Genomic DNA, 144,179 nt, shown 5'->3' with positions numbered 1-144,179 from the left:
ATTGTTGATGATTTTATTTATCCATTCCTTGAGCAAATATTTATTAAACTATAAACTACTATGTGCCAAATTTCATTCTAGATGCTAGGAAAGAAGCAGTGATTAAGATCTACAGAACTTGTCATGGAATTTGTGTTCTATTGGGAGACACAAATAATAAGCAAGTGAATAGATACACACATAATCTAATATTCTGAAGTGAAAAGTACCATAAAAAATGAGTGTGTGTGAGAGAGAGAGATTGTAGGAAGGCAGTTGGTAAATTGTTGTTGTTTGGTCACTGAGTCATGTCCAACTTTTTATGACCCCACGACTGTAGCCCATCAGGTCCCTCTGACCATGCGATTTCCCAGGAAAAAATACTGGAGTGGGTTGCCATTTCCTTCTCCAGGGGATCTTCCCAACCCAGAGATTGAACCCAGGTCTCCTGCATTAGCAGGCATGTTCTTTATCACTGAGCCACCAGAGGAGCTCTACTTGGTAAATTACAGAACACCAAATAATTGCCTGGCATGTAGTAAGTGCTCAATAAATGCTAAATTCCTTCTTGTCTTCATTTCTTATTTCTACCTTCTGTAGTCATTTCCACACCCACTGTTATTCTCAGGATGCCCATTATCCCACTTTGAGCATCCTCACCATTTCTATCCACCATCCACCCAGCCATGTTATGTTTCTTTTCACACTCCACCTCTTGTAAGCCCCTGGACCAGGCACTGGGCACTCAGTGACAGCAGGGCATCAGTAACATAGGAGTCCCGTGCACAGCAGCAGAAAGGCAAGGAACCAGAGGCACAGGATGTAGCCTGGAGCATTGCCCTCTGTGCTGCACAGCTGCTTATGCCCTGGGGACTTGCCCTTTTAGGACTGGGAGATCTTTATGAACAAGTTTTCAGTTTAGTAATGAAGAGATTCTCTGAAAATACCACAGTGATCATCAAGGATCAAGACTGTCTCTTCTAAATTTATTTGTGATAATGAAGTTTAATGTCATTAATTAATTGATCTTATTCACCAAAGAGTGTAAAAAGCAGTTCCAAAATATAGAGCAAAAACAAGGGAAAAAGCTTAAAATACTTTTTTAAGTGAAAAAAGGCAAGGAAAGGAAATTCAAGAAGTCCATCATGTTTTTTTTTTTTTTTTCATTTGTAAATACATACTCTGTCCCCTTTCACTCTCTGCCTTTGTTATGATTAGCTCCAGGTGTGAGGTGCTTGTCAGAGTTCAAGTTCAGGAAGGTTCTTGATTAGTTCTGTTCAGGGTTTCAGAAGGACAGTTCACATTTTTTGGGAAAGAAGAGTTGAAAATAATCTTCTTTCCGTGGCAAAGCCTCCCTTTTGCCCTTCTCTTCCTCCTAGAGCCCCCATCTGAAGCCCCTTCTCTGAAGTAGTCACCTACATTTCATCTCTGAGCAAGGCTAGGTGCCAGCACCTGAGGCCACACAGAGATCCTATCTCAGGGATCCAGCTCAGGCTTTCACCACTAATATGACTAGTATGACCAGGCCTCAGTTTCCCCACATATAAAATGAGGGAGCAGGCATATATCAGCCTCTCTCAACTGTTATCCACTAACTGCAGGCCCATGAGATGCTCTGGGGACAGCAGCACGTTGGACCATAAGCTCTTGAGCCACTCCTGCCTGCAGGAGCCCCCGGGGAGGCCTGCAGCTGAAGGTCAGCTCTCACTGCAACCAGCCCAGCCGCCCACCCACTTGGCTGGGACCAGAGCCCTTTCCTGCCAGGTGCCTGAAGGCTGCTTTCTGGGAAGAGCCGGCGGTGGGTTTCTAGAGGCCTTTCCCAGTCAGAGCACAGGGCTGTGAGGCTCTGGGTCCCCTCCCTGACCTGTGGCCTGTGGTCATGTCCTGCCTCCCGGAGCTGCTTCGGCTGCAGTGGGCCTGATTCTCCGCAGGCTGGTTGTTAAGGGCAGGACCCACTGGTTGCATAGCCGCAGCCGTGAGCAAGCGGGGTTTCATTGCCGCAGCCCCAGACAGGCTGCCTCATCCTGCCCCTCCTCACACCCTCCCTCAGCTTTTCCCAGATTCCCTGGGGCAAGTGAGACTCATGGTGATGCTCAGGATAAACCATGGAAGGGCAGGTCAGCTTTGCCGGGTGGGGCTCACATCAGGGTCACCAGCAGGCTTCAAGAAGTGGAAGAGAGGCACGGTCGGCAGAGCAACCAAGTTAGTTTGGTTCCCTTCCCATTCTTCTTGGTTCCAGAAAGAGGTGACAAATGAACCATCCTTGGTGAAGGAGAGGAAAAGCAGTGCACAAAAACCCTAGGACTGAGGCCGTGGTGGCCAAGGTCAGGAAGGGGGAGCTGGTGACCTCAGCCTGTGCGGGGTCAACTAGGAATCCAGCTGGCACGGCCACAGGAGCCAGTGTGAGGTCTGGCTGGAGTGTAAGACTGAGTCATCCTGGGACGGCGGAATCCAGGGGAGTCACCCCTGTGAGTGATGATCACCTTGAGGAAGGATGTCACGGATGTATGTGTCTGGTAGGTGAGTCAGGGACCCACAGAACAGAGGTCTCAGCAGTCCTGGGAATGGCTTCCTCTGTTGCCCTGTTCTGATGTGTTTTCTGTCCTGAGTGACTTCAAAGGAATGAAAGCTTCACAAGTGATGTTTCTACAGCAAAATGAGCGGGTGTGCATCAGCGCTCGGAAATTGTGCAATTAGAGGTTGATAACGCTCCTCTCCCTCCCTCCCTCCCTCCCTCCTTGCTCCCATCATGTCTGTATGTGTCTTTCAGACATTTACTAAGCATCTGCCACATGCAGGCACGTGACTGGGAACAGAGTGGCGATCGAGACACGAATGGTCCCTGCTCTCACATCGCCTGTGGCCTAGTGCACGAGAAGGACACGAGACAATCCCAGATGCCCACCAACAACCTGGACCTAGTCTGGGGGCTCTGAGTGCCCCTAACAGGGGCCTAGGCAGACCTGGAGGGCCAGGAAGGACAGCACACTGAGGAGGAGACAGAAAGGGAGGAACATTCCCGGGAAGTGTGCTCCAAGCAGAGGGGCAGAGGAAGTGGAGGCTTTGAGAAACAGTGTGGTCAGTGGACCTGAGAGAGGGGAGTGACGGCAAGGGCAGGAGTCAGGCCAGGCAGGGTCTGGGGCTGTGCTGAGGATGCTGAGATTTATCCTAAGAGCAATTCTCAGGTAGGGGAGGGTGGAGGATGGGTCCCCAGTAGCTCTGCAGGGTGGCTTTGAGATCCTGCTGGTGGACTCTTCTGACACCACCATCAGTCACACCTGTGGAAAGGTGTGAGCTCACAATCAGGGAGAGGCTCAGGACTGGGTGTTCTGCTCCAGGAGACTGGCTTCCAGGTGTCATCCTGCCCAGACCCATGGTGGGTGACTGTGGGCAGATGCTTCAGTCTCCCTTACTGTAAAGTGGTTTGAGTATGACTTGGATCAGTGTGTTGAATTTCTAAGGATAAATGATTGCAGGAGGCAGGGGGAAGCCTCATGCTCTTTCAGTGGAGAGTCTAGGCCCAGACAGAGGATACTGACAGCCCTGCTCCAGCCAGCAAACTCTGGGGTCATAGAACATAGCTGTCTCTTCCTCGTGAGGTGGTACCTTACTCCAGGTATTGGAGAAATCCCAAGGAAGAACCAAGTAGTTCCCAGATACTTTGACATAGAAGGAGTCCAAGCTCTGGAGTCAGAAAGGACTTGGACTTGCTTTGTGGATCTGCTTCTAGCTGTGTGGCCTTGAGCAGATCACTTCATGTCTCTAAGCCACATGTCCTCATCTGTGACATGGGGACAGTTGCAACAAGTTGCAATGCTTACCAGTTGTTTCAAGATGGTGTTTGTAAGTAGTGGAGGTGGGGAATGTTCTGAGAAAGGGGGCTTCCCACCTGCATTCCTAGAAAGGAGATGCTTCCTCTGTCATCAGAGCCCTGCAACAGTCCTTATTACATCAGCCATCACTGCCAGGAAGTCCTGCCCTGTCTCTCTCTGCATGGCGGCTGGAGCCCATCTCCCTTGATGTGTCCTAAGTCAAGCCTGGCAGCATATGGGCTCCAGGACCCCTCTCCTCCTTGCCCCCTTGGAGTTCATGGAGACATGAACATGTTGGTCCCACTGAATCCAGTGCAGGAAAGCTCCCTGGATTGAACCCTGTCAATGCAGGCACAGAAACTACCCCCTCATCCCTATCTTTGGGCCACATGCCAACACCTACGCCTGCAGCTCTAAGCCTTCCCAGGACCAGCACAGGAAAGACCCACCCTGAGATAAGCAGGGGGCCAGGATGAGGATATGGGGTTTCTGGGGCTACAAACACACACAGACATATGCACCAACATGGACACACATAATTGCATAACACATATAAATATGTGTCAGGGGACCCAGAACCTAGAAACTCCCCCAGATAATTCAGTCCATGAACTGAACACATAATTGTGTAACACACACAAAGATGTGTCGGGGGACCCAGAACCTAGAGACCTCCCAAATAATTCAGTCCATGAAAATGTTACCTAACTTTTCCAGATCTCAGATCTCCTATCTGTGAACAGGGATGGTAGTAAGAGGGTAATGTGGTTAAGGTCACACATAAGGTACATGGAACCTGGCAGGGCTCAGAGTGGATGCTCAAGTGTTCCTTAGCTGTGATTCATTACAGCAAGAAACCCTCCTAAGACACAAACAGACATGGGAACACCAGGACACCAGGCCCGTGGGATCGGATCACAGTTCAGTTCAGTTCAGTCGCTCAGTCATGTCCGACTCTTTGCTACCCCATGAATCCCAGCACGCCAGGCCTCCCTATCCATCACCAACTCCCAGAGTTCACCCTAACTCATGTCCGTCGAGTTGGTGATGCCATCCAACCATCTTATCCTCTGTCGTCCCCTTCTCCTCCTGCCCTCAATCTTTCCCAGCATCAGAGTCTTTTCCAATGACTCAACTCTTCTCATGAGGTGGCCAAAGTATTGGAGTTTCAGCTTCAGCATCAGTCCTTCCAATGAACACCCAGGACTGATTTCCTTTAGAATGGACTGGTTGGATCTCCTTGCAGTCCAAGGGACTCTCAAGAGTCTTCTCCAACACCACAGTTCAAAAGCATCAATTCTTCGGTGCTCATCTTTCTTCACAGTCCAACTCTCACATCCATACATGACCACTGGAAAAACCATACCCTTGACTAGATGGACCTTTGTTGGCAAAGTAATGTCTCTGCTTTTGGATATGCTGTCTAGGTTGGTCATAACTTTCCTTCCAAGGAGTAAGTGCCCTTTAATTTCATGGCTGCAATCACCATCTTCAGTGATTTTGGAGCCCCCAAAAATAAAGTCAGCCACAGTTTCCCCAACTATTTGCCATGAAGTGATGGGACCAGATGCCATGATCTTAGTTTTCTGAATGTTGAGCTTTAAGCCAACTTTTCCACTCTCCTCTTTCACTTTCATCAAGAGGCTTTTTAGTTCCTCTTCACTTTCTGCCATAAGGGTGGTGTCATCTGCATATCTGAGGTTATCGATATTTTTCCTGGCAATCTTGATTCCAGCTTGTGCTTCTTCCAGCCGATCACAGGTATACACATTTCCCAGGTCTGGCCACAGACACAGGTGCAGGGGCCCATCCGAGAGAAGCCCACTGGTGGCCAGTGTGGTGGGGCTCATCTGGTTTGGCCTTGGCCCAGTGAGGCCCGCTCTGTCTCAGTCAGACTGCAGGAAGAAAAACAAATGAGAAAAGAATTTGCCTGGCAACTTCTAACGAGCAGAATTTTGAGACAGAGTGTGGAGGGAGACCAGGGAGAGAATGGTGTGAGGAGGGTCCGAGGGCTGGGCCTGAGACATCAAAGCTTCTTTCAAGAGGTCAGTTAGTCAGTTAGTCTGCTTTTAGCTCACAGTTGGGCCTGCTGTGTAGCCCCCACCTTAGCCTCTGCCCCTTCAGTGGAAGCTGTATTGCCAGCAGCATCTGGCGTGACAGGTGTTTCGAGATGATCCAAGACAGTGGGCTGCGTCCCCATCTGAGTTCCTGCAGGATAGGCCACTCTTCAAGACTGAGATGAGGAAATTAGAACCTGCTGACCAGTACAAAGGGAAGGGGCCTGAGGCCTCTGGGAGATGGGGATTGGAGTCGTTTCTATGGCTGGAGGGCTATTCAGGTGACCAACTTCTGGATCATAAACACAGCAGAACTCTAAGCACATAGGCCCAACTCTCGCAAAAACAATATCCCCAGCTGCTAAGGGTGGAGGGAGGGTGTGGGGATTGTGAGGGTTTAGTAAGAGGAAGCTCTGTGAAAGGTGAGTGTGGGACAGACGGGGATACTGCATTGAGGTCAGTCGACCTGAAAGAGGGTTAGACATGAAGGGCTCCTCTAGGAACCTTCTCTCAGTTCACCAAATGATTTACCATGATCCCACACTACTTACATTTAAAAGGAGTCTGTGAGTGAATAATTAGTCCCTATCATTTTTTTCTTTCAAGGATGAAGTCCTCCCCCCTCCCCCGCCCCCGTAATCTGTGATTAACACGCACTGACTCTGGATGTCAGGGAGGATTAAAGGAGGGGTTAGGCACTTTTGAACAACAGGTGGCCATCTGGCTGCTGCAGGTGCAAGGGCTGGGCTGGAAGGTGGCAGATGGTTTGGTTTTCTGAAGACAAATTAGGGAATATGGAAGATGACAGATGGGCAGGTGTTGTGAAAGAGTTTTGCCCAGGTGAAACAAAGATTTTTTTTTCATTTAAATTGGGGCTAAGCACAAGGATTTCATCACTCTTTATTAACTGCCTTTCAAACTTTGCCCACAAATGCAGGCGGAATCTCTCTATGGCATATTAATTTGGGAAAGAAACAATAAAAAGAAGAGAAAGGAGAAACTAGGCAGGCCTAGCATCCCTTATCTGCAATTTCAAAATGTAAAACAGTTCTGAAAACTGTTTTTTAAAAACTCATTTGGCAGCACGACCTGACCTGAACTGACCTGCAGCTCTTCATTCTCTTTATCCCATGTAGTGCAAACATTTGGTGCTGAAATGCTAATGCATTTGACTACTGAGTCCTGCCAAGGTTCCACTGGGGTTTTACACAATATAAGTAAAATATATTACATTAACTTTCTAAAGTTCCCAAAGTTCTGGATTCTGAAACACATTTGGACCCAGGGGTTTGTGGATGGGTCCCAGCCACTTCAAGACTGAGATGAGGAAATTAGAACCTGCTGACCAGTACAAAGGGAAGGGGCCTGAGGCCTCTGGGAGATGGGGATTGGAGTCGTTTCTATGGCTGGAGGGCTATTCAGGTGACCAACTTCTGAATCATAAACACAACAGAAATGTAAGCACATAGGTCCAGGCTGGGTGGTCTGCCTAGTGGTGGATCTCAGCCTGGGACGCCTGGGTGAAAGACAGTGGAGGAGAGGCTTCAAGAAAAGGCTGCAACTCTTTGTTGAGGGGGTGGGGGACACTTGGGGAGGGGATGCGGCCATTTGAGGAGGATTAGAGAAGGAAATGGCAACCCACTCCAGTGTTCTTGCCTGGAGAATCCCAGGGATGAGGGAGCCTGGTGAGCTGCCGTCTATGGGGTTGCAGAAAGTCGGACATGACTGAAGCGACTTAGCAGCAGCAGTGGGGGACACTTATGAAGGGGTGGGGGACAGGGAGGGGTGGGGGACACTTGGGGAGGGGTGGGGGACATTTGGGAGGGGGTGGAGGGATACTTGGGAAGGGGGACCAGGGGTATACTTGGGGTGGGAAATGGGCATACATTTGGGTTGGGGGAGCTGGGGGTTGGTCCATGCCCAGGCTGGTTCTGCTGACTCAAGGATGTGACATTAAGAAAGGAGAGAAGCCCTTAGGAAAGCTGTCTTCCTGTATGAAGTGATAGTACACTTTGAAATAGTACTAGCAAAGTATTTTGATGGCAGTTTTCTTTTTAACAGACTCTTTAACAAATGTCCACCTGCCAAGCCATCCCCACTCCTTTTACTACACCTTTCAGCAGTCTAGGGTGTGTTTTTTCTATTCCCTGACTTGCCTTTTTGTCTCCATCAGGTGGGTCCCAGTCCTGTGTCCCTGCAGTGTCCCTTCCAGGGCAGTGAGGAGGAAGGTGGAGGTGGGAGGGAGCAAGCAGAGCCAAGGGATCATAAATAGATTCCACCTTTCTCATTCTTCTCACTGAGGCGTCCTGAGCTGCCCCAACAATAGCAGAAGCTGCAGCCACGGCCACAGAAGTGTTGTGTTACCCAGGACCCAGTATCAGGTAAGAGCGGGTGGCTGCAAAGGAGGGTGGAGTCAGAGGGGTCCTGCTGGCTGGAAGCTCCAGAGCAACTGATGAGAAAGGCTAAACAAGTAAACAAGTGAACATCCAGAGAGCTCTCATAATAAAGGAGAAAGCTTACCCGTTTCTTGGACAACTTTTAAAACACAGAGTGTAACTCAAAAAGGAATATTCTGTGTGGTGTTTGTGCAGAGAACGCTGAGTGACTTGCATCTTTAAGAGCGGTTTTGCCATTGATACAAAGGTAAATTCTTAATGATTTCTTGTTGACATGATCAGCAATGGAAGACCTGAATGAGGCTCCAGACCAGTGATTCTTCGGGGGTCACTGTAAACGTGCAGCATAAACACTCCTGTTACAAAGGCAGCAGGGCAGCGTCTGGGAGGTCCCTGCACAGGGCGCAGGAAGAGATGCTCTGGGGCAGGGCTTATCGCCAGGAGAAGCTAAGGCTCTGGGTGGGAACCTGGAGTCCTCTTCACAGACTGAAGAACTTCCAAAAGGAGGAGGAATCAGGGAACCAGGACCAATGGAAGGAGTCTTCATAGTCACCTTCTGTCTGCCTCTGTTGAGTCACCTTCTGTCTGCCTCTGTTGAAGGAAGAGTCCTTTGATGGGGTGGGCTCTGGGGAGAAGAGATGGGCTCCTCATCATCAGAGGTGGTGAAACAGAGATTGGCAACTCCTTAACAGATGGGCTGCAGAGGGGATTCACGTGTCAGGTCGGGGATTAAAATATACAAGTTATTGAAAGACAGAGGATTTCGGAATCCATGGGTGTAGGGGGTTAGGGTTTAAAGTTATCTTTGGAGCCACTGATCAGTCCTTTCTCAAATCTCAGATTGTGAGTTTCTGAAGCCAGTGGGTAGGCACTGTGTCCCTCAGCTGCTGGGGAGGAGAGGTTGAGGACCTCTGGGCTGCTGATCTCCCCTGAGGAACTTGGAGCAACAAGTACCAGGATAACTAAAGACAAATACTGAGTAAGAGCTTCCTAGGAGTATTTCAGTCCAGGAAGGGAAGCTCATCTCACATTTGACAACAAACTGACTTTCTAGGGGGTGGCTTCTTCCCTATGTAAGCAGGGACCCCCCAAACCCCACTGCATCCATTGGCCTGGCAAGGGGCTGCCTCTGGTTTGCGGGTGATTGAATACAAAAGATGGATATCTGCTAATACTTAAAAGCAGGGGAAATGTGGCGCTATCTAATTTATGTCTAGTACCCACTGTCTGTCCCCACTCTAAGCACCATCCAATGGAACTCTTCGCAATAATGGAAATGTTTTCTGATCCAGTATGACAGCCACCACCACAGGTGGCCACTGAGCGCTTGGAATGTGGCTAGTGTGAATGAGGGACTGAAATTTTAGTTTCCTTAATCTTCATAGATGTAATTTAAATGCTGCCTAAGTCATTCGGTTGGTAAAGAATATGCCTGCAATGCGGCAGATCCAGGTTCAATCCCTCGGTCAGGAGAATTCCCTGGAGAAGGAAATGGCTACCTATGCCAATATTCTTGCCTGGTGAATTCCATGGACAGAGGAGACTGGTGGGCAACAGTCCCTGGGGTGGCAAAGAGTTGGACATGACTGAGCAACTAATACTTTCACTTTCATTGTCTATTATACCAGACAGCACGCTGCTAGAGTATCTTATTTGTGGGTTCTTTGTTCATAGATTCAACCAACCTCAGATCAAAAATATTCAGAAAAAAAAATTCCAGAAAGTTCCCCAAAGCAGAACTTGAAATTGCAACTATTCATATAACATTTACATTGTGTTAGGCATTAAAATAATTTAAAGTATACAGGAGGATGTGCATAGGTTACATGTAATTAGCATGCCATTTTATATAAAAGACTTGAGTATCCTCGGATTTTAGTATCCCAGGAGGTCCTGGAACCAATCCCATATGGATATCGAGGGACAATTATATTTATTCTCTGAGAGCAGAATTTGTGTTTTAAAACAATCTTCCTATCTCCAACTCCTTGGATAATACCAGTAAGTAAGTATTCTATAAACAGATAGTAAATGAAAGTGAGGACCTTCTGGGAGTTTTCTGGAGAGGGCATGGTTAGAATCTGAAAGCCCAAGCACTGCATTTAGTAGATTAATATAGAAAGCGAATCAATGGAGATTATTGACTGGTTTGTCTGCAGTTTTGTTCTCATCACTGGCTTTGGAAATTGCTACCATTTAAACCCTAGTTCACTATGCTTTGACAAATGTACACAAGCGTGTCAGTTCAGTTCAGTTGCTCAGTCGTGTCCGACTCTTTGCGACTCCATGGACTGCAGCACGCCAGGCCTCCCTGTCCATCATCAACTCCCGGAGTTTACTCAAACTCATGACAATTGAGTTGGTGATGCCATCCAGCCATCTCATCCTTTGTTGTCTCCTTCTCCTGCCTTCATTCTTTCCAAGCATCAGGGTCTTTTCAAATGAGTCAGTTCTTTGTATCAGGTGGCCAAAGTATTGGAATTTCAGCTTCAGCATCAGTCCTTCCAATGAATATTCAGGATTGATTTCCTTTAGAATGAACTAGTTGGATCTCCTTGCAGTCCAAGGGACTCTCAAGAGTCTTTTCTGACACCACAGTTCAAAAGCATTAATTCTTCGGTGCTCAGCTTTCTTTATAGTCCACCTCTAACATCCATACACGACTACTGAAAAAACCATAGCTTTGACTAGACGAACCTTTGTTGGCAAAGTAATGTCTCTGCTTTTTAATATGCTGTCTAGGTTGGTCACAACTTTTCTTTCAAGGAGCAAACGTCTTTTAATTTCATGGCTGCAGTCACCATCCACAGTGATTTTGGAGCCCCCCAAAATAGTCTGTCTCTGTTTCCATTGTTTCCCCATCTATTTGCCATGAAGTGATGGGACCAGATGCCATGATCTTAGTTTTCTAAATGCTGAGTTTTAAGCCAACTTTTTCACTCTCCTCTTTCACTTTCATCAAGAGGCTCTTTAGTTCTTCTTTGCTTTCTGCTATAAGGGTCGTGTCATCTGCATTTCTGAGGCTATTCATATTTCTCCCAGCAATCTTGATTCCATCTTGTGCTTCATCCAGCCCAGCATTTCTCATGGTGTACTCCGCATAAAAGTTAAATAAGCAGGGTGACAATATACAGCCTTGACGTACTCCTTTCCTGATTTGGAACCAGTCTGTTGTTCCATGTCCAGTTCTAACTGTTGCTTCTTGACCTGCATACAGATTTCTCAAGAAGCAGATCAGGTGGTCTGGTATTCCCATCTCTTGAAGAATTTTCCACTTTGTTGTGATCCACACAGTCAAAGGCTTTGGCATAGTCAATAAAGCAGAAGTAGATGTTTTTCTGAAACACTCTTGCTTTTTTGATGATCCAGAGGATGTTAGCAATTTGATCTCTGGTTCCTCTGCCTTTTCTAAATCCAGCCTGAACATCTGGAAGTTCACAATTCATGTACTGTTGAAGCTTGTCTTGGAGGATTTTGAGAGTTAGTTTGCTAGTGTGTGATGAGTGCAATTGTGTGGTAGTTTGAGCATTCTTTGGCATTGCCTTTCTTTGGGATGAGAATGAAACTGACCTTTTCCAGGCCTGTGGCCACTGCTGAGTTTTCCAAATTTGCTTCCATATTGAGTGCAGCACTATCACAGCATCATCTTTTAGGATTTGAAATAGCTCAACTGGAATTCCATCACCTCCACCAGCTTTGTTCATAGTGATGCTTCCTAAGGCCCACTGGGCTTGGCATTCCAGGATGTCAGGCCCTAGGTGAGTGATCACACCATCGGTATTATCTGGCCATGAAGATCTTTTTTGTTTAATTCTTCTGTGTATTCTTGCCACTTCTTCCTAATATCTTCTGCTTCTGTTAGGTTCATAACATTTCTGTCCTTTATCGAGCCCGTCTTTGCATGCAATGTTCCCTTGGTATCTCTAATTTTCTTGAAGAGATCTCTTGTCTTTCCCATTCTATTGTTTTCCTCTATCTCTTTGCATTAATCACTGAGGAAGGCTTTCTTATCTCTCCTTGGTATTCTTTGGAACTCTGCATTCAAAGGGGTATATCTTTCCTTTTCACCTTTGCCTTTCATTTCTCTTTGTTTCACAGCTATTTGTAAGGCCTCTTCCAGACAACCATGTTGTACACAAATGTATAATCAACACCAAAATCAAGATATAGAGCATTTCATCCCCACAAAAGCCCTCTTGTACTCAGGGTTAGTTTCCTGGGTGTGTAACTTGTGCGTTTATATGGGGGCTCACTGGTGGCTCAGATGGTAAAGTGTCTGTCTGCAATGTGGGAGACCTGGGTTCGATCCCTGGGTTGGGAAGTTCCCTGAAGAAGGAAATGGCAACCCACTCCAGTACTCCTGCCTAGAAAATCCCATGGATGGAGGAGCCTGGTGTCCATGGGTTCGAAAAGAGTTGGACACGACTGAGTGACTTCACTCTTCACATTCAGAAGGGCCACACACTTGGTTTAATGCTCTGCTGCCCCTGCCTTGACATTCTTAATAATTTTTTAATAGGGGGCCCCATGTTTTCATTTTAGACTGGGCCCCCACAGATTATGTAGCGCCTCACTGACTCGATGGACATGAGTCTGAGTGAACTCTGGGAGTTGGTGTCGGACAGGGAGGCCTGGCATGCTGTGATTCATGGGGTCACAAAGAGTCGGACATGACTGAGCGACTGAACTGAACTGAACTGTTAGTCCCCCTTCAAAACTGATCCCCTTCAACCACCCCAACCTCAGGTAATCACTGGTCAGTTTTTGTTGCTCTGGGTCAAATTTGTCTTTTTTAGAGTTTTGCTACTGAACCAAATCTTGGGTTTGTTCATCTGGTGTGTAGCAAAGCCAATGTACTGATACCAGGTTGTGGTAAAGGAAAGTACAGTGTTTATTATGGGACCAAGCAGGGAGAATGGGCAGTTCATGCTCAAAAGACCAGAACTCCCCAGTGACTTTTAGGAAAGGATTTTTAAAGACAGTGTGAGGGAGAGGGTCATAGGGTATATGATCAGCTCATGCACAATTTTCTGATTGGTGGATGGTGAGGTAATTGGGAAGGTCACAGAGGTCAATGTTATCAGTTTTCAGGCTCCAACCAGCTCATGGGGGTTCAGTTCAGTTCAGTTTAGTTCAGATCGGTTGCTCAGTCATGTCTGACTCTTTGGGATCCCATGAACTGCAGCACACCAGGCTTCTCTATCCATCACCAACTCTGGAGCCTGCTCAAACTCATGTCCATAGAGTTGGTGATGCCATCCAACCATCTCATCCTGTCATCCCATTCTCCTCCTGTCTTCAATCTTTCACAGCATCAGGGTCTTTTCCAGTGAATTAGTTCTTTACATCAGGTGGCCAAATAGGGGGTTCATCTGGGGGTTATTATGCAATTAGCTTCATCCACTTGGTGGGGGTTTTAGTATCTGCAGAACCACTCAAGGATATGGCTCAGGATATTATCTACCGCTTGAGGAGGAAATAAATGTCCTTGATTTTGTTTTATGGCTAAATTATTGTCTTGCTGAAGTGTTTTCCTTTGTTTCTGTATTTTCTCTCTTCTCTGGTTAAATTTGCTCTTTGGAACTTGGAGAAGTCCTAGGAAGCTACATTAGCTTTTCTATAAACTAGAGCTGTGGGTCACGGAGTGTGTATCTGGGAAGGCCCCACAGAATCCCACTCAGTTTCAGTTTCGTGCAAATGGACTTATAAACTATGCACTTTGTGTCAGGCTTCTTTTACTCAAAGCTCTTAAGGTTTATCCTTTTTTTGTGATTAGCAGTAGTTTGTTCCTTTTTTATTGTTGACTCTTGTGTCCTATTTTATGGATATGCCATAATAAACCTATCCTTTCACGTGTAGGTTGTTTACAGTTTGCGTATTAGGAATAAAGCCTTTGTGTGGAAGTAGATTTTAATTTCTCTTGAGCAAATACCTGGGCATGGGATGCCGTTGTAGGATAAGTGCACCCCTTCATGGATCGCAGCCTTGTCATGACGAAGGGGCTTAAGTAACTCAGTAAAGCTATAAGCCATTCTGTGCAGGGCCACCCAAGACAGATGGGTCATAGTGGAGAGTTCTGACAAAATGTGGTCCTCTGGAGGAGGGAACGGCAAACCTGATTCTGGGAACGATTGAAGGCAAAAGGAGAAGAGGGCAGCAGAGGATAAGATGGTTTGATAGCATCACCAACTCAATGGATGTGAACTTGAGCAAACTCCAGGAGATAGAGGAGGTCAGGGAAGCCCAGCATGCTGCAGTCCACAGGGTTGCAAAGAGTCAGACACAACTTAGGAACTCAACAACAACAACAACAAGGATAAGTATGTGACCAACTTTTCAGAAAGTGCCAAATTATTCTCCAAAGTGTTCGTACCATTTGGTAAGCTCACGAGAGATATGTGAGAGTTCTGGTTGCTCCACATTTTTGCTAGTACTTTGCCCATCTTGTTAATTTTAGCCATTCTAATGGGTAGGTTATACCTCTTATTGTGGTTTTACTTTGCATCTACTTGGCAATTAATGATGTTAAGCATCATTTCATGTGTTTTTGATAATTTGTACATCTCCTTTTGTGGTTTCTGTCCAAATCTTTTGTCCTTATTTGTTTTCTTATTATTGAGTTCTTTATATATTTGAGATCTACATTTTTTTTGTCAAATGTGTGTATTTATCAGATATATTTTCTGCCATGTTGTGTATTACCTTGTTATATTCTTAATAATGTCTTTTAAAAGTAGAAGTATTTTTAACTTTGATGGACTCCAATTTAATAATCTTGTCTTTTATGGTTTGTGCTTTTTGGTATCCTAAGAAATTTTGCCTACCCCAAGATTACACAAATTTGCTCTAAGTTTTCTCTTAGAAATTTTATAGTTTATTCTTTATCTTTATGTCAATTATGCTGTTTTTTGAGTAAATTTTTGTGTATGGTATGAAATAAGAGTAAAGGCTCTTCTTCTTCTTCTTTTTTAAATATTCTATATTCAGTTGTTCCAGCACCGTTTTCCCAAAAACTTCTCTCTCATCATTAAATTACCTTTGCACTTGTGTCAGAAAAGCAATGGCCACACATGGGTCCATTTCTGGATTCCCTGTTTTGTGCCACTGATTGATATGTATCCTTAATATGATATGTTAATACCATATTGTCTTGATAATTATAGTATTTAGCAAGTGTTGGAATCAGGTAGGTAAATACTCCAAATTTGTTGTTCATAAAAGTATTTTTAACTAATCTGGATCCTTTGTACTTCCTTATAAATTTTAGATTCCACTCATGAACATCACATGATCAGTTTGGGTAGATTTGGTTTCTTAATCATATTGAGTCTTCCAATTCAGGTACTCTCTCTCCATTTATTTAGTTCTTCTTTAACTTGCTTTAGTGATGTTTTATAGTTTTGAATACATGTCTGCACATTTTTTGTTAACTTTATTCTTAAACATATCATGCTTTTTCATGGTATTTTATAAATGGAATATAACATTTCTTTTCCAATTTGTATTGATACTATATAGAAATACTTTTGATTGATTTTTGCATATTGGCTTTGTATTCTGAGATCTAGAGCTTATGAATTCTAGTAACATTTTGTAGACTCTTTAGATTTTTCTGCGTATGCATGCATGCTTAATCACTCAGTTGTGTCTGTCTCTTTTCAACCCTATAGACTGTAGCCAGGCTTCTCTGTCCATGGGATTTTCCATCAGTGATGCTATCTAGGACTACAGTTTTCCTTAGAAAGATATTTATTTACAAATTAACTTTTTTTTAGTAAGCATATGACTATTTAGACTCTTTATTTCTTTTTCTGTTTGGTAAATTGTAATTTTCAAATAATTTGCCTCTTTAAGTTGTCAGAGTTATTGGCATAGGGTTGTTCTTAATATTTCCTTTCATCCTTTAATGTCTATAGCATCTGTAATGATGTGTCCTCTTTCATTCCTGATATTAGCAATTTGCATCTTCTCTCTTCTTGGTCAATCTAGCTTGTCAATTTTATTGATTTTTTTTTAAAAGAAACTAGAGGTTAAAAATTGATGTTCTTATTGTTTGTCCATTTTCATTGATTTTCACTCTTTTGACTTTGGGTTTAATTTGATCTTCATTTTTTAGCTTCTCAAAGTGGAAGCTTAGATAATTGACTTTAGACTTTTTCAAATATAAGCATATAAAGCTATTAATTTTTCTTCAACTACTGCTCCAGCTATTTGTGCTAATTTTGGTATGTTGTATATTCATTTTCATTCACTCTAAAATATATTCATGGTTTCTTCTTTGACCCATAGTGTATCAAAAAGTTTACTTTTAAATTTCCAAATATTTGGGGAATTTTTCTCCTAGATATATTTGTTACTGATTTCTAATTTAATTCTGAGAGGGCAGAGAACATATACTTCAATATATTTATATTTATTGAGACTTGTTTTGTGGCCCAGAATGTGGTCTATCCTAGTGAACATTTCATGTGCACTTGAAAAGAATGTGTGTTCTGTTGTTTTTGGTGTGAGTGTTCTACAAATGTTATTATATCAAATTGGTTAATTACTGTTCAAATCTTCTAAGTACTAGCTGGTTTTCTGTCTACTTGTTCTATAAATTAATAGAGAATGTTGAATATCCAACTGTAATTAAAGATAAATTCTAGTTCTCTTTTCAGTTTTGTTAGTTTTGCTTCAAGCTGCTTGAAGTTTTATTTTTGAGTACATAAACATTTAGGGTTGTTATGTCTTCTTAGGAAATTGACCCTTTTATCATTGTGAAATGTCCATTTTTATCTTTGATTATATTCTTTGAACTAAAGCCTACTTCATTTAATATTAATATAGTATTGTTAGCTTTCTTATAGTTAGTATTTGCATTTTATATCTTTTTCTCTAAACTCTTTTTTTACTTTTGACTTCTATGTGTCTTTATGATTAAGGTAGGATTCTTACAGACAACATATACTTGGGACTTAAAAAAAAATCCAGTTGGTGTTTCACTTTATCTCCACTTTTAATTTTTAGCTATATGTCTTTGCTTTATTTTTAATAATTACAACAGGATTTATAATATATTGCTATGTCTTTAACTTATCACAGTTTACATTTAAATAATATTAATCACTTTGAGTATAAAATAGAACTTTACAACAATATATATTTTAGACCTTAATCCTTTGTACTATTGTTATCATATATTTTACTTCTGTTACAATATATTATTCCTTCTTTGAACAGCTATCTTTTAAATAAATTTTTTAATGTGGTAAAAGTATTTTATATTTACCCACTTATTTGCTATTTTGGGAACTTTCATTCATTTGTGTAGGTACAAGTTTCCATCAGAGTCATTTCCCTTCTGTCTAAAAAGGTTCTATTTATATTTATAAAAAAATTCTATTTCTATTTATAAAAATATTATTTTGCAAAGCAGGTCTGTGGACAATGAATTCCCTCAATTTTTGTTTGCCTGAAAATATCTTTATTTCACTTAAAATTTTTTAAAAATTTATTTTGGCTACACTCTGTCTTCGTCGCTGCACACAGGCTTCCTTTCGTTGCAGAGAGCCGAGCCACCCCTCAGTCACAGTGCCCAGGCCTCCACTGCAGCAGCATCTTTTGTTGCAAAGCACAGGTTCTGGAGTACAGGCTCAGTAGCGGAAGCGCACAGGCTTAGTTGCTCTGTAGCATATGGGATCTTTCCCAACCAGGGATCAAATCCATGTCCCCTGTATTGGCAGGCGGATTCTCAACCACTGAATCACCAGGGAAGTCCTCCACTTTTAGTTTTGAAGTATATTTTCACATCTTGTAGAATTCTGGATTGATTTGTTTTTTAATTTCAGCAGTTAAAAAATGCCATTTCATTGTCTTCTGGTTCGCATTTTTCCTGAAGATAAATTTATGGGAATTCTCTCTCTTTTTTTTTAAATGTTGTATGTGATTTATTCCCCCTGTCTGCCTTTAAGATTTACTCCTTATCCTTGGTTTTAGCAATATGCCTTTGCATTGTTTTATTTGTTTATGCCCTTCTTTGAGGTTAGTTGAGCTAATTAGATCTATGATTTAAAAAAAATGTGTCAAATTTGGAAATGTTTCAGTTATTATTTATATATAGGAAGAAATAAGTTCAACCACGTGACATGTTTCATGGTTCACAGGCTCTGCTGATTTTTTTTCAGTTTTTTTTTTCGTCTTAATGTGTTAGTTTTAGAATTTCTATTCCATCTTAGAATTCACTTGCATTTTCTTCTGCAGTATTTTATCTGATGATAATTCCATCCACTAAACTTTTCATTTCAGATATTGTATTTTTTATCCCTAGAATTTTTCTATTTGTTCTTTTTAAAATCATGTATCTTTTTCATGAGCCTATTTATTTTAACATTTATAATGTCCATTTTAATATAACTGTTTGCTTATTCCAAAATTTCTTTTCTAGAGATGCTTCTATTATTGAATTTTTTCTAGTTATGGGTCACATTTTCCTGCATCTTGTATGTCTAGTACATTTTTAGGGGATGCTAGGTATTGTTATGGGCTTCCCTGGTGGCTGAGCTGGTAAAGAAACCATCTGTAATGTGGGAGACTTGGGTTCGATCCCTGGGTTGGGAAGATTCCCCTGGAGAAAGGAGTGGCTGCCCACTCCAGTACTGTTATAGGGCTTCCCAGGTGGCGCTAGTGGTAAAGAACCTGCCTGTCAATGCAAGAGTTACATGGGAGATGCAGGTTTGAGTCCTGGGTCGGGAAGATTCCCTAGAGGAGGGCATGGCAACCCACTCCAGTATTCTTGCCTGGAGAATCCCATGGACAGGGCAGCCTGGTGGGCTAAAATCCATAGCGTCGCATGGACATTACTGAAGCAACTTAGCACAACGCAGCATGTAGCCATTGTCATAGTTGCCTTTCTGAGTAGACATTTTTGTTTGTTTTTCTCTTTAAAGAATATTGCATTTTGTTTCAGTATGCACGTGGGGAATTTAGGATCAACTCAATTTTTTGAAGGTATGCTTTTAAATTTGTTGAGGCAGGTCTAGAGTAGTCTTTACTTTAGGTCTATTTTAGCTCTGCTACTAAGATATAACCCTTCTAGGGCCTCTAGAGTGCCCTGGGTGTCCAGTGAAATCAATTTCCCAGCTGGATCTATACTGTCTTGTATCTCTGTGTAAGCTCTGGGACTGTTCACCACAGATTCCCAATACTTCTTTGCATAGCCTCTTGGTGTTTTACCCGAAGTATTCATAGCTTGGTTTTCAGCAATAGACTCAAGGAGCCACCCTGTAAATCCAGGAGCTCCTTCTTCACATAGTTCTTTCCTCTCTCAGCCCCATAAATTCCAGTCATTTCTGCCTCTCTGAACTCTGATCTCTGTTTGCTTGACTTGGCAAAACTGTAAAGCTATTCTGTACCACCATCTGGAAAAGCGGCTCCTGGCAGAAAGCCAGGGCAATCATAAGGCTCACTGTGTTTCCTAGCCCTCCTTGACCATTGTCCTGCACTGCCCATTGTCTGGTATTTGGAAACAGCAGTTTCATATATTTTGTCCAATTTTACAGTTTTTTTTAATAGTGGGAGGTCAAGCCTGGTACCAGTTGCTCTGTCATGCCTAGAAAAGAAAGATGGAGTTTTTTTAAAAGATCACATCCACAGCAGTGGTGATTCTAAACATTTTTTTATAGAGTCACATACCAAAGGACTTTGGGAACTGGAAAGGACTTCGGAGAATCTGAGATATGGAGATTTGACAATCAGAGCAGAGGCCAGGATGCCAGGAGAAGGATCTCAGCAGAAAACCTGACAGTTTACGCTAGAACAATTATAATTCCTGGTGTGCAGGCTAAGGACATGATAGAAAAAAGATTTGAGTATTTTTTATCTGAATATTATTTGCTTCTTCTTGAAGCAGGGAACCCAATATGAGATGGACTGAAGCCTTTTCTTCTAAGAACTGGATCTCAACATTGGGTACATATTAGAATCATCAGGGGAGCATTTACAAATCCTGCTGCTCAGAAGCACTGAAAAAAAAACAATTCAGTCTCTAGGTGGGTCTAGTTATCTGCATTTTTAAAAGTGTGTTAGTTAATTCCAGTGTGTTGCCAAGGTTGAGGCAACTGCCCTGAGATGCTCCACAGCCTGCATTGGGGCTGTAGATCTTTCTCCTCAAGGAGCTGTGTCAAATGCTCTCTCTGTATCATTGTATCAGATGTGCATTTCGCCTACTTAACACCCCCTTCCTTTACTTTCCTGAACATCTTGTCCCTTCCCCTTCTGCTCTCTCCCTTCCTTCCTCTGCTCCAGGCCCAAACGAGTTCAGAGCTGGGCAGCTCCATTGGCGATTGTCCAAGGTCTTCTGCCCATACTCCCTGGCCACAATTCCCCTTTTGGAGTGATGAAAGAGCCCTGGAAGTCCCTTCCTATTTACCGAAGAAGTGTGGGCTTGTTTCCTGGGAACAGTGTCCACATACTTCTGTGATGAAAACAGCCCTGGGTCAGAGCTCCTGCTATTGTTGACTCCACAGTGACCTGGCTCATTTCTCCTCCATGCCCGTTTCTCCACCTGTAAAATTAGGGGCTCATGCTGCCTGTCTTCCATCTCTGACAGTGTGGACATGTGCAGGCAGCCTCTGTTCCATTGGGAAGGCTCCAGAATGTCTCCTGAGATGTGTGGTGTCTGGTGGGTGTGGTTCTGACCTCCCCTCCTGAACGTGCCCAGCTCTGAGAAACAGTTTGAAATGGAAATCTTTGGCAGCTGAGAAGCTGTCAGGTGGATTATTGGATGTGTGACAAATTAAGCAGTAGAACTGGATCAGAGCATGGTCTTTTCTGTTTTTGTTTTTTTTTTTTTTAACTGAGAAAAATGATTACTTTGAAAGGGTCATATTGGAGACAGACTAAATATTTATTTTTAAAGGAACCACGCAATACTGCCACATGGTTCAGGGAGAGAGAGACCTGCTCTCTCATGGCTGAGCGGGTGCAATGGAGATGCCTGGGGATTAGGTTGGCAAGGGTGGAGGGCCATATGGAGCATGCCATAAGAGGTCCTCAGAGGATGTCTGGGAGCTGGGAGAAGCCAGCCAGCCATACAGGGACTGGCACTCTCTGAGGAGATGCATGGAGCATCAGGGGAGGAGGGATTTCTGTTCCTGGGAGAGTTGGGTCTCCAGGCTGGCCTCGCAGTAAGGCTCTGGTGGGGCTCAGACCAGCCAGCAGCAGAGACACACCTTCACACGGATGTTAGGCAGAAGAAGCAGCAGTGCTGGGGCTGAGGACGAGTGGGAAGACTGGAAGCAAGTCTCCAGAGCGCCCCCAGGATCAGATTTCAGACAGCCTGGATTCCCTGACCTGGAGGCGAGGGCTGACGTAGAACAAGAAGTTGTCTTTCCTTTACAAGCCAGGGTGTGAGGGATGCTCCTCACAGCACTTATGCTAAATACCCAGAGATCCACTCAGAACAGGGCAAACAGCTGATTAGGAGAGCTGAGAGTGTAGGACCCAAGGCCTTTAGGCGAGTTTATAGACCTGCAGCTGTGGTTGTCATCACAAATGATCTCTCATGGGAATGTTTTCATGAACTGTGGCCCAATTCATGTGGACCTTTTTGTTGACTTCTGCTCGATTACCAGGGTACCACTGTCCAGGTCTGTTTCTCACATTTGCGGAGCCCAGGCCAAGAGTGTGAATGGAGGTTTACGTACTGAAACATTACAGATCCCACTGATGGCCAAATTTAATAGCAATGGGAATGATGTAATAAAATTGCAAAACGTTCCTTAGCTGCCACATATACGCAACTGCTGTGAATATGGCCCTAATTAATGGAGAACATCTAGAAGCAAACACTGGAATAGGAAGAGAGCAGGAAATTAAGTCCTCGGTACAACTGAGAAATTATATTCTGTTATACAAGGATCTATTGTGTTCATACTCTCAGGGAAGGATCAGTTCAGTTCACTTCAGTTACTCAGTCATGTCTGACTCTTTTTGACCCCATGGACTTCATCACACCAGGCTTCCCTGTCCATCACCAACTCCTGGAGCTTGCTCAAACTCATGTCCATTGAGTCAGTGATGCCATCCATCCATCTCATCCTCTGTTGTCCCCTTCTTCTCCTGCCTTCATTCTTTCCCAGCATCAGGGTCTTTTCCAATGAGGCAGTTCTTCACATCAGGTGGCCAAACTATTGGCACTTCAGCTTCCCCATCAGTTCTTCCAATGAACATTCAGGACTGATTTCCTTTAGGATTGACTGGTTGGATTTCCCTGTAGTCCGAGGGACTCTCAAGAGTCTTCTCCAACACCACAGTTCAAAAGCATCAATTCTTCTATGCTCAGCTTTCCTTATGGTCCAGCTCTCACATCCATACATGACCACTGGAAAAACCATAGCTTTGACTAGACAGACCTTTGTCGGCAAAATAATGTCTCTGCATTTTAATATGTGGTCTAGATTGGTCACAACTTTTCTTCCAGGGAGCAGTCATCTTTTAATTCCATGGCTGCAGTCACCATCTGCAATGATTTTGAAGCCCCCCCCCAAAATAAAGTGTGTCACTGTTTCCATTGTTTCCTCATCTATTTGTCATGAAGAGATGGACTGGATGTCATGATCTTACTTTTTTGAACGTTGAGTTTTAAGCTAGTTTTTTCCCTCTCCTCTTTCACTTTCATCAAGAGGCTCTTTAGTTCCTCTTTGCTTTCTGCCATAAGGGTGGTGTCATCTGCATATCTGAGGTTATTGATATTTTGATATATCTTGATTCCATCTTGTGCTTCATCTAGCCCGGTATTTCACATGATGTACTCTGCAGGGTGACATAATAATAATAAGCAGGGTGACAATATACAGCCTTGACGTACTCCTTTCCCAATTTGGAACCAGTCTGTTGTTCCATGTCCAGTTCTAACTGTTGCTTCCTGACCTGCATACAGATTTCTCAGAAGGCAGGTAGTGTGGTCAGGTATTCTCATCTCTTTAAGAACTTCCCACGGTTTGTTGTGATCCACACAGTCAAAGGTTTTAGCATAGTCAATGAAGCAGAAGTAGATGTTTTTTCAGGAATTCTCTTGCTTTTTCTATGATCCAATGGATGTTGGCAGTTTGGTCTCTCGTTCCTCTGCCTTTTCTAAATCCAATTTGAACATCTGGAAGTTCTCGGTTCATGTACTGTCGAAGCCTGGCTAGGAGAATTTTCAGCATTACTTTGCTAGCATGTGAGATGAGTGCAATTGTGCAGTAGTTTGAACATTCTTTGGCATTGCCTTTCTTTGGGATTGGAATGAAAAATGATCTTTTCCAGGAAAGGATCAGGCAGGTTAATTTGTCTTTCTTGATCGGAGCACTCCATCTCCACTGAAGTACACTGTATCTCTCTGCGGCTGCACCTTCACAACAATCAGTCACTTTGTTTTGAGGATTGAGGACAAAAGGTCTGGGGATAGGGTTTCTCGGGATCTCGGTGGTGCTCATCCTGAGAGTGGATGTTTAGGTTTTGTGTTTGTAATATGTGAGGTGCTCAAACACATGGGGCCCCTCTTGCTGGATCAACATTGTTTTATTTCATCTTATTTTCTCTTTGGAGCTTAGCCACAGAGATTTTAGCCTGGAGTACTCCCTATTTCACAATACAATGTAATCCTTGGTATGTCCAAGAGACTCTTAATGTTGGATGTAATATTCAGGATGAGTTTTTTTCAGAGAATTACTAAATTAGACTACATGTACTGCTAAGATATTCTTTTCTATTTTGAGAAATATGATTTAGAATGTGTTTAGTATAAATTTGGCTTAATTCTTGGATTTTTTTTAAATCAAAACAATTTTCAGGGGTTTTCTATGATGTAGTAACTCATGTTACTAAGTTCCTGGAGCTTCCCAAGTGGTGCAGTGGTAAAGAATCTTCCTGCCAATGCAGGAGATGCAGGAGGCATGGGTTCTAACCCTGAGAAGGGAAGACCCCCTGGAAAAGGGAATGGCAACCCACTCCAGTATTCTTGCCTGGAAAACTGCATGGGCAAGGAAGCCTGGTGGGCTACAGTCCATGTGGTCCCAAAGAGTTGAACAGGACTCGATGACTGAGCACGCACACACTAAGCTCCTGAGAATTGGAGGGTGAACCCCACTGGGTGTAGATGGATGTTTATAGAGGTAGATGTTTAGATTTGCCCTGAGGAGCACATAGGGAACCCAGGAAGAGGTGCTAAACTTGGGGGCTGGGCTGCCTGGCTGTGAGGATCGTGTCCTGCATTCCCATTGCTGGTTAATCCGTGTGGTCACTCCTGGCGATCAGCCACTTCCTGTTGCCCTGGCTATCACTGGCTGGCTTTCCCATTCTTGTGACCACCCACAACTATCATTCAGCCATTTCAGCCGGCACTGTTGGAGCCTTGGCAATACTTCTGGTGTCTCCTTAAATCCCAGGAACTGTGTCCTCTGTGCCCACCACCCCCATCTTACTGCTATTGTCTGCCCTGGAGGACAAAGGCTCTGCTATGGAAAGACTTCCTTGGTATCCATGACGGCAGGGGAGACTGGAACTGTGGTGAGGCAGCTACAGGAGTGAGCCATGCTGCTCTCCCTTCAAGAGAGAACCTGTCCAGAAGAGCTCACAGGCTCCACTGCCATGCCTCCAGGATCCGTTGCTGTGTTAGAGCCGAGGCCACACTCTCCTGGGCAGCGACCGGAAATGACCGCATACAGCAGGGGTGTCCGGTCCTGACAGGACCCCTCTCACAGGCAATCCTTGTTCCAGGGCTCCCAGTTGGGCTGAGCAAGATTTCCTGGGGGCTGTACTGCTGTGTACTGTACTGATAGGGAAACCTGGTGTGTTGCAGTCCATGGGGTCACAAAGAGTTGGACACGACTGAGCAACTGAACTGAACTGAAATGCTCTGAGGTTCTTCCTACTTAATTCTATCTCCTTCCCTCTCTCCTTTCATGGGCTTAGAATGGTATTGTGATCTGAAGGCTCTCCCTGCCTCCCATTGCTTCTTCCTCTCCGCCTTCTTCTCAGTCATCTCCTCCAGGAAATCCCCGCTCTCCTAACTCCATCTTGGTTTCTGCCACCTGGAGGACCTGAACTGATGCAACTTGTGAGGAAGTCTGTGTGAGAAATAGCACACGTGACTTTTCAGCTGTCGGCAGAGAGGGGAATATGGTTGAGGGCAGGGCAAGTCAACAATGCCTGGCCCAGAGCCTGAGCAGCAAGTGAAGTGGGGGAAAGATGCAGGCTCTTGGTTTCTGTGCCTCCCGAGATCTCCCCTTTCCTAGGGTCCAGGGCTGCTGCTCACCATCTGCTGCTGACTGTTATTTGGTCCCATTCCTCCCCCAACTCCTTGCAGTGTTTTGTTTTGTTTTGTTTTGTTTTTTAAACAGTTGGAGTGTCACAGGGAAGAAACTGGCTGCAAGACTATCTTTTCATCTGGCAAACTTACTTCCATATGAAGTCCTATCTGTATTAATTACTGGTGCAAATATCTCTTAAATGTCCATCTTCCCCTCTACCACGTCAGCACTGTTAGCAAAGGGGCCCTGTCTGTCCTGTTCAGAGCTGATTTCTTAGAACCAAAAGTGGTCTCTGAAATGTAACAGTGACTCGATAATGACTGATGGATATAAGTGGGTGAATGCAGGATGGACAGTATTGTACTTCCAGCAGCTACAAAAGCAAATCAAGAAATAAAAGGCTTCCCAATGGTTTAGTATTCTAGCCAAAATAATGTACCCCATAGCCACCTTTCTAATGGGATGGTCCCTGTGGTATGTCTAGTTACCCTCTCACACCATCATGGAGCAATCCTTCCCTCCGGAATATCTGCACCTGCCCTAGAGATGCCATTCCTGTATTTCAGATATTGGTGTTTGTTTTTTTTTTTTTAATTCCTTGTGGGAAGCCTGTTCCCCCACCTCCTGTGCCCAGACTTTCCTGAGAGGCTAAAGTCAGCTCTGTGTTGGCAAACGCGTTTAGAGTGCCCAGAAATTACTCCTAACTCAGGAAAGCCTGTGAGACTACATTCCAAAGAGTACTCCTCCCATCTTCTTTCATTTTAATAATTACAAGTCTCTTCCTCCCAAGGTCCTGAAAGAAGTTCCCTGTGGGGTGAAATACTAGGAAGGTGACCCAAGTGGCTTTGTTGATGTGCACCCATACTTCACAAGCCATCCTCTGTCAACCGTCTCAGGCACTGGGCAACATTATCTGTCTCTACTGAGAGGAAAAACAATGGCCACACTTGAGTGTTGAACTCAAGACTCTGGGCTTTTACAGCAGAGGAGAGAGGGCTCTGTTCATGTCTCTCTTCACAGAGAACCAGAGGAGACCTGATGGATGGAAAAGGCAGTACACATCCCTTGGGCTGAACGTTGCTGAGCCAGAGCTCCTTTAACAAATAAGGCCAGCTTGCTCCTGCAGAGTACGTTAGATGTGCTCTTGTGGAGTATCTTAGATATGCTTACATCCGTATGAGAGTGTATGTGTAACCGAATGTGCTCTGGATAAAGTCTTCTGTTACTTTCCTCCTTGCTCACCTCAGGATGTGAAGCTAATTAAAGGGCAAGTTGCTGTACCAGGGATGAGTCCTTTCAACAAATGAGTCTCTTTTGTCTGAGTCTCAGTCACTTATCTGTCTTCCAGGAAACATTATATCATATAGAAGGAAATTTCTCCAAGATCAGGGTGGGAAAGAGCAGGTTCATTTAATCATTTACTCATTCAACAAATGTTCCTGACATGGGTACCATGTGCCGGGAATTGTTGCGGTGACCAAGCAGGGTTCCTGCTCCCACAGACCTTTCATGGAGAGGTAAGTCCGAAACAGGCAGAAAATAAATGGGCAGGACAATTTCCAATAGTGAGAGACAATGAAACGGATGAAGTGAAGAAGAGAATGGTGCTCTTTGGGCACATGTTGAGGACAGAATTGCTAACTCAAGTTGGTAGTCAGGAAAGAACTCACTAAGGAGGTACTATTTGAGCTGGCATATAAACATTCCCCAAAAGACAGCCATTCAAAGACCTAGAGCAGGGCTGGGCACATGGAAGAGCATGGATGTAGAAGGCTCCAAGATGGGACTGAGCCGGATGTACCTGAGGAATCAAAATAAAGACCAAGTGACTCAGTGCAATGGCCTTGGGGAAAAGGAAGAGGTCAGGGATGTGGATGATGAGGTGAAAATAGCCAACCTGCCATGCTAAGGAAAACATTAACTGTTCCATGTCATCTCAATCTCCAGGTGCCAATGGTATAGGCAGCTGACTTTGGTTACTACCACAGTCACGTATATATGCAGGTGTATGTAGAATCCTTCACTCTTACCAAGCTTCTGGCTGGTCTTTTCCATATTTCACTCTCATTTTGATCAAGTCAACAGAAGTGGCTTTGCAAACAAGAAATATAAACCAACTACAGCATTCCCATTTAAACAATTTGTGTTCTTTGAGAAGGAAGTGGTTAGTACTCTATGCTTTCTGGTGATGCCTCTGACTTCCACCTAAACTCTCTTACCACGAAGCATCAGGCTACAGACCAAAGCTAATTCAAAGAACTTACACCAAAGCTTCTCACTGATCATGCCTAGGCATTGCAGAGTTTTGAGCACCTTCCCTAGAGATTATATCTTCTACTTTATGTTGACTGCTAGGGCCAGAAGAGTCATTTAAAATTCACCTTTCCCACCCAGTGAAGGGATCTCAGTGCCAACATCTTTGTCAGGAGGCCATCTACCCTTGACTGGATTGTTCCTCTGATAAGGAGGTCACCTTCATCTGAAGGAGCTGGTTGTACAACTTTAATTACTAGCAAACTCATCTACCTGTTGAGTGGACCCAGTAACATCCTTTGATATGGTATCTGAAGAGTTATTGTGTAGTCTTGGAATCTTCTCTTCTCTGGATTATATCACCAGTCCTTCAGCTCCTCTCCTTGGTGAAATTTCCAGATCCTTCTAAGTACTCAGATACACTTATATCAGTTAGGACACAAGTTTGTTACCCTTTTGGTAACAAATGACTGAAACTCCAAATCAAAAAGATTTAAACTCCAAAGATAAATTATTGGCCCAAGTAACTGAAAAGTCCAGGAAATGCTCCAGGACTGTCAATGTCCAGGGCCTGGTTTCTCCCTGTCTAACTGACAGACAGCCTTCCTTTGTGTTTGGTTCATTCTAGCACCTGATGTGATGGCCCTCAGAGCTCCAGACTCCAGAGTTTACCAGTGATACTCTGACTGCCTGGTCCTGATCACCTTCTAGTGGGTAGAGAAGGGGTAGGAATCCATGGCACTAGGGATGAGACATTGACCATGAAGGAGAGGTGGTTCCCACAGAAAAGAAGTAAGGTACAGATACCTGAAGAAAAGAGTGAATAGATGATTTAGACCACCGATTTAAAAGTAACCAATATGTTCCACTTTATCTGCTTGGGATACAATTGAGGTCGTCTCTCTTTGCAATATTCCAATTAAAGATCTCAAGGTCCCAATCTGAACTCACCTTTCCTTTCTTCCTGGGGTCTACCCTGCCAGATAAACCAAGAAGCATGCAAGTTGTTAACTTGTATTTACTTGTTTTATCCTGCCTCATGGTGGAGAAGAACTCATACTTATCCCAGAAGCTGAGAATCAAGCATGACAGTGGATGTCTCTAGCGTCCCTAAAGACCTCTGCTTGCCACTGGGGTACTCCTCACGGAAGGATGTCACACCACTGGTCACAGGTGAAAATCAGTGGTCAGCTGGGACTGAGTCTTCTCTTCAGGGACAGCTTCAGCAGAGGGTCTGTAGGTTAGGATGGAGGCTGACTTCCCCCTTCTCCCCTTCCCACGTCCTCATGCTGAGACGCATACTTTAGGATCCTTACCAAAGAATGGCCCAAGCTTTAAGCATGCAATTAAACAATTCTTGAGAGTTTTTGAGGATGAAGAAGGATTACTACTCCTGTACTTTGTTTAACGGTTCACTCACTGATGTTTCAAGTTCAATCAAATGATAAGCATTCCATTAATTTTAAATGTTCCATATTTCTCTACATATTCATTAATACTTACACAGTTGTAAATCAAAACTCATTGTCTTGCAAATTAAATTTTCCCAGTCATTTTTCCACTGATGGGAAAATAATTTTCTAAGCATTTATCATACTGTAAATCATATTCTAAAATTATAAATCCATTATATTAGACTTTCTTAATGCTTCAAATACCTTAAGAAATAAACAAACTTCAAATATCACAGTCATTGTAAAACTGATTATTAGATTTCTATTAAAATCATTTACAAAAATGCTAGCACCTGAATTTATTTATTATGCTAGTGTTTATCCTAACTCTTTATTCTAATATCTCACTGAAACTTTCTTCCTAGGATTTGCAATGATTGTAAAGGTTTTGTTTTTTTTTAAATAAAAACCATCTGTGCTTTCTCAATGTAGACTGCTTGTAACAAAAGATGCTTCTAGCAAATTCAGCTTCAAACTTGGTGAAGTCTCATTTACTTCACAGTGTTAATATAGGTTATGTCTGGGGAGTGTCAGTGAGAAGAAAAAGGGGAGAAACTTTAAATTTTACTCTATATAGTTATATATTGTTGGAGTTTTTAATCAAGAATTTACTACCTTTGTAGAATATAATTTTACCCATTGGAGTGTATTTGACAGAAAATTGGCTAAAAGGAATGGACTATTGAGCTTTTATTCAATTAATAAATACAATTTTAAGTGCTCTGAATAGTAAAAACTAAAGCACCCATGGTAAACAATGCTAATATTTTGTGTGTGGTTCCTCCTAGTCTTTTATTTCTCTGAAGTATCTATTCCATTTTGCACCATTAGAACCATAATCTATATTTAATTTTCTCATCCTACTTTTAATTTTAGCTTACCATCATGTCACAAGCACTTTCTCACTTTAAATATTCTTGGGAAACAAAGGGCTTGTAACAGCTGCACGATTCCCTATCATGAAGACACACCATTATTCACTGAGTCATCTTCCTTTTGTTGGCAAGAATTGATTCAAATCTGGGAAGTACAGGAAAGATTACCCCATTGAGTTTCTTGTTTTCCAGATGAGAAAACTGCATTCCCTGAAGCTAGTAACTTGTCCAAGGATGGCCAGCTGGTCCAAGGCTCCCAGGCCCAGGCCTCTGCTCTCGCTGTCACCACACACTGCCTTCCTGGGCCTCTGCAAGGCGCTCCCCGCAACCTAACTGCCGGGCACTGCCTACATTCTTTCTAAATGACATTTTGTCATTTGGGGCCCATTATTCCTGCCTGTCAAGCTCATATTTTATCTTCTGTCATATAAACCATTAGCTAATGAGGGACACTGTAGCCAACATCAGAAATTGTGGTTTTTCCCTCTATCGAGATGTGCTTCCCAAATCATCTCTGTGCCAACAAAGAGGAAATATTGTCATAACTTTTATCAGATAATTCCGACAGTCACCAGCAATTAGAGGGTAGGGTGCTAGTTACCATGTTTCTTGGGGGTCCCATGGGTTATGACCTTCTGTGATCGACATGCAAGTGCTGGGCTCTGCCCAAGGGCCAGTGCTCGCAAGATGGAAGAAGAGTAATAACTGGGTGAAGAGAGGAGGAAAAAGACAGGAGGAGGGAACTAACATCCGTGACCAACTCTGTGTTCATGCCCAGCTCCAGGCACCAGTGTGTGAACGACAGAGCATTACAGGAGGGTATCCTGGAGGATAGGATTGGTGGTTTGTGGGGAGACCAGACATGGCTCCTTTTACTCACAGTCTCATCTTGAGGCTATATTTGTTCAGTTCTATGGAGGAACTCAGCATGACAGAGGAGATTGTTCTGGGGGGGGGGGTGGGTTGGGGCTTATTCTGCTTGTTCCTTCACATTTTATGAAATACACTTTATCCAAACTTTACAAATGAGTCTTTGACATCAGTGTCTATCATCACTGTAGTCACTTTTTGAGTCATGTAATATAGCTTTATTCTGAATTCCATGTTCTCTCCCACCTAAGTTAGAGATACAGTCCCTTTAAAAATCCGTCTTTGGAAATGTGGTGGCTTGGATTTATCCTGCATTAACATTTTTTGTGTGTATTGCTTTTCAGAAAATGCTTAATTCATACAAATGTAATTGGCAGGCACCACAGAATGTGATGGTTTCTATTTATGACTGATGTTAATCCATTGACCATATGGTAGTTTAAATTTCTGGTACAAATTCCTTTTCCATGATGTTGTAGCTCATTCCTGGACTGCTATAATTATGTAATTTATCAATGTGAAAAATGGACTTTGAAATATAATAGTCCAGAGCTAACAGGGAGAGCAGCAAAGGAATTTAGTATGCTTTGAGAAGAGCTGTTTCCATGGAAACTAATTCCTTTGAGCAAGGTCCCTGGTTCCCCTGTGATTTGTGCATCCAGGTGATACGATCTGAATTCCAGGCTCAGCTCTGACATGAATCACCAAGTGATGGGCAAGTCCCTTAACCTCTTTGGGACTTAATGTGCTTATCTCTGACTTGAAGAAGTCAGACAAGTGCAGTGTTTACTAGACTTTGGAGTATTAGCGACTGGTAATATATATTTCTAAAGCTTTTATTTTGGAAGAATTCTAGATATTTCTAGATAGAGAAGTTGTAAAGCTGATAAAGAGAGATTCCACATACCTTTTACTCAGCTTCCCCTAATGTTAACACACACTGCGGCACATTTGTGAAAACTAAGAAATTAACATAGATGCAATATAATGGACTAAGCTACAGACTTTACTTGGATTTTCCTAGTTTCTTTCACTACTATCCTTTCCCTGGTCCAGGATCCAATCCAGGATCCCACTTTGTATTTAGTTTTCACGCGTCCTTAGTCTCCTGCAATCTGAGACCATTTCTCGGTCTTTGTTTATTATGCCTCGTCGGTTTTATTGAGTACTGGCCAGCTATATGTAAGACACCCCAATGTTTTCAGGAAGCAAACCAAAATTGGAGGACCAGTCTAGGGCTGGAAAAGTTACATAAAGGAGGTCTCTGTGTTGCAAGTGACAGAAAACCAACCCTGAACCATCCTGTCACATAAGGAATTTATTGGCTCAAGAAGCTAAAAGGCCAAGGGCATATGCGGCTTCAGAATGGCATTTGTATCCATTTCTGCCTCTTGGCTTGATTCTTCTCTGAACAGTCAGGTCATTCTCAGATATGCACTTACCACATAGTTATAAGACAGCAGGGCATATGGCTGTATCCATCCAGTGTGTGTGTGTGATACTCACCTCTGTTCCACCTTCCCAGCTATGCTCTTATTGGCTCTGATTCTGCCATGTGCCTATCCTTGAACCAGGTGGGAAATATAAATGGTTTTCTGCTTCTGAAGTGAGCATATGTTGCCCAGAGTTGTGACCACCATCTTGTGACTATGACAGGTGAGGAAGACACAAGAACCTTAAAAATGGACAGGAACTTCAGTTCTGGACGATGTCATTTGGCTGCAGAATTAACCAACCCTGGATGTGGCCCGGTTATATGAAATAATAAATCCCCTTGCTTTAGCTTCTGTTAGTTGAGTCTCGTATTACTTGCAACCAAAAGCATCCTAATTGACACAAACATACTGCTTGTTTCCTTGTTGGATATAAGATATTACCTTGTTTGATACAGGCTTGTTTTGGGGCTTACATTTGACAGCATGATACAAACTGGAGTTCAAAATATTCTGATTCATGGTTTTTTTTAATCAAAGTTATTTTTGAAAAATAAGAGCACATCCACTACTTAGGCTCATCCAGTGGGTACAGTCTGGAGTTGGTCAGAAAGGGCCAACTTGCCTGGAGAACACGTTCTCATGACAAATAACTGAGCACCCTGGGCTGAGATGATCTCGTCTAAGGCCCCTTCAAATCTAGTGCTGCATGCTATAATGGGGTGGAGGCCACCATGCCAACAGCTGTGGGGTCCTTTCAGTGTAAATGTAACTGAGATAATGAAAAGTTGGGCGATAAAGATTTTTTAAATAAGATTTTTATGAAAGGATCAAAGGCTTTTTATAAAAGAATAAAAAAAGTGATTGTTTAAATCCTATTTAAACTCCCTTCTTAGAGTCACTGAGATTAAAAAACAACAACAGTGCAATTATCACTGAGAAAATAAACACTAGTCCATGGTTTCCCATTAAGGAGTCATCTTTTCAAGGGCTAAAGGAATGATAATTTGGAAACGCATTGGCTTCTCCCATCTTTATGTCTTATACATTCACTTCCTTAATGATGTATATAAATAGTTTTTACTTGCCCCTCTAGGTTTTAAAAATTAAAACAGTTTCTACCCCTTCCCTCCCTCCCACACACACTTTCTCACGAGCAGACACATACTTACATGAATACACTCAGACCTCTTGTGGATCCACATATTTTGGGCATGTACATGAAGCCATTTATGGGGGTTTAATCCATGAATCATAAACAGAAGTTTCTCATTAAGAATGGGCAGTGGCCTCTTTAAGCTTGCATAGTGCTTACAGTATTATGTACTCTCAACACTTTGTGGGAGGCTCAGAGATTCACAACAGACACTGCATTTTAATATTAAAAACTCAGATATGGTGTGAAACCCAAGAGGCAATAATCTGATACCATAGCCCCACTTTATTCAGAGCCTAGCATAGAGTATGTTGTTAAAAATATTTGCTGAGGGACTTCCCTGGTGGTCCATTGGTTGGGACTTTGCCTTCCCCTTAAAGGGGTGTGGGTTTCATCCTTGGTGGGGGAACTAGGATCCCACATGACCTACGGCCAAAAACCCAGACCATAAACAACAGAAGCAATGTTGTAGTAAATTCAATGAAGACTTTGAAAATCGTTCGCATCAAAAAAAAAAAATCTTCAAAAAAAGATTTGCTGAGAAAATGAATGACACTTCCCCCCATTTTTAACAACAAAATAAAGGAAATGGGGGTTTCAGGATTAAAAAGTATAGGGCAGAGCTTTCGGGGAAAATCAGTGACTTCAGGATAAATAGCAGCTATTCCTGAATTATGAACTAAAACAATTTTTAAGTTTCTGTATAAATTTCAACATGGCTGCGGACACTCTCAGGCAGATTTGTTATTTTTCTGTGAATGAAATTTCACTTTTAGTGTAAAACTGGCTCTGTTCTGGAGCCCTTTTATCAGGGAAAGCTGATGCTCTCCACAGCCCACATAGACCTTCTATGGCCTGGGCACTCACACTCCTAAGCAGCCAACACTTTCCCTCTTGGGCTCAAATTAGTTTCACTGAAACCCTATCTTTATGTGGGTCAGGGCTTCCTTTTTCCTTAAAAACTTTTTTTCCCCACTTTGAAAACAAACAAAAGAAAACATCCTCTTATTTCCAAAAATTCCTTGCAATTCTTTATTTCCTGTTGGCTTCTTCAGGAGCATTTTTTTACTAATGAAGTTTCAAGATGATTTCTTGAAACTGTTATAAAGTTATGTAACTCTGGTGATTTAAAACTATCTTCTTTTCGAAAGAATTTAGCAAAGAATGGAGTCTCTTTTTTTCAGAACAGACACACCTTCTTAACTATCGATGGTCATAACAGTGAAATTAGGAAGGACTGTACACCATATTGATCTCAGTTGCGAAGAATGCAAAGCTAAGCACTTCCCCCCCCTTCTCTGTAACCATCCTCTGCTCTGTGATGGTTCTACGACCTCCTATTTTAACCCTGCTGATTCATCTGTTTCATCAAAACCCATTTTGGACTCCAAGGTCAACTATGGGCTTGTTTCCAGAGGTTCTGGGGACATGCTGTCCAGAAGAGAACCTTGTACCTGGACCTAGGATGTGGGGCCCAGCCCGACTCTACACTGGTTCAAACCCGCAGTGACTGCCTTAAAGTAATGGTACCAATGGCGCCCCACTCCAGTACTCTTGCCTGGAAAATCCCATGGATGGAGGAGCCTGGAAAATCCCATGGACAGAGGGCTGCAGTCCATGGGGTTGCTAAGAGTCGGCACGACTGAGCCACTTCACTTTCACTTTTCACTTTCATGCATTGGAGAAGGAAATGGCAACCCACTCCAGTGTTCTTGCCTGGAGAATCCCAGGGACAGGGGAGCCTGGTGGGCTGCCGTCTCTGGGGTCGCACAGAGTCGGACACGACTGAAGTGACTTAGCTGCAGCAGGCCTGCTTCTGTCCAGGTACTCTACCAGGCATTCTATTTCTAAAGGTTTCAAGAGAAGAAAATTCTAGGGTCCATAGGTTGTTTTTTCTTTGTTTTTTTTTGGAAGTACAGTTGATTTACAATGTTTCAGGTGTACAGCAAAATCATTCAGGTAAATATATATATGTATATGTTTATATATACATCTTTTCCAGATTCTTTTCCATTGTAGGTTATTACAGGGACTATAGTCTCTGTGCTATACAGTAGGACCTTGTTGCTTATCTATTTCATGAGTTCTTTTTCTGCCTATTAACTCTAAAAATTTCTTCCTTCTTTCACATGGATCTTTTCCCATTCAATCAAGACCCACATCTTTAGCCACAAGGATAGCTGGCATATGTATGCTGATCCAAGCAGTATAGCCTCTCTCCTTCTTGAATGTTGACTACCATAATTATTCATTCATTTCAGAATAAAGATTAAGGGTGGGATATTCTGGTGCGAGGAGGATGGGCCTGGGTTGGGCAGACCACCCTCGAATCTTGGCTTTCTGAATTTCCTTCGCCCATGTGTAAAGTGGGGACCTGGCCCCCCTGGTCATTGTGGGTTATTGTGAGGCTGAATTGAGACGACGTAGAAGGGGCGTCCTCGGGATCTGTGATTTTCCTGCTGCTGGGGAAGGAAAGGGATCCGACTGTGCACCGACACCCCTCAGGAGCGGCTTTAGACCTGGTGGAATGCTTGGTGGAATGCGGCGGGCTATAAATAAAGAGAATAAGGTGAAAATGGAGACTTCGGGAGTCTGGCTCCATGTGATTCCGCGGCGGTGCCGGCAGGGAGCGTTTATTCGGAGCACTGTGGCTCCCTCCAGCGCTTCCCGCCAGGCCCCCTCCCCATCCTAGGCTTAAAAACAAACAGGAAAACTTTCCCGAATTTTCCCATTCCTCCGTGGCCTGGCTGCGAATGCTGAAATTCCAGCCCGTGTTTGTTGTCACCCGCGGGCCCGTTTCCACGGTTACCCAGATTCCAGATTCCTGCGCTGGCCCCGGGCCCGCCACAATGCATCCCTCAAAGTCTCCTTGGCAGAGGAGAGACATTCCGCCTCTCTGCCGCACGCCAGGGCAAAGAGAGGCGCTCTCCTCCTCCCTTCAGCTCTGTCTCACCCCCATCGTGTGTGATGTGCGTGTTCTAGGTGATTCTCTTCAGAGTCAGTTTTGGGGGGTAAGCACGATGTAATAGTTTCCTCCACTTCTCTTTTCCTCATTTAAACTAAGAATTACTTTCTTAGACCAAACATTACACCCTTGGCAAGCACTCCAGATGGTTCTCATTAAAATTCCTTTTTTTATTTTTGCAATTCCTTTACCCCCATTCTCCTCACCCTTCTATCCCCAAAATAAACACCAGATGGAGAACAGATGAAGGGTCCTGTGGCAATGAAGGAGTCCCCAGGTCCTCTTCCTACCAGTGGCCACCTCTGCCCTTCCTGGGGTTGGCTGGCATAAATAGGCACTGGGGTGGGATATATTTCAAGTTAAATACAGCCTCTCTAGGGCTTCTCTGGTAGCTCAGCTGGTAAAGAATCTGCCTGCAATGCAAGAGACCCCAGTTTGATTCCTGGGTGGTGAAGAAAGGGATAGGCTACCCACTCCAGTATTCTTGGGCTTCGCTGGTGGCTCAGACAGTAAAGAATCTGCCTACAATGCAGGAGACCTGGGTTTCATGCCTGGGTTGAGAAGATCCCCTGGAGGAAGACATGGCAACCCACTCCAGTATTCTTGTCTGGTGAATCCCCATGGATAGAGGATCCTGGCAGGCTACAGTCCATGGGGTCACAGAGAGTCCAACATGACTGAAGCAGCTAAACATAAAACCGCAAGTGGACTCTGCCTCTCTAGGAAGAGGGGCAGAGACTCAGCTAGGTCTCTGCTCCCCAGTAGGGACTGACCTGGATTCTGTCTGTAGGGAGACTGGGGAAGGGGCTTCTGACCTAATGCACACTGAGGTCTCTGCAGGCTACTCAGGACACAGGAGTGAGATGCACTGGCTCTAAGAAGCCAGAGGGAAGGATGGCCAATGCTTTTTGGCCCTAATTGCATCTGGGCAAGCCACAGGCTTTGCTCCCACATCTGGAAAAATTTGCTTGCGCAGGAAAAGTGTGTGTGTGTTTGGATATGTTTTTATTTCCGACTTTATGAGACAAATTTTAAAATACAGAAAAGTTGGAAAAATAATACAGTGAAAACCCATATCCCTCTACCTAGGTTCAACAAATTTTGGCATATTTGCTTTCTTTCTCCTTGTCCTTCTAGATAGATGGAGGGATAATAGATAGATCCATCTCTGTATCTAATGTCTAGGCATTTGGAAGTTGGGATCTTGCCCTTGTAGTATTTTATAAACTTTCAATTCATATATTATAATAATTTAATATATATGAGTGCATTCTTATTGTAAAATATTCATATGTTCAAATAATACAGATTAGAGAGTGAAAGCAAAACCCTGCACTGGTCCCTCCTCAGCCTTCAGGGTACTTTGATTTGGGTTCTTCTTGACCTTTGTCTAAAAGAAATCAATCCTGAATATTCACTGGAAGGACTGATGCTGAAGCTGAAGCTCCAGTACTTTGGCTACCTGATGTGAAGAACTGACCCACTGGAAAAGACCCTGATGCTGGGAAAGACTGAAGGCAGGAGGAGGAGGGGATGACAAAGGATGAGATGGTTGGATGCCATTACCCACTCAATGCACATGGGTTTGAGCAAGAGCCAGGAGTTGGTGATGGACAGGGAAGCCTGGGATGCTGTAGTCCATGCGGTTGCAAAGAGTCAGACATGACTGAGTGACTGAACTGAACTGACCTTTGTCTGAATTTTTGCAGACATGAGTATATTCAAATAGAAACTTACACTTCTGTTATATGTATTTTTAAACATAAATGAAATTATACTACACATGCTCTTGCAATTTGTTCTTCATCTGAAAATATGTTTAAGACTTTCTATATCAGTACTCGGAGCTCTGTCTTATTCTTTAACTACTGTGGAGAAGTTCCAAAGGATAGTTATACATTAATTTTCTTAACTATTTCCTCTTGATGGATGTTTCAGCTATTGTTATTTTTCCATTTCTCACGATGATGCTATTAATATCCTTGGAAGATGTTTCCTTCAGGATATGTGGTAGTATTTCTCTTCAATAGATGTTTACAGGTGGAATGCTGGGTTGAATGTGATGCATATTTTACATTTGGATAAATACTGCCAAACTGCTTTTCAAAAGGCGGCTCCAACAGCCACCAAGAGAGCGCCCATTTCTTCTCATTCTCACCAACGATGAATTTTACCAATGTTTCTAAGTGTTCATGGGCTTCCCTTGTGGCTCAGCTGGTAAAAAATCTGCCTGCAATGTGGGAGACCAGGGTTCAATCCCTGGGTTGGGAAGATCCCCTGGAGATGGGAAAGGTTACCCACTCCAGTATTCTAGCCTGGCGAATTCCATGGATTCTATATAGTCCATGGGGGCAAAAAGAGTTGGACACGACTGAGTGACTTTCACTTTAAGTGTTCACATTCTGATGAATGAGAAATTATTTCATTTTTGGTGTAAGTTGCATTTCTTTGATTATTTGTAAGGTTGATCATTGTATCAACGTTCAACTACAGATAACAGAAACCACTCTACCAGTTTATGTAGAAGGATAGTGGTGTAGGGTAACTATTTGAATTAAAATAGGGAATTGGGTGCTTATAGTTTTGTCGGATTAGCTGGAAAAGCAGGTTCTAGTTTGGTCTTATAGGACTGACTCCTGGAACTCCAGCTCAAAACAGATCTAGCAAAGGAGTCTCTCCTGCCATGACCAGGAAACTTGGGGGTTGGGAAAGCTGTGTACAAACTGCTGACTCAGCAATCTGTAAACCAGGAAACCTCAGCCAGGCCTGGTCTCCAGGACCACACTGCCTCAGCTGCCTAAGAAATGCCCTGCACCCCGTCCACAACACTCATGAAGCTGGAGATTGCATCTAGACACAGATCTCTACTATACTGATGAACCAAAAAAAAAAAAAAAAAAAACTAGTCACGAAAAATAAGAAACTGTGTATCCTTAACTCTGTTAAGGGAAGGGAAAAAAAAGAAATCCTTAACTCTGTGTACCAGCAGAGTCAGTAGATTTCCTGGAGGGTGCATCTGCCCAGGAAAAGCCAGGGCACATGCAGAAGCTCAGCCCTAAACAAACTGGAAAATTGTTGGCATTAACTTTTCAAGCTCCAGCATGTGGCGAGGCAAGCTACAGAGTGGTAGGCAGAGCTGAGTGACTCAATCTGAAGAGTTTGCCATAATCATATTTTCATGTTTTGTACCTTCGTTTTCTTTCTGTGAATAGCCTGACTAGACCTATTGCCTATTTTTCTATTTGGGGTTTTTTTTTTTTTTCCTTATTAATTTATAGAAGCCTTATGGGTTATCTGGGAAATGATCTTTGTTATATAAGTTAAAACCAACTTCCATTCTTTCAATGTTATACCTTTTGCATGTAGAAATCTTAAGCTCACCTATTTTTGTACTTTCTGATTCCTGGGGTTTGTAGATTTCAGAAGGCCTTTTCTATCTTAAGTTTCCTAAAGTATTCAACTACATTTTCTCCCAACATCTTTAAAATATTTTATGCTGAATTCTTTAAACCATCTTGAATATGTGGTGTGAGGTATGGATCTAACCTAGGTTTTGTTTTCCTTGTTGAATGAATTTACTTATGATACTTCAAATTTGCAGGAGTTTAAAAAATATAGGAAGACTGCCTAGCATTGGCTGATGCAGAACCAGGGTAAAGCTGAAAAAATTTAACTTATCACTTCATATTCTGGTTCTCTTTAAGATAAAGATTTGGCATTTCTTAAAGTGGAGGTTTCATGGGAAATAAATGAGGAGACAGTGGAAACAGTGTCAGACTTTATTTTTGGGGGCTCCAAAATCACTGTAGATGGTGATTGCAGCCATGAAATTGAAAGATGCTTACTCCTTGAAAGAAAAGTTATGACCAACCTAGACAGCATATTCAAAAGTAGAGACATTAGTTTGCCAACAAAGGTCCGTCCAGTTAAGGCTATGGTTTTTCCAGTGGTCATGTATGGATGTGAGGGATGGACTGTGAAGAAAGCTGAGCACCGAAGAATTGATGCTTTTGAACTGTGGTGTTGGAGAAGACTCTTGAGAATCCCTTGGACTGCAGGGAGATCCAACCAGTCCATTCTGAATGAGATCAGCCCTGGGATTTCTTTGGAAGGAATGATGCTAAAGCTGAAACTCCAGTACTTTGGCCACCTCATGCGAAGAGTTGACTCATTGGAAAAGACCCTGATGCTGGGAAGGATTGGGGGCAGGAGGAGAAGGGGACGACAAAGGATGAGATGGCTGGATGGCATCACTGACTCAATAGACATGAGTCTGAGTGAACTCTGGGAGATGGTGATGGACAGGGAGGCCTGGCGTGCTGTAATTCATGGGGTTGCAAAGAGTCAGACACGACTGACCGACTGAACTGAACTGAACTGAACTGAACTGAAAGTGGAGGTATGACAAGATCATTCCCTTAATCAAAGACCTTGATTGTGCCCCCTTTTCTTCAAGACCTAGGTTTAATCACTGTGAACTAGCCATCTGCCTGCTCAACACCCACCATGGTACTTTCCAATCTTATTTCCTTCTCCTTTGCCTGGAAGAAACGTCACAACATTCAATTTGGCTGACAAAAGCAGAAAATGTGCATGTATCTGTCAGCACTTTCTTTATGACACTGTAAAAATCTATTTATGATGCTTCTCTCACTAACTGGTATTTCTCAGCGTGGTCACCATGAATATTTTAGAACAATTCTTTACTGCAGTATATTTAACAACTCTGGCCAACATACCACTAAACGCAGTCGTAACTTTTGACATCTCCCTTCCCCGCCATCCCAGTTACTAACAACCAAAATAGCTTGTTTCCAAACACACTAGCTCTGTCTCTTAACTGGAAGGAAGTGAGAGAGGGAAGGAAAAGCTGGGATTGAATCAGAAATGACAGGATATCATCACTAAGGGACCTTCCCATCTTCCTAACTCCCCTTCTAATCTCTAGATGTCGAAATCTAGCCCGTGTTTCAGAGGCTATCTTTCCTACAAAGCTTTTCTAAATTCTCTTAACTCTAGATCTATTTCTCTTCTGATTTCCTGCTTTCATGGCGTCATCTTCATCTGTTCATCTGTCCACTCATCCATCCATTTATCCACCCATCCATCCACCTCTGTGTCCATCTATCCAGAAAGTATTTACAGTACCCCAGGCACACTGACCACTGTATTTTTAGATTATGACCCTTTGCCTCAGTGTCTTATCTGATCTGACATGTTGTAATCTCAGGTAAAATCCCACATCTGATCTACTTTTGCATCCCCCAGAGTGCTTCACACCAAGCTGGTGTTCTGCTGAATGTCAGTAGAGTGAGTTATCAAAATCTGATGCAAGTTTTAATGTGCTTTCCAAATCTTCATTCAAAGGCAGCAAGAACACTTTTTAAAAAGCAATGCCATTCTGACTTTCACAATATCTACAGTCTTATTTTCAGAGGTTACCCATAACCTCAGCACTACTCTTTTCTAGAAGGAGCTAGAGTTAAGAGGTGCCAATTTCTTTCTTGGCTGGTCTAACTTTGTTCCTAGAGGTAACAATTACCAAGAATTTGTTGTCTTTCCTTCCAGATTTGTAAAAGCATGTTTACCTACATACATAATTTGTATATAGATTTACCTACATGTACATTTTCTGTGTTTAAATTAGCACATATGTTAAGAGCTATATGAAATATGAATTTTAGAATCAATTTCAATTTATGAAGCAAATATTAACACAAGTGTATACAGTTCTTTATAACTACAAAACAGTTTTGAATTTATTGTACACATTTTATTCACTAAGTCTGTGATGTAGGCTCAGAGAGGTTGACAGGCAGGTTCCTGGTCACGCAGCTGGTAAATGGTGGTCTAGGATTTGAACCCAGATGTTTTGCCTTTTAATTCATTGCTGTTTCTACTATATAAAATAATCCCCAAGGATTATTTAGAAATGATTATTTATATAAGAAAATTAATTATCCTTTGTTTGACTTCAGATGGTCAGTGTAGAAAATTTTTGGAAATGCTTATTTTATTATAGTGAAAACAAATAACAGCTAATATTTATCAAGTGCTTCCCACGTGCCAGAAACATTTCTAAGTACTTCACTTGCATTGTCTCATTCATTCTTCCAGTTAGCCATCATGTAAGCAGTATTGTCAACTCAATTATCAATGTGGAAACTCAGGTTCAGAAAGGTAACTTGTTTGGGGGTGGGCACCTGATGTGCTTTTTTTTTTTTCTGCTCGGGGTTTTGAACCTAGGTCTTTCTGCCTCCAAAGTCTGTACTTTTAGCCACTATATTTTGCAGCAGCCTATATATGTTTTGCGTGTGTGCATGCTAAATCACTTCAGTTCAGTTCAGTTCAGTTCAGTCACTCAGTCATGTCCGACTCTTTGCGACCCCATGAACTGCAGCACGCCAGGCCTCCCTGTCCATCACCAACTCCCGGAGTTCACTCAGACTCATGTCCACCGAGTCCGTGATGCCATCCAGCCATCTCATCCTCTGTCGTCCCCTTCTCCTCCTGCCTCCAATCCCTCCCAGCATCAGAGTCTTTTCCAATGAGTCAACTCTTCGCATGAGGTGGCCAAAGTACTGGAGTTTCAGCTTTAGCATCATTCCTTCCAAAGAAATCCCAGGGCTGATCTCATTCAGAATGGACTGGTTGGATCTCCTTGCAGTCCAAGGGACTCTCAAGAGTCTTCTCCAAAACCACAATTCAAAAGCATCAATTCTTCAGCGCTCAGCTTTCCTCACAGTCCAACTCTCACATCCATACATGACCACTGGAAAAACCATAGCCTTGACTAGATGGACCTTTGTTGGCAAATAATGTCTCTGCTTTTGAATATGCTCTTTAGGTTGGTCATAACTTTCCTTCCAAGGAGTAAGCATCTTTTAATTTCATGGCTGCAATCACCATCTGCAGTGATTTTGGAGCCCCCCCAAATAAAGTCTCACACTGTTTCCACTGTTTCCCCATCTATTTCCCACTTCAGTCGTGTCCAATTTTGCGACCCTATGGAATGTAGCCTGCCAGGCTCCTTTGTCCACGGGATTCCCCAGGCAAAAATAGTGCAGTGGGTTGTATATATTTTACTTATATGTAATTTCACATAAGTAACTTTTATGTAAAATAAAACAAGATGTAAAGGTGATGTGGGTTCTATTAAAGGAATTTACAACATGAAAGAAGAAAGATAAGTCTAATGTATAGAGAAAGATATTTAGGTAAATAAGTCCAGTCTACCTGGAATCCTCCAGCTTGGCCTGGGGCTCATTTCTCTTATACTCCTGGAACCACTACTGCCTGTCCTCCAGGGCTAAGAACTTGGACTTGTGAGGACTGAATCTCCTAGAGGGCAGCCCCGGGTGAGCAGGAGCTGTGAATGGAGCAGAAAGAGTATCTTTCAACACCCACAGAGCCGTGAGAGTTGAGAGCGTGGGCGGGAGAAGAGCAGCTGGAAAAGCAAAGCCAGGAAGATGGGCCAGTATACAAAACGTATCTTTCTCTTTCTGACTTATATGGAATCTAGAAAGATGGTACTGATGAAATTATCTGCAGGGCAGTAACGGAGACACAGACATAGAGAACAGAATTATGGACATGGGTAGCGGGGAGGAAGGAGAGGGTGAAATGCATGGAAAGGGAGTAACAGGGAAACTTACATTACCATATGTAAAATAGATAGCCAATGGGAATTTGCTCTGTGACTCAGGGAACTCAAACATGGCCTTTGTGACAATCTGAAAGTCTGACAATCTGACGGGGTGAGATGGGGCGGGAGATGGGAGGGAGTTTTAAAAGGGAGGGGATATATGTATACCTATGGTTGTTGATCTTGTTGCTGTTTGGCAGAAGCCAACAAAATTCTGTAAAGCAATTATCTTAAATTAATAAAATAAAAAGATGGGCCAGGAGAGAAGGGCCTCACCAGGCACATCTGTCTGGGCTGCGCTGAGGGAGGATGAGGTGGGGGGGGTGTCTTATTGGATGACAGATACAAGGATGTTCCCGCTAGTGACCTCCCTCTTCCTCAAGAAGTTCGGACAGTTAGACTGCCTGCCAGTTAAAGTGGATACCAATCTGCCAGCATGGCAAGGGGGTCGGGGGGAGGGCTTGAGACTCAGCTGACAGAGGAGGAGGCGGCACCAGGAGCGGTGCCTGGAGAGGGGCAGCAAGACCACGGCGTGGGCGGAGGAAAACCCCCTTGTCCTTGGGTGGTGGCCACGATAAAGGGGAGCTGAGTCACAGGCTAGGCATGGAATCACGGGGATGGGTTTACACATCAACCTCTCTCACTTCCTTTCCAGTCATTTGGCTGTTTTCAAATTCTCCACCCTTTGCCAGATCCTTGCCTCCCTCATCAAGTCTGGTTTGTGTGCCTTGTGTATGCTGTGTCTTTGGGTGTATTCATGCACAGTTGGCTCTAGGAAAGAATATTAGCTAAAAACAGAGGAAACAGTGACTATTTTGACCTATAAAAATAGCTTTTTCATATGGCCCAACACAGAAGGTAAACTAAAGAAAAACCTGGGTAGAACCGTCCTGAAGGAATGCACGGACTGAAGTTCCCAGCTCTGCAGCTGTGCCCCTCCTCTTAGTCAGAGGCCCTTTTCTGAGCCAGCTGCACTGCTGAACTCAGGGCCACAGGGTACACATCCATGTAGCAGTTGGCTGAGCTCCAGATGAAATTTGGGCAAAAGCATACCTAGGATTGGGTGAACACCTCTCTTGAGGTTTGCTTAGCCGTCCACAAAACCACCTTGTTGCACCTTCAGCATTTCTCTACATACCCCTCACCCCAGGGGCCACTTTCAGGCAACAAGAATGACATAGGAGCTCAGGAAACACTTTCAGTAATGCATTGTAGACATAGGAGCTCAGGAAACACTTTCAGTAACGCATTGTACGATTTTGTGAGGAACCGGAATAACTTTCAGGACTCCATAGGAAGCCTGAAGGTTGGCCTCAGGTTTTCTCTTGCCTTTCCTGCCTGCTCTTCTATCACCCCTAAGGCCAGTGCTCACGGTGTCTTAAATTGTCACTCCCAAGGTGAGGGCACCGTCCATCATGGAACCCCATAGATGGGTGCCAAGAACCAGCTACATAATTTCGGGAACCTAGAACAAAATGAAAACGTGAGCCGCTTGTTCAAAAATGATTAAAGTTTTCAGGACAGCCACGGTGGGGGCTTCTGCATGTGGGGCCGGTGCGTCTGCACAGGCTGTGTGCCCATGAAGCCAGTCCTGGTTGGTGCAGGTGCAGAGGTCAAGGCCAGGACGGGCACAGATGGGTGTCTTCTCAGGTGACCATGCAGTTGCCCTCGCCTGCCAGCCCCTAACTGCCCACCCCCCGCCACTTTCCACAGGAGCCCACAGATGGGGGGAAGTGTGGCAAGGGACTGGGGGATGAATTTAACTGTGGGTCAAGCGGGGTTAAGTCAAGAAAGGAAACTTTGGGAAATAGTCTTTCTAGAGCCTAATGGTTCATTTTATGATGGTGAATAACATCTCCAAATAACACAAAGAGCTGGAGAACAGCATAGTAAGGAGTCTCCAGGCCTGACTGTGAGTATGAGCTTGAGTCTCAGGTGGGCAAAACCCTGATTCTGGCTCTTTTTCACTGTAGCCCAAGTTCTGAACTGCCCACAATTTCCACGTGCCTTCTTGGATCCTTACAAAACGGGAGTGTGGAGCCCACTAGGTGAGCTGCCCAGGCCACATATGGCTGGCCGAAATTCCAGGGATTCACAGAAACCCATACCCAGCACACTGGAACCCAGATATGCAGAATTACTCCCAAGCAAAACACCACATTTATTCATGACCTTGAGTTTAGAGTTTAAAGGTCCACCAGCAATTCAGACTTTCTTAAAGAAACTGAGTGCCCCCTGCTGGGGACCAGGTAGCACTGACATGAAGCTGTCAAAGCACCAAAATCTGAAAACACATCTGAAGGGCTGAACCAGTGAACCAGTGAAGTTGCTCAGTCCTGTCCGACTCTTTGCGATCCCATGGACTGTAGACCATCAGGTTTCTCCATCCATGGAATTTTCCAGGCAAGAGTACTGGAGTGGGTTGCCATTTCCTTCTCCAAGGGATTTGACCTTGTATACAAAACTGTATAACAATATAACAATGATAACAATATAACTCATAATGGTAAAATTAAGAGTTACATGAATTATATATGGGTTTGGTAATAGGTTGTATTTGTAAATGTTTCATGACTCCTGTGCTTAGTAGCTCACTTGTGTTCAACTCTTTGCAACCCCATAAACTGTAGCCTGCCAGGCTCCTCTGTCCATGGGGATTCTCCAGACAAGAATATTGGAGTAGGTCGTCATGCTCTCCTCCAGGGGATCCACCCAACCCAGGGATTGGACCCAGGTCTCCCACACTGTCGGTGGGTTCTTAACCAGCTGAGCCACCAGGGAAGCCCACGAATACTGGAGTGGGTAGCCTATCCCTTCTCCGATCTTCCCAACCCAGGGGTCAACCCGTGGTCTCCTGCTTCATGACTCCTGGGATCTTAATAAAAATTATTTTTTCAGTTCTTTCTCTCAATTATAAAGGAAGGTAAACGTTTGGAAGTTCTAAATGATCGGATAGGATTTTCTTCCCAGTTCAGAACAGAGTGGTCAAAAGTTTTTCAGGGGGCATAACACGGTCCAGGGAGACGATGTGGGTTTTAGGATCAGTAAACTTAGGTTGGAACCCATTTACTATTTAAGTGACTTTATCTTGGAAGAAGCTGTTCAATGTTAAGCCTCCATCTCTTGGTCATGTGTTTAGAACATGAATAAGTGCTCAGTTAACAGTATTATTTTTACTATAGTATTAAGAATTGGGTTTAAGTTGGACTTCAAAGGATGGGTAACTCCTGGACTAGATCCTCCATTTCTAGAGGACAGAGGCTACATCCAGAGCCCTGGGTCTGGCTCAGAGAATTGCCTCCTGGTCACAGGTTAGTGCTCACACTGGACACCCAAGTCTCTTTTGAACCACACAGCCACCAGCTAGGGTGCTTGCTGCCTGATACACACCTCTCACTCAGCATGTGAGGACAGGTCCCTCTACTGCCACCCTCCATCTTGCTGCTTCAAGCCATCACCATTCCTCGCCTGAGCCAAGGCAAAACCTCTTCTTTCTGTTTCTGTTCTTACCAACTCAAACCCAGAGTGATCTATGTTTAAAAACTAAAATAAAATCTGATCAGGCCTTCCCCTACCTTCTCCTGCCTCCCCGCCCACCTTGCTTGTGATGCCAGTTTCACCTCTGGGCTTTATGCAATTTGCTCTCGGCCATCAACCCTCACCCTCCAATTCTTCCCCTGGCTACTCCTACCCATCTGTCAGGTGTTGGCTCACAAACTCAAGGAGGGTACAAGAAATACCACGTTTTCTAATTTTTTTCAGAGCAAATTAAGTATTTTTGGCTCCATTCTGTTGTGCTGCAGCAGAAATTAGATCCCTGGTCACTGAGGCATCCTTTCCTCTTTGAGGGTCTCACAAGCATTTAGTATGCTCAAAAATGGGCAAGGACCTCCGGTCCATCTGCATGCCTGCTCCTATCCTCACTGACAACTCTGAGGGCCCTTGAAGGAGGTGGTTCCAGTCCTCAGGGGTCTTTGCTCTGGCAGGGAGACTCAGGTTGACTTCAGATTTCCTCTGGGGCACCCCCAAACCTCAAGCCTCTGAAGATCACCATCTTGCTGGGTACCACCAGCCACTGGGGCACAGACTTCCACTGCTCCTAAGAGGCTCCTCCTCTCCATCCCTTCCCTGCTCCTCAAACAAGGATGAGGTATGGTTTTGAGCATGTGCTCTCTGCTGTGAACAGGAAGCACTAAGGACCTGGCCACTTCACTAGAGAATGGGAAAAATTCAGAAACAAAATATGTGCTATAAAATCTACTTACCAAAAGGGTTTCACTGTGATCATCTAATGTAAATCAGGTCCCCAGTCATACTCTCTATTTTCTATACCCTGCAATTGTCTCTGTTGGGGCCCAGATCCCCTCTGCTTGGTCTGTCTGGGCACCTACTCCCTCACTGTTGACTGTCAAGAGCTACACTATTCCTTGGAGAGTCCTGTCCCCTAGCAATGCCTGGTTATGCCCTCCTTGGTTAGTCCCTCAGTCATGTTGGACTCTTTGTGACCCCATGTCAGGATGGCAGCCTGACAGGCTCCTCTGTCCGTGAAATTCTCCAGGCAAGAATACTGGAGAATTCTTTCCCTTTTTCAGGGGATCTTCCCTACCCAGGGATCAAACTTGGGTCTCCTGCATCGCAGGCAGATTCCTTACCATCTGAGCCGCCAGGGAGGCCCAAGAGGGCAGAGGTGATGACTGACCACCAGATACTGGGCTCAAAGGCCTAGGACCCTGTCTCAAGGTGGGGAGACTCTCGTGACATCATGCTCTGTAGCTCCCAGGAATGAGGCACAAGGCCAGACTCCAGCTGAAGCCCTTCTTTGCTCAGGTTTTTCCTCGACCCCACCCTGCTTCCCTCACAGGCTTCTCCAGGGAGCTTAATCTCAATAAACTCCTTGCAGAAGAAACCGCTTCTGATTTTGCTTCTAGGAACCTAAGGGACATCCTTTTTCTCCCTAGTATGTGTCACAATTTAAAACCATAGATGCGTATGCCTATTGGTTTAATACTGTTCCCCACTAAATGAAGGCAGAAGCCGTCCATTTTGTTCACTGCCATTACCAGTACCTAGTGGGGTGCCTCCCACAGAGAGCAGCACACATGAGCTGAACTGGAAAGCACAGCAGCCAAGGCATAGGAACCACAGGAGGGCCACGTGGACACGGCCGTTGAGCCCCCCTGCAGACACCTTCCTCCGCGGGTATTTCAGCTCCTATGGTTAGGGAGGCACCCTACAAAGGCAGCCTAGCATCTCTTGTGCCCATCATCCAGCCAGGCCTAGGTGGGCAGATTCTAAAGCTGCAGTTGACAATTTGGCCTAGAATTGGTCACCTAATTCCTTGCAGTGAGCTACTGTTCTGCCACCCTATCATGGGTCACAAATGTGTTATGGGAGCAGTTCTCAGATGAGGGTCACAACCAAGCAGATAAACCAACAACGGTCTAGTTTACAAGTCTCATACTGTGAGACTGGTCTACCAATACTCCTGGGAAAGGTTGGGCCCACAAGCAAGGCTGGATTTCCAGATGTCAGTGTCTTGGGTATTGCACACAAGTAAAGCTGTAGTAAAGCTCTCAGTTACCTAGAATGTGGAAGAACTGTGGAATTTTAGGTAATTTTTTGAAAAACTTTGTTTTCTCTTGGTATGTAATTTTCTTTTTTACTGAGCTGGTGAATTGAGCCCTTTATTCTGAGATGAATGACTTCTGGGCAAGTCACTGATACCCAGGGACCCCATCAGCCTGGGTGTGTCTGGATGACAGGTGAGTTGTTACAACCACGTTTCAGATTGAAAGCCTAAAATCAGCTCATTTGTTTTGTGGTATACTTCTTATTCCTAAAAGGTATGTAAATAAAATGACCCAGTTAAAAATGATAAGGGAGATTTCAATTATTCAGTGTTTCCAGTTTTATGATGAGGGGTACAGGTGTAAAACCAGGGCCTCTCCCTGCAGAGTTTACAATCTGGGGAGAGAACAAGAGTGATACCATGTAACAGAGGCAAATAATTCTGGGAAATAAATGTCCATCAATGTGTTATTCAAAATACAAGTTCTTACTCAAATGTGTAACCAAATATTGACTCTACAGTGCTTCAGTTACACCTTAAAGGGCTTTGAGAAAATAAAGAATCCTGTTACTGGGTAAAACTAGTGGTCCATCTCACCTTTCCTGAGGCACCAGAGAAAGCTGTAGGGAGAAGAGAAGTTAATTGTCAAGATAGCTTTTAATTTGTAAATTTATTCCAAAGTTTTGAAAATTTCATGGGGAATTTTAGGAATCCCAGTAGTCAGTGACCAGGCGATATATCCACAACATCTACAGACTCCACATGTACCCACTCAGATGAGTCTCAGAATGGGTGTTCATTCTCACGTCTGACTTCATCTTTCTTCACCTTTCCCTCTCATATCCCCAGTCACCTGTGTCACAGGACACATATAAGTAGTTGGGAAGTGATGAACTCTGACAGTAAAGCAAAATCAGAATTAAAGGCAAATGTTTAATGAATCATGTTCAAACACAAGCTAGTCAACGAAGAACTTCAGGTTCAAAGGGCCAGATGTTCTCCGTCCCTAAGAAACTGCAATCAGCTTCTCAACCTGATGGAGTATTTTCACATTGTATTTCGCTGCCACAAAATTAGTTGCACATTTTTGAGTTGATCTATCACTAAAAGATTTAAGTTGGAGACAGAAAGAAAATGTTTTGTATCTGTATTAAAAAAAAAAAAAAATCTGTTGATGAACAAGGAGCCAGGAGTCAGTTTCCTATGGGGGGAACGTTTTCATGGAGGTATTGTAAGGCCAAGTCGGTCCACTTCATCTCTTGTTCTTTAACAGATTCTGTGGTGCCTCCATTGTCCTGTTCAGGTTCAGGAAGCTCATTCTGAAAAGGTACAAAGGACATTCAGAACGATGGCTTACTTTGCATTAACAAACCCCTTAAAACTCAAGAACACTTAGAATGAAAACTTGTGAGTTCCTGAAACAGGTAGTATAGAAATATATCCTATAGAAAGAGAGAGAATCAAAAAAAGTGAGGAAAAAACATCACAACTTTGATCAAACGTGCCCCATCCGCCTCCAGTCAGAACAACCGCATTATGACTCTGGGGCCTGTATGGGAGGCACTGTGGCAGAAGGCCAAAGACACAGGATTCCTGGACCACTGGGATCCTAGCCCATGACGCCACCATTTCCTGGGGTACTAAGGCGAGGTATTCAGACCTTTGGAGGCTCTGATTCCTTTTCAGCAATGAGTAAAAAGTAGTCCTCGCCTCATAGGACTGCTGTGAGGGCTAAGTGAGATAATGCAGGTCAGGTGCCCAGCATTGCACGGGCAGGGCATGAACTACTAGCCATCCTCACTAGTGGCTGCTGCTGCTGCTGCTGCTAAGTCGCTTCAGTCGTGTCCAACTCTGTGCAACCCCACAGACAGCTGCCCACCAGGCTCCGCCGTCCCTGGGATTCTCCAGGCAAGAACACTGGAGTGGGTTGCCATTTCCTTCTCCAAAGCATGAAAGTGAAAAGTGGAAGTGAAGTCACTGAGTCGTGTCCAACTCTCAGCGACTCCATGGGCTGCAGCCACCAGGCTCTTCCATCCATAGGAGTTTCCAGGCGAGAGTACTGGAGTGGGGTGCCATTGCCTTCTCCGCACTAGTGGCTAGGAACAATGAAATCAGCCAGCACTAAATCCTTTGGAGCGGGTGGAGTGGGGAAGCTGCTTTATAGAATGCCACATCTGCTGGCATATTCCTTACGCACGAGAAAGGTATTCAAAACAATCCAATTCAAAACAATTCAAAGGTATCCAACGTGCCTCTGTCACATAATGGAAGTAAGTGGGGAGCATGGAAACATAAGACGATAGAAGAGACTTCCCTCTAGTGCTGGAGCAGGGCAACAGAAAGCAACACAGCTTACCTACAATTGTCTGAAAATGGTAAGCCATGGGCCGCACTTAGGGTAGAATCTGGGGTAGTGTCCTTATGTATTTCCAGGTTTACTGAGATTTAATTTACATGTAACACTGTGTAAGTTTAAGGTGTACAACATGATTTGATACACGTATATATTGTGAAATGATTACTGCAGTAAGGCTAGGTAACACGTCCATCAACTCGCATAGTTCATCAGTTTTTTGTAGTGTGGTGAGAATTTTTTGATAGTTTCTTTGTATTTAAATTTGTTACTACCAGAACTCTGCTTAGTACTAGAATTCTCTGATACCAATATATTTCTTTTCATTTATCTTAATTTAGACTTTATTTTTAAGGGCAGCAAACTGTTACTCAATAACCAGACAGGATTTTCCACTGGACTCCAACTTGCAGTATATGAATATAATAACTTTTTACTTCAAAATGACATTCAATATGAATAAAATGATTTAATTGTAAGATGTACAAGTATATCTGAATCACATGCATTTTGCTCTACAAAGGTAAAACTCAGATTCAAACATACTTGTACAAATTGAAAGGAATGATCATTTACTGTAAAGCAATAATGCACTCAAAGAGGAAATTTGGTTTCAATTACTACTTATAGCTGACAAAGCATAAACATGTCCTTGGTTAATCAATTATTTAATTTCATCTCATTCTAAAATAAGCATGTCTTTAATTTGGTCACTATTGTCTCTTGCAACACATGCCAACATATAAAATTGCCTATGTGCCTGGAAAACAAACACAAAGTATCAAAAAATGGCCACAGTTCTTTGCAGCTACTCCTATGAAAGGTCAGAGTTTATTTCCCCAACCCTCAGCTGGGGTTGGTCATGTGACTTCTGGGTCTAGGCTTCAGAAAGCCTTGCAGTTTCTTCTCATCCTTTTCTTAGAATCTGAAAATGACTATGTGAAGTCTGGGCTAATCTGCTGGATAATGAGACTATGGCCTAGTTAGCTCATCATTCCAGCTGACAGCCTGCTAACTGTGAGACATGTCAAAGCCTCCAGAATTACTTAGCCACCAGCCAGTCTGCTGGCCCACTGTAAAACACCACCAAGTCCAGCAGGGATCAACCATGCTGGCAAAGACAAGAAGACTCAGCTGAGTGACAAAATCATGACATAAATAGCTATTGTTTTAAGCCACCATATTTTGGGGATATTTGTTAGGCAGCAGCAAAAGCTAACTGACACAAACATTGCCTTAGGGGAAAAGACATTGCCTGGGGAAAAGACATGGATTAGCAACAGGGCCAGGCTACAGCTTGGAAGTCAGCATAGAAATTTCCCTCTCCCTCAACCCCATCCATACAAATGGTCCCCAAATCCTGCTGTTAGCACGTCCAGAATTCAGCAATTCCTCTGCACTTTCTTGCCTTTGTTTAGGCCCTCCTCCTTTGTCTAGACACTGCCTTAGCTTCCTAACTGGCCTCTCTGCCCTGTCACCGGCGCCTTTCTCCTTGGCAGACATTCTCTAATGATGCTGCTGAACTGCTCTTCTAGTATTTTCGAACATAGCACATCTCTACTTTGAGGATTCTCACTCCTCAGGATGAGGGGTAAGCTTGGTATCAAATGCTCCTCTCAAAATAAGGCCCAAGACCATTTTTTCTTCGTACTTAAAACAGTTATATTCTCCATCCACACTGAATACCTTAGCATCTCCCAAAGCCATTCAAAACTTTTGCACATCTGTTCCCACTGCTTGTCTACCCTCACTAACCCTCTGTTCCTACCCTCTGACCAGCTTAAATGTGATTTTCCTCTTGAAGCCCTTTCTAATGCCCACCAGGCAAGCAGTCACTTTTTAGACTACATAGCTGTTCATGACCTCCACTCAGAACATTTACTATTACAATTATTTTTTGATGTATGTTGCCTTTCTAGATTCAGAGGGGCAGGAAACATCCTTATGTTTACCTAGTCTTAAGGCACACAATAGGCTTCAAAGAACTGCTTGTGGAATGAAAGAACCAACAAAAGTCCACAGGACAGGATCTGGAGCCTCACAGACCTCAGTGTGAAGTCTAGCTTATTAGCTACCAACCTTTGGGCAAGATCTCCTCTTTGATCCTATTTTCTTCCTGTACAGTGGGGACATCATCATCACCCCTGAAGGTTCTTTTAAGGATATAGATAAAATAAGTCAGGTTTCAACCTCAGCCCATGGCACAAAACAGGTATTCAATGAAAGTGGAGCTATAATTCTTATTATGCTCTTTTGATTATTTTTCTAAACTTGAACTAAGCTGTCATTTATTATCTGTTACGTGTATTATTCCTTGAACACATTACCTCTTATTCTTAAATGAAAACATGTATGGCCACAGCAGACCACCTGCTTGCAAATTCTATTTAATCAACAACTCTTGGCAGGCTCTACAGAAAAACAATCCTTATTCTTCTTGTTAGGCTTCTATGACAAAAATTCTATGACAGAATTTTTAGTAAGCATTTATTCGAGTAAAACGTTTAGATCTTATGACGTGAGGCTTAACAAACTCCCTGCAGAATAATTTTCCAGAGATTAGGAAAGAAAAGAGCTTGATGATCTAAATGTAAAAGAAGAAAAGCCAGGTCTCTTCTGAATATTTTCCAGGGAACCTAGAATAGATATGTGTTCCAAAACTGTGAGTTTCTAAAAATGACAGGCCACAGGTAGAGAAATTAAGTGCATATACCACTGCTTCCTGTTCCTCCTCATGGTGTGCATTAAATTCTTTACTCCCTTTGGTGTGGTGGACAGAACATGGCTCAGAGGGCCTCAGTTCTAGTTCTCATATGACCTCTAATTGAGCTAGTCACCTCAGCAATCTGAACCACATTTCTCTTCAAATACAAAGTTGAGCTAAATACTCTCCAGAGGTTTCTAGAGTCAGAGGACTCCATAGTTTTGATTTCTTTGACTTTAATTTATTTGTCCATTGATAACCTACACCTACTAGGGTCTACCAGATCAGACCTTTAACCCATCACCCTCAGCACACATTTCAGCCTACCAGTGGTATTGCAACATCCTCATAAGGCAGCTTATCTTCTCGCCAAGCATCGTCAATCAAATCCAAGATCCTTCCATCTCTCTGTACCTCACTGTCCATTCTCTTGCAGCTTTGATCTTGTCGGATGGGACCTGTAAACCAAAGAGGTTATTTCTTAAACATGAAGAATGAAAAGATGATGTAATCCAGCCACTAGGGTTCTCTAGGCTTTCTAGTGTGGGTTTTGGCATTGGATCATCCAGGGAGACTCATCTCACCTGGATTAGATTACAGTTTCTTTATAACATCACAGTACCTCCCAGCTGATCTTCCTAGTCACACACAGATTCCATTTTTTGGTAAAGTTTTCTCGGATCACTCAGCGTCAGCATGCATTCTGCCCTTGAATGGTTCCTTGTTTTTATGATTCACTAGGCAAGTTAAGTTGGCTTTATGACTGATGGTTCAAGCATTATTGTTTTCAATTGCTGTGCGTAAATTTTTTATTAATGATTCAGCATGTTTTCCCTCAATTTGGCCTCAAATAGTTTTTCACCTATTCTTCTTTAGAATATATCTAACTTGTCACACTTTCCAGCCTTTGCACCTAAAAAGGTCTCTCTGCCCCATCACGAACACCTATTTTTCCTTCCAAACTCAAAGTTGAGTGTCAGCTCATCGGGGCTAACATCTCATTTCCAGAGTTAGGCGCTAAGGTGCCGTCACTCTTCAGGGGCTGGAAGCGTGGAAAGTACAAGGCGGGCAATGACCAGGTCACAGCCAGCGTCCCAGGCACTTGCCAGTCCCCATAATTAACTGTTACCACTTTCCTGAACAAAATCTTACACACGTGACTGTCCCAAAGCTTGGAATGCTCTGTCTTCTTCCTTTTTTCCTCAGCTAACCCCCAGTCACTCTAAACAACTTAGCTCCCAGGTTGCCTCCTGCAGGAAGCTTTCTCTAAGCTCCAAGAAGAACGCGATATCCGCCCCTCCGCAGGTTCCATATTTCCCGGGGCGCAGTGAATGGGCCCCATCAGGGGCTTGTTACATTGCCCGTTACAGGGTCTTCCCAGACAAGCGGTGCGTGCGTTTCTTCGGGACAGGGGCAGTTTTATTCACCTCTGTTTTAGAGATCGGTAAACTTGCAGTTAAAAGAGCAAACCTGGAATGCCCTTTCCCCCCCGCTAAATATGACCCTCTCGGGCCACCACCGTCCGTACAGGCGTGGGATCCCGCCCCATAACCTCGGCTTCCGGCCCAAGGCGGGCTCTACCAAATGCGGAAGCGGGGGAAGTCCAGGGCCTTCGTGTAAGTCCTTTTCTACCCTCCCGACGAGCGGTAAGGGAGGTAGTTATCAGGGTGAGGTGAGGGCAACGACCTCTGCCGATAGGATCGGCCGAAACCCGAACATGCGCTTCTCCTACACTACCTAAGCTAGGGCGCGGGAAACCTTTACCAGCACTGGCCCAGCACAGCCAGAACCACGCCCCCAGCGGTCATGTGGCCGAGGCGCCCTGCTCTCCGATCCCCGGAAGTCGGTGAGCCCATTTGGCGGGGCGGAGGGGGGGGGGGGTCAAGGAGGACGTTGCTTCAATTAAAAGTCAGGGAGCAGTAGGCGGAACGAATGTTCCGAAGACCGTGACTGGACGTCAGGTTGGCGGTGACGCGCGTGCGCGCCCCCGTCCGGAGGTAACGGCGGGAAGATTCGGGGGCGCGCTCGTGGCAGGCCTGTAACCGCATGTGTGAAAGTCCAACAGGCGACGGGTGCCGGTGTCCGGAGCCGGAGGCCGCCCTGGCTGCAGTGGGGCCGCAGACTGAGCGGCCGAATGGCCGGGGGCCGACTTCCTCAGCCGCCCGCTGGCCTCCAGGCTCGCCTCCGCCGGCCCGGCTCCGCCCCGGCGCCCCGCCCCTCCTCGCCGCAAACGCTTCGCAGACCCGCGAAGCAAGATATGGCCTCCCACGGCGCGCAGTCCGGGCTAGCCAGGTGGTCAGCCCTTCCCCTGAGGCCGGCCGGCGGGAGGGCGGCGGGGTGGGCGAGCTGCTCCGCTTCTCCCAGCGGAGTCGGCAGCGAGTCAGGCTGCCACTTCTGGGGAGGTACCCCCGGCCCAGCCCTCCCGCCTGGGCTGCCTCATTTGGCTAGCATCCTTCCTAGCCTTGTTGAGGCTTAGGTTGCTGACGGCAGGTGATAGTGGTTCATTTATGGGTGGGAAATTTAGCAAGTTTTTAAAAATAATTGACTTAAAAACCATAATGTTAGTTCCAGAGGTATGGTAATGTGGCAGAAATCATGAAGGACAGAATTTGGGGAACCCTGAACTTATTGCTCCATAGAAATCAGGGATGCGAAATAAAGTGAGAGAAAAAAAGGGATGGGCCCATAAAGCACTATAATCATGAACATATTTGGAAGCAGTAAACCTAGGCTCATAATGTAGTTTTTACAACATCAGAGAGTAAAAGTGAGCTTGCTGTCAGCGACTCGTGTTCATTTACAGCGTCTAGTTAAAGCATGCGTATTGCGCAGAGTAGTTTTCCTTAAGGCTTACAAACGGTTCCTTAAACCAGTGTTAACATTTTTTTCCTTCCTTTAATAAAACAGTACTGTAGGATTTGTGCCCTGTAGTTTTACAGTTCCCCACATGCTTGCATTTAACTATTTTCTAGATACGAAGAGGAAACCATAAGGATCATTAACTACATGTTACCTTCAAATTTTTCTATACTGATCATAGCTGTAGCTTAATGATATAATAAAGGGTATGTATTTTCTTATTTGAAATGTAGTATTATTAGCTTTTTATCGAGCTTCTTGCCTTTTGACTATATCATCAGTGATCAGTATAGTAAGAACAACTGAAATTAAAACGGGCTAGATATTGATAAACATTATAGATTCAGGTTTTAACAGTTATTGTAGTTGTTGTATGTATTAATTGTATTGATGCCACTTGTCTCCCGTTAAAAGGTAGAACAACTTTGGCCCTTCCCGTTCTCAGTTAAGGTAGTAGTGGTATTGGACGGTAATAGCATCACTAGTCAACTTTATTAGAGCTTCCTCCTTTTAGGAAGCTTGTTTGAAATTCAGCTAAAACCGACACTGACCTGGGTTTCAGGAATTGAATTTTTGGTTTCTGTGTTACTTTAAATATTTTTCTTTAAGAACTCAGATTGTGTTTTCAGCTTTACAAAACCAGTTTTGTCATCACATCTATGAAAATTAGTAAAAATCCTATAGACTGATGCTGGGAAAGATTGAGGGCAGGAAGAGAAAGGGGCAGTGGAAGAGGATGAGATGGTTGGATGGCATCACTGACTCATTGGACATAAGTTTGAGCAAACTCCAGGAGATAGTGAAGGATAGGGAAACCTAGCGTGCTGTAGTCCATGGGGTTGGAAAGAGTTGGATATGACTTAGCGACTGAACAACATTGTCAGTATTCAGTCTGGGTTCAGATTTTCCCACCTGTCCCATACATGTGTTTTTATTTTTATTTTTTATCATACATGTGTTTTTAAAATCAGCTTGTTTGGATTAAAATCCCATAGAGATCTATGTGTTGCTAAGATTTTTTTGGTTGGTTTTGATGAAGATCATTTTAAAAGTCTTTTATTTATTACAATATTGCTTCTGTTTTATATTTTGGTTTTTTGGCCACTTGGTATGTGGGAGTTTAGCTCTCTGACCAGGGGTGGAACCAGCGACCCACTGCACTAGAAGGCAGAGTCTTAACCACTGGACCTCCAGGGAAGTCCCTCAGTCTTATTTAATGTTACAATTTTGTTACCTCCCCTTTTTCCCTTAACATTCTAGATTTAGTTCACTGCATCCAGATGCCATCTTTTAACTTGTACACCTGTTCCCTTTATTTCCTTTAAAGGGAATAAACTGGTAGTGAGATCTAGATTTGCACAGCCCATATAGTAGGTGTCAGCCACCTGTGGCTATTTAAATGAATTAAAATTAAATAAAACTAAAAACTTCAGTTTTCTAGTTGCATTGGCCACATTTCAAGTGTCTGATAGTCACATATGCCAAATAGCTACTCTTCAAATGCTGCATATATAAAGTGTCTTCATAATTGCATATAATTCTGTTGAACAGCACTGATCTAGAAGCTTGATCAGATTCAACCTTGACTTTTTTGGGGGAGGAAGCAGAGGAAGATTTCATTGTTGGTGCAAAATACTTAAGTGAGGCATGTTATTTCTGAGTTTCTCTCTTTCTTAATGTTAAGATTGAGCAGTGTGGGTTCAGGTATTGTCAGCCCAATCCATTCATCATGAAATTATCCATGAACCATTCACTTAATGGTGAGATCCTTTCATGGATTTAAATTGCTTATATCCATTGCATTAGGGGCTGCAATATAGTGATTTTCTGATTCCATCATTCCTTAGTATTTATTAGCTGGAAATTTTTTATGAAGAACTTTTTAACTCACCAGCTGTTTGATAACCCCACCAGCTATTTGAAATACAGTTTGTATAGGAAAGGCAAGAAAAATGCTTAATTCTTTCCCTCTATTTTCAGAGCACAGTAATGAGTTGGTGGCCTAGCAACCTTCAAAGGTAACCATGAGGATTTTCTTTTTTTTTTAATCATCATGAACTTATAGATTTGAATATATTTTAACTGTCTCAACCTATTGCAGTCTCTTTTTTTTTGCATACTTAAGTTGTTGGCAAGTGGCAGCCTGTTTAAAGTTGGCTCCTGTCCACTTTGATATGACCAGTGGTAGTCTTTGAGAGTTTCCTTATTTTCTTTTAAAACATATTCCTGGCTCACTTATACATTTCTGGCCACCAAGAAGCCCTGGTTCCTTGAGGTGATTTGAGAGAGAAGTCTGGGTGCTAGAGGTCCTCTTGCTACTAGGTTGGTCATTGGTTTTAGGATTTATAGTAGCCAAAGTTAGGAAATAGATACATTTTAAAAACAAGAACCATACAGAATTCACACTGATATTGCCAGTTTAATTTCATAGCTTTTTAAAAACACTTGATTTTATATTTTTATATCTTTTTCTCTTTTGCTTATTAACACAGTTACTTTTTTTCCTGTATGTAATTCTTTCAAATTAAGGATACCAGATTTACTGTTAACCGTTTCCTGAATGGTGTTTAGAATTTCTTTGTAGTACTTTTTTGTCCTTGGTACCTACCCCACTTGAAATATGTACAGTAAAGTTGTTGTGTTTTCAAAGCATATGAAGCAATTTGTTACATGGTAAGGCTGCCAACTTGGTATCTAGTTGATAGTTTATTTCATTTCTAGTAATTTTCAATACTGCTTTTTTCTTCATTTGGATTTGTTTCATTATAAGTAAAACATTGGCATAGTGCCTATAAAACAAGTACCTGTTAAGGTCCTTCCTGACAAGTTTAGCTTCCTTTTTTCTCCACCCTGACTATTTCCCTTTCTTACAGGTATCATATTTACTAGCTTGGGGCTTGTCCTTACGTAAGAACAAATGCACTATATGTTATATATCTGTATATAATTTTATATGCTTAATGTATTTTGACAATCATGCATAACATGTAGTTTATATTTCTCTACTGTGAACAGGGTTGAGGATCTTTTCATATGTTTAAGTTCATTTGGATTTCTCTTTCTGTGAACTCTTTGTTCATATCTTCTGTCCATTTTTCTATAGATTTCTTTTTTCCCTTCAGTTTTTAGAAGCTTTTTATGCATTTGGATAATTAACCCTTGTGATAAAACTTTAAGTATTGTTGTCATTTATCTTTCAGCTTTGCTTACAGCATCTTTACCATGTAAGACTGTATTTTTATTTACTAAAGATTTCTTAGTCTTTGCCCTTATTTTTTTGAATTTGGAGTCATAATTTAGACCATGTTTTAAAATTTCACTTTTATTTTGGGAGGTTTCTTTGATCTTTTATCTGATAATTTTCTCCCTTAAGTTTAAGTAGGAACCCTTCTGGGCATTTGTAAATGATACTGATTATTTATTGGAGCAGGTACAGTTTTTCAGTCATAGTATATCTGACACAGCCATAGATCTTTGTAATCACAATAACACCAAGGGAGTTAAGGGACAAAACATTGTAATCCTCCTTTAAAATGGGACTTGATGAATAGACATATTCTTTCTCTTAGGATTAATTAATAATTCCAACTAGATTTATTTTGTTTCTGTGTCCCATTTTGTGAATATTTTGATCTCAGGCACATACCTCTGGCTATTTTTCCTGACCTATAAAGTGAAGAAGCTAAATTGGAGGCCTTCCGGTCCTTTCTAGCTCTTAAATTCCAATATGTTAATGAACCTCAAAGATTTGCCCATTATTAGATACCCTCTTTGGATTCTTTTTCTCTAAGATTTAAAGTATGTTTTCCCAGCTTTCCAGACTTGATGAAAAAGCCTATATTTCTTTTAACCACCTTATTCTAGATTTCACTGATTTAAAACAGTCTTCATTCCAGTGGAGATTTTTAATTATAACTTTTGTTTGTTGATGTCTTGGTCTAAATGCTGAAATGACTAAGCTTGTCCTGTACCAATTATAGAGCTACAAAGTTTCCATTTAACTACTTTAACATTTTATGTTAATGGCAAGGAATAACAGATTATCAAACTAATTAACAGGTTGGTGCAAACACAATTGTGGTTTCAGACTGTGAATTTTAAATCATTATAACTAGGCTCAAGTGCATCTTTATTAATCAAAATAGTGTGTTAAGTTGCTCAGTCATGTTCGATTCTTTGGGACCCCATGGACTATAGCCTGCCACGCTCCTCTGTCCTTGGGATTCTCCAGTCCATTGGAGTGGATTGCCATTCCCTTCTCCAGAGGATCTTCCCCACCCTAGGATCGAACCCATGTCTTTTATGTCTCCTCCATTGGCGGGCAGTTTCTTTACCACTAGTGCCACCTGGGAAGCCCAATCAAAATAGGAACCATTACAGTCAATGTATTTTTGCCAACAACAAATAAGTTTGTTTATCCTGTAGCATAAAAATTCATGCCTTGGGATTCCATGAGCTCATGGAAAGCATTTTCTGTCACCGCGCTGGTTGTGGAAGCATTTTCCCTGCAAAAAATTGTTAAGATGCTTGAAGATGTGGTAGTCCGTTGAGTCAGGTGAATATGGGGGATGAGGCAAAACTTTGTAGCCCAATTAGTTAAACTTTTGAAGTGTTGGTTGTGTGACACGTGGTCAGGCGTTGTTGCGGAGAGGAATTGGGCCCTTTCTGCTGACTAGTACCAGCTGCAGGCATTGCAGTTTTTGGTGCATCTCATCAATTTGCTGAGCATTCTTCTCACATATAATGGTTTCACTGGGATTCAGAAAGCTGTAGTGGATCAGACAGGCAGCGGACCACCAAACAGTGATCATGACCTGTTTTTGGTGCAAATTTGGCTTTGGGAAGTGCTTTGGAGCTTCTTTTCAGTACAACGCTGAGGTGGGGGGTTGCCATTTATCCTACAACATCCACTTTTCATTGCATATCACAGTCTGATTGAGAAATGGTTCATTGTTGTTGTGTACAATAAGGGAAGATGACACTTCAGAATGACTTTTTTTTTTTTTTTTTGATTTGCAGTCAGCTCATGCGGCACTTACTGAGCTTTTTCACCTTTCCAATTTGCTTCAAATGCCAAACAACTATAGAATGGTTGATGCTGAGTTCTTCAACAACTTCTGTAGTTGTAAGAGGATCAGCTTCAGTGATCCTTTCGCTTGCTTGTTGTCAACTTCCGATGGCTGGTCACTATGCTTCTCATTTTCAGGCCTCTCGTCTCCTTTGCAAAACTTGTTGAACCACCATTGCACTGTACGTTCAATTAGCAGTTCCTGGGCCAAATACATGGTTGATGTTATGAGTTTTCTCTGCTACTTTATGACCCATTTTGAACTCAAGAAAATTGTTCAAATTTACTTTTTGTCTAACATCATTTTCCTCGTCTAAAATAAATATAAAATAAATAGCAAGTAATGTCATTAGCAAAAAAATATAAAGTGAGAAATTGCATTAAAATGATGTATAGCATAACTGCATTTATACAAAAATGTATTCCAACATCAAAGGGCAAAGTTTGACAGTGCAAAAACTTTTGCACCAACGTAATACTTAAAATTGTATTTATTTTGGACAAAGAATAAACTTCACATAATTATTGCATGGAACAGGCCAAAAAGGAAAGCAAAGTAATGTACTGCATGCAGCTGAATGAGGGTCAGATTGTTTAGAAAAGGAGTCCATGATACAGCTGCTGGAGAAACTCAGAAAAGTCCATAGAAAATCTGAGTTCTTGCTATTTACCTGATCCTCAGGAAGGAGAAGGGATAGTGTTTGTTAGCTGCTCAAGATGATGGTGAAAGTATTTTTTAAAAAACATTGTATATTAGATCATTTTCTATAGCAATTGTTACTTACCTTACCGACATCACCCCCACCTTTTGTTTGAAACAGAGCTCATTGTCTTAGACTTAGACCATGGTTTTAATTTCTGAAATGGGCCATGTTCACTGTTGTGCTACTGCCCTCTGGTGTCCATGGAGGTGGTGTCATAGTTCAGTCTGTATTTCTTCCTGTGTCCAGACTTTTCAGTTTGGTTTCATTTTGTTTATATCAGGAAGATATTATTAAATCAAAAGACGATATGCTGATATATTTTAAGATCTGGAATACTGTAATTATATAAAGATCACCTATTGGCTGGAGCTTAGGAGCCACACTGCCTAGGTTTGAGTCCTGGGACTGTGGTTTGTAGTTAACCATAATCAAGTTAACCTTTCAAGCCTCAGTTTCCTCAAAATGATAGTATGTATCTTTTATGATTGTTATGAAGATTGAATTAGGCAGTATAGACAAGGTAGAACAGTTGAACAGTCAGTGACTTTTCGCTTCTCACTGGACATGAATTTGAGTAACTCCTGAAACTAATGGAGGACAGAGGAGCTTGGCGTGCTATAGTCCATGATGTCAGACACAACTTAGCAACTGAACAACGACAAAATAAATATTGCTAGTTACTAAATAATGCCATCCAGAAAATATATTGCGTGTTATGTTACTAAATCTAAATATCCACATAGAGTTGTCAAGAGCATGGTACTTACAGTATGTATGTGTTTGACCATTAGAATCCCATTAAAAACGGGAAAAAATTTTAAAGACTATATAGGTCATGCCCCTTCATAAGGAAAGAAAGTGAAGTCCAAGGACACAAAACTAGTTAGTTGCAGAGTAAGACTCTGTCCTGGATCTTCATCTGCATAGTACTGTCTGAACTGTGTACTGCCATTCAGTTCCCTGCAGTGGAGCAAAGCAGAATCTTTGTCTTGTTGTAGTTGACTGTATCATTGTTTGAAAGACAGTGGAATAGAACATGAAAACCTTTAACTTTTTATTTTATCTAATTTTGGTATAACAAAAATGATAAGCCAACTAGAAAGAAATCCTCTCTGCTGTATTTATGCATGAATAGTTATTTAATACTCCGGATAGTAACTTTAGAAATAGGTGCAGACAATGTGCCATGGTTGTATTTTCCAGTCTTCTTATTCTCCTGTGTTTGCAGGATACCCTATGCATATCTCTATCACTGTATTTATCACTTTAGGGGAACATTTTAGTAAATTTTTTTTCTTTCCCGTGCTGGACTATTAATTCCTTGAAAGGGGCTATTTCAGTTTCAGTACTGTATATCTGGTGGTTTGTTCAGTTCCGTTCCGTTCAGTTGCTCAGTCGTGTCCGACTCTTTGAGACCCCATGAACCGCAGCACGCCAGGCCTCCCTGTCCATCACCAACTCCTGGAGTCCACCCAAACCCTTGTCCATTGTGTCAGTGATGCCATCCAACCATTTCATTCTCTGTCGTCCCCTTCTGCCCTCAATCTTTCCCAGCATCAGGGTCTTTTCAAATCAGTCAGCTTTCTGCATCAGGTGGCCAAAATATTGGAGTTTCAGCTTCAACAACTGTCCTTCCAGTGAACACCCAGGACTGATCTCCTTTAGAATGGACTGGATGGATTTCCTTGCAGTCCAAGGGACTCTCAAGAGTCTTCTCTAACACCACAGTTCAAAAGCATCAATTCTGCATTCAGCTTGCTTTATAGTCCAAATCTCACATCCATATATGACCACTGGAAAAACCACAGCCTTGACTAGATGGACCTTTGTTGGCAAAGTAGTGTCTCTGCTTTTCAATATGCTATCTAGGTTGGTCATAACTTTCCTTCCAAGGAGCAAGCGTCTTTTAATTTCATGGCTGCAATCACCATCCACAGTGATTTTGGAGCCCAGAAAAATAAAGTCAGCCACTGTTTCCACTGTTTCCCCATCTATTTGCCATGAAGTGATGGGACCAGATGCCATACTCTTAGTTTTCTAAATGTTGAGCTTTAAGCCAACTTTTTCACTCTCCACTTTCACTTTCATCAAGAGGCTCTTTAGTTCTTCTTCACTTTCTGCCATAAGGATGGTGTCATCTGCATATCTGAGGTTATTAATATTTCTCCCAGCAATCTTGATTCCAGCTTGTGCTTCTTCCAGCCCAGCATTTCTCATGATGTACTCTGCATATAAGTTAAATAAGCAGGGTGACAATATACAGCTGTGATGTACTCCTTTTCCTATTTGGAATCAGTCTGTTGTTTCATGTCCAGTTCTGTTGCTTCCTGACCTGCATACAGGTTTCTCAAGAGGCAGGTCAAGTCCTCTTAGAGCAATATAATTTGAAGAGGATTCAGAGTTGAGCCTCTGAATTTTGAAGGAAGAAAGCAGTTCTTCAGGAATGAGTAGTGGTTTGACACATGAACATTCTGAAGATTTCTGATAAGTGAGAAACCTACAGCCGTTAGCGTTCATTGGCATATCCAAATTTAAGGGCGGTCTTTCTGGTCTCATCTGCCTTTTCTTTATGGTGTGTCTTTCTCTTTCTGTGATAGTCTGTTCTGCCTCCCTTCTCTTCTTTCTCTGCTAGATTCTTCTCTGCAGTTCTCCAGCTATAGACCAGTTTATACAGGGGGCTAGGTAAAAAAGGGAGGGGAATTGAGATAAGCCAGCTGAAAGCATTCAGCGCAGATCAGGTTGAAATGCCACACTAAGCCCTGGAGCTGCAGGTATAAATAAAACTGGTTTTCTGCCCTTGAGGGTGGAATAGTAAGGGAAAAAGGTGTGAGGAAAGACATTTCCAGTGTGATGTAACTGTAGTGAAATGACCTGTTAAGGACTAAGAACAATGAAGTGCAGAGGAAGGAGGTCAGTAGTCGCCTCTTAGGGGATGGAAGCTGTTCTAGGAGCTTCATGGGCCTGTCATCTAGAGTTGAATAGGAGCTCCCATGATGGACCAATAAGTTCAAGCACAGAACATTTACCTTTTAACACTGTCTCTTTAAAAAAGCTCACTTTTCCTCTGACCTCTTGTTTTGTTAGTGTCTGTGTCCCTCTGCTGCTAGCCCCCCACTTCCACCCAGACCTGCTCTTATGTGAGACAGTAGGGATGCCACAATAAGGTATTTGACTTCAGTCATGCGGGGAGTGTCACTGGCAGCACAGATCATTGTAAGTTATTTTGAAGTGTGTTCATTTCTGCTATTTCTTGAAGGGATATTCCTTGACTCTTCTACAGTTATCCTAAGGAGTGCTACATTTTCTCATTGTTAATTTGTATGCTTTCATGCACATTCTTAAGTTTGTAAGTTGGAATGTTACAACATAAAAAATGAGTTTTCTCCTGACTGATATTTTTGCTTTCCCAGTTGCCAAAAGAAAGGAGATTTGGCCATGGAGGCTTTGTTGGAAGGAATACAAAATCGGGGGCGTGATGGGTAAGTTTGCTTTTGACCCTAAGTTTCTCACTGAGTTTAAAAAACATGTCTGAGTTACGCCTCTGAACATTTTGTGCTTTGGGCACAGAAGCAGAAATGTGAACAAAATCTAGGCTGATCCATGTCATGTTTGTGGACAGCATCTCTCTGTGGGGTGTTTCCCTCATCTCAGCAGTGTGAAGCTGGATACTTGCTGTCAACCCACTTTAAATTTTCGACTTTTAAAAAACAAAAGGATTTTGTGACACTAAGAGCAAATGATTTTTTTTTTTAAGTATTTAAGTCTTAGTAGTTATCTCTCTTGGAGAAGGAAATGGCAACCCACTCCAGTACTCTTGCCTGGAAAATCCCATGGACAGAGAAGTGCTGGGGTACTGCCCTGGTGGATCCAGGAAATTCGAAGGGGAGACGGCGTAGGTGAGGAAAACTTATTTATTTAGAAATATAAAAGAAATTAAGAAGAAATAGTATAGTAGGAAATTTTAGTGGAGAAGAGAGGCTGAATAACTTGGTTTACATGGGGAACTAATAAAATCTCAGGACAAGAGATTTGCACCATCTACGTTGGGCCACCAGCGCCCATTTGAATAGCGGAGGGTGCCCCGCCTTGGGCTCCCTCTCGCGTGGATCTTAGAAGCTGGGGCAAGTAAGTAGACATGGTGAGCCTCCCGCTCCAGATGGGAATTCAGCCAGAAAATAGAGTAAAGAAGACGCAGGGGAAACCAGTCCAGTGACTGGCCCCTCCTCTATTGTTGTAAAGGCTTTTTATACCTTTTTTTGGTACATAGAGATCAATGGATAATATAAAATTATGCAGCGTCAGCAGCCCTGACTCTTATCGAGACCAGGCTTTCTCTCTGCATACCTAGTTGTATACACAAGTCTTAGGTGATTTACATCATCTTCTGGCCAGAAGGCCAGTTAACATTTTACGGCCCTTTTCTGATAAGGGTTTGTCAACCAGAAGACTTATTTGTCTTAAAAATGTTGTTCTTCCCAAAGTCTGGTGCCACTCTCAGAAAACACTAAATAAAGTTACATTCTTACATAGCAAGGATACAATTTATAACAATGAAAGTACAGTGATTTATAACAAAGAGAAAAGTAGTTAACTCAAAAGTCTAGTGTTGCTAATATCAAAACTACTATATTTCTATTTCTGCATCCCAATTACATTGATTAATATCCTCCCAGGTGCCTAAAAGATAAAGGATATGGAGGCCTGGCGGCAAACATTAACTCAGCAAACTCTTCACCAAACTAATTCTTAGCTCTAAAAGGCTCTATATCTTTAAGATGTTTTGAGCTTCGTGCCTCTCACAGTTGGGGGCTGTAAACAATCCATAAGTTGTAAAGTCCGGTCAGATAAGTTAGAAAGCCATCAAAAGGGGCTTAAGCCGAGACATTCTTTTTATATGCAGGAGACTGTTAACTGGAGCTCTGAATTAACTCTTTCCAGAGAAAAGGTGGTAATGTCAGAAGAGTATAGTATAGCAGACAGTAAACAGACAGATTTTGGTTTTGGGGTAGATGCTCAGACAGAGGACCCCTTGAGACCTGACTTGCCTTGCCCATCAGGCCTCTCCTCATGACCTTGTCATGGGTGGGATCTCCCGTGCTGGCTCCCGGCAGAGAAGCTCTCTGTGGCCATTCCTGGAAACCTCGTTGAATCCAATACATTTGTGTCCACTTGTGTTTTTACCTTTGTAATATCTGATATCTCCTGAAATACTGAAGGACATCAGTAAGTTTACAGGAAGATAGATTGTAGTAAGTTGTTAATAATAAGTTGGAAAGAAGTAGTTGAAATAAATTTGGCTCAAGGATGAATTTCTTAAGACAGTTCTTAAAGTTATATTGTCATTTTCCTACTTGTTTCCAAAGCTTTTTATTTGCTTGGCTAGCTGAGAATATGACATATGCTTGCCGGGATTCTTCGGCAAGCTTCCCTAAAATGTTAAAGATGAGATAGTTGTTGGTTGTGGAAGTCTCACTCCCAAACCAGACTTCCACCGGTCTGTGTTTGGCCACATGATGTAGGCTTTAGGTCAGCTGCTGGAGGAAGACTGTTCTGTGGAATAGGTGATCACCTTATGTGCCTTAAAGGGAAAAGCTCAGAGATCCTGTTTTTTACTTCTGATTATTTGTTGACATTGTTCCACCTTAGGTAGGTTTACATTTGCTCTGTTTTTACATGTGAAAGATGAAAAGCCACTTGGAGATATGTTCTATGTTCTGAAGGGTCTGTTCTTATTTATAGGGGATTTTTGACATCCTGTGAAGCAGAACTGCAGGAGCTCATGAAACAGATTGACATAATGGTAGCTCATAAAAAATCTGAATGGGAAGGACAGACACACGCTCTAGAAACTTGCTTGGACATCCGTGAACGGGAACTTAAGGCTCTCAGGAGTCAGTTGGATTTGAAACACAAAGAGGTAATGCAGACGATTTGCTGCTCTTATTGATATTTTCACTTTGCCTTTTATTAGGTTGGTGTAAACGTAACTGTGGTTTCAGACCGTGAATTTTAAATCATTATTGATTCAGTTCAGTCACTCAGTTGTGTCCGACTCTTTGCGACCCCATAAACTGCAGCATGCCAGGCCTCCCTGTCCATCACCAACTCCCAGAGTTCACCCAAACCCATGTCCATTGAGTCGGTGATGCCATCCAACCATCTCATCCTCTGTTGTCCCCTTCTCCTCCTGCCCTCAATCTTTCCCAGCATCAGGGTTTTTTCAGATGAATCAACTCTTCGCATCAGGTGGCCAAAGTATTGGAGTTTCAGCTTCAACGTCAGTTCTTCCAATGAACACCCAGGACTGATCTCCTTTAGGATGGACTGGTTGGATTTCCTTGCCCTCCAAGTGACTCTCAAGAGTCTTCTCCAACACCACAGTTCAAAAGCATCAATTCTTCTGCATTCAGCTTTCTTTAAGTCCAACTCTCACATCCATACATGACCACTGGAAAAACCATAGCCTTGACTAGGCGGACCTTTGTTGGCAGAGTAATGTCTCTGCCTTTTATTATAACTATGCTCAAACACATCTTTATTAATCAAAATGGGAACCATTATATTCAGCACATTTTTGCCAATAAGAAGTTTATTCCTGTAGCATAAAAATCCATGCCTTGAGATTACTTGAACTCTTGGAAAGCATTTTCTGCCTCCTGCTAGTTGTGAAAGCATTTTCACTGAAAAAAGTTGTCAAGATGCTTGAAAAAGTGGTAGTTGGTGAGAGGTCAGCTGAATAATCACAGATGAGACAAAACTTCGTAGCCCAATCATTCAAATTTTGAAGTGTTGGTTGTGTAATGTACGGTGGGGCATTGTCATGGAGAAAAATTGGGGCCTTTCTGTTGACCAGTGTTGGCTGCAGATGTGGCAGTTTTTGGTGCATCTCCTCAATTTGCAGAGCATACTTGTAGATGGAATGGTTTTGCCAGGATTCAGAAAGCTGTAGTGGATCAGACGGGCCGCAGACCAACATACAGTGACCATGACCCTTTTTTTTTGGTGTGTCTGGCCTTGGAAAGTGCTTGGGGCTTCTTTGTGGTCCAGTCACTCAGCTGGTTGTCTCTGGTTGGCGTGTGAAATCCACTTTTTGTTGCACGTTACAATCAGATCAAGAAATAGTTCATTGTTGTTGGGATTTTTTTGATTTATGGTCAGCTCACAAGGTACCCACTTATCAAACTTTTTCACCTTTCCAGTTTGCTTCAATGCCAGATGACTGTAGAATGGTCAACATCGAGTTCTTTGGCAGCTTCTCATCTAGTTCTAAGAGGATCAGTTTCGATGATCCTCTCAGTTGGTCATTGTTAGCTTCTTATTGCTGGTCACTGTGCTCCTCATCTTTAAAGTTCTTATCTTCTTTGCAAAACTTCTTGAACCGCCACTGCATTGTAAGTACATTAGCAATTACTGGACCAAATGTGTTGTTGATGTTGCAAATTGTCTCCATGGCTTTACAACCCATTTGGAACTCAAATAAGAAAATTGTTCAAATTTGCTTTTTGTCTAGCATCATTTCCACAGACTAAAATAAAGGTAAAATAAATAGCAAGTAATAAGTCATTAGCAAAGAAATATAAAGTGAGAAATGTGCATTAAAACGATGTATAACCATCACATTTAAGAATGCATTCCAATGTCAAATGGCAGAGTTCAAGAATGCAAAACCGCAATTACTTTTGCACCAACCTAATATGTTTCTCATATATTTGTTGAAGAAAGCATCAAAATTTTTTTTAAACTCTGTTTATTAAAACAAAACACCGATCACTCATTTCTTCCACCATCTGATCCAAGTTTTGCCTCTTGTAGCCACCAATGTGTTTTCTTTATCTATGAGCTTATTTTTTGTTTGTTTTTGTAGATTCTACATGTAAGAGAGATCAGACAGTATTTGAGTATCTGTTTTTCTTTGTCTGAATTACTTCATTTAGTGTAATGCCCTCAAGGTCTACCTATGCTGTGGCAAGTGGCAACTTTTTGTTTTTTATTGCTGAGCAATACTCTTTATATATACACATACCCCATGATCTCTTTATCCATTCATTCATCAATAAATACTGAGGTTGTTTCCACATCTTTGTGTTATAAATACTTCTACAGTGAACACGAGGATGCATGTATCTTTTTGAATTAGTGTTTTTTAGTTTTCTTTAGAAAAATACTCAGAGGTGAAATTGCTAGATTGTGTGGTAGTTCTATTTTTAATTTTTTGAGGAATCTCTGTATTATTTTCCATAATGGTTACACTAACGTAAGTGTTTGCAAACAGTGCACAAGGTTTCCCTTTTTGTCTGCATCCTTGCCAATACTTGTTGTTTGCTGTCTTTTTGATACTAGCCATTCTGCAAGGTTTGAGTTGCTCTCTCATTGTGGTTTTGATTTTCATTTCCCTGATGATTAGTGATGTTGACCATCTTTTCATGTCCCTGTTAGTTATCTGTATGTCTCCTTTGGAAAAATGTCTATTTGGATCTTTTGCCCATTTTTTCATTGGATGATTTGTGGTTTTTTGCTTTTGAATTGTGTAAGTTCATTGTGTGTTTTGGGTATCAACCCTCTATCAGTTACTAATGTGCAAATATTTTCTCCCGTTCGGTAGGTTGCCTTTTTCATGTCGTTGATGGTTTCCTTTGCTGTGCAGAAGCTTTTTAGTTTGATGCAGTCACAGTTGTGTATTTTCCCTTTTGCTGCTTTTAATTTTTTTACTTTTGCTTTTGGTGCAGTTTCAAAATATTATCACTAAGGCCTATATCAAGGAGCTTACTGCTTATGTTTTCTTCTAGGAGTTTTATGGTTTCAGGTCTTAATGTTCAAGTCTTTAATCCATTTTGAGTTAACTTTGTGAGTGGTGTAAGATAGTGGTTTAGCTTCATTCTCTTGCATGTGACTGTCCAGTTTACCCAACATCATTTATTGAAGAAACTGTCTTTCCCCATTGTATATTCTTGGTTTGTCATAAATTAATTGACCATATATATGTGGGTTTGTTTCTGGGCTCTTTATTCTGTTCTATGGATCTAAGTCTCTGATTTTATGCCAATAAAACTTTACTGTTTGCATGTAATAATAGTTTTATAATATACTTGGAAGTTAGGGAGCATGGTGCCTTCAGCTTTGTTCTTTCTCAAGATTGCTTTGACTGTTCAGGTCCATACAAATGTTAGGATTTTTTTTGCTTTATTTATGTGAGAAATGCCATTAGAATTTTGATATCTGCTTCATTGAAGTTGTATTTTGCTTTGGATAGTATTGCCATTTTAACAATAGTGATTCTTTCAGTCTTTCATCTTTCCATTTATTTGTGTCTTTTTCAATTTCTTCTCTAACGTTTTATAGTTTTCAGTATACACATATTTCACCTTGTTGGTTAAATTTACTCCTAGGTATTTTACTGTTTTTATGCAGTTGTAAATGGGATTATTGTCTTCGATTTCTCTTTTTGATAGCTTGTTTTTAAACACAATAGATTTTTAAATTGATTTTGTATCCTGTAGTGTTACTGAAGTCATTTATTAGTTCTGTTAGTTTGTGATGGAGTCTCCGGTTTCCTAGCTATGTTCGTGTCATCTGCAAACAGTGACAGTATTGCTTCTTCCTTTCCAATTTGAATGCCTTTTATTTCTTTTTTTTGCCTAACTATTCTGGCTGCAGCTTCCAATACTGTGTTGAATAAAAGTGGTGAAGTGAACATCCTTGTATTATACTTGATCTTAGAGGAAAAGCTTCGAGATTTTCACCATTGAGTACGTTAGCTGTATGCTTGTCATGTGTGCCATTAATTATGTTAAGGTATATTTCCTCCATACTTGCTTTGTTGAGAGATTTGAGATTTTTATCATAAATGAGTGTATTTGAGTTTTGTCAAATATTTTTTATGCATCTATTAAGATGATCATAGCATTTTTGTCTTCATTTTGTTATATAGTGTATCACATTGACTGATTTACAGATGTTGGACCATTCCTGCGTCTCTGAAATAAATTTCACTTGATAATGGTATGTGATCCTTTTAATGTATTGCTGAATATTTTGTTGAGAATTTTTGCATCTATGTTCATCAGGAATATTAGCCTGTAAAAAAAAGTCTTTTTTTTTTTTTTTTATAGTACTCTTGTCTGGTTTTGGTGCAGGGTAATACCACCCTCATAAATTGTGTTTTGAAATGATCCCCCTCTTATATTTTTTTGGAAGAGTTTGAAGAAGATTGATATTGATTCTTCTTTGAATGTTTCATAGAATTCACCAGTGAAGCCGTTTGGTCCTGGACTTTTGTTTGTTGAGAGTTTTTGATTACTGATTCAATCTGCTTGCTAGTGATTGGTCTGTTCAGACTTTCCGTTTCATCATCATTTAGTCTTTGAGCATATACGTTTGTAGGAGTTTATCCATTTCTTCTGGTTTGTCTAATTTGTTGGCGTATGATTGTTCACAGTAGTCTGTATGATCCTTTGTATTTCTGTGGTATCACTTGTAATATCTCCTCTTTCATTTCTGACTTATTTGAGTCCTTTCTCTTTTTTTTCTTAGTCTAGCTAAGATTTTGTCAATTTTATTTGCCTTCTAAAAACTAGCTCTTAATTTCACTGATCTTTGTTGTCTTTTTAGTCTCTATTTCATTTATTTCTGTTCTAAAGGATGACAGAGGGTGAGATGGTTGGATGGCATCACCACCTCAATGGACATGAGTTTGAGTAAACTCCTGGAGTTGGTGATAGACAGGGAGGCCTGGCGTGCTGCAGTCCATGGGACTGCAAAGATTCGGACACAACTGAGTGACTGAACTGAACTGAATCCTTATTTCTTCCCTTGTACTAACTTTGGGCTTTGTGGGGTTTTTTTCCAATTCATTAAGGTGAAGTTAGATTGTGTATGAGATTTTTTTTGCTTCTTGAAGTAGGTATTTATCACTGTAAACTTCCTTCACAGAACTGTTTTTACTGTATTTTATAAGTTTTAGCATGTTAATGTTTACATTTTTGTTTTTCTGAAGGTATTTTTTATTTCTCTTTTGATTTCTTCTTTGGCCAATTGGTTATTCAATAGCACGTTGTTTAATCTCCACATAGTTGTATATTTTCCATTTTTCGTCATGTAATTTCTCATTTCATGCCATTGTGATTGGAAAAGATGCTTGATGCGATTTAAATATTCTTAAATTTATTAGGACTTGATCTCTGGCCTAACATATGATTTATCTATCTATTAAAGATGTTCAGTATATACTTGAGAAGAATGTGTATTCTGTTGTTTTTGGATGGAGTGTTCTATAAATATCTGTTAAGTCCGTATAGTATAATATGTTGTTTCAGGCTGATAGCTCCTTACTGACTTTCTGTCTGGATGATCTTTTCATTAATGTAAGTGGGATATGAAAGTCCCCTGTTATTATTGTATTGCTGCCTATGTTTCCATTTAGGTCTGTTAATAATTGTGAGACATATTTGGGTGCTTCTATTTTGGGTACATAAATATTTACAAATGTTATATCCTCTCATTGGATTGACCCCTTGATGTAATGCCCTTCTTTGTCTCTTATTAAAAAGTATGTTTTATAGGTTTGTTTTTTGTTTGTTTTTAATACAGATATAGCTAATCCATCTTTCTTTTTTGGTTTTCATTTGCATGGAATCTCTTTTTCCACCCCTTTACTTTCAGTGTGTCCTTATATCTAAAGTGTATCTCTTGTAGGCAGCATATATAGGAGTGTGTTGCTTTTTATTTCTTCAGCCTTTCTATGGCTTTTGGTTGGATAATTTAGTCCATTTACAGATAAAGTAATTATTAATAAGTATGTGCTTATTGCCATTGTGTTAATTGTCTCCTAGCAGCTTTTGTAGTTTTTCTCTGTTCGTTTCTTTTGCTCTCTTCCTTTGTGATTTGATGACTTTCTTTAGTGGTATTCTTATATCTGTTTCTCTTCCTCTTTTGTTTATTTATTGTAGGTTTTTGCTTTGTGGTTACCATGAGACTTACATTTAACAGCTTATATCTGTAACAGTCTATTTTAAGTTGATAATATCTGAAGTTTGATCCCATTCTGAAACTCAACATTTATTCTCATGTTGTATGTCTTAATGTCACATTTTATATATTTTTATCTTGTGCATTTTTAGCTAATTATCATAATAGTTTTTTCATTTAACCATTATATTAGCTTTATTAGTAATTAACCTGCTGCTGCTGCTGCTGCTAAGTTGCTTCAGTTGTGTCCGACTCTGTGCGACCCCATAGATGGTAGCCCACCAGGCTACCCCATCCCTGGGATTCTCTAGGCAAGAATACTGGAGTGGGTTGCCATTTCCTTCTCCAATGCATGAAAGTGAAAAGTCAAAGTGAAGTCGCTCAGTCGTGTCCGACTCTTAGCGACCCCATGGACTGCAGCCTACCAGGCTCTTCCGTCCATGGGATTTTCCAGGCAAGAGTACTGGAGTGGGATGCCATTGCCTTCTCCGATTAACCCACTACCTTCACTATATATTCACTTTTCCAATGATAATTATCCTTTCGTTTGTGTTCTTGTTACTAATTATAATTAGCATCCTTTCTGTCAGCTTAAAGGAGTCCCTTTAAAATTTCTTATTTGGCCAATTTAGTGGTGGTGAACTCCTTTAACTTTTGCTTGTCTGAAAACCTTTATCTCTCCTTTGATTCTGAATGAAAACTTTGCCGGGCAGAGTATTCTTGATTGGACATTTTCTTCTTCCAGTACTTTGAATGTATCATGCTTTCTGGCTTACAATGTTTGTGCTAAAAGATCAGCTGATAGCTTTATGAGAGTTCCCTTGTACAGAACTAGTTTTTCTCTCACAGCTTTTTAGATGATCTCCTATCTTTAACTTTTGACAGTTATAATGTGTCTTGGTATGGGTCTCTTTGACAGCTTCTTTTTAAGTATAATTTTAGTTATTTATCATTTATCTTTGGCTGTGCTGGGTCTTTGTTGCTGCGTGAGCTTTCCTCTGGTTGTGGCGAGCAGGGGCTGCTCTCTGGGTGTGGTGCGCAGGCTTCCCCTTAGAGTGGGTTCTCTTGTTGCAGAGCGCAGGCTCTAGGGCATGCAGGCTTCAGTTGCTGCAGCACCAGCGCTCAGTAGTTGCGGCTCCTGGGCTCTAGAGCACAGGCTAAGTAGAGAGTTGTGGCCCATGGGCTTAGTTGCTCTGAGGCATGTGGCATCTTCCCAGATCAGGGATTGAACCCATGTCTCCTGCATTGGCAGGCAGATTCCTTACCACTGAGCCACCAGGGAAACCCTGGTAGCCTCTTGTTTGCAATGCTCAGGACTTCTTGGATCTGGGTGCTTGTTTTCTTGCCCAAGTTAAGGACGTTTTCAGCCGTAATTTTTTCAAACTAAGATTTCTACTCCTTTCTCTCTTCCTCTTTTAGGAACCCTATAAAGTAAAAGTCTGTTTGGTGTTGTCCCATAAGCTCCTGAAGCCATCTTCACAGTATTCATTCTTTTTTTCAGTTTGCTGCTCTAATTGGGCATATTCCATTGCCTTGTCTGTGAGTTGACTTCATCTAGTCTGCCATTGTGGAGAAGGCAGTGGCACCCCACTCCAGTACTCTTGTCTGGAAAATCCCATGGATGGAGGAGCCTGGTGGGCTGCCGTCTATGGGGTTGCACAGAGTCGGACACGACTGAAGTGACTTAGCAGCCGCAGCAGCAGCAGTCTGCCGTTGAACCCCTTTAGTGTGTTCTTCAGTTCAGCTATTGTATTCTTTGGTTCTATGATTTCTACTTGGTACTTTCTTATATTTTTCTTATCTCTTTGTTGAAGTTCTCATTGTGTTCTTCCATTCTTCTCCCCAGTTCAGTGAGCATTTTTGTGACCATTACTTTGAACTCTTATCAGGTAATCCCAAATTACTTACCTCCATTTCCTTAAGGTTTCTTCTGAGGTTTATTTTCATTTGGAACATATTCCTCTGTTCCTTGACTCTCCATTTGTTTCTGTATAGTAAATGAAATAACCACCTCTTCCAGTGTTGAAGGAGTGGCCTTGTGTAAGAGAGATGAACCTTATAGTTCAACCCTGCCTCAGCTTCTGGTTGTTTCTCAAACATCTGTGCTTGTCTAGGCAGCCTATTATATTTTTAGTAGCACCTAGTAGTTGAGGATGTGCTAAGACCTGTCATTGTCCCAAAGTGGAGAATCTCAGCACCTAGAGTCAGACTGACTAGAAGCTGGGGCAGCAGCATTTAAAGTATGCAGATATATGTAGTTCTGAAGGGCTGCAGGAGTAAGCCACACTGGTCCTCAGAGCCGGCCGATTCGGAGGCCATCATGTGGGCTCCATGTGAGCTGTTTTCTGGGTAATACTTCCGGGCTAGAGCAAGGCAGAGGGAGAATGCCAAGATGTCACAGCCTATGTTCTTTGAGAGCAACTCCATAGGCCACTAAATGTGAGCCAAACTTGAAGCCTACTCCTTAGGACAAAGGTCCGAGACAAGTAAAGGGGACTCTTTCACAGAAAGCCTGGGGAGTGTGCCTCATTCTACTTTCTGTACAGTGCCTTAAGGGTAGTAGCCTGCTAAGAACTATCCCTCTGATTGCCATAGTCCTGTGGGATCCCGGAATGCAGGTCCTCCCACCTAGAGCTAGGTAATCAAAGGGAGGCCCCTGGGCACAAGCCATGTGTACAGCCATGCCATCTGTGCACTGGAGATGCTGTTAAGTTGCTTCAGTCGTGTCCGACTCTGTGTGACCCCATAGACGGCAGCCCACCAGGCTGCGCCATCCCTGGGATTCTCTAGGCAAGAACACTGGAGTGGGTTGCCATTTCCTTCTCCAATGCATGAAAGTGAAAAGTGAAAGTGAAGTCACTCAGTCGTGTCCAACTCTTAGCAACCCCATGGACTGCAGCCCACCAGGCTCCTCCATCTATGGGATTTTCCAGGCAAGAGTACTGGAGTGGGGTGGAAAGGATTGCAGTCAACGCCAAGATGCATACCTAATCAGAAGCTTGTCCCTTAGCAATCATGATGATCCTTTAATAGTCTCCCTTCACAGAAAGAATGCAACTCCAGGGTCTGTTGCCTTTTGCTGTGCCTTTGTGATAGTAGCTGTTTAAGAACTCTTTCTCCTTGGGTTGCAGTCCTGTAAGACCCACGAGTATAAGCCCCACTGACCACCTTTGCTTAGTCGCTCAGTCATGTCCAACTCTTTTTGACCCCATGGACTGTAGCCTACCAGTGGGGATTCTCCAGGCAAAGATACTGGAGTGGGTAGCCATGCCCTCCTCCAGGGAATCTTCCCAACCCAGGGATTGAACCTAGGTCTTTTCCTCATTGCAGGCGGATTCTTTACCGTCTGAACCACCAGGGAAACCCAAGAATACTGGAGAGGGTAACCTATCCCTTCTCCAGGGGATCTTCCCAACCCAGGAATTGAACCAGGGTCTCCTGCATTGCAGGTGGATTCTTGCAAATCCACCAGGGAAGACCCCACTTACCACCAGAGCCAGTTAATGTAGACGTGTTCTGTAGCAGCAGTCACAAAAATCCTGGCACCTGACTAGAGCATCAGCTCCTTTCTGGGTGACACTGATTATAACAGTTCCTTAGGACCCAGAACACGAAGCTTCCTTGGTCTCTAGAGCCAGGTAATCTAGAATCATATCCTGGGCAGGAGCTGTAAAAATCAGGACATCAGAGAAAGCTTCTCTTCCAGGAGATAGTGGTGATCTGGAGCATAACAAAGGTGGTACCTTCCAGTCTCTGTTTCCAGAGTGTTCCAACAGGATCCTAGCTGTGTGTGTTGAATAAGACCCCTGTCCCTTTAGCTGAGGTTTTAATGGTGGGCCTTACTCACTTTAAGTCTAGCCCCAATTGGCTGCCTCTGAGCTGGACTCTGGGATGGGTAAGTCCAAGCATATGAGCCCTCTAAGAGGTGTTTCTCAGGTTGCTATCATTTTGTGGATCTTGGGACACAAGACCCATTGGTTTTCAAAAATTAGATGTTTGGGGGCTCACCTCTCAAGTGCATGTCTTAAAAGTTGGGGTGCCCAAGGTGAGGTTTGAACCCTTTGCTCGTCAAGGAGAAGCTCTGAGTTTTGAGTTCCCTTCTGGTTATGGTTGCTACACTAGGAGTGAGATTTATGATGAGATTGTGTCTCCATCTCCTCTACAGGTTTTTGTATGGTTTTCTTTTCTTTTGTCCAACATGTAGTTGTCCCTCAACCAAGCTTTAAGTTTTTTTCTGAGAAGAAACTGTTCCATGTTTAGCTGTAGATCCAGTGAGTCTGAGGAGGGAGGTGAGTTCAGAATCTTCCTACATCGCTATCTTGAATTGTTAATGCTCTTTTTCATAATGCATAGAAAGTATTTGTATGTCAAATTCTGGTTGTTTTTTTTTTTTTTCCAGAAGAAAAATTCATTGGTGAAAATGCATAAGAATGTTAATGTTTTTAATATTTCAGAGATCATGTTACCTTGGTCACATGTAGTACATATGTAACTTCTTTAAGAAAATGTAAAGGGAGTCACATGATCATTCTGTTACATGCCCATGTTAATAATCACTGAGTTTAGTGAATGTTGTTTTTGGCCACATTGTGTGATTAGTGTAAAAAGTTAAGCCCAGATTCAACCATTTGCTTCTTTTGGTTAGGTTTGAAATAAAATTCAGAAAACTTAAAAAAAATGTATATTTACACTTGTTGAAAAGAAAAGGGGACATAGACTGGCGATTCGTTTCTTACATGATAGTATACATGTTTCAATGCCATTCTCCCAAAACCAGCCTATGTCCGATGCAGGATACAGGATGCTTGGGGCTGGTGCACGGGGATGACCCAGAGAGATGTTATGGGGAGGGAGGTGGGAGGGGGGTTCATATTTGGGAACGCATGTACACCCGTGGTGGATTCATGTCAATGTATGGCAAAACCAATACAGTATTGCAAAGTAAAATAAAGTAAAAATAAAAATTAAGAAAAAAAAAAAGAAAAGGGGAAAAGAAAGAAAAGAAGAAAATAAATATTATTTATGATCTCACCACCCAGTGTTATTGATGATTTTTGGAAAAAGTTTAATAACATTTGCTGATTGATTTCTCTTAATTTAGCTGGTACAATAAAAAGAACATTGAATATTGGAAGAGAAGAAGAAAGCATATATAAGTGCAAGAACGTCCCCTAAATTTCTGGCATAAATACTAATCTCAGAAGGATTGGAAGGACTGTAGGTAAAACTGGTCCCAAGCCCCACTTGGATGGGCTTTCCTACCAGTAGGATCACCGCTCATTAGTGCTGCTGTTCTGGTTCTTAAGGGCACTTCTGTGAGTGATACACTGAGATTTTGATTTTGTTGATGGTACTGCACTTATCAAGAATATCTTAGAAATGTTTCGTGTCACAAGGAAAGTGTTAGGCTTCATAAAGTGTTTTTTTCCTTGTCAAGAGAATCTGTCAGTGGGCTGGCCTTTTGCAGTTTGGGTCATAGCAGTACAGTTGACTCTTGTACAATGTGGGCGTTAGATGCATTGACTTCAATGCACTCAAAAATCCACATAGAACTGTATAGTCAGCCTTCTTTATAGTCAGCCTTTATCTGGTGGCTCAAATGATAATGAATCTGTCTGCAGTGCAGTAGATCTGGTCGATCCCTGGATTGGGAAGATCCCCTGGAGAAGGGAAAGGCTACTCACTCCAGTATTATGGCCTGGAGAATTCCAGCCCATGGGGTTGCAAAGAGTCCCACACAATTGAGCTACTTTCACTTTTATTTTCTTCCTCTTTATCTGAGAGTCCACATTCATGAATTCATGTAGCTCTGTAGTATTTATTGAAAAAAAATCTATATATAAGTGCACCCATGAAGTTCAGCCATGTTGTTTAAGGATCAACTGTACATAGTTACATTGGCTATGTTAGATTGTGTTCTGAGATGCCACCTGCTAAACTGGAATTTATTTTAAAATTTGGGTAGACTTTTGAGAATGTATTTTAAAGTTATATCTCATGAAAAGATACTGAAGTTATTGAAAAAGTACATGGAATGATAATCATATATATATATATTTTATAATTTAGGTAGAGTCAGTGCTCCTTGGTAAGTTACTTTAGTTACCACTTATTTATTTCTTCTGGGGCAAAACACAGGTAGTTCCATTTAGTAAGTTAAGGTGATAGTGGTTTCCTAGTTAAACACTGTACTGTTGACCTTTGAACAACCTGGGAGTCAGGGGGCACCAATCCCCCATGCAGTGGAAAATCTGTGTACAATTTTACAGTTGACTGTTTTATCTTGGGGCTTTCTTGGTGCCTCAGATAGTAAAGAATCTGCCTGCAGTGCAGGAGACCTGAGTTCAGTCCCTGGGTCAGGATGATCCTCTGGAGAAGGGAATGGCAACCCACTCCAGTATTCTTACATGGAAAATCCCATGGACACAGGAACCCGTCAGGCTACAGTCCATGGAGTCACAAGGAGTCAGGCACGATTAAGCGACTAACATTGTAACTTGTATCTGTAGTTCTGAATCTGTGGATTCAATCAACTTTGGATAGTGCAGTATGTAATGCATGTTTATTGAAAAAAATTCCCATATAGGTGGATCTGTGCAGCTTAGACCTATGTTGTTCAAGGGTCATATCTATATATGTAGATATCTAAGTTGTTTATTTTGTTAGAAACTCCCATGCATGTTTCTGTGAATTAAAGAAATTCCCTTGTGTGTAATCGTGAGACTGTTTTGTCACTCCTGGGCTGTTTAAATTTATTCCTGTAGGTCAGTGTTGATGTCACAGGCACTACCGCACTGCAGGCAGACTTCATCTTATTGTGCTTCACTTTACTGCACTTTGCAGATACTGTACTTTTTACAGATTGAAGGTCTGTGGCCACCTTGAGGTGAACTCAAGTGTGTAGGCATCTTTTTTCTAACAGCATTTGCTCACTTGATGTCTCTGTGTCTAATTTTGGTAATTCTTAAGTATTTCTTTTTTTAAACAAATTATTTATTTTCGGCTGTGCTGGGTCTTTGTTGCTTTCCTTTAGTTCCAGGGAGCAAGGCTACTCTAGTTGCAGTGCATGGCTTCTCTTTGTTGTGACTCTGTTGTTGCAGAGCATGGGCTCCAGAGCACATGGGCTTCAGGAGTTGTGGCACATGGGCTCGGTAACTGTGGCTCCTGGTCTCTGGTGGTGGTGGTGGTGGTGGTTCAGTTGCTCAGTCATGTCTGAGTCTTTGCAACATCATGGTCTGCAGCATGCCAGGCTTCCCTGTCCTTCACTATTTCCCTGAGTTTGTTCATGTCCATTGAGTCAGTGATGCCATCCAGCCATTTCATCCTCTGTCGCCTCCTTCTCCTTCTGCCTTCAGTCTTTCCCAGCATCAGCCTTTTCCAGTGAGTCAGTTGCATCAGGTGGCCAAAGTGTTGGAGTTTCAGCTTCAGCATCAGTCCTTCCAGTAAATATTCATGGTTGATTTCCTGTAGGATTGACTGGTTTGATCTCCTTGTTTTCCAAGGGAACCTCAAGTGTCTTGTCCAGCACCTCAGTACAAAAGCATCAGTTCTTCAGTGCTCAGCCATCTTTATGGTCCAACTCTCACAACTATACATGACTACTGGAAAAGCCATAGCTTTGTTAGCAAAATGATGTCTCTGCTTTTTATTTGTTGTCTGGGTTTGTCATAGCTTTTCTTCCAAGGAGCAAGCATCTTTTAATTTCATGGCTGCAGTTACCATCTGCAGTAATTTTTGAGCCCAAGAGAATGAAATCTGTCACTGTTTCCACTTTTTCTTCATCTATTTACCATGAAGTGATGGGACAAGATGCCATGATCTTAGTTTTTTAATGTTTTTAAGCCAGCTTTTTCACTGTTTTCTTTCACTTTCATTAAGAGGCTCTTTAATTCTTCTTTGCTTTCTGCCATAAGGGTGGTGTAATCTGCATATCTGAGGTTGTTGATATTTGTCCCGGCAATCTTGATTTGAGCTTGTGATTCATTTCTCATGAATCACCCAGCATATCTCATGATGTACTCTGCATATAAGTTAAATAAAGCAGGATGACAATATACAGCCTTGACATACTCCTTTCCCAATTTTGAACCCTCTGTTGTTCCATGTCCAGTTTTAACTGTTGCTTCTTGACCTGTACACAGGTTTCTTAGGGGACACGTCAGGTAGTCTGGTATTCTCATCTCTTTAAGAATTTTCCAGTTTGTTATGATCCACACAGTCAAAGGCTTTAGCATAGTCAATGAAGCAGAAGTAGATGTTTTTTGAAATTCCCTTACTTTTTCTATAAGCCAGCATATGTTGGCAATTTTATCTCTGATTCTGCCTTTTCTAAATCCAGCTTGAACATCCGGAAGTTCTTGGTTCACGTACTGCTGAAGTCTAACTTGAAGAATTTGAGCGTAATCTTGCTAGCGTGTGAAATAAGTGCAACTGTACAGTAATTTGAACATTCTTTGGCATTGCCTTTCTTTGGGATTGGAATGAAAACTGACGTTTTCCAGTCCTGTGGCCATTGCTGGGTTTTCTAATTTGCTGACATATTGAGTGCAGCACTTAACAATATAATCTTTTAGGATTTGAAATAGCTTTGCTGTAATTCCATCACCTCCACTAACTCTGTAGTGATACTTCCTAAGGCCCACTTGACTTCACACTCCAGGATGTCTGGCTCTAAGTGAGTGACCACACCATTGGGTTATCTGGGTCATTAAGACCTTTGTTGGTACAGTTCTTATGTGTAGTCTTAATAGTTGTGGCCCGTGGGCTTAGTTGTACTGTGCACAGGATGGGATTAAACCTGTGTTTCCTGCATTGGCAGGAGGATTCTTTACCACTGAGGCCCCAGGGAGACTTGATTCTTGCAATATTTTAAATCCTCTACCAGCATAAAGATTATGACTTATTGAAGATTCTGATGATTGTTAGCATTTTTTTTAGCAATACAATGTTTTTTAAATTAAGATAGATATATGCATTGCTTTTTAGACATAATGTTCTTGCACATTTAGTTGACTATAGGACAGTGCAAACATAACATTTATATGTGCTTGGAAACCAAAAATATTTGTATGACTCATTTTATCACAAAATTTGCTTTATTGTGGTGATCTGGAAGGAACCTGCAGTATTTCTGAGGTATCTCCATACTTAACACTCAAAAAGATAAACTGACGGGATTCAGCAGATGGGCTCCTTTGTAAGGATTTGAAGATTACAAGTTTGGGCATCAAGACGTAAAAGATATTTAGAAATGTAGCTGTCAGTGATTTGCTGCTTCATTGATTGGGTTGCTGGAACTTGATTAAGTTTCTAGAGGTAAAGTGCATTTACCAAATACTAATGATAAGAATCTGTTCCATAGAGTTGATCTGTGAAATTGTAATTTCACTTATTGGTAGTAATATATTTATTAATCTACTTGAATAGCATATGATAGAAGAACTAGAATATGGGCCTTTAAGTTTTTGTCATTTTTGATTGTAAGTTTCAATCCTAGGAGCAGTTAGCCCCATGGTATAAACCAGTTCTACTCAAATGACAAGTTCACGGTGAGGTAACACTTGCATCAGAATGTAAATCAGTGCATTGCATCCTTCACATCACAGAAAGTTTTGCTGTATAAAAATGTCAGTTGCACCAAACAGTGTTTTTTGTAACATAATTGATTTACATTCTGCTTCAAGGTTCTTAGCTCAGTTGGATTGCTGTTGTGACCAGGTCCAGCCCATCTGTAGCTCATACTTGGAGGAGTACTAGTATAAACAGCTCATTTCATAAGTGAATGCTTTATCTGTTTTCTGATTACACTGTTTGGATTGGATTGGTTTTAATGGACCTTGCTGCTGCTCTTACCTTCCAATGCCCTACAGAGCAGGTAGACCTAATGAAACAAGTAAGGGGTTTGGAGTCCTGGCTGTGCATTTTTTCACCTGAATGGTGGTGGACAAAATAATTTAATGTCTCTGAGCCTGTTTCATCCTGTGCAAAATGAGGATATAATTCCTATGTTCCCATGTTGTGAAGATTGAGTTACGGTTTAAGAAACTACTTTAAAAACTCTAAATTGTAGTTACAATGATATCATCCATACTGACAGTTTTCAAAATATGACCTCCTTTTCTCTGCCCAATGCCTATTGCTGAGAGTGAGGGAGTTGTTTGTACTAGAAACAAATAACTTTCTTTAAGAAATTTAAATATTGTTGCTTGACTAGTATGAACAGGACCCTGGTTAATAAATAAAATTTAAAAATTGTTTCTTCACATTTTATACTAATGTTTTGACTCTTATAATAAATGAAAAGAAAAATAGTTCTTTAAGTCTCATAAGAAAAAACAATGATCATCTGCCCTATTCCTCTGAACCTAGGATTCTTGCTTCTCTAAGACAGTTCTTTTGGTATCTTTAACTCCTTTTTTTTTTTTTTCTTTTGGCATTCTCCTCTTATTTCTAAATAACATTTTATGGCATATTCTTAAGTTTTAGTCTTAGCTATTTATCTAATAGGGCTTCCCAGGTGGCTCAGTAGTAAAGAATCCACCTGCTAATGCAGGAGACATGGGTTTAATACCTGAGTGGGGAGGAGCCCCTGGATTAGGAAATGGCAACCCAGTATTCTCCAGTATTCTTGCCTGGAGAATCCCATGCACAGAGGAGCTTGATGGGCTACAATCCATAGAGTTGCAGAGAGTCAGACACGACTGAAGGACTCAGCACAACACTAAATTTGTGGGTAAATCTAAATGAATGTTGACTGTATATAACAAGAGCTTTCAGCCTCCTGGTGTCTTTCTGTCTAATGTTAGTATTCTGTGCTTTACTTTATAGAATTTATTCTTGAACTCGCATAGATTTTTGTTCAATATTTTTAGATTCCAAGGTTCTTGTAACTTGTTATTTTTTTTTTTTTTTCTGGTAAAAAGGTTTAGGAAGAATAAATGAGATAGAGCAAATTTTCATCTAAACCTAGAAATTTTAGAACAATTGCTTATTTTCTATTTTTTGGAAGTGTTCTAAATTATTAAATAATTAGGTATTTGACTTCCTGAGAAGTTGTACAGTTGAGAATATGTCTTTACAGATAAGTACAAAGGTTATTTTCTATTTTTATGTTTCAGGGTAATTGTTTCAATGGTAATAATGAGAAATACTACCACCTCTCTGCTTTTAGATTGGAATGTTGCGTCAGCAGGTAGAAAACCATGAAAAGGTCAAGCAAGAGATGGCCATGGAATATAAGCAGGAGTTAAAGAAACTACATGAAGAAGTAAGATTTTAATTCTATTATATATTGTGTAGTTCTGTCTCTTCAACCTTGAGGATTTTGTTAATGAGCTGGTTTCTACTTTATAAAGTGGATGTATATATTCCATGGAAGATATTGGGGTAGAAATCTTTCTCTATTCTTAAATCCAGAATTTTGCCTTTTATATATTTGATGTTCTCTACAACAATGATTCTAAAGTGTGTTTCTTGGTTGAGTATCTGGAAGAAATAGAGCTATTTTTGTATAATACCATGAAATGCTGTACCAAAAGCTTATGTTAAATGTTTTAATTTTTGAGTTGAGTCAGTAGATTTTAAATAATGGAAGATTCAAAGGTTTCAGAAGCATTTTGGGATAGATTAAAAAGGTAAGAAAATTCTATCAGTTAACTGAATTATATTCTTCAGATTGACAAAAAAATACTTTTTGTTCAATTCCGAAGCATTCCCCTCCTGCATAGTGAATATCAGTGTTCCACTGGGGCATGGTTCAAGAACCACAGGCCTGGAGAAAAGAAAAAGAGTGTTTATTTGCTGCTTTTATTGTGAAGATGGGTTGTGGGGCCCCTAAGTACAGGGCTGTTGTATATTATAATAAAAAATTAGACCTTTGTTTTATTAATTTATTAAACTTTTCTCCTTATTTTTTCTTTGACTCTTTTTTTTCCTTTGGTGTTTACTTTTTGTATGTAGTTTTGAGTTTTCTGTTTTATCTAATGTGCTCTCTATTTTCAGGGATGCTAGTTAGCTCTACTTGTGCTTTCATAATGCCAGTTTGTTTTATCAGCACTGTTTACACATTCTTAAATTCTAAGTCTAGAAATAACTGTGTCTACAGTTAGGCAGACTGAAGAGAAGCTATGAAAAGCTCCAGAAAAAACATGTAAGAGACTTCAGAGGAAATGCCAAAAATCACAGGGAAGATCGGTCTGAAATTGAGAGGTTAACTGGAAAAATAGAGGTATGTTCACAGTACTGATTGGCTTGTAGTGATTGTCAGCTTTCATGTAGGAAGACTCTGTTTCTAATAGTGCTATTTCATGAAGCCAACTTCCTCTCACCTGCAGGACTACCACTGAGCTATTTCAAAGGTGGGAGGGTGTCCTGTCGTCATCTGGTTCCCTGTGGTTACTAGCTATCAGTAGCTCTCAAGAGGGTGGTGCCATCCTTTGAGGGCATTGGAAATATTTGAGACACTGTTTTGGTTGTCAGAATGACTGGGAGTGAAACTGGTGAGTAGGGCACAGGAACCAGGGACACTAACATGACTGGGCCTATTCCACACAGGAAAGACCTATTGTACCCCAAGTGCCAATACTAAGGAACATTGATAGCAGCTACTGGCTGTCCTCTGTGGGTATTGTCTTTGTTTTATTTATCACCTAACAGAAGGGCTTAGTAAGTGTTAAAGGTATGTGGCTTTTTTGTACACAGTACTTTGCATATCAGATTATTTATTCTTAGTTCCCAGTTAGATATGATAAGTCACTTGCCTCCCTCTGGGCTGACTAAGTTTTTGTTTAGTTTGAGTAACTCCATAATTATTGTATATCTTGACTCCCCAGAGTAGTTAAGGAAGTTGAGATAACACCACCAAGAACAGCATGGGGCTGTCACTTTCTCCCCCTTGAATCCACCACTCCTCTCTGCCTTTGCTCTTGGTTCTCAGGTGTACCTAAGTGTTAACCAGGGTCCTCTTTAGTCTCCCAAAGATTCTGATCCAGTAGTAAGGCATGTGAGCTAGGACTCTGCATTTTATCTAGCTTCCCCAGCTGATGTTAATTTGAGAAACATTGTTCAGCATCTTTGTATGATTACTTACAGTGTTTCTACTCAGAGTGACCTGTCACCCACTAATACTGTTATATTATTACTGCCTAGAATTTTAATTTTTACTTTTAATTTTTTTTTACATCTCAATATTTTTCTATGATTGAAGAGCTTAGAATCAGATTTTGCTTTCTGTCCAGCCTTCTTCACTGGTACCTGGGTTTTTGCGCAAAACCCCTCATGTTCTTATTCCCCATTACCGCTTCCCCATTCTGTTTTCTTTGTACCTCAGAGTCTCCATCTTTGATTTTCATGTCATCAGCATAAACCACCATCCCTGGTGGCTTAGTGGTGAAGAATCTGCCAGTCAACATAGGAGACTCAGGTTCCATCCCTGGGTTGGGACGATCCCATGGAAAAGGAAATGGCAATCCATTCCAGTATTCTTGCCTGGGAAATCCCATGGACAGAGGAGACTGGCAGGCTGCAGTCATTGGGGTCTCAAGAGTCCGACGCAACATAGTGACTAAACAACAACAAGAACAATGTACATACAGTCAAAATTAGTCATCTTCTGCTCCCTGATTGCTCCCCTGGTTGATTGTCATTCTCTCCAACATTGCTCTTACCATAATTCTTGAGGATTTTGGTGTCCACAAGGATGATCCTTACAATACTGTGGTCTTTGGTTCATTGATGTTCTTTCCTCCAGAGATATTTTGATCTCCTGTCTGTCTCTTTTCCCTTTTCCCATTGCAATTCCTTAGGTGTTGTCACTAGCAATACTTGCAACCCTCCAAGAATCACATTTTTAAGCATCTCATTCTTTCTGACTGCTATCCCCGTCTTTTCAGCTTGCTCCCTCTTATTCCTAATGCTCGATAGTCACCTGATTCCCCATTCCTTAAAGTGCTTGGATCCGGCCACTTGTCACTGCTCCATACCGACCTCGTGTCCACACTTACCATTCCTTACCCAGCTTCTATCCCATGGTTACACTCCTTATATTCCCCTTCTGTTCTGTGCCCTCTCTTTTTTTGTTGTTGTTGCTGTTCAGTAGCTCAGTTGTGTCCGACTCTTTGTGACCCCATGCACTGCAGGGCTTCCCTGTCCTTTACCATCTCCCTGAGTTTACTCAAACTCATGTCCATTGAGTCAGTGATACCATCCAACCATCTCATCCTCTGTTGCCCCCTTCTCCTATCCTCAATCTTTCCCAGCATCAGCGTTTTTTTTTTCCAGTGAATCAGTTCCATCAGGTGACCAAAGTATTGGAGCTTCAGCTTCAGCATCAGTCCTTCCAACACATATTCAGGGTTCATTTCCTTTAGGATTGACTGGTTTGATCTCCTTGCTGTCCAGGAGACTCTCAAGAGTCTTCTCCAGCACCACAGTTCAAAAGCATCAATTCTTTAGTGCTCAAACTTCTTTATGGTTCAGCTCTCACATCCATACACGGCTACTATGGAAACCAGAGCTTTGACTGTACGGACCTTTGTTTGCGAAGTAATGTCTCTGATTTTTAATACACTGTCTAGGTTTGTCATAGCTTAGTTAGCCACTTCACTTCAGTCGTGTCTGACTCTTTGCGACCCCATTGGCTATTGTCCACCAGGCTCCTCCTCTAACACTCGTTAAATCCAGCTTTCTCCCTACTGTCTACCTGTCATTTGTGGCAGATGATGGCTGGAGAAAAATGTGATCTTGCTGACCGGCCTCATTTTCAATTTGTGTTCACTCACCTCTGATGGGTCCTCATGCTGTCCAGAATCATATTTCTCTTCACTCTCCCCTTATTTTTCCATAATGACTGTTTCATACTTTCTCTTTTCTTGAATTTTTAACACTTTGCTCCACATCCTCACTTCTGGGTAATGACCTTTATATTTCATTGAGAAAACTGAGGCAATGAAAAGATAATTTTCACAGCTTCCAGCCTTTCTGGCTTCCTATTTGCAACTGTTTCCATATACTTTGCCTTCCTACTGAAGGATCTGTCCATGCTCTCCCTGTTCCCTTTCCACGACGCCACTCCAGAAATTCTCCTCCATTCGGTGTCCTTAGGTTCTTTCTCCCTACTGGATATTTTCCACCAACATGCAAATTTTCCCCCTCTTAAATATCCTTTGTTGACCACTATTTTTGTCCTTTGGATACTGTCTCATTTTTCTCCTTCATTTTATAAAAAATGAAGTTGTTTAACTAGTCATTTAACTAAATGACTTTAGGTACCTATATTTGTCTCTAGTTCCTTTCCTTCCATTTTTCTTACACTCACTCAGTAGGCCTTTCTCTCCTCTGCAGAAGCTATTGGCATGGAGGTCACCAGTGAATTCTCATTACTGAAGCCTGTGTCCACCCTCGTCTTCCATATCCTGCTGCTGCATTGGACTCAGCTGGATTTGGCCTGGAGAACACTTGTACTTTCCTGGCTTTTCTCCTGCCTTGTTTGCCACTCCTTCTCAATGATTTTCTCTCCCCAGCCTTTTCTCGTTGGAACACCCTACGACTGCGCTGTTGTGCCTCTTCTTTCTTCTGTCGAGGCTACTCCCTTGGTGATACTACTCAGTCTCATAGTTTTAAGCACTGTGTCTATGTTGGTAATTACCATATTCCTATATCTAGTCTTGACTTTTGGCTACAGAATAATTTCCAGCTTCCCATTTCACATCTCCATACAGTATCTAAAGCTGTCTCAAACTTGACATGTTTAAAATAAAGGCCCTGACTTTCTTCTTCCTCATCTTCCAGCACCATTTCTGTTTTAGTTAATGTAACTCCATTCCTCAGATTGTTGAAGCCCAAAAACCTTGGAGTCACCCACGATTTCTCTTTTCTCAGCATAACAGCCAGAATGATTCTGTTTAGTTTAAGTTAAATCATGTTCTCTCCTATACATAAATTTACAGTAGTTTCTCTTAAAAGACAAAGTTATCATAATGACTATAGAGTCTTACTGCCTGTTAACTCTGACCTTTCCCTTCCTTTATTCCCTTTTGCTCACTCCCCCACAGCCACACCAGTCTTCTTGCTCATCCTTGAACATGCCAAGATGCTTCCATGTCAAGGCCTTGTGCTTCTCAGAATAGTGTAGCTTCATCTCCACCTCCCTGGTGTTTACTTTCATGTTACTCAGTCTAACCACTCCTTTTGCAAACTGCCACCAACTCTGAGTACTCCATGCTCGATTTCCCCCAAAATGGGTACAGTTGGCTCTCCGTATCTATGGGTTCTGCATCCGTGGATTTAACCAACTGTGGATCTAAAATATTCTGGGAAAAGCAAATTCCAGAAAGTTCCAAAAAGCAGACCTTGGATTTGTTATGCACAAGCATTTATATTGTATTTATAGTTATTTACACAGCGTTTACATTGTATCAGGCGTTATAAGTAATCAGCAATGTTTTCAAGTCTGTGAGAGGATGCACATTAGTTACATGTGAATAACATACCATTTCTTATAAGGGACGTGATCATCTGTGGATTTAGTAACCACAGAGGTCTGGAACCAGTCCTGCGCAGATACTGACAGATGACTGTATTGCTATCTAATTACTGTACAATAATGTGTTGCCTGTCTCCCTCCAGTTGAGTGGGGCTAGAATTTTTGTTTGTTTTGTTAAATATTGTATCCCTAGCACTAGAACAGTACCTGGACTATATGTGGTAGAAACAATGAGTAAGTGAATATCAGCTGGTGAACAGTAATTACCTTAAGCTAGCATGCTTCTGGGGTTGAGACTCTTGGAGGACAGTGATAGAAAGACTGAGTTTCCTTTCCCTTTGATATGCCTCATTTTCATGAATATTGGGCTCATTTTCTTGATCGTGCAACTTGAAGTTATTATTGATCCATCATTAATTTTGAACTCTTTAGCTTTGGGTTATAGATATCTGTTAAAATTTAATACAGATTTTTTTTTATTATTCATGTCTTTATAGTTCTGTTGAGATAATAAAAATTTGGATATCACCAAAAAAAAAAAAATGGATATCAAAGGATACTGTGTTAACTGAATCTGTCTGGTTCCTGAGTTTTAGGCTCTGATGAGAATTGGGCTCCCCAGGGATTTATCTGAACATTTGTTTGAATCTGTTCAGTTCCTGGGTTTGGATATCAAGAATCTGGGTAGTGAGTGATAAGTATAATTATATTTTGAAATTTTCATTATCTTAACATCAGTTTTCTGAAAAATCACTAAAAATTATAACAACCCTTAGGTGGCAGCAGATCTTTGAAAATCATCTTGAATCCAGTGTTTAGTATCTGTGTTTCGTACTCTTCACCATTAGTGTGTTAAATTTAGAAAGACAGATATCCAGAGGCACAGTATGTAAGGAATTTAGTATTACTATACAGTTCTATCAGTTAAGTGAGTAATGGGGCTCCTGCTGTGGAGAAAGGTGCATGTGTACCCAGGGACCTGGGGAAAAATTAAAGTAAAAGTGAATCTGGAAGGTGGTGACAGCAAGGGGAAGCACTTAGAAGTTAAGTACCTTAATTGCCTCTTCAGGAATTTCGTCAGAAATCACTGGACTGGGAGAAGCAGCGCTTGATTTATCAGCAACAGGTGTCTTCTCTGGAGGCACAAAGAAAGGCTCTAGCCGAACAATCAGAGATAATTCAGGTAAGTTTAAGACATCTTTGGAATAATGAGAGGCGGAGAGATTTCAGTTAAATTTGAACCAGCTTAAAAAATGCAGCGCCGTGTGCTCACCGTGCTCACCCCATCCTCACGCCCACTGCTCTTTCCTTGCTGCTTTCCTTCACTGATTCCTTCCTCCCCGACTCGGGCTCACTCTTGTTCTCTCAGTCTGTCACTGAGTTGCATTCTCCTGCTCACTCCACGCTTTCATTTCACTCTCCCTTCCTTTCTCTTTCTACCTCTGCTCTCCATCTCCTTTTCCATTTCTTTCTGGCTCTGACTTATTCTGGCTCTTTCTTGCTCTTGCCTTGGCCCCACTTCTGTCTGTGTCTTGTTCCATCTCTGATAGCTGGGAGTGCCTTAGCTGAGGTTCTCAGCCAGGGAGCTTCGGCCAGTCAGCCTGTTTGAACACAAATGCTGAAAGATTTACGCTAACAAAAAGCAGTATCTTTGTGGGAACAGAAACACTTTTTACAACATTACTAGAAACTTTTTTAATGAACTGATGGCTTAAGCAAAACAAAAAATTAGCTACCTAATTTAGGAATTTTCTTCTTGGAACATATTCAGTTTGTTTGCTTTTTCAATTAAAAACCAAGATCAAAAGGGAAGTGAACATAGAAGGTAATGAATATTTATGACCATGGGGTTAGAGAGAGTCGGATATGACTTAGTGACTGAACAACAACAACAGCGATGTGCTAGACACTGTCTCAGTGCTTCTTCTAAGTGTAGTTATCTAGAATATGTAATTATATGTTGTCTGTTTAATATCATGATAATTTGTCAAGGTTGGTAGAAATCTCAGTTTTATAGAAGAGGGAATTACCAGAGAAATTAAGAAGAGCTAGAGGGACGAATTAAAAAAGGTAAAAAACAATCTGCATTATTTGCTGCTCCAAGTCTTAGTAATACATTGGCTTTTAATCATCTACCCTGAAATATCAGTGGGCTAATAAACTGCCATGAATGGCTCTGCTGCTAGTGACTCCACTCAGAATGGCGCAAGGGGCCCACAGCAATCTAAAGGATCAAAATTATTTACTAGGCTGCAGCAAGCTGTGCAGCCAGCGTGGGCCAATAAAACCCTGGAAGTGTAGACCGGAGTTTTCTTTATTTTTACCTGAATGCTAAAGCACTGTACAAACATAAATAGCTATAAGATATTATAGGCTTCAGATTGGCAAAAAAGAAAATTGAGTCCTAGTTTTTAAGTTCTCAATTATTCTTCTGTGTAGTATGCTTATTGTTGATCGTAGATCCTTTTTTTAATTTGCTATTGTGATTACTGAACATAATTAAGGCTTCATTGTTAGAAAAAATGAGATTTTTATTTACCATAATTCAGCTAGAGCTAGAGTAAGAAGCCTTTAAAAAGCCAACATTTGTTTTCTGTATTTGAGCTCTTCTGATAGTTTTGTTTAAACTAAAACTGCTCTGATTAAGGAAAAACTGTTACTTTTATGTCTTTCTCCCTTAGCAGTACTCGCTGGTCCTCATTTAAAAAAAAGTTCTTAAAAGAAATTTCTATATACCCATTACCCAGCATTAATAGTTTCCATTTTGCCAATCTTAAAAATTGGTGGTAAAAAATATTAAAACATATAGTTTTAACCATTTTAAAGAGTATAGTACAGTATTAACTATATGTCCATTTTTGTGTAATAAATCTCTAAAACTTTGCAACTTACAAGAGTAAGACTATATTCATTGAACAGCAACTCATTTTGCCAATTTTATTTCATTCTTCTCTCCTTTTTTTGGCTGAAATATTGCAGAGCAAATTATAGATATTATCTTATTTCCCAGCAGGTTAGTACTTAAAAAAATTAAACATACCACTGTCATGTTAACAGACTAAAACACTTCTTAAATAATTTAATATCTAATCTTTTCAAATTTCCCAAATTGTATGAATAATGTTTTGAACTCCACTTAAGGTTGAAACATTGTATTTTGTTGATAAGTGAATCCTCATTGAACAATAAGAGTAGAAAACTTTGTAGATTGGATAAATGGATATCAATAGCCAAATGCATGCTAAGTGGCTTTAGTCCTGTCTGACTCGTTGTGACTCTATGGACTGTAGTCCACCAGGCTGCTCTGCCCATGGGGTTCTCCAGGCAAGAATACTGGAGTGGATTGCCATGCCCTTCTCCAGGGGATCTTCCTGACCTAGGGATTGAACCCATGTTTCCAATGTCGCCTGTGTTTGGCAGGGAGGTTCTTTACCACTAGCGCCACCTGGGAAGCCCTTAACAGCCACACTTACCCCAAATTTAAAAAAAAAAAAATGATAAAAAATTTTTTCTTTTATATTTTTTAACATCTAAAAGTGGAATTCATGGAATTCCCTGGCAGTCCAATGGCTAGTACTTAGTGTTATCACTGCTGTGGGCCTGGGTTCAACTCTGGTTCGATAACTAAGATCCCACAAGCTGCCTGGTGAAAAAAATAAAAGGAAAAGTGGAGTTCCAAATAACTTTTCACCCTTTGAGTCGTATATTTGCTTGAGATTTTTTGTTTTCATCAGCTATTAAAATGACATAAAACATGTTCATTTTAGAAAACTGAGAAAATGAGAATGAAATAAAATCGCTCATAATTCCATCCTTTAGAGATTTACCATAATTAGCATTTGCATGTAAATTTCTTCTGACTTTTTCTGTGCTTGTATGCAGTGTACATTGCATTCACGTACATTTGATAGGAGAAACTATATGTGTGTATGGGAATGGAGGAATAGTTGCAAACTTAAAAAATTACTGAAAATAGCAAAAAGTTGATAACTGTTGAAGCTAGGTGATGAATGTTTAAGGGTTCATCATCTTATTTTTCCCATATTTATATACCTATGAAATTTTCCATGAACATAATGTAAAAATGCAAATTATTTGCTTACAATGTGGCAGGCAGTATGCTAAGCATTTTACAATATTTTATTTAATTTTTACCAGTTAAAAATTTTTCTCTTTAAATAAGACATGTCAGCAAATATGAGTCATAATGATTGTATAGAAGCTTAGTCTACCATTAAATGCCTTAATTCATATAACCAATGTTTTGTTGTAGAAGTTTTAGGTTTTTATTTTTTTTACTCTTAAGTAGAGCTTGGGTGAACATCCTTATTTAAATATTTAGGTGTTTATGTCCATTTATTTTCTTAGGAAAGATTACTGCATCAAAGTAGTCATACATTCTTAAAGATTCTAATGCATATTGTCAAAGTACTCTTCAAAGATGTACTGATGCACACTTTCACCAGCAGTGTTTGAGAATGTATGTTTCCTCACACTTTCTCATTATTGAGCACTATTATTTATTTAAATATTTATTTTAATTTCCCCTACTTTTAGGCTTGTCTTTGCCAATCTGATAGGTGGAAAAAAATGGTGTCTGATTATTTGTTTTAATTTGCATCTTTAATTATGAATGAGGCTGAGCATTTTTTATCTACCTATGACTTTCCATTCTTTTGTAAATTATTTCTGTCCCTTGCTTATTTTTAAAGAATATTTATATTATACTATGAAAGAGCTCTTAATATATACACTAAATATATTAACTCTTTGCTGTTTTGTTGTAATTGTGTGTGTTTTCCCAGTTTACCTTAATTTTGCCTAGTAATTTTCATGGAAATACAGTTGTTTTACAGACAATTTTTAGAATGGGTTAAGTCTATTAATTTTTCTTTAAGGTTTTTATCTTTGCTGTCATACCATAAAGACTTACATAAGCCAAGATTTCTTCTAATGCTTTATAACTTCTTGTTAATAAAGTTGATCTGAAAATTCTTTTGGTACACGGAATTTGATAGAGATCTATAGTTTTTTCCAAATGGTTATCCACATAATTTGTTGTCTGTTAACATTTTGAAAACTTTGCAGAATGATTCTAAAATTCATGTGGAAGGATAAATGAATGGTACCAGGGAACATTTTTTATAAGGGTGATGTTTGTTCTATCAAACATTAAAATATATTAAATTTAAAAGTACAGTTGTTAAACAGTTCTAAGTACTTTATTAGATGCAAAGACAGAGTGATAGCTGTATAAGCGTAGGAAAACATCAGAATAATCACTAAAACATAAGGTCATTTCTGTTTAGAGGGCAAATAATCACTTGCCACTTTCCCTCCTGTCCAAATAATACAGTGAGTGAAAAGGAAACATTCAGGGAAGTCTTAGAGAACATTAAGAACATTTGAAAAAAATTAAAATTTTAAGCCAGCTCAGAATGTAAAATATTTAGCTTATACATGGTATGTGAGAAAAGTAAAGCCTGCATTGTATATGTTTTCCTTTTGAAGTATTTAGATGGGCTATGTGATATTGTTCAGATTTGAATATATATTATATTTTTAAAGGCACCATTTTCCTTATGAAAAAAAGATGATCCTAACACAAATGTTAATCTACTGTCTTGGTATAATTATCATATACTTAATTGAATTGGCTCAGATTTACTGTTTAAAAGTTTATGATGGCAGAGACACAGTAGTGATATGGTCTTACTGGGAGCTATACCTCTGATGGGCTATCTTTCAAGATGTTTCTTTAGTGTAAATGCTGCAGAGGTGTTGTCTGCACTGACATGTTTGGAGTTTACTCTAACGGAGAGTGTGGTAAAAATTGAAGCCTACAGTGGCATAACTTCATTTTGGGGTTCTTTGGAAAATTAAAAAAAGAACACTTGTTGCTTTGTATCATATTCTTCTCAGTAATCTCACTATATGGAAAAGTTATTTTCTTGAAGCCTAAGGATTATATACCACAAAGCCAAAGGAGGATTTGAGTTCAGTCCCCAATCCCCAGCCTTTTCCCTATTCTTACACATTAGCTGCCCACCCTTGGCTTTTATTTTTATCTCCATGACATAAATTACTTTCTTAATTATTTCTTTATTTTTAATCACCTCTGTTGTGATTTGTCTTGTTGAAGTAATTCCACCCACTCTACTAGAATGGTAAAGAATCTGCCTACAATGCAGGAGACCCATATTTGATCTCTGGGTCGAGAAAATTCCCTTAGAGAAGGGAATGGCTACCCATTCCATTGTTCTTGCCTGGAGAATTTCATGAATAAAAGAGCCTGGTGGATTGCAAAGAGTCAGACACAACTGAGCAAATAATACACACACATGCTCCACTAGAATAGTGAAAATGCTATATGTTATATTAATAAGAGAAGGCTCTGGTTTTCAAAAAAATTAGTGGCAGTGGCTAGTGGGGAAAAAAAGGCTTAAAAATATATTGGCTTTAAGATACATCTAACACTAGATGTTTAAGAGAAGTAATCATTTTATAAAAGTTTATATTTTTCTTTCTGACTTTTCATATTGGAAGAGGTAGTCTTAAGATATTCTAGTGTAGCTCTGTCCAACAGAAATATAATATGAACCACCTATGTGTAAAATTTTCTGGAAGTCACATTAATAAAGTAAAAAGAAACAGATAAAATTAATATATTCTATTTATCTCTGTTTTGTTGTTCATTTGCTCAGTCGTGCCTGACTCTTTGAGGCCCCATGGACTGCAGCACACCAGGCTTCCCTGTCCTCCTACAGCTTCCCACTATCTCCCATAACTTGCTCAAACTCATGTCCATTGAGTCTAGATGCCATCCAACCATCTCATCCTCTCTCGTCCCCTTCTCCTCCTGCTTTCAATCTTACCCAGCATCAGGGTCTTTTCTAAAGAGTCAGATCTTTGCATCAGGTGGCCAAAGGATTGGAGTTTCAGCTTCAACATCAGTCCTTCCAGTGAATATTTAGGATTGATTTCCTTTAGGATTGACTGGTTTGATCTCCTTGCAGCCCAAGGAATTCTCAAGAGTCTTCTCCAATGCTACAGTTCAAAAGCATCAATTCTTCATCACTCAGCCTTCCTTATGATCCAGCTCTCACATCCATCATAAATAACTACTGGAAAAACCATAGCATTGACTATATGGATCTTTGTCAGCAAACTGATGTTTCTGCTTTTTATTATGCTGTATAGGTTGGTCATAGCTTTTCTTCCAAGGAGCAAGCATCTTTTAATTTCGTGATTGCATTTACCATCTGTAGTGACTTTGGAGGGCAAGAAAATCACTGTTTCCATTGTTTCCCCGTCTGTTGAAGTTATTGGACTGGATGCAATGATCTCGGTTTTTTGAATGTTGAGTTTTAAGCCAACTTTTTCACTCTCCTCTTTCGCTTTTATCAAGAGGCTCTTTGGTTATTCTTTGCTTTCTGCCATAAGGGTGGTGTCATCTGCATATCTGAGGTTATTGATACTTCTAGTAATCTTCATTCCAGCTTTTGTTTCATCCAGCCCAGGATTTCGCATGAGGCACTCTGCATATCAGTTAAATAAGCAGGGTGACAATATACAGCCTTGACGTACTCCTTTTCAATTTTGAACCAGTCCATTTTTCCATGTCCAGTTCTAACTGTTGTTTCTTGACCTGCATATAGGTTTCACAGGAGGCAGATAGGTGATCTGGTATTCCCATCTCTTGAAGAATTTTCCACAGTTTTTTGTGATCCACACAGTATAGTCAATGAAGTAGAAGTAGATGTTTTTCTGGAATTCTTTTGATTTTTCTGTGATTCAGCAGATGTTGGCAATTTGATCTCCAGTTCCTTTAACTTTTTAAAATCCAGCTTGAACATCTAGAAGTTCACGGTTCAGGTACTGTTGAAGTCTAGCTTGGAGAATTTTGAGTATTACTTTGCCAACAGGTGAAATGAGTGCAAGTGTGCGGTAGTTTGAACATTCTTTGGCATTGCCCTTCTTTGGGATTGGAATGAAAACTGACCTTTTCCGGTCCTGTGGCCACTGCTGTTTTCCAAATTTGCTTACTGAGTGCAGCACTATAATAGCATTATCTTTTAGGATTTGAGATAGCTCACCTGGATTTCCATCACCTCCACTAGTTTTGTTCATAGTGATGCTTCCTAAAGAGCCACTTGACTTTGCAGTCCAAGATGTCTGGCTCTAGGTGAGTGATCACACCATTTTGGTTATCTGAGTCATGAAGATCTTTTTGTATAGTTCTTCTGTATATTCTTGCCATGTCTTCTTAACATCTTCTGCTTCTGTTAGGTCCATACCATTTCTGTCCTTTATTGAGCCCATCTTTGCATGAAATGTTCCCTTGGTATCTCTGATTTTCTTGAAGAGATCTCTAGTTTTTCCTATTCTATTGTTTTCCTCTATTTCTTTGCACTGTTCACTTAGAAAGGCCTTCTTATCTCTTCTTGCTATTCTTTGGAACTCTGCAGTTGTTATGATAGGTATATTTTTCCTTTTCTCATTTGCCTTTAGCTTCTCTTCTTTTCTCAGCTATTTGTAAGGCCTCCTCAGACAACCATTTTGCCTTTTTGCATTTCTTTTTCTTGGGGATGGTTTTGATCACTGTTCAGCCTCAGTGTTCACCTGTAAGTGTTACAGACCTCCATTCATAGTTCTTCAGGGACTGTCTATCAAATCTAGTCCCTTGAATCTATTTGTCTTTTCCACTGTATAATCATTTAGGTCATACCTGATGGCCTTGTTTTGGTGGAATCCAACATTGTCCTGTCAATGGTTGTTCAGCAGCTATTTGCAGTCTTGGTGTTCTCACAGGAGAAGATGAGCGTACATCCTTCTACTCTGCCGTCTCGAGTGCATTATCTCACATTATGAAAGTATTATTATAGCATTCACAGCTTTAAAAAGAATGAATCTTTGACCCATTATGCTTGAGTACATCTCAATTAGCCATAATTCAGGTGCTCAGTGGCCCCACATGGCTGTGACTGCTGTATTGGTCTAGTGTATTTATTCTGGTTTGGCCTTCCCTGATGGCTCAGCTGGTAACAAATCTGCCAGCACTGTAGGAGACCTGGGTTTGATTCCTAGGATAGGAAAATCCCCTGGAGAAGGGAATAGCTACCCACTTCAGTATTCTGGCCTGGAGAATTCATATACATATACATATTCATGTATATGTATGTTCATATACATAGTCCATGGGGTCACAAAGAGTTGGACACGACTGAATGACTTTCACTAAGACTAATTAATTCTGGTTAATGAAAATTTAGATTTTCACTATGCTTAAAAACTGTATTTGTATGTAATGGAAATACTGAATCAATTAAAGATAGGCTATGCCTGCCTGCAGCAGTCATAGCCAAGCTTTACAGCCAGCTGGCTTAGGGACCAGTCCCATCTACCAATGTGCCTGCAGTAATCATGGCTCAATAAAAACAGGAGAGCACACATACCCACATGGGGGATACCGCTGGAGCACTTGGCTGGAGATGTAGATAATATACCTCATACATAGAAACAAACAATGAGAGTTAAGGAAAATGAGGAGACAAAGAAATAGCTTCCAAATGAAAGCTAAGACCAAACTTCAGGAAAAAGAAAAAAAAATGTATATATAAAGCAGAGATACTGCAGTTTACCAGATAAAGGATTCAAAGTAATAGTCATAGAGATTCTCCAAACTTGGCATACGAATGGATGAACTCAGAACTCAAAGTGATAAATGTATATATATTTATACAATAACTGAAATGAAAATGCACTAGAGGGAATCAACAGCAGATTAGAGGATGTAAAAGAATCAATCAGCAATCTGGAAGACAGGGTAGTAGAAATTACTCCAGCAAAATAGCACAAAGAAAAAGATTTTTTAAAAGTTAGGATAGTTTAAGAGATTCCTGAGTGGGGGCTTCCCAGGTGGTTCAGTAGTAAATAATCCACCTGCCAATGCAGGAGATGCAGGTTTGACCCACGGGTCAGGGAGAGCCCCTTGAGTAGGAAATGGCAACCCACCCCAGTATTCTTGCCAGGCCAATCCCATGGACAGAGAAGTCTGGCATGCTACAGTCCATTGGGTTGCAAAGAGTTGGACACAACTGAGCGACTGGGCAGGCATGCACAAGATAACATTAAGCATGCTATCACTGGCGTTATAGGGTTCCTGGAAGAAGGAGAAAGAGGAAGGGACAGATTACCTATTTGAAGAAATAATGGCTGAAAACTTCTGTAATCTGGCGAAGGAAGTAGGCATGCAAGTCCAGGAAGCACAGAAAGAGTTCCAAACAAGATGAATCCAAAGAGACACACATATATGAACCCATAAAGACACAATATCATTAAAGGTTAAAAGTTAAAGAGAATCTTAAAAATATACATGCATGCACACACAAATGCACGCGCACACACACAGAGAAACTAGTTGCGTAAAAAGGAATTCCCATAAATCTCTCTGCAACTTTATCAACAGAAACTATAGGCTGCTGGCATGAAATATTCAAAGTGATGAAAGAAAAAAAAGAAAACTTACAACCAAGAGTAGTCTAACTGGCAATGTTATCATTTAGAATTGAAGGAGGGAAAGATAATTTTCTAGAGAGCAAAAGCTAAAGTTCACCACCCCTAAACTAGCCTTGAAAGAAAGTTAAAGGAACTCCTATAAGTGGAAACCAAAAGCCAATTTCTAGAAACAAGAAAATTATGAAAGAAAAAAAAAACTTACTGGTAAAGACAAACATATAGTAAAGGTAGTAGATCATCCACCTATAAAACTAGTATAAAGGTTAAAAAATAAAAGTAGTAAAATTATATCTAAAATAATTAAGATGGAGAGATGAAGGTGGCAGAAATAGAGGATATAGAGCTCACCTACTCCCATAAATACATCACAAATACATTTACGTGTGAAACAGTTCTCATAGAATACCTACTGAATGGTGACAGAGGATCTCATACAACCATAGTTGCAAGAATGATCACCATGTACTTGAGTAGGATGGGAAAAATGAGGCGGAAGTATCTGAAGTGCCCCTGGGAGGGAGCTGTGAAAGGGGAAAGATTCCCTCATCTTGGGAACTCCCATTCATCAGCTAGGAGGTCAGGCAGGACAGAAAGGGAGCTTCAAAGGCTCAGAGAAGAGTGGAGAAGATATCTTACGGCAGGCAGAACAGAGACCAAAAACACAGATAGATGATCTGGGCCACCTCACTGCACTCCCCAGCCTGTGATACATATCTGATGATGCATGCAGGGGCTGGGTGCTAAAACTCAGGCTTCAGAGGTCAAACTATAGGACTGGAGTTGGCTGCATGGAGATACCGTGGAGTTGGGAGTGTGGGCCAGAACTGGGAGTGTATGCAGGACAGAGCTGAGGTCCACATAGAAGCTGCATGGTTAACAAGCATGCAGAGGAGGAGGTGGGGCCTCACTATAGGAGCCTCATTTTTGGCATGCTTGCAGTGGGTATGGCTCTGCCTCTGTGAGCTTTGGGAGCATGCAAACACAGAAGGGTTGTCCAACACAGAAGCAAGGCTGAAATCAGAGCAGGTCCCCAGGGGCCACATGACTTTGGAAGCAGGGCTGAAATCTGAACTTTTATCTGGTGGCTTTGCAACTTCAGCAGATTTACACCTGGAGTGTCTTTGTAAGCTCAGTGGTGGTGGGACATCCGAGCAGATTTCCGGTTACTGGTTGAGGTGGGTCTGGAGGTAGTGGCTGTGGGCATTGTGGGCAGGGACATGTGGAGCCAGGGCCAGGATGATACTGTATCTCCCATAGTGGGTCCAGGTGTGCAACTACTCATGACTGTGGTGGGTCCCAGTGCCTGACGTTAGTAGATCTGTGCCAGTGGATCTCTGCTGATGACTTTGTGAGCACAGCACCTGAGGGACATCCAGTTCCTACATTTTCACAGCTGAAAGCAGTGCCAGCAGCAGTGTAACAGCAGTGTACTTTGTGAGCATGCACATTGGGTAAAAGCTGACACTGAAGAGAGTGCTTTCTGGTGGATAGCTCCTGCGGAGGAATAATCAGCGACTCCTCTCCCAGTGGAAGTGCACCAGTTACACCCACCCCACACTGTAGCTCATGAACAGATCTAGGGGCATCTGCTCCAGCAACTGGGGAGCAGATCCTGCTCCTGGCAGGGCTTTGACAGCCACAGAGCAAAGAAGAGGCCCTGCTCAACATGCAGTGCAGGCTCTGGTTACAACACCATTCACACCCTGTATCAAGGGGCTAACAGCTGGCAAACTCTGAGGAAAGACATGGGAGGCTTCTATACTAAAAGCTCTTGCACCAAAAATATTAGACACATGCAGGCCACACACAGATGCTCCTACACAAAAACAGCCATAAGTAGGTAACTGTTTCTCCTAAATTTATGGAGTTAGAAATATAAGTATAAAGAAGCAGAGGAACCATTCCTAATTAAAAGAACAAGAGAAGTCTCCTGAAAGAATAAACAGTGAGACAGATCTCTCCAGTCTACCACATCCTGAGTTCAAAAAGGAGGTAATAAAAATACTAAACAACACAAAACTCCTAGGGGAGAACATAGGCAAAACATGGTGTGACATAAATTGTAGCAATGTTTTCTTAGGTCAGCCTCCCAAAGTAATAAAATTTTTAAAAAATCAAATGAGACCTAATCAAACTTAGATGCTTTTAAGGAAACCATAAACAAAATGAAAAGACAACTACAAACAGGGAGAAAATATTAGCAAACAATAATTGACAAGGCCTTAATTTCTAAAATATAGAAAGAGTACATAGAACTCAATAACAAAAAGATAATATAATAAAAAATGGGCACAAGTAGACATTTTTCCAAAGAAGACATACAGATGGCCAGTAAGCACATGAGAAGATGCTAAACACCACTGATTATTAGAGAAACGCAAATCAAAACAAGGTTGTACCTCACACTAGTCAGAATGGTCGTCTTTAAAAAATCTACAAATAGTAAATGTTGGAGAGGATGTGGAGAAATAGGGACCTTCCTGCACTGTTGTTGGCAGGTAATGTGAATTGGTGTAGTTGTTACGGAAAGTAGTATGGAGGTTTCTTTAAAAACTAAAAAGAGAGTTACCATATGACTCAGCTTTATCCTGTTCCTGGGCATATATCAACAGATAGCTGTAATTCTAAAAGATACATGCCCCCCACCCAGTGTTCATAACAGCACTGATTACAATAGCCAAGACATGGAAGCAACGTAAGTGTCCGTTGGCAGATGAGTGGGTAAAGAAGATGTGGCATATATATATATAAAGGAAGCTATAAGAAGGTGAAGAGACAACCCTCAGAATGGGAGAAAACAATAGCAAATGAAATAACTGACAAAGGATTAATTTCCAGAATATACAAGCAGCTTATACAGCTCAATAACAGAAAAACAACAAAAGTGGGAAAAAGACCTAAACAGACATTTCTCCAGATAAGACATACAGATGGCTAACAAACACATGAAAAGATGCTAAACAGCGCTCGTTATTAGAGAAATGCAAATCAAAACTACAGTGAGATATCGCCTCACACTGGTCATAATGGCCATCATCAAAAAGTCTACAAACAATAAATGCTGGAGAGGGTGTGGAGAAAAGGGAACCCTCTTGCACTGTTGGTGGGAATGTAAATTGATACAGCCACTATGGAAGACAGTATGCAGATTCCTTAAAAAACTAGAAATAAAACCACCATATGACCCAGCAATCCCACTCCTAGGTATATATCCTGAGGAAACCAAAATTGAAAAAAACAGTGTACCCCAATGTTCATCGCAGCACTATTTACAATAGCTAGAACATGGAAGCAACCTAGATGTCCATCACCAGATGAATGAATAGAAGTTGTGGTACATATATACAATGGATATTACTCAGCCATAAAAAGGAACACATTTGAATCAGTTCTAATGAGGTGGATGACCCTAGAGCCTATTACACAGAGTGAGATAAGTCAGAAAGAGAAAGATAAATATCCTATACTAATGCATATATACAGAATCTAGAAAGATGGTACCAAAGATTTTATTTGCAGGGCAACAGCAGAGAAACAGACATAGAGAACAGAGTTTTGGACACGGGGAGCGGGGAAGAGAGAGGGAGGGGGAGGAGAGGGTGAGATGTATGGAGAGAGTAACATGGAAAATTATATTATCATATGTAAAATAGATAGCCAATGGGAATTTGCTGTATATCTCAGGGAACTCATACAGGGGTTCTATATCAACCTAGAGGGTTGAGATGGGAGGGAGATTAAAGAGGGAGGGGACATACGCAGAAACCAACAAAATTCAGTAAAGCAATTATCCTTCAGTTAAAAATATAAATAACTTTAAAAAAAGATGTGACACACACACACCCTCCCTCCCTCCCTCCCTCCCTCCCTCCCTCTCTCCCTCTCTCCCACCCACCCACCCACAGGTAGTGACCAAAACCATCCCAGAGGAAAAGAAACGCAGTCAGGCAAAATGGTTCTCTGAGGAGGCCGTTCTGATAGCTGAGAAAAGAAGAGACACAAAGGGCAAAGGAGAAAGGAAAAGGTAAACCCAACTGAATGCAGAGTTCTGAAGAATAGCAAGGAGAGAAAAGAAAGCCTTCTTAAGTGAACAATGCAAATAAATAGAGGAAAATAATAGAATGATAAAGACTAGAGGTCTCTTTCAGGAATTTAGAGACACCAAGGGAACATTTCCTGCAAAGGTGGACACAATAAAGGGCAGAAATGGTAAGGACCTAACAGACACAGAAGAGATTAAGAAGAGGTGGCAAGAATACGCAAGAACTGTACAAAAAGGTCTTAATGACCCAGATAACTATGATGGTGTGGTCACTCTCTAGAGCCAGACAACCTGGACTGTGAAGTCAAGTGGGCCTTAGGAAGCATCACTACGAACAAAACTGGTGGAAGTGATGGAATTCTTCTAGCTCAGTTCTTCACAGTCCTTAAAGACGACACTGTTAAAGTGCTGCACTCAATATGCCAGCAATTTGGAAAACTCAGCAGTGGCCACAGGACTGAAAAAGGTCAGTTTTCATTCCAATCCCAAAGAAAGACAAGGCCAAAGAATGTTCAGACTACCATACACTTGTGCTCATTTCACATGTTAACAAGATAATGCTCAAAATCCTTCAAGATAGGCTTCAGTAGTACATGAGCCGAGAACTTCCAGATGTACAAGCTAGGTTTAGAAAAGGCAATGGAACTAGGGATCCAATTGCCAACATCCGCTGGATTGTAGAGAAAACAAGGGAATTCCCCCAAACATCCACTTCTGCTTCATTGACTACACTGAAGTCTTCGATGGTGTGGATAACAACAAACTGTGAAAGATTCTTAAAGAGATGAGCATACTAGACCACCTTACCTGCCTCCTGAGAAACCTGTATGCAGGTCAAGAAGCAACAGAACCTGACACAAACAATGGGCTGGTTCAAAATTGGGGGAGAAAGCATGTCAAGGCTGTATGTTGTCACCTGCTTATTTCACTTCTATGTAGAGTACATCATGTGAAATTCCAGGCTGGGTGAGTCACAAGCTGGAATCAAGATTGCCAGGAGAAACATAAGCAACCTCAAATATGCAGATAACACCATCTAATGGCAGAAAGTGAAGAGGAACTAAAAAACCTCATGACGAAGGTGGAAGAGGAGAGTGAAAAATCTGACTTAAAACTCAACATTCAAAAAATTAAGATCGTGGCATCCAGTCCCATCACTTCAGGGCAAATAGAAGGGGAAAAAGTGAAAGCAGTGACATTTTGTTTTCTTACGCCCCAAAATCACTGCAGATGGTGATTGCAGCTGTGAAATTAAAAGATGCTCCTTGGAAGAAAAGCTTTGATAAACCTAGACAGTGTATAAAGAAGCACACACATCATTTTGCTGACAGAGGTTCAATATTTTGGCCACCTGATGCAAAGAGCTAACTCATGGAAAAGACCCTGATGCTGGGGAAAATTGAGGGCAACAGGAGAAGGGGGTGACAGAGGATGAGATGGTTGGATGGCATCACTGACTCAGTGGACATGGGTTTGAAGAACCTCGGGGATATAGTAATGGACAGAGAAACTTGGCATGCTGCAGTTCATGGGGTCGCAAAGAGTAGGACATGACTTAGCAAGTGAACAACAACAATATATGAGAAACCCACAGCTAGAATAATATTCAACTGTGAAAGGCTGAAAGCTTTTCTACTAAGATTAGGAAACACACAAGGATGCCCATCCTCACCAGTTTTATTCAACATAGTATTAGGAATCCTAACCATTGCAGTTAGGCAAGAAAAAGATAAAAGGCACCCATATTGGAAAGGAAGAAGTAAAACTGTTTGCAGGTGATATGTTACTACGTACAGAAAACCCTAGAGCCTCTACAATAATAAAAACAAAAAATGGCTACTAATGAATTCAGTAAAGTTGATGTCTTCAAAAATCAGTACACAGAAATTTGTTGCTTTTTTGTACACTAATCATGTACTATCAAAGAAATTAAGATTTCAAGCCCATTTACAACTGCATCAGAAAGTTTAAAAGTTTAAAATACCAAAAAGGGTGAAACACCTGTCCTTTGAAAACTAAGATGTTAAGAGAAATTGCAGATGGAGATGACATAAATAAATGGAAAGATATACCATGCTCATGGATTAGAAGAATTAATACTGTTAAAATGTCCATACTACCTAAAGCAGTTTACACATTCAGTGCAGTCCCTATCAAAATTCCAATGATATTTTACACAGAACTGGAACAGATAAATCTAAAGTTTGTATAGAATCACACACACACAAAACCAAACCCCAAAGAGCTAAAGCGATCTTAAGAAGAAAGTTATAATTATAATATTCCCTGATTTCAAGCTATTGTACAGATCTATAGTAATCAAAAGTATAAGGAAGGTGCTGGCATAAAAACAAGACACAGATCGATGGACCAAATAGAGAGCCCAGAAATAAATTTACATTTCTATGGTCATTAACTTATGACCATATAAATTGGGAAAGGAGTATGTCAGGGCTGTATCTTGTTGCCCTCTTTATTTAACTTAGATGCAAAGTACACAAGCTAGAATCAAGATTTACAGGAGAAATATTAATAACCTCAGATATGCAGATGACCCCACTCTTACGGCAGAAAGTGAAGAGGAACTAAAGAGCCTCTTGATGAAAGTGAAAGAGGAGAGTGAAAGAGTTGGCTTAAAGCTCAACATTCAGAAAACGAAGATCATGGCATCTGGTCCAATCACTTCATGGGAAATAGATGGGGAAACAATGGAAACAGTGACAGACTTCATTTTCTTGGGCTCCAGAATCACTGCAGATGGTGACTGCAGCCATGAAATTAAAAGATGCTTGCTCCTTGGAAGAAAGCTATGACCAACCTAGATAGCATATTAAAAAGCAGAGACATTATTTTGCTGACAAAGGTCAGTTTAGTCAGAGCTATGGTTTTTCCAGTAGTTATGTATGGATATAAGAGTTGGATCATAAAGCTGAGCGCTGAAGAATTGATGCTTTTGAACTGTGGTGTTGGAGAAGACTCTTGAGAGTCCCTTGAGCTGCAAGGAGATCCAACCAGTCCATCCTAAAGGAAATCAGTCTTGAATATTCATTGGAAGGACTGATGCTGAAGCTGAAGCTCCAATACTTTGGCCACCTGATGCGAAGAACTGTCTCATTAAAAAGACCCTGATGCTAGGAAAGATTGATGGCAGGAAGAGAAGGGGACAATAGAGGATAAGATGGTTGGATGCATCACTAACTCAATGGACATGAGTTTGAGCAAGCCCCGAGAGTTGGTGATAGACAGGGAAGCCTGGTGTGCTGCAGTCCATGGGGTTGCAAAGAGTTGGACAGGACTGAGTGGCTGAACTGAAGTGAACTAATTTATGACAAGGAAGCCAAGAGTATACAATGAGGGAGAAGACAGTCTCTTAAAAAAATGGTGCTGGGAAAAAAGAATGAAACGACAGCTTTTTATACCTTATATAAAAATAAACTCAAAATAAATGACACATAAATGTGAAACCTGAAAGCATAAAACTCCTAGAAGAAAACATAGGCAATATGTTCTTTGGCGTTGTTCATAGCTATATCTATATCTATATATATTTGGATCTGTGTCTTCAGGCAAGGAGAACAAAAGCAAGAATAAACAAGTGGAACTATATCAAACTAAAAAGCCTTGCACACAAACTGATGGCAGAGGAACTATCAACAAAATGAAAAGGTATACTGCTAAATCAGTTACATTCAGTCGCTCAGTCGTATCCAACTCTGCAACCCCATGGACTGCAGCACACCAGGCTTCCCTGTCCATCACCAGCTTCTGGAGCTCGCTCAGACTCATGCCCATTGAGTCGGTGATGCCATCCAACCATCACATCCTCTGTCATCCGTTTCTCCTCCTGCCTTCAATCTTTCCCAGTGTCAGAAGAAGAGTCAGTTCCTTACATCAGGTGGCCGAAGTATTGGAGTTTCAGCTTCAGCATCAGTCCTTCCAGTGAATATTCAGGATTGATTTCCTTTATGATTGACTGGTTTGATTTCCTTGCAGTCCAAGGGACTTGCAAGAGTCTTCTCCAACCCCACAGTTCAAAAGCATCATTTCTTTGGCACTCAGCTTTCTTTATGGTCCAACTCTCACATCCATACATGACTACTGGAAAAACCATAGCTTTGACTAGATGAACCTTTGTCAGCAAAATAATGTGTCTGCTTTTTAATATGCTATCTAGGTTTGTCATAGCTTTTCTTCCAAGGAGCAAGCATCTTTTAATTTCATGGCTGCAGTCATCATCTGCAATGATCTTGGTGTCCAAGAAAATTGAATTGGAGAACATATTTGCAAATGATTTATTTTATAAGGAGTTTAATATCTAAAATATACAAAGAACTTAAAGAGGTCAAGGTCAAAAAACAACCTGATTTTTAAAAATTGGCAGAGGACTTGAATAGACATTTTTCCAAAGGAGACATACAGACTTGAGAAAAGATATTCAGCATCACTAATCATCAGGAAAACGCAATTCAAAACCATGGTGAGATACCATCTCACACATGTCAGAATGGCTATTATCCAAAGGTAACAAATAAGTGTTGAAGAAGATGAAGAGAGGGGGAAACCCTCATGCACTGTTGTGTGTATGTACTCTATCATGTCCAACTCTTGCAACCCCATGGATTGTAGCCCACCAGGCTCCTCTGTCTGTGGAATTTTCCAGGCAACAGTACTGGAGTGGGTTGTCATTTCCTACTCTGGGAGATCTTCCTGACCCAGGAATTGAACCTAAGTCTCTTGCATCTCCTGCATTGGCAGGCAGATTCTTTATCATTGTGCCATCTGGGAAGCCCCCAAGCAATGTTGGTGGGAATATAAATTGGGAGCACAGCATAGAGATTCCTTAAAAATTAAAAAAAAAGAACTATCATATGATCTAACAATTGAAATTCTGTCCATTTTTTACAAAAAAAAAAAAAAAAGACTAATTCAAAAGGATGTGTGTACCCCTAAGGTCCGTCTAGTCAAGGCTATGGTTTTTCCTGTGGTCACGTATGGATGTGAGAGTTGGACTGTGAAGAAGGCTGAGCGCCGAAAAGTTGATGCTTTTGAACTGTGGTGTTGGAGAAGACTCTTGAGGGTCCCTTGGACTGCAAGGAGATCCAACCAGTCCATTCTGAAGGAGATCAGCCCTTCTGGGATTTCTTTGGAAGGAATTATGCTAAAGCTGAAACTCCAGTACTTTGGACACCTCATGCGAAGAGTTGACTCATTGGAAAAGACTCTGATGTTGGGAGGGATTGGGGGCAGGAGGAGAAGGGGATGACAGAGGATAAGATGGCTGGACGGCATCACGGACTCGATGGACATGAGTCTGAGTGAACTCCGGGAGTTGGTGATGGACAGGGAGGCCTGGCGTGCTGCGATTCATGGGGTCGCAAAGAGTCGGACATGACTGAGCGACTGAACTGAACTGATGTTCTTTGCATCATTATTCACAGTAATAAAGATACAGAGGCAACCCAAGTGTCCATTGATAGATGAATGGATAAAGAAAATGTGATATATGAGTCATAAAAAAGAATGAAATTTTACCATTTGCAGCAATATGGATGTCCCTAGAGGATATTATGCTAAATGAAATAAGACAGAGAAAAACAAATTCCATATAACTTCACTTACATGTGGAATCTAAGAGATGAAACAAAACAGAAACAGACTCATAGATCCAGAGAACAAACTGGTAGTTGTCATGGAGGAGAGGATAAGGGGAGTTGGGCAAAATAGGTGAAGGAAATTAATTTAAATTTCTAGTTATAAAATAAGTCATGGGATGTGATGTGCAGCATAGGAAATATAGTCTATAATATTGTAATAGCTTTGTATAGTGACAGATGGCTATTAGGCTTGTCATGGTGATCAGTAATAATGTATATGTGTCGAATCACTATGTTTACACCTGAAACTAACATACTGTATGTCATCTGTCAGTTCAGTTCAGTTCAGTCCCTCAGTCGTGTCCAACTCTTTGCGACCCCATGAATCGCAGCACGCCAGGCCTCCCTGTCCATCGCCAACTCCCGGAGTTCACTCAGACTCACATCCATCGAGTCAGTGATGCCATCCAGCCATCTCATCCTCTGTCATCCCCTTCTCCTCCTGCCCCCAATCCCTCCCAGCATCAGAGTCTTTTCCAATGAGTCAGCTCTTCTCATGAGGTATCCAAAGTACTGGAGTTTCAGCTTTAGCATCATTCCTTCCAAAGAAATCCCAGGGCTAATCTTTCTTCAATGTAAATAAAAGGGGAAAAAGGCTGTATTTTTGATGCTGTAGGACTAAGATGTTGGTTAGTTTTTATGTATGAAATCTAGACTCGCTGGTTAAACTATAGCTTAGTTAAACTATTAATTTCAACACCAGTTTACTTTAAGATCACAGATTTGAACTGAATGTTAAATAGCTATTACAGTGTTAAAAAGACAATGCTAATGTTTTGCAATCACGTATTGTCTTTCATTCTGAGCATCCAGTTGAGCAGTGGTTTTCTAGCTGTGTTCTGCCAAGCCCCAGGGCTACTGTGCAATTTAAAACAGGATTGGGAGGTTCAGTAAGCTGGGCTCTTTCTCTTACCACCATCATCCAGTATCTTCAGTGTTTAATTCTGTGCAGAATTCTGCGTAAGGTTTCCCCTTGTTGAGGTGGGTAGTTTATGTGGTATTTTAAAAGTTTGGAGCCAGTTGCATCCTGGCAGTTATTCCTGTGCATCTAAACCTATTTGATGTTCTTTTTTTTTCACACTATTGTAGGAATCTGGTAAAAAGTTTTTAATTCTTTATGCTGGAATCTTGGTCTGTAATTTATATAAACAATGTTTTTCTGCCTCTTTACCTTTCTCCTCCCCGCCTCTCTCTGGCTTATGGGCATCATTGAACATCTACTTTTGTGACCATAGTAGGATTTTTGCCCTGTACCATATGCAATAAAAATCTTTAAATACACAGCAGATAGATTTCCCAGAGACTTAAATTTCTAAAATGAAATTGTGTGCTTTACCTTTTAAAAATACTTAGAATATGGGAAGTTTTACTTACACAAATGCTTTATGTCTATCTTCAGTGTGAAGATGAAGTACCTTTCAGGATGCTGGAATTAAACCTGTGAAAAACTAGAAAGTTGGGAGCTAAAAACCAGTATATATATATTAAAAAAAAAAGTATAGCTGGGATACAAAGCCTAAAAAATCATCCAAATCTATAGGAATTGGGTACTACAGGTCCATGAGACAGTTGCTAAAGTGGCTTGTCTTCTCATTCTCTTGACATTGTCTTTTACAGAGCAAAAGTTTTAAATTTTGATGAATTTCAGCTTATCAGTTATTGCTTTCAGGGATCATGTCTTTGGTGTTGTATTTACAAAGATACCACTATACCCAAAATTAGCTACATTTTCTCCTATATTATCTTTCAAGAGTTTTGTAAGTTTTGCATTTTACGTTTAGGTCTATACATTTTAATTAATTTTTGTGGAGAGTGTAAAGCCTTTGTCAGACATGTCATTTTTTCCCCTTGCATATGGATGTCCAGTTATTCCAGCACCATTTGTCGAAGAGACTATCTTTGCTCCATCTTATTACCTTTATTCTTTTATCAAAGATCAGTTGACTACATTTATAAGGGTCAATTTCTACGCTCTGTATTCTCTTCCCTTAATCTATTTGTCTATTCTCTTGCTGATGCTACACTGTTGATTACTATAGCTTTATTGTAAATCTTGAAGTTAGGTAACATCAGACAGCCAGCTTTGTTCTTCTCTTTTGATATTGTATTGGCTATTCTTATTCTTTGCCTCTCCCTATAAACTTTAGAATCAGTTTTGTTGATATTCACAAAATATTGATAACTTGCTGATATTTTGATTAGGATTGTATTGAATTCATAGATAATATTGGGAAGAACTGACATTTTGACAGTATTGATTCTTCCTTTCCATGAACATGGAATATCTCTTCATTTATTCTTTGATATTGTTCATCAGAGATCTGTAGTTCTTCTTTTATAGATCTTGTACATATTTTATTAGATTTATACTTAAGTAATTTCTTTAGGTGTTAATATAAATAGTGCTGTGTTTTTTTGTTTTTTTTTAATTTTTATTTTATTCATTTGGCTGCAGTGGGTCTTAGTTGCAGCATCATATCGGCTTCTGTAGCTGTGGTGCGCGGGCTTAGTTGCTCCAGGGCATGTGGGATCTTGGCTGCCTGACCAGGGATTGAACCTGTGTCCTTTGTGTTGCAAGGCAGATTCTTACCACTGGGCTACTGGGAAAGTCCTGTGTTTTGTTTTTAATTTAAATTCCACATGTTTACTTTTGGCATATAGGAAAATGGTTGACTTTTATATATTAACTTTATATCTTGCAACCTTACTATAGCTGATTATTAACTTAGGGATTTTTCTTTTTTTTGGTTGATTCTTTCAGATTTTCTACATAGATGATCATATCATCTGTGGATAAAGGTAGTTTTATGACTTCTTTCCTGATCTGTATACCTTTTTTTTCCTTTTCTTACTGCATTAACTAGGACATCCACTGTGATGGTTGAAAAGGAGTGATGTGAGGATAGATTGTTGCCTTATATCTGATCTTTGTGGAAAAGTGTCAAGTTTCCCAATATTAAGTGTAATGTTAGCTGTATGGTTTCTGTAGAAAGTCTTTGTCGAGTTGAGAATGTTCCTCTCTATTCCTAGTTTTTATCATGGAGTTTTTTTTTTCTATCATGAATATATTATATATACACATATATATGTATGTATATATATGTATTTTAAATTGGAGAACAGTTGCTTTACAATGTGGTGGTGGTCTCTGTAGTACATCAGTGTGAATCAGTCATAATTATATATATATCGCCTCTCTCTTGAGCCTCCCTACCTGCCGCATTCCACTCCTCTAAGTTGTCATAGAATGCCAGACTGGGCTCCCTGTGTTATGCAGCAGCTTCCACTAGGAAGGTTACCTGTTTTACACATGATAGTGTATATATGTCAGTGCTACTTTCTCAGTTTGTGCTACCCTCTCGTTCCCACGCCATGGCTACCAGTTTGTTCTTTACATCTGCATTTCCATTTCTCTGTAAATAGGTTCATGAGTACTATTTTTCTAGATTCCATATATATGCATTAATATATGATATTTGTTTTTCTCTTTCTGGCTTACTTCACTCAGTATAATAGGCTCTAGGTTCATCCTCACTAAAACTACTCAAATTCATTCCTTTTTATGGCTGAGTAATATTCCATTGTATATATGTACCACAACTACTTTATTTTTATTTCTAGCTTTATACAATTTTTTTTTAATTGGTGAAAATTGCTTTATAATGTTGCATCAGTTTCTGCCATGCAACAATGTGAATCAGTCATAATTTTATATATACCCCCTCCGTGTTGAGCCTTCCTCCCCTCCCCACATCCCACCCCTCTAGGTCATCACAGAGCAGCAGACTGGGCTCCCTGTGTTATACAGCAGCTTTCCACTGACTGTCTGTTTTACACAGGATAGTGTATGTATGTCAGTGGTACTTGCTCAATTCATCTCACTCTCAGCTTCCCCCACTGTGTCAAGTCTGTTCTCTACTAGTTTCATCAGTACCATTTTCCTGGATCCCATATATATGTGTTAATATGTAATACTTGTTATTTTCTTTCTGACTTACTTCACTCTATATAAGAGGCTCTAGGTTCATCTACCTCACTACAACTGACTCAAATTTATTCCTTTTTATGACTGAGTATATTCCATTTACTACAACTTCTTTATCCATTCATTTGTTGATGGACATCTAGGTTCCTTCCATGTCCTGGCTATTGTAAATAGTGCTGTGATGAACATTGGGGTACATGTGTCATTTTGAATTGTGGCTTTCTCAGGGTATATGCCCAGTAGTAGGATTGCTGGGTCATATCATAGTTTGGGGGCTTCCCTAGTGGGTAAGTGATAAAGAATCTGCCTGTAATTCAGGAGACCACCTTCTACGCAAGGGATGTGGGTTCGATCCCTGGATTGGGAATATCGCCTGTAGAAGAAAGTGGCAACCCATTCTAATATTGTAGCCCCATGCTATGACTTAGCAACTAAAACACCACCACATGGTGGTTTTATTCCTAGTTTGTTGTGAATCTCCATACTGCAGTGGCAGTACCAGTTCACGTTCCCACCAGCAGTGCAGCAGGGTTCTATTTTCTCTACCTCCTCTCTAGCATTTATTGTTTGTAGTTTTTTTGCTGATGACCATTCTGATTGGTATTAAGTGATACCTCATTGTAGTTTTGATTTTTATTTCTCTAATAATGAGTGATGTGAGCATCTTTTCATGTGTTGATTGGCCATCTGTATGTCTTCTTTGGAGAAATGTCTGCTTAAATATTTGTTCATTTTTTGACTGGACTGGTGAATGAATTATATATTTTTAATGATCTATTGCTGTATGTTTTATGGAGGTAAAATTCAGCTTCATTTTAGTCTTCCTTGTTCATTGATTATTCTTTTACTTTTACCAATTGATAATTTGTGTATTTTTAGGCTCAGCTTGCCAATCGGAAACAAAAATTAGAGTCTGTGGAACTGTCCAGCCAGTCAGAAATTCAGCACCTGAGCAGTAAGCTGGAGCGGGCCAATGATACTATCTGTGCCAATGAGTTGGAAATAGAGCGCCTCACCATGAGAGTCAATGACTTGGTTGGAACCAATATGACTATTATGCAAGAGCAGCGGCAGAAAGAAGAAAAATTGAGGGAATCTGAAAAACTACTAGAGGTATATTTTTAAATTTTTATATACTATAACTGAGGAAATGTGTGTATGTCTGTTTTAAGAGAAACTAATTAACCTACAACTAGGTTCCAAAATCTGCAGTTTCTTACCTACTCTGTAGCCAGTGGATCAGATATTGATATTGGGCCTATTAATACTGTATCTGTTATATAATTTACAGTTTGACTCCTGGCTTCCTTGTGTCGTGAAATAGAAAAAGTGTAATAATATCTGACTTTTTTTCTGAGTATTTTTACAGGTTCTTCAAGAAGAAAAGAGAGGATTGAAGGCAGCTCTTCAAACTCAAGAAAATTTTATCCATGATGCAAGAATACAAAAGGAGAAGCTGCAAGCAAAATTAAAGGCAGCTGATACTCAACACACAGTAGAGACCATAAGGTATAACCTTAAATATTATTAGTCTTAGCCACAGGGTGGTTTGGCGTTAAGCATGTGTACGTCAAGGCTGTATATTGTCACTCTGCTTATGTAACTTATATGTAGAGTACATCATGAGAAATGCTGGACTGGAAGAAACACAAGCTGGAATCAAGATTGCTGGGAGAAATATCAATAACCTCAGATATGCAGATGACACCACCGTTATGGCACAAAGTGAAGAGGAACTGAAAAGCCTCTTGATGAAAGGGAAAGAGGAGAGTGAAAAAGTTGGCTTAAAGCTCAACATTCAGAAAATGAAGATCATGGCATCCGGTCCCATCACTCCATGGGAAATAGATGGGGAAACAGTGTCAGACTTTATTTTTGGGGGCTCCAAAATCACTGCAGATGGTGACGGCAGCCATGAAATTAAAAGATGCTTACTCCTTGGGAGAAAAGTTATGACCAACCTAGATAGTATATTCAAAAGCAGAGACATTACTTTGCCGACTAAGGTCCATCTAGTCAAGGCTATGGTTTTTCCTGTGGTCATGTATGGATGTGAGAGTTGGACTGTGAAGAAGGCTGAGCACCGAAGAGTTGATGCTTTTGAACTGTGGTGTTGGAGAAGACTCTTGAGAGTCCCTCGGACTGCAAGGATATCCAGCCAGTCCATTCTGAAGGAGATCAGCCCTGGGATTGCTTTGGAAGGAATGATGCTAAAGCTGAAGCTCCAGTACTTTGGCCACCTCATGTGAAGAGTTGACTCATTGAAAAGACTCTGATGCTGGGAAGGATTGGGGGCAGGAGGAGAAGGGGACGACAGAAGATAAGATGGCTGGATGGCATCATGGACTCGATGGACGTGAATCTGAGTGAACTCTGGGAGTTGGTAATGGACAGGGAGGCCTGACGTGCTGTGATTCATGGGGTTGCAAAGAGTCAGACACGACTGAGCGACTGAACTGAACTGAACTTAATATTACATATTCATAATTTTGTGCTTGATCATATTATAGGTTTTCTTAGTTTTAATTTCTGAGTTAAATTTTTAGGGTATTAGATAATAATGTATGGCTATTTTTTTCTACCTTCAGTTTGGGTCCCCTAACCAAGAAATTCTGATGTTTGGAAAGTTAGAAACCCTTTTGTCAATCTGTATAGGCTTCCCAGGTGGTGCAGTGGTAAAGAATCCACCTACCAATGCAAGAGACGTGGGTTCAATCCCCTGGGTTGGGAAGATCCTCAGAAGGAGGAAATGACAACCCACGCCATTATTCTTGCCAGGATGATCCAATGGACAGAGGAGCCTGGCAGGCTACAGTCCATGGGGTTGCAAAGAGTCAGACATGACTTAGCGACTCTTCTCTCTCTGTCTCCTGTTAATTTGTACCCTTGTTGAAACTCCAAACGTGAAAGGAATTATAGTCTTATGTCTCCTGGGAGGCCTACCTTCTTTGGTAAGATAAATCATGATTAGTAGCTGGTAAGGACATGTGCTTATCTTCTATGAGAACTCCAAAATTACAACTTGCTGCTGAATAACCATCAACAGAAGAATGTTGGCTCCCACCAAAAAGGTACCCCACTTCCAAGGGCAAAGAAGAAGCCCTAGCAAGATAGTAGGAGGGGCATAATCACCTTTAGAATCAAACCCCATACCAGCCAGAGACGCTCGGAGGGCTCAAACAAACCTTGTGCCACTGGGACCCAGAGACCCCACAGAGACTGAGCCAGAACTGTGTTTGAGTGTCTCCTGCAGAGGTATGGGTCAGCAGTGGCCTGCCGCAGAGGCAGGGGCTCTGGGTGCAGTAGACCTGGGTATGGCATAAGCCCTCTTGAGGAGGTCACCATTAACCCCAGCATAGAGCAGCCAGAACTTAAGCAGGACTGGGAAATGGACTCTTGGAGGGCCCAAACAGAACCTTGTGTGTAGCAGGATCCAGGAGAAAGGAGCAGTGACCCCACAAGAGACTGACCTAGACTTGCCTGTGAGTGTCCAGGAGTCTCTGGCAGAGGCATGGGTCAGCGGTGGCCTGCTACAGGGTCAGAGGCACTGACTGCAGCAGTGTGTGCATGGAACCTTTTGAAGGAGGTCATCATTATCTTCATTACCTCCGCCATAGTTTGCCCTCAGGTCAAACAACAGGGAGGAAACATAGCCCCCCCTCCCCATCAACAGAAAATTGGATTAAAGATTTATTGAACATGGCCTCGCCCATCAGACCAAGACCCAGTTTCCCCCTCAGTCAGTCTCTCCCATCAGGAAGCTTCCATAAGCCTCTTATACATCAGAGGGCAGACAGATTGAAAAACACAATCACAGAAAACTAACCAAACTGATCACATGGACCACAGCCTCATCTAACTCGATGAAACTATGAGCCATGCCGTGTAGGGCCACCCAAGATGGATGGGTCATGATGGAGAGTTCTAACGAAACGTGTTCCACTGGAGAAGGGAATGGCAAACCACTTCAGTATTCTCACCCTGAGAACCCCATGAACAGTACTAAAAGGCAATCCCCAGGTTGGTAGGTGTCCAGTATGCTACTGGAGATCAGTGGAGAGATAACTCCAGAAAGAACGAAGAGACGGAACCAAAGCAAAAACAGCACCCAGTTGTGGATGTGGCTGGTGATGGAAGTAAAGTCCGATGCTGTAAAGAGCAATATTGCATAGCAACCTGGAATGTTAAGTCCATGAATCAAGGCAAGTTTGAAGCTATCAAACAGGAGATGGGAAGAGTGAACATCAACATTTTAGGAATCAATGAACTAAAATAGACTGGAATGGGCGAATTTAACTCAGATGACCATTATATCTACTACTGTGGGCAGGAATCCCTTAGAAGAAATGGAGTAGCCATCATAGTCAACAAAAGAGTCTGAAATGCAGTACTTGGATGTAATCTCAAAGACAATAGAATGATCTCTGTTCGTTTCCAAGGCAAGCCAAGTCTATGCCCCGACCAGTAATGCTGAAGAAGCTGAACGGTTCTGTGAAGACCTACAAGACCTTCTAGAAGTAACACTCAAAGAAGATGTCCTTTTCATTATAGGGGATTGGAATGCAAAAGTAGGAAGTTAAGAAGCACCTGGGGTAACAGACACATTTGTCCTTGGAGTACAAACAGCAGGTCAAAGACTAACAGTTTTGTCAAGAGAATGCACTGGTCATAGCAAACACCCTCTTCCAACAACACAAGAGAAGACTCTACACATGGGCATCACCAGATGTTCAGTATCGAAATCAGATTGATTATATTCTTTGCAGCCAAAGATGAAGAAGCTCTGTACAGTCAGCTAACTTTTTTTTTTTGGTAAACCAGGAAACAGACTAAAGAATTCTGAAGAGTTTCATTACTAAAGAGTTGGGAAAATATGAATTGCCTCTGTGTTGTTTTTGTTTGCGAAGATGCAGGCCTTTAACAGTCCTTCTATGTCTTCCCTTAGATCACTGGAGGAACCTCTGGCGGAAAGGAGGTATGCCTCTCAAGGGCAGGGGGACTTGCAGAACGTGCTCTGCCAACTGGATTTTACCCACACTAGTGAAGAGCTTCTGCAGGCAGAGGTGACGCGTCTGGAAGGCAGGTAGATAATTACATGCATTTCAGCAATGTTCAAATTGTTAGAAACTATTTCAATCATTGTATTGATAAAGTAAGCTAATATAACAAATGAAAACATGTTTTTTCCTCCAGTTTTCACAAATTGGCCTAACTTCTGATTTCATTGAGATTAAAGGAGAACTTTGATTTCAATTAAAGTAGAACTTCCTAATCTTTTTACCACCAAACAAATCTACCAGTCAGCCTGCACCTGTCTGTGCCCTTAATCTGTTAAGAGTAGATGAATCAATGGATGACATGTCTGTGCTTCTAAGATTCCACTTATGTATAGTTTCTACAGTTTTTTCCTTTCTTTTTTACATTGTCAATTCTTAATATCTGCTAAATCATTTCCCCTGGTATAAAATATGTTTTAATATTCCTCATCTTGGGAAAAAGATGAAAACCCTCCTTTAATCCTACATCCCTATCAAGTTACTTCGATATAACTCTGCTCTTCTTCAAAACCCAATTCTTCAAGAAGTGTCTGTATCAACTCTCTGTATGTCTTCACATTTCTCCCATGCAGAAGGCCTTCAGTTAGATTGGCTTTCCCTCTACCAGCCACCTCACTGGAGCTTCTCTTGGGGAGGTCTCACTGGACATGTGGTGCTCCTTCCTTCTGTTCTGAAATGCTGTTGATATGTCCTTGTGTGGTGATTGAATCCTTATTTATGCTGTGCTATGCCCAGATCACTTGTATTGCAATACAGTGGACTTTTTTTTTTGGTCATACTGCAGAACTTTTTGATTGGGAGCAGTGTGATATTTTATTTTAAACATAAATCACAGTCATTTGTACTCTAATGTTTTCTGCATGTAGAAGATAAAAATATATAAACTGTTAGCCTGCAGGGAAACAAACAACCAAAAAATTTCCATTTTGCCTTAAGTAACAAATTTTTATCCCTACTCTAACTAATATATCTTTTATTTCTGTTTTTGGAAACCACTAAGTATTTTCTTTGCATAGTAAATATGCATGCATCCGCAGAGTTTTTGCTTTCTTTCTCACCTTGAAATACTTAAGATATTCTTAACTCTCATTACTGAAGTATATTTGCACACTGTAGATTGAATAAAATAAAGTTTAGCATTCTTTTGATGGGCTTCCCTGGTGGCTCAGACAGTAAAGAATCCGCCTGCAGTGCGGCAGACCTGGGTTCAATCCCTGGGTTGGGAAGATCCCCTGGAGGAGGGCTTGGCAACCCACTCAGGTATTCTTGCCTGGAGAATCCCGATAGACAGAGGAGCCTGGTGGGCTGCAATCCATGGGGTTGCAAAGAGCTGGACGCAACTAAGCACAGCTTAGTTGACATGGCTTCCCCAGTGGCTCAGCGGGTAAAGAATCCATTTGTACCAGTGAAGGAGACACAGGTTAAATCCTTGAGTTGGGAAGATGCCCTGGAGAAGGTATGGTAACTCACTCTAGAATTCTTGCCTGGGAAATCCCACAGACAAGAGGAGCCTGGTGGGGGTCCATGAGATCACAAAAGAGGTGGACACGACTTAGTGGCTAAACAGCAATGACAAATTGTTATTGATATTAGAGCTAATATTTATATTTTTATCATAGATTTTCCATTGATTAACTTTTTAGTGGTCTTTTACATGTTTTGCTATGCTTTCAGCAGACTCTGAAGACTTGTGTCTTGCTTCTGACACACTGCCCACTTGGAACACCTTATTCTCTTTAGGCCTCAATTTTCCCATCTTTAGATAGGACAAGATTATTTCTGATTTTTCTTCTCTCTCTATCTCAGTGTTTTATTTGACATATTATAGCCATGTACTAAGTACCACATAATAAGCATTCTAGGATTTTTAGAAATAAGGTTGGAATAAATGGATACAAATACCCCTGTTCAGTAATAAACTGAATGACTTTAAACATTATTTTTATATAGCAAAAGACAGGTAGAAAAAGGAACCCTTTTAGACAGCTTATTTGTATTGTTCAGTTTGAACAGAATACTCCCTGAAACAGGAACTGGAGGAATGTACATGATTGTTTTGTGTTGTATTGCCAAGGTGATATTTTGAACGACAGCTTATCTGGTAAATTGGCTGTGTGGGGGAACAGTCTAACAGTTATTAAGCCTTTATTGAACAGTCTGGAACCGAATGATGAAGGGCCCGAGAGTATGGTGGACAAGGTTAAAGGAAGGTGAGAAGTTAAAGATATTATTTTAATTATAGAATTTGTAGTTTGAGAGACAGAATATGTACATTAAAAGACCTAAGAGCAATTTAAAGTGAAAGTTCTAGAAAGTGTCTACATTCAAACTCTAACAATTGAAAATAGACTGTTTTTAAGATGATTTAGGAGAAGGCAATGGCACCCCACTCCAGTACTCTTGCCTGGAAAATCCCATGGACGGAGGAGCCTGGAAGGCTGCAGTCCATAGGGTCACTGAGGGTCAGACACGACTGAGCGACTTCTTTCATGCATTGGAGAAGGCAATGGCAACCCACTCCAGTGTTCTTGCCTGGAGAATTCCAGGGACAGGGGAGCCTGGTGGGCTGCCGTCTCTGGGGTCACACAGAGTCGGACACGACCAAAGTGACTTAGCAGCAGCAGCAGGGGAATGAGAGTCGGGGTGGCTCCATCCAGGTAAATGCTGATTCTATTCTTGAAAGGATGTTGACTGTCCATTGTCAGGTGGTAGGGGGAGGTGCTGTGTGGCCAAGTGGGTGGTATGTGAAAAGAAAAGAAGTCAGGCTTAGCACATGGCGCAAGGCAGACTGTAAAGCCTAGCAATTTAGGAGCAAAATGACTTTATAGTGGGTATGAGCTGTGAGATAAGAGAGGTATGGTGTCCCTGAGGTTCTTCTATCTGATGAGGGATAAATAAAGGTGACAGGTTGGAAACTCATGATTATTTTGGCAGCTGTGTGTAGGATGGGATTGTAATTAAGCGTGGTGAAGACTGACATTATGATGGCAGTTCGTGTACGACTAGAGAGAAAAAATTGCCTAAGTTGCTATAACATTTAGAATTTTGTAACCAGTTGTATTTTAAGCAGATAGAAGGTATATAGGTGAACACAGAAGTCAAAAGTATCTCCACAGAAGTGTGGATTGGATTTTGCTGACTCCACTGATACGGAAATTGGAAATGAGTTTTATTTTGGGGTACAAAGTGATGTTTATTTCTTGGACATTAAGAGGGTAGTTAGATAACTCAACTTGTGGGATTCAGGGTTTTGTTTTGTTTTAATTATGTGACCTTATTTTTATCATAAAGCTTAGAATCTGTGAGTGCAACATGTAAACAGCTGAGCCAAGAGCTAATGGAAAAATATGGAGAGCTGAAGAAGATGGAAGTGCACAACAATGAGTACAGGGCTGAGATCAAGAAGGTGAGAGGTGCAAACCCCGCTGTGTTTGTAGACTGAGCAGTGGGTTGGGAGGTTATAGTACTGAATTTTAATGAGAGAAAAATCTCAGCCAGAGGCCATGTGATGCTCCTAAGTAGAGCACCTGTAAGGTGCTTAGAAGAATATCTTTCTGTGTCATCCTCAGGGATGCCGTTTAAGTATTTTCAAGATAATTGAAGCCTGCTCCCTTTGAACTCTACAATTTTATTTTAAATATGTCTTGATGAAAAATTTTCTAAAAGATAACACACCTTCTTGCTTGCATGAACACATGAACGTTAATTGAGATAGCATTTAGTATTTTCTTACTGACTGAAGGTGGTGATGGATGTGTATTCTCTTCTGTACTGGGGGTAGTTATATCCTCATTGGCATTTGAAGTTTGTGGAATTTGTCTCTGTGTTAGTGGGCCCTAGCTGTCCTATTTGTTGAGTCAGCTTTTTTTTTTTTATTATTATTACTTCTTTGAGATTACTTCTAGCTCTTTTCTTTTTCTCTTTCTGTTATCTTCCGTGGACCAGGAAACCATATACACAAAATTTTTAGATTTGTAACCAGAAAGAGTGAAGGTAACAAATGCTGTCCTCTAAACAATGTGTGTTCGACACAGTCAAAGGCTTTGGCATAGTCAATAAAGCAGAAATAGATGTTTTTCTGGAACTCTCTTGCTTTTTCCGTGATCCAGAGGATGTTGGCAATTTGATCTCTGGTTCCTTTGCCTTTTCTAAAACCAGCTTGAACATCAGGGAGTTCACGGTTCACGTATTGCTGAAATCTGGCTTGGAGAATTTTGAGCATTACTTTACTAGCATGTGAGATGAGTGCAACTGTGCGGTAGTTTGAGCATTCTTTTGCATTGCCTTTCTTTGGAATTGGAATGAAAACTGACCTTTTCTAGTCCTGTGGCCACTGCTGAGTTTTCCAAACTTGCTGGCATATTGAGTGCAGCACTTCCACAGCATCATCTTTCAGGATTTGAAACAGCTCACAGGATTGAGTGACTGAACTGAACTGAACTGAAACAATGTGTGCTTCAGCTCTTTGATGCTGGTTCTCAGCATTTGAGTCAGCCATTTCTCACCGTTTGGAGATCTAATAAATAATTGTGGGCATAACTACCTGACCTTCAGTACAGATATGCAGCTTGGTAAATTGCTAATTTTTTGCAGATTTAATTAGGGAAAAATTTATGACTTGAGGCAAGGTAAAAATTACTCTATTATAAATATTATATTTTTCTATCTAACATGTCTTCTCTCAATTTGTAATGCTTTCTGGTTTTTTGCAGTTGAAAGAACAGATTTTACAGGCTGAACAGAGTTACAGTTCTGTACTAGAAGGAATGAAGATGGAGATCTCCCAGCTAACTCGAGAGTTACATCAGCGAGATATCACTATTGCTTCCACCAAAAGTTCTTCCTCTGACATGGAAAAGCGACTCAGAGCAGAGATACAAAAGGCAGAAGAAAAAGCAGTCGAGCATAAGGTGAAACTTGAACAAAAATTTTCTTTATTTGAAGTTTGTTCTTGAAGGTTCAATTTATTAAAGGTATAATTTCCATAGTGTGAAATTCAGTAAATTTTTATTAACCCTCTTCTTTAGGCTGGTTAACTAGCAGTCTAGTGAAGATTGGCAGGAGTTAAGAGTAGTTCACACAAGTGAGAAGACTATTTCTATGGTGAGTGGTGAAGGTTACCCTGTTCACTGTGGCAAGTGGGACAGGTGGTGAGGGATGAAATGGGAAAGCAGGGATTAGCTCCCGAAGGGCCTGCCTGCCCTGTGCAGGAGTTTTCATGTTATCTTGGGGTCTGTAGAGAATGGGTTAAACAGGAGTAGAAAGTTTCTGTGGTTGTATGGAGAATAAGCAAGGAGGCAGAGAGACCACTCAGATGCTGTCACAGCAGTGAGATGGTGGCCTGAGCACTGTGCAGGGGAGACCCAGGGAAATGGATGCATTCTGGAGATACTTGCTTGGTAAGATTGACTAGACTTTGTATTTGACTGGACAGGGAGAGTGAGTTAGAGTTAGGGAAGAATGTAACTAGGATTCTGGCTTGGGCAACTGATTAGAGAGAGTGATGCTCTTTAATGAAATATAGAAAAGATAAGGAGCAGGTTTGGGGAGGATAATGAATTTGTATGAAAGGGACAAAAAAATGGGGAAGCTGGCAGATGGGACACTGGTTTGAGATAAAAGCTGGACTTTCATATGGAAATATCTAATAGTTCCACAGAAGGCCTGGAGTGCAAGATTAAAATCAAGGTAAGACATTTAGCCATGGAAGTCTTTACATGAAGTTGGCATTTGAAACCCCAAGAGACTTAGATATTGTAAGGAGAAGGCATAGAGTGTGAAGAGGAGAGACTTGAACCCAACTTAGGAAACTACTCATTTAGGATAAAAAAGTGCCAGAATGATGCTAAAAAGGAAAGAGACAATAAGGAAGAAAACCAGATAGTTTTCACAAAAGAAGCAGGAAGCCAAGGAAGGCAGGAATCTTCAAGCAGGAATAAGCTACTACCCTTGAAAGGAGTACAGATTACAAGATGCTGGAGGCAGAGGCCAGGAAGAGGAGTGCCAGGGCGTCACCAGTGCCTGGATTGATCTGTTTAGAATAATACTCTTAATTGTGTGCGTACAAATTCATGTTGAAACACCTCTTTAAAAAATGTTCTAGAAAGTATTTGTATATATGAATGAAGAATGTAACTTCACCTAATGAAAATTATATATAGAAAAAATTGTTAAGATGCATTTGATTTATTCATTACATTTATTTAGTTTTTTCTACTTTTCCCTTCTCAGGAGATGTTGGGTCAGCTGGAATCACTGAAGTTAGAAAATCGTCATCTTTCTGAAATGGTGATGAAATTGGAATTGGGTTTACATGAGGTACATATATAGAAACTTGCTTTTCTGCTATGCAAGCCTCTTGTATAGCTTTTCTGCTGTACAAGAAATTACTTTGTAAATACTGATATTGTAAAGAGAAAGCTAAGATCAAACTATGAAGTGATCCTTCTGCAAAAACTTTCTCAAAAAGAAGTCAAGACAGTGATAGGAGTGAGCAAAATATCACTCTTCACTCCAGCAACTGGAAGATTTTAAAAAATACTATGTGTGATAAAAATACATGTAAAATAGAGAGAATATATATAAAGGGTTTAGCATAATGTCTGGCATTTAGTAGGTATATAATAAATATTTAATGCTGTTATTATTACTGTAATGACTATTTTCACAGTCTTTTCATTATAAAGTATGTCATCTTTTAAGTATTTTTGTTTTAAATATATTTCTACAAGGTAAAAGTGTTAAGTGAAAGGTTTAGTTGCTCAGTTGTATCTGACTCTGCGACCCCATGGACTATAGCCCTCCAGGCTCCTCTGTCCAGGGGATTCTCCAGGCAAAAATACTGGAATGGGTAGCCATTCCCTTCTCCAGGGGATCTTCCCAACTCAGAGATCAAACCCATATCTCCTGCATTGCAGGCAGATTCTTTACCATCTGAGCCACTAGAGAAAATACACTTCATTTAATCAAATATTCTAGAATCTTTTATGCTCAAAGTATTTAGTAGATGGTGTAATAGATACAAGGATGATTCTTATCTTTACAAGACTGAGGGTAATCCAGTAGGGAGGATAAGAAATGTAAGCTTTAAAATTTAAAAAATAAAAACTAAAAAAAAAAAAAAAAAAAAGAAATGTAAGCAAGCGTCTATGAAACCAGAGAACAGGATTAGCTAACAGAGAGTTACCAACTGTGTGGGTGCTCTTTTAACTATTTTGTTATAAAATTGTTATTTTTGCAAAATGACCCATCTGTTTCTTACCCCTCTTTTCTTGATATGGGTCAAATGCCCAGAGATTTTAGAAATTCTTCTTTTCTGTTTTTCTGGAGAGTCTATGCCTCCAAAACTTCATGGTTATACAATGGCCCTGTTGGCTCCTAAGTAGTTTTAGTTTCACTCTCAAGGATTGTGGAGGCTGGGGTGTAAGAACATGCAAAACACTACATGAATACTTTATTTCAGCTAAAGGAAAATACAGGGAACCATTTTTATAATCTTTTGAGAGGGTGAGACTCCCTTAGCATCTTAAAACCACAAAGAATTTTACAACATAAAGAATTCTACAACATAAAAATATAAAATTTCTGGACTACAGAAGGCTCCATTTAAAAGACTGATAGACTAGAGGAAAACAATCTGTTAACAGACAAAAGGTTAATATAAAATATTAATATATAAGGCCTTATAAAGATAATACAGTCATTGGGATCTAGTAGGAAAATAGGTTCAGTTCAGTACAGTTCAGTCACTCAGTCGTGTCCGACTCTTTGAGACCCCATGGACTGCAGCAGGCCAGGCTTCCCTGTCTATTACCAATTCCCAGAGCTTGCTCAAACTAATGTGCATCGAGTCTGTGATGCCATCCAGCCATCTCATCCTCTGTCATCCCTTTCTCTTCCTGCCTTCCATCTTTCCCAGCATCAGGGTCTTTTCAAGTGAGTCAGTTCTTCACATCAGGTGGCCAAAGTATTGGAGCTTCAGCTTCAGCATCAATCCTGCCAGTGAATATTCAGGAGTGATTTCCTTTAGGGTTGACTGGTTGGATCTCCTTGCAGTCCAAGGGACTCTCAAGAGTCTTCTCCAGCACCACAGTTCAAAAGCATCAATTCTTCGGCACTCAGCTTTCTTTATAGTCCAATTCTCACATCCATACACAACTATTGGAAATACCATAGCTTAGACTACATGGACTTTTGTCAGCAAAGTAATGTCTCTGCTTTTTAATATACTATTTGGGCTGGTCATAGCTTTTCTTCCAAGGAGCAAGTGTATTTTAATTTCATGGCTGCGGTCACCATCTGCAGTGATTTTGGAGCCCAAGAAAATAAAATCTCTCACTGTTTCCATTGTTTCCCCATCTCTTTGCCATGAAGTGATGGGACCGGATGCCATGATCTTAGTTTTTTGAATGTTGAATTTTAAGCCTGCATATCTGAGGTTATTGATATTTCTCCCAGCAATCTTGATTCCACCTTGTGCTTCATCCAGCCCAGCATTTCTCATGATGTACTCTGCATATAAGTTAAATAAGCAGGGTGACAATATGTAGCCTTGACATACTCCTTTCCCAATTTGGAACCAGTTTGTTGTTCCATGTCCAGTTCTAACTGTTGCTTCTTGACCTGCATACAGATTTCTCAGGGGACAGGTAAGGTGATCTGGTATTCCCATCTCTTGAAGAATTTTCCACAGTTTGTTGTGATCTACATAGTCCATAAATAGATAATCATAGAAGTAATGCAGAAATTCAGCAAGAAGAAAAGCAGTTACATCCCTTTAATAGTCAAAAGAAATAAATATTCTTTGGTTTATTGACATAACAATGATTTTTTAAAAACTGATATAACCAGTATTGGCAGGGATATAGAGCAACAGGCTCTTTAGTGCTCTGTTAATGAGAAAGTAAATTGACACAGCTATTCTGGAGGGCAGTTTAGCAATGTCCATTAAACCGAGTGTAAATACATGCAGTCTATAAAGTCCTGAGTCATGTGCATTTCTGATTTTGGTTGTCGTTGCTGAATTGTTCTCCTTTTATCATCAGTTTGCATTCCCAAAGAACCCATCCCGGAGAAGCAAATGCATGAAAACGGTCATTTCAGTGTTGTTTGCAGTATCCAAAATTTTTTAAAAATGTAAATGTTAGTCTGTAGAGGGATGGTTTCTTGATTTTCTTTACTAGGAAAATGTTATGCCGTCATTTATGTGGCAGATGAACATATGCTCCCTCGCCAAATGCCTCTAAAACTAAAGTGAAAGGACTTTGTTTTTTAAAGCAAACCAACAAGGATGGAAAAAGTAGGAGAGGAGACAACAGCTAAATATTTTGTAAGGGGGAAGGTGGATGGAAGGAAGGAAAGAAGAAAGGAAGGATGCATAGACGGAAGGAAGGAAAACAACTTTATACACCTTGATAAGCAATACGAAGCTAGTGGTGGAGAAAACCAAGAACCTGGTTTGCACCACAGAGTCTTCAAAAGGCTCAGGATTTCAGTTCAGTTCAGTTGTGGCTGATTCTATGCGACCCCATGCACTGCAGCATACCAGTCTTCCCTGTCCATCACCAATTCCCAGAGCTTGCTCAAAGTCATGTCCATCGAGTCGGTGATGCCATCCAACCATCTCATCCTCTGTTGTCCCCTTCTCCTCCTGCCTTCAATCTTTCCCAGCATCTTTCCCAGGGTCTTTTCCAGTGAGTCAGTTCTTCACATCAGGTGGTCAAAGTATTGGAGCTTCAGCTTCAGCAGCAGTCCTTCCAGTGAATATTCAGGACTGATTTCCTTTAGGGTTGACTGATTGAATCTCCTTGAAGTCCAGGGGACTCTCAAGAGTCTCCAACACCACAGTTCAAAAGCATCATTTCTTCGGTGCTCAGCTTTCTTTATGGTCCAGCTCTCACATCTGTGCATGACTTCTGGAAAAACCATAGCTTTGACTAGATGAACCTTTGTTGGCAAAGTAATGTCTGTGCTTTTTGATATGCTGTCTTGGTTGGTCATAACTTTTCTTCCAAAAGTCTTTTAATTTCATGGCTGCAGTCACCATCTGCAGTGATTTTGGAGCCCAAGAAAATAAAGTCTGTCACTGCTCAGGATTTGGAAATAGCTGATTGAGACTTCCATCTTATGTAATGTTCATATTTAAGAGTTGGGAACTCTCAGAGGTGCTTAACCCAGACTATGGCCAGAGATTCTGTTCAGCTCAATTTCTCCTGAAACCTCTTAACAGTGGTAGTGATGTCCTTTCTTCACACAGCCAGGTGTGTGCTTGCTATGTACTTTTTATATTACTTTTCACATTCATTTGTTTGTAATTGTGATTAATAAAATAGTAAATTTGAGAAAAATTTAAATGATGCCTGCCTGGAAAAAGCAAACATTATCTTCTTCTAAAAGATATCTTTAATGATATCAGATATCAAACTCTGGCTGTTGAGGATCGTGTCAGCAGTTTAGACTTCCTCTGATTTTGAAGTTACAGTATAAACATGATGTATGTATTAAGAACAATTATTAGAAAGTTCTATTTTGCATTTACCTTCCTAGGAAGGTGATATTACTTTTACAAATGAATAATTTTGGCTAAATAACTCTTAATAAAAGTATCTAATTAGCTTTGTAATGAGAGCAATAGCTCTGATAAATTATTTACCACAGTGAAAATAAAAGTCTCCAGTAGTTCATAGTTTTAACTCCTATGTCCTACATATTTTTTTTTTTTTGAGATTTTACCTGTCAACAACTTGCTGAAAGATTTTATAACTTATTGTCACTACTAGTACAGATAGTTAAATGGTTGTATTTTAAGCTTCATTTTTTTGTTAGGTAAATTGTGTTTGTCAAACTACTTGACCAGCTTATTTTCAAAAAATTCTTTATAGAAAAGGGTAAGCTAAACATCATATTAAATTCCAAAGATGATAACCATAATTTTTCAGAATGCTAATGAAAATATTTTGTCATTAGGAAAAAATGGTCCAGCCTTCTGTTTTTTTAGGTACTGTATTACTAGGAAACATCTAGAATTGAAGAGCAGTAAAATCTGTAATTACAGAATTCAAACCATATCAGAGTAGTAATTTGTACCTTATCCTTGTTGAATACTGACTTATGTCAAAATCAATCTCACATACCAGAATAGGTACAACATTATGTAAAAGTTTTTAAGACCAGAGAGTTATTTATTTAAAAGTTGTCCATGCCAGTCAGAATTCCTTTTCAGAACCTTATATACAGATTTCTTTATTTGAAATAGGTCTCTTGATTTTCTTCCACAGGTATTGTGGGGCTGTTCAACCCCCTGTCTCCCTCTTTTCTTTTTTAAGTTAAACTATAGTAGTGTAATTGCATAGTTACAATATTATATCAAAGTGTACAACATAGTTATTCAATATTTTTATAGGTTATACCGTTTAAAGTTATTGTAAAATAATGGCTATATTGTCTGCTGTGTAATATATCCTTGTAGCTTATTTATTTTATACATAGTAGTTCGTGCCTCTTAATCCCCTTCCCCTGTCTAGCCGCACCCCCCTTCCCTCTCCCCATTGGTAACCATTCTGTGTCTGTGAGTCTGTTTCTGTTTTGTATTATCCATTTGTTTTATTTTTTGGTTTCCACATATAAGTGATAACATATAGTCTTTGTATTTCTCTGTCTGATTTATTTCACTAAGCTCAACTTTCTCTTTTCTTAAAAAAGAATTCATGATTACTATTTTCTTTCTTTTTGTCTGTATTTGATTTTCATTTATAGCTTTCTTCCATCCTAGTTCCAGCCTTCCTCCAGCTCCTTGGATATTCCTTCACACATCAGGGAAGCCCATTGTGCTTCTACCCCATTTACTGTAAGAAACACATCCTTTTTTTTTTTTAAGGTGCCAAAACCAGATCTATACTTTTTCCTAAGTAAAACCATAGATTAACTAGTCACAGCTAAAAGTAATTTTCTACCAGAAGTATCACAGATCACGAGTATTCTTTTACAAATTAAGTGCCTCTGTTCTTTTTTATTAGGCAAAAGAGATTTCACTAGCAGACCTCCAGGAAAATTATATTGAGGCATTAAATAAATTAGTATCTGAAAATCAACAACTACAAAAAGATTTGATGGATACCAAAGGTCAGCTGGAGATTTCTACTCAGATATGCAAAAAAAACCGGGACAGGATCTTTAAACCAACACACAGCAGAGTACCTGAGTTCAAGAATACAGAGTTCAAGTAAATTTTCTTCATAGTTTATTTAAAATATGTATCTTTATTATGTAATGCTCATTTCTTTGAGAATAATTTCCAATTTATAGAAATTAAATCCTTATCAAAGGACCGTATGTTTAATTCTGAAGTACAGTATGTACAAGTAAAGCTGTTAGGTTAAAAAGTGCAGGGGGTTATATATTACTTTCAAGTAAACTTCTAGATGTAGGTGAGAATAACAGCCTAATTCCTGAGTTTTGTCATGCTGCTTCCCACCTTTCTAGCTTCACTTGTCCCATAAGAAGTGGAAGTTAGCTTTTTATAAAAAGCTTCTTTTGTATTTTTGGTGAACTAATAATAGATTGTTACCTAAAACATCAGCGTTCAATGCAGAACCACCCGACTTCAGCTCTTACATGTTTTCCTACCAGGAACCTTTGCTGACACCCTCTCTGCCACTCCCACCTCACCCCCAGATGAAGATAAGGGACTTCTCTCTGCACAGTACTTCCCTGTCTCCTACCACCAACCCCACTAGGGCACTTAGATAGCTTAAGTGTCTTCCTTGCTGTTGTGTAAGTCTGTGGGGACAGGGACGTGGTCATGGGGATTGGGTATTTGGGGCCAGGGTGATGAAGAGAATGCCTGGTCTGAACGGGCTTCTGAAATTTTGTAAATTATAGCCTTCTCCTTAGTCTGGTTCTGTATTTTTATTGAACTTCCAACAATAAGTCTGTTTCTTTAAAGGAGGAAAATTGCTACAATGTTTATCTGCTTTATTTTCTAATCTGCTATCCAGTTCAGCCCATGGCCAGCACAGGCATGATGGGATGAAGGCTGAGCCCTACAAAGCAGGTCTTCATTCTCCGCAAGGACAAGCGTCGGATAGCATAGAGCCTGTGTCCCTGTCCCGGGGCTTCAGCCCCCCAAGCCATCAGATCAGCTCTTGCTGCTCCACTGTCTCCCTGCCATCTAACTTTCTGTGCAAAACTAACTCTCTGCCTTCAGTGCTAGATACAAATGAAGCCAACTTTTCTGACACTATCTCTGAGAGTATAAATGACCCAGAAGACTTTACATCTTCGGTATGGAAACTTTCTGATCTTACTAGTTTATTAAGTGTGTTTAGTTTGATTTTTTTTTAATTTTAAGGCGGAGGATTTTTTTTTTTTTCCTTTTTGTCTCCTTACTGGTTCTTTCTCTTAAGTACCCTTTGTTATTCTCATGTATTTCTGTCCTAAGAATTTGCTTGTGAAGACTTCAGCCACAAGTACTTTTCAAAATGTGTCTTATTAAATATAAGTTATAGGGACTCATTTGTTTTTAGCCAAAATTGAGAATTCCCTTCCTGCCTTTTTTCAGAGAGGGTCACCTTTGTATTGGAAATGATTGGTTCAAAGAATATCTCTGCCTGCCAAGATAGTCCTGGGGCGTAGACACTGGTGAAGGAGAAAAGGAATGGCTGGAAAGGGAAAGAGTGGGTCGAGGCAGAGGAAGTAATGGCAGCTGATGTGTCTGTTATAGACCATAGACTGGGCCGCCCCACGGGGCCCTGGTGGCAGACGCTGCCCTGCGACAGGGCTGGCCCCTTGTTCCTGCAGATGTGAGGACCCCTCTCCACCCTTGTTTTTGCCTTCTGTGAAGCACTCATGTCTGGCCATTCATTCTCATCACCCTAATGGTCCTGTATCTGTGAAAGTTCAGTATTTTTGACTTTTTAATGTGCCAACAAGTCCATAGGAGTTCTCTTTTAGTTGTTGAAATAAATGTGCTATATATGTAATTCTGAAATCCAAAAAAGACCTGATGACTAACTTTCTTTTTAAGTTTGGCACTAAGACCTGACCTGGCCTGAACCGATATGATGTGATAAAATGTTGATTGATCCCACTGAACATTTTATGTCAGAAATACCAATGTGTTTGATGATGGGATGTTACCTCAGACTCATGCATAGGTCCTGTATTCTATATTTGTGAATTCATCTACTTGCTAAACTATTAGTTACCTGTAAACAGAACTCATAAGCACTTCCACAGTTATTCTTGAACATGGCAGAGCTGGACAAAATGTATCACTGGACTTGCACGTTTATAGCTAAGGTCAGCCAAGGTGGTACGTTACCCTCTTGTTTCAGCTCTTGTGCTGAGAGGCCCAGAAGATAGAGTCACTCAGGGACAGTACAGTGCACGAAGCTCAGATGCTGGGCTTGAACAGGGTTTGAACCCCAACTTTGGCACCCATTAATGGGGTGGCCTCAGGAAAGTCACTAAACACTGTGAACCTTGTTTTTTTGTGAAATAAAGCAAACAGAATCTACCTGGTGAGTTATTTTTAGGAGTTGGGATTATAATCTATGTGAAGTTTGTATGTATGTGTTTGTGTTTCCCATAAGAGCAGTGTTTCAATATTGATTAATTCAGTGTTTGAGATGACGTTATAGAAGATAACTACTACAGATAAGGATCAATGGAATATGGTGCATCTAAATTCTGAAGCCAGTGATCTCAGACAAGGGGCTGTAGACTCAAATTTTGGAGGAAGGAAAATATTGATTTTTAGCTGGTATCTAATTTATTACCGGTAGATTTTCTATGCTTTAAAAAGTAACATTCAGATTTTCATAAGTGAGTTTGAAATAAATAGGCATTAAGTATATCTCTTCTAGTGTATAGAAGGCTCTGAAAGTCTTTAAATGAGTAACTAATATATTTATATGACACTTCACACTTACATAACTGTGTCAGAAAGGAAGATATCTGTGTTAATTTTTGTGGAACTTTTAAAAAAAAAACTATTATTATCATTAGGATAAAGACAATATCTTGTCAGAGGAAAACATTCCCCTTTTGATATTGGTAGTTAGAAAATATCATGAATACTGTGTCTTAGAAATATACTGTTCAACTTACATATGTCAAAATTTGTTTCTCTTCTAGTGTCCCTTGCCTCTGTCTCCTCTTGGTTCAATAGCCACAAGATTTTTGGAAGAGGAAGAGCTGAGGTCTCATCACATTCTAGAGCGCCTAGATGCCCACATCGAAGAACTAAAGCGAGAAAGTGAAAAGACAGTGAAACAATTCACAGTCCTAAAGTAGCCTCTTAAAAATCACAAACTTGGAAATAAAAATAAACTCTGAAGAGTTACTGTCATCATGAAGTAGCAGCTCTTTGAAAACCTGAACATATGACTATATAGAAGCCATAAAAATGAGATGTACTAAAGCTGCCGTGAGGAATCTGAGAAGCTGATACTTAGCTCTAAGATGTTTTCTCTGCACTGTCTTGTTTAAAGGACTTTTTCCAGCAATAACATGTAAATAAACCACTTTGCTAGACTTTTTTCTCACATTAATATTTATTATCATAAAGTAGTACTTTCTCTTGCTGACTTAAATGTAATAGCTGTAGACTAATTAAAGATTTTATGATACATGTTGGAAATAAAGTAACTGTAGGAACTTCCTTTGGGAGCAGTGTCTGTAGTGAAAGCATGGGTCGCAGAGTCGTCCAGATTTTGCTGGGTTTTGTACTGGTTTTGCTTCTCATTAGCCAGTTGGGCTGGTAATGTGCGAGGCTAGGCAGAATTATGTGAAGGGGCTGGAGAAGTTTGACAGGAAGCCCTCTCCTATTCAAAAGACAAATGTGGGAAAGAGGTGGGCGCAGGGCCTGGGACTGGGCTAGCGTGGGAACCTGGGGACACTCAGTAGAAATCTCGGCATCGGCATTTCTGAGGAGAGGTTTGAAGGGGAGACAAAGATGTCAAGGTGCAGAGGCATTTGAAGCTGTGGAGATCTGGAGGAGGAGGGCAGGGAGAGAGAAGAGCAGAACCTGGGGCCCGAAGGACACCAGCACATGAGCATCGTGTGGTTAGATCCAGCAGAGGAGCTGGAATGTGCGACCAGAGACCAGAGGGCGAGGTGGAGGGCTCTTTCACCCAAGATGGGGCTCCTGTGATCCAGCCCTCTCCGTGGATCTTTCCTATCAGCAAGCAAACATCCTGTTGTTTCTCCTTTCTTTAAAGCAAAACAAAACCTCAGTTCCACATCCTCCCTACTGCTCCACACACTTGTCCTCTTCACACAGATGTCTCTGGCGAGAATTGTCTGCAGTGACTGTTGCCAGTCATCTTTTTTTTTTTTAATTTATTTTTAATTGGAGGATAATGGCTTCAAAATGTTGTGTTGGTTTCTGTCATACAACAAAGTGAGTCAACCATGAGTCTACCTGTGTCCCCTCCCTCTTGAACCTTTCTCCCATCCCCCATCTCATCCCACCCCTCTAGGCTGTCGCAGAGTACAGAGCTGAGCTCCCTGTGTTACACGGCAACTTCCCATTAGCCGCCTGTTTTACACGTGGTAATGCGTATGTTTCAGTGCTACCCTCTCAATTCATCCTACCCTCTCCTCCCCCAAACTGTGTCCGCAAGTCTGTTCTCTTCATCTGTGTCTCTGTTCCTGGCCTGCAAAAGGATTCATCAGCACCATTTTTCTAGTTCCATATATATGTGTTAATACACTATATTTGTTTTTCTCTTTCTGACTGACTGCACTCTGTATAGCAGGCTATAGATTCATCTGCCTCACTGCAACTAACTCAAATGCGTTCCTTTTTGTGGCTGTGTAATGTTCCATTGTTTATATGTACCACAACTTCTTTATCCATTCATCTGTCAGTGGACACCTAGGTTGGCTCCTTATCCTACCTAGCTATTGTAAATAGTGCTGCAATGAACACTGGGGTACCTGTATCTTTTTCAGTTATGGTTTCCTCAGGGTATATGCCCAGGTAGTGGGATTGCTGGGTCATATGGTAGTTTGGGCTACCCAGGTGGTGCTAGTTGTAAAGAACCTGCCTGCCAATGCAGGAGATATAAGAGATGTGGGTTTGATTCCTGGGTAAGGAAGATCCCCTGGAGGCGACCAAGGCAACCCACTCCTGTACTCTTGCCCAGAGAATCCCCATGGACAGAGGAGCCTGGCAGGCGACAATCCATAGGGTTGCAGAGTTGGACACGACTGAAGTGACTTTGCACGCATACATGCATGGTAGTTTTATTCCTAGTTTTTAAAGGAATCTCCATACTGTTCTCCATAGTAGCTGTATCAGTTTGCATTCCCACCAACAGTGCAAGAGTGTTCCTTTTCTCCACACCCTCTGCAGCATTTATTGTTTGTAGACATTTTTGATGATGGCCACTCTGACCAGTGTGAGGTGATAACTTCATTGTGGTTTTGATTTGCATTTCTCTAGTAATGAGTGCTGTTGGTCATCTTTTCATGTATTTGTTAGCCATCTGTATGTCTTCTGTGGAGAAATGTCTGTTTGGGTCTTCTGCCCATTTTTTCATGGGTTGTTTGTTTTTTCTGTTATTGAGCTGCATGAGCTGCTTGTAGATTTTGGAGATTAATGCTTTGTCAGTTGTTTTCATTTGCAATTATTTTCTCCCATTCTGAGGGTTGTTTTTTTCATCTTGTTTATAGTTCCCTTTGCTGTGCAAAAGCTTTTAAGTTTAATTAGGACCCACTTGTTTATTTTTGTTTTTATTTCTATTACTCTAGGTCAAAAAGGATATTGCTGTGATTTATGTCAAAGAGTGTTCTGCCCATGTTTTCCTCTAAGAGTTTTATAGTTTCTGGCCTTACATTTAGGTCTTTAATCCATTTTGAGTTTATTTTTGTATATGGTATTAGAAAGTGTTCTGTTATTGTCGTTCAGAGACTTTAAGTCGTGTCCGGCTTTTTGTGACCCCATAGACTACAGCATGCCAGGCTTCCCTGTCTTTAACTATCTCCCAGAATTTGCTCAGATTCGTGTCCATTGAGTCAGTGATGCCGTCCAATGATCTCATCCTCTGTTTTTCCCTTCTCTTTCTGTCCTCAGTCTTTCCCATCATTGGCATCTCTTCCAATGAGTTGGCTGTTCGCATCAGGTCGCCAGGGTATTGGAGCTTCAGCATCAGTGCTTCCAATGAATATTCAGGGTTGATTTCCTTTAGGGTTGACTGGTTTGATCTCTTTGCTGTCCAAGGGACTCCCAAGAGTTCTCCAGCACAACAACTCAAAAGCATCAATTCTTCAGTGCTCAGCCTTCTTTATGGTCCAGTTCTCACCTCCATATAGCTTTGACTATAAGGACGTTTGTCAGCAAAGTGATGTTTCTGCTTTTTAATACACTGTCTAGGTTTGCATAGCTTTTCTTCCAGGGAGCAAGCATCTCTTAATTTCATGACTGCGTCATCATCTACAGTGGTTTTGGAGCCCAAGAAAATAAAGTTTGTCACTGTTTCCACTGTTTCCCCATCTATTCACCATGAAGTGATGGGACTGGATGCCATGAACTTCATTTTTTGAATGTTGAGTTTTAAGCCAGCTTTTTCACTCCTCTTTGACTCTCATCAGGAAGCTCATTAGTGCCTCTTTACCTTCTGCCACTAGAGTGGTACCATCTGTATATCTGAAGTAGTTGATATTTCTCCTGGAAATTTTGATTCCAGCTTGTGCTTCATCCAACCTGGCATTTCACATGATGTACTCTGCATATCAGTTAAATAAGCAGGGTGACAATATACAGCCTTGATGTACTCCTTTCCCAGTTTGGAACCAGTCCATTGTTCCATGTCTGATTCTAACTTCTTGACCTGCATATAGATTTCTCAGGAGGCAGATAAGGTGATCTGTTAGTCCCATCTCGTGAAGAATTTTCCACAGTTTGTTGTAATCCAGACATCTAAGGCTTTAGCATAGTCAGTGAAGCAAAAGTAGATGTTTTTCTGGAATTCCCTTGCTTTTTCTATGATCAAACAGATGTTGGCGATTTGATCTCTGGTTCCTCTGCCTTTTCTAAATCCAACTTGTACATCTGGAAGTTCTCGATTCATGTACTGTTGAAGCCTCGCTTCAAGAATTTTGAACACAACTTTGCTAGCATGTTAAATGAGCGCATCTAATTTCATTGTTTTGCATGTAGCTGTCCAGTTTTCCCAGCACCACTTATTGAAGAGGCTATCTTTTCTCCATTGTATTTTCTTGCTTCCTTTGTCAAAGGTAATAGATGTGTCCCATTATTTTCTTAACTTAATCCTCTCTAACCCCACCTGCCCCCCCGCCATGGAACTGCTCTCCTGGCCTGGAGGTCGCCAGTGACTTTGTCAGTTCTGAGCATCATTTCACACGCTTGGTCTCCCCCTCACCGTCTCTTGGTTTCCCTGACCTGACACTCCTACTCATTCCGTCTGATTCTACTCTTCTGAATTTTCCTCTACTAAAGGACCCCGCTAGGACTTCGATGTGAGTTTTCTCACACAACATGCTCTTTCCCTAGACTATTGCATTTAACTTTTAAGCTTTTAATTCTGTCTGTAGACCTGTTTGACCTCTCCTCAGAGCTCCTGCCTTAGAATATCTCCACTTGAATGTCTGATTAGAACCTTAGGCTGAAGATTTCCGAGAGCTCTTGAATCTCTCTGTTGCTTAGATTCCATGTCAGGGTGGCGTCATGTGTGCCAGTTGCTAGGAGTTATTCCGTCATTCCTTCCTTACCCACACCTCCGAGTCCAAGCCTTTGGGAGGTCTGTCAGTTCTGCCTACTGTCTCAGACCCAACCATTTCTCTCCTCATGCCTGCCCCCCAGTCTCTCACCTGATTCCAGCAGTAGCCTCCTAATTGCTATTACTCCTATTCCTGACTCAATAATTCATTCTCTGTAATGCCTCCTAAGTTATCCTTTAGAAATGTGAATTAAACAGTGTCCCTGCTACCTCCCTTCCAATCCTGCAAAGGCTCCGTATTCCACCGTTCAAATGTGAGTTGCTTGTCATCTCCCATAAGACCCGCAACGCTCCATGCCCGCCTCCATCACCCACTCCATCACTGTCCTTCCCTGTGCTCCAGCCTCCCTGGCCTCCTTTCTGTTCTGGAGTGCTGCCAGCCTTAGCCTGTGCAGGTCGTTGCGCTTGCTGTTTACCAGGAGTCCCATTCTTTCACCCATGATAGGTGCTTTCTCCACATCCTCCCTGACTGCCGTCTCCAAAATCCACTTCTCCCAGTTTCTCTTGCTCCCTGCCCAGAGTTATTGCTTTCATAGTACTTAGCACTCTGCAATCCTTTTGTCACTTGATTTGCGTTTGTATTTCACTTCTGCCTTTAGAATTAAGCTCCTTGAGGGGAAGGACTTTGCTGTCTGATGGGGCCCTCACCTCTCCACACAAGCCCAGCACTTGGAGCTACTCAAGTAGTTCAGAAACCAGGGAATACATGTCTTTCTTGAGATGCCACACTTTTTTTTCCTTCGTACATGCTGCCAACCCTTCAGCCAGCCTCTCTTCCCACATACCTCCCGCCCCATGCCCCAGTACCTTGCTTGGCAAAGCTTTCCCACACACATCCTGGGGAAGGGGCCTCCTTGTTTTTCACGGCGCTCTTTCTGTGCATCTCTCAAAGCTCAAACCGCCCTGTGCTTCCTCTGCAATTTCTGTGTCTCCCACTGAACTGAAACCTCCTCAAAAGCAGGGGCCGTCCTCAGTCCGCAGGTTGCCTAACATAGTACATACTAAGCGAGTACTAGGTGGATGAAAATCACCACCATTCTAGGTTTCATTGTAAAATGGATTGTACTTCAGGGGGTTGAGTCGATTTACTGAAAAGATATTTCTGAAAGGGCTTTGTAGACTCTGAAAATACTGCACCAATATGGACTATTATGAGGGGATCCTGAGTCTTAAGCTTGTCCCAAACTTATGGAATGTTCATACTACCTGTTGACTAGGAGAAATGATGGCAGACTGTGGTTGCTGGAAATAAAGAGTCATGAGGTGCTATGTATTTTCTTAAATTTATACAGTACTGTGTTATTTTAAGTTGAAATCGTTAACTGATTGAATTTGTCAGAACATTTAATTGTAATTTAATCTCTTAACTTTATTCTTCAACAAGATATGCCAAATATTAAAATGTGTCAAAATTAAATTTGAGTTAGTTTCTTCATATACATTTTATAAAACCTCCCAGTGAGTGGGGTGCCCGAATTAGCTGAAAAGATAAGGGTGTTGTCGTCTGGTTGTGGGTTTTCAGATGACATTTTCTTGGGTGAGTTATTCTTCTTGGCCTGGATCCTAGTGAAGTTGTGTCTGGATTTCTATGCAGATTTTAGCTGAAGAAGACAAAGATGAATTCCCACTATGGGTTGGACATGACCTTTCCATGGAGTCTCTTTTGATTTCAACAAGGCTAGGAGGCAGTGGGTGTCGTTGTCCCCATGTGCCAGGAAGGATTTAAGTGGCTTGGCTTTCTAACAGCGCCTGGGGGTAGAGAGTGTGGCCTCTGCAGGCACACAACCCTGTTCTGAATCCTTGCTCTGCCACTTACTAGCCCCGTGACCTTGAGCAAATTAATAAACTCTCAAAGGCCTTAGTTTTCTTATCTGTAAAGTGGGGGAGATAAAAATCGTATCTACCTCATAGTGTTTGTGAAGCACTTAGAACAGTGCTGATCCAGTAAAAATTATGGAAGTATCTTGCTGAATAGAAACAATACCCTGCTCTGTGTTTCGATTATGTCGGTTTAGCTGCAAAAAAGTCTGTCTCCCTTTTCATACACAGACATGTGACACCAGGCAAACTATAGGTGATGGTAGTCTGTTTGCAAAATGCCCTTGAGACCAAAACCTAAAAGTTACAGGTAAGAAAAATAACTGCAGAAGCAGCTCTGTCATTGAGAACGTACACTGAGTAAACAGTCGTCGTGCACAGCACTCCACGAAGTGCACAACATAAGGTGCAGAATGGCAAGGTTAGAAAAAGAAACGTGTTGACTTGTTCTAGAAACAGATTGAAATAGTATACAAAAATGCATCTAAAAGGAACAAATGGTGGGCCTGGGCCAGAGGACAAGTGAGGGCCGTAAATGCTGGTCACAGAGGAACAGCTAGTCCAGCCTGGTTGGTAGAGGCAGGCAGCAACACTACCTCTGAGCTTCTTAAAGGCCAAAGCAGAAGAGAAAACATTATTATTTATTACTTAAGTACATAATTAAATTATTATTTATTACTTATTACAAAATTGAAACACGCCATGGGTTCAAGAGAAGTACTCCATGTGTGTCTGAGCAGTGGGAGTGGGCCATAGCATTTTTGTAACTGAATAATAATAGGATCAGTACAGGTTCCTTACAGGACGCTTCGGTGCAGGCTGTTGGCATAATGCTGGAGTGCAACTGAGGAACCAGTTTTCAGAAGTCACCAACATGACAGCGTGAAGCTCTTGTAGCCTGGCTTGATGAAAAGGGAAAATTTAGAGGCATGATGGACTGCAATCATCTATAAAAGCAATCTCCTATAAAAAGCTATTTCTCCACTGTGCAGTTTTAATCATTTGAACAACAGTTCACTCTTTCTTTCTGTGGGAACCTAGAATTTGGGAAACTAACATTGCCCATTAAGGCCAAGTTCAAATGATTTGAAAACCCAATCAGAAGTAGGTTTATACTCTTCTTATGAAAAGAAACTAGTTAAGGCGAAGCTTGAATAGTGGAAGGTCCAGGAACTCCCTGATATTAAATGCAGGGAGAAGATCCATAATTCCTCCCAGACTCTCAGAGATATCTGTGAGCCAAAAAGAGATTAAGAACCACAATTTTAGGGGCTGGAATTCTCCCAGAATGGCGTTCTGTTTCCTGGGGAGAGATACAAAATTGGAGACGTCTAACCAATTCCTATTGGGGCTGAGTTTTAAAGTGCAGTTGAATAGTCATGAAAAATTCAAGCTTTTCAATAATAAAAAGACAACCCAATTTAAAAGTGGGCAAAGGATCTGAAGGACACTTCTCTAAAGACAATATACAAATGGCTAATAAGCACATGA

At 41.0% G+C, this 144,179-nt stretch overlaps 2 protein-coding genes across 28 annotated transcripts; one reads left to right on the top strand and one right to left on the bottom strand.

Moving 5' to 3' along the window:
- Window positions 1-50,650: 50,650 nt before the first annotated feature.
- Window positions 50,651-56,980, bottom strand: ANAPC13 (anaphase promoting complex subunit 13). 7 transcript variants are annotated; one of them, XM_060395619.1, is made up of 3 exons: window positions 56,532-56,980; window positions 55,122-55,252; window positions 50,651-51,056 (listed from the first exon to the last, which is right to left on the bottom strand). In XM_060395619.1, the coding sequence occupies exons 2-3, from the start codon at window positions 55,218-55,220 to the stop codon at window positions 50,931-50,933; spliced, it is 225 nt and encodes a 74-aa protein (XP_060251602.1). In that variant the 5' UTR covers window positions 55,221-55,252; window positions 56,532-56,980; the 3' UTR covers window positions 50,651-50,930. The 7 variants fall into 7 exon arrangements, with proteins under 7 accessions (XP_060251602.1, XP_042092788.1, XP_004003373.1 ...); XM_042236854.2 differs by having other exon boundaries at window positions 56,559-56,980; XM_004003324.5 differs by lacking the exon at window positions 56,532-56,980 and adding an exon at window positions 56,222-56,326.
- On the top strand, window positions 56,357-142,287 carry CEP63 (centrosomal protein 63). Of its 21 annotated transcripts, XM_042236818.2 has the most exons (17): window positions 56,633-56,791; window positions 57,767-57,859; window positions 59,634-59,671; window positions 66,836-66,904; window positions 69,165-69,342; window positions 86,560-86,655; window positions 87,493-87,615; window positions 92,939-93,052; window positions 116,948-117,181; window positions 117,438-117,577; window positions 121,014-121,151; window positions 124,417-124,531; window positions 125,838-126,035; window positions 127,357-127,443; window positions 133,140-133,345; window positions 134,121-134,406; window positions 136,261-142,287. In XM_042236818.2, the coding sequence occupies exons 3-17, from the start codon at window positions 59,643-59,645 to the stop codon at window positions 136,417-136,419; spliced, it is 2,172 nt and encodes a 723-aa protein (XP_042092752.1). In that variant the 5' UTR covers window positions 56,633-56,791; window positions 57,767-57,859; window positions 59,634-59,642; the 3' UTR covers window positions 136,420-142,287. The 21 variants fall into 21 exon arrangements, with proteins under 21 accessions (XP_042092745.1, XP_042092756.1, XP_042092776.1 ...); XM_042236815.2 differs by lacking the exon at window positions 57,767-57,859; XM_042236827.2 differs by lacking the exon at window positions 59,634-59,671.
- The last annotated feature ends 1,892 nt before the right edge of the window (window positions 142,288-144,179 follow it).

Source organism: Ovis aries, chromosome 1 (assembly GCF_016772045.2).
Source record: "Ovis aries strain OAR_USU_Benz2616 breed Rambouillet chromosome 1, ARS-UI_Ramb_v3.0, whole genome shotgun sequence".
Classification (NCBI taxonomy): domain Eukaryota; kingdom Metazoa; phylum Chordata; class Mammalia; order Artiodactyla; family Bovidae; genus Ovis; species Ovis aries.
The sequence above is the reverse complement of the archived record's forward strand: the minus strand, read 5'-3'. Positions and strand labels throughout refer to the sequence as shown.

Bases quoted from the DNA above. Each gene is read 5' to 3' on its own strand.
- ANAPC13 (XM_060395619.1), bottom strand. From the start codon at position 55,220: ATGGACAGTGAGGTACAGAGAGATGGAAGGATCTTGGATTTGATTGAC. The intron at 51,057-55,121 runs GTAGGCTGAAAT...GTACCTTTTCAG, and splicing joins AGGATGTTGCAATACCACTG to AATGAGCTTCCTGAACCTGA.
- CEP63 (XM_042236803.2), top strand. From the start codon at position 56,841: ATGTGTGAAAGTCCAACAGGCGACGGGTGCCGGTGTCCGGAGCCGGAG. The intron at 69,343-86,559 runs GTAATGCAGACG...CTCTGCTTTTAG, and splicing joins TGGATTTGAAACACAAAGAG to ATTGGAATGTTGCGTCAGCA. The intron at 117,182-117,437 runs GTATATTTTTAA...GTATTTTTACAG, and splicing joins AATCTGAAAAACTACTAGAG to GTTCTTCAAGAAGAAAAGAG.